This window comes from Macaca nemestrina, chromosome 5, assembly GCF_043159975.1.
Source record: "Macaca nemestrina isolate mMacNem1 chromosome 5, mMacNem.hap1, whole genome shotgun sequence".
Classification (NCBI taxonomy): domain Eukaryota; kingdom Metazoa; phylum Chordata; class Mammalia; order Primates; family Cercopithecidae; genus Macaca; species Macaca nemestrina.
Genome location: NC_092129.1, coordinates 109,607,036 through 109,751,214, shown reverse-complemented (window position 1 = coordinate 109,751,214; position 144,179 = coordinate 109,607,036). Strand labels below are relative to the sequence as shown.

General features: G+C 36.2%; 1 long non-coding RNA gene and 1 pseudogene across 3 annotated transcripts; both read right to left on the bottom strand.

The window, feature by feature from the left end:
• Positions 1-11,692: 11,692 nt before the first annotated feature.
• Positions 11,693-11,790, bottom strand: LOC112429364 (U6 spliceosomal RNA; annotated as a pseudogene).
• A 12,351-nt stretch (positions 11,791-24,141) lies between these two features.
• LOC139363367 (uncharacterized) lies at positions 24,142-131,345 on the bottom strand. 3 transcript variants are annotated; one of them, XR_011623613.1, is made up of 6 exons: positions 131,089-131,345; positions 123,874-124,008; positions 51,479-51,550; positions 34,226-34,285; positions 33,114-33,202; positions 24,142-25,320 (listed from the first exon to the last, which is right to left on the bottom strand). It is a non-coding gene; the product is annotated as an uncharacterized lncRNA (long non-coding RNA). The 3 variants fall into 3 exon arrangements; XR_011623612.1 differs by having other exon boundaries at positions 123,765-124,008; positions 131,128-131,345; XR_011623611.1 differs by having other exon boundaries at positions 131,128-131,345.
• Positions 131,346-144,179: the final 12,834 nt, after the last annotated feature.

Sequence of the window (144,179 nt, the reverse complement as noted above, 5' to 3'; positions counted from 1 at the left end):
GAGGTATATATTCTTATTGCTCTATGTCAAAAGAGTACAAACCAAACACAATGAAGTGAAGCAACACAAACTGGCAGGTGAAAATCAAGGAATCGATTAGGGGAAAAAACCTCAACCTTCATAGCAGAGGCGCTGAAAGTAAACTGTACTACTCATTGGGTCAGAACAAGACAGGTCATTACTCACAGCACAGCAGCAGCAGAAGCATCAGTATGTTAGTGCTAGTTCTCCTTACCCTAAATATCATGGGATGATGCAATGGCCTGGTTGGGCTGGAACCCAGGGTTAAGGGCTCAGTACCTTTTATAGTATGCAGTAAACAAGCCCCTCCTGAGCAGTCACATGTATGTTTTGGTTGCCTTGACCTACTTAACTGTGTACGAGTCTATCTGCAGAAACAGCATCAGGCTAGAGGAGATTAGGCCCTATAACTTGACACACTGAGCAAAGATGTGCATGAATCTCAGGGTCATGGCAGACTGCCCTTCTCAACTAATTTGTAGTCAGATAAATTGATCCACATGATTATGACACATTTGATCTCATTTTAAACATTTACTATAAATTATTTGGTTAGTTCCATTGTTTGGGCTATAACAGGTGTTTCTATTTTTCTTTTTTTGAGGGAACTTACAGTCTCATTTGTTTTTAATTTTTATCTTAAAGAAAAAAGTTAGAATTTTATAAACCTTATTATAGCATAAATGGTCTGTATCTCAAGTCCCGCTTTCCCCCTGGGTTTTCTTGTTTAATTTTAATTATATATTGATAAATTATAGTTGTATATATTTAAGTGGTACAAAGTAGTGTTTTGATTTTTAAAACAATGTGACCTGATTAAGCTAATCAACATATTCATCACCTTAAATGAACATTTTTTATGATGAGGCCACTTGAAATGTATTCTCTTAGTGACTGAAATATACAATTTTCAAGTATTAGCAATATTCACCATGTTATGTAACAGGTATCAAAAAAGAAATCAAACATTCTTCTTATCGAACCGAGATTTCATACCCTTTGACTATCTCCCCATTTCCCCCATCCGCCAGCCTCTGGTAACCACCATTCTACTCTGTTTCTATGAGTTCAATTATTTTAGGTTCCACATATAAAGGTTCCATATATAAAACATATAGTATTTGTTTTCCTGTGTTGGGCTTATTTTACTTAGCATAATGCTCTCCAAGTTGATTCATATTACAATTGACTGAATTGCGTCCATTTTTAAGGCTGAATAATAGTCCATTGTGTTTATATACCACATTTTCTTTATCCATTCATCCACTGATGGACACTAAGGTTGATTTCGTAACTTGAATATTGCAAATAGTGCTGCAATCAATGTAAGAGCACAGATATCTCTTCAACATACCGATTTCAAATCTTTTGAGTAAATACCCAGAAGTTAGATTGCTGGATTATATGATGATTGTATTTTTAGTTTTTTGAGGAACCTCCAAACTGTTTTCCATAATGGCTCTACCAATTTACATTTCCACCAATAGTGTACAAGGATTCTCTTTTCTCCACGTTCTCACTAACACTTAGTTTACATATTTTTGAAAATAGTCATTCTAACAGGTATAAGGTGATATCTTATTGTGGTTTTAATTTGCATCTCCCTAATTATTAGTGATGTCATGGACTTTTTTCTTGTATCTGCTAGCCATTTGTATGCTGTCTTTTGAGAAATGTCTATTCGGATTCCTTGCTCTTTTTATTTTATTTTATTTATTTTTTTGAGACGGAGTCTCCCTTTGTCCCGCAGGCTGGAGTGCCGTGGTGCATCTCAGCTCACTGCAAGCTCCACCTCCCGGGTTCACGCCATTCTCCTGCCTCAGCCTCCCAAGTAGCTGGGACTACAGGCGCCCGCCACCACGCTCAGCTAACTTTTTGTATTTTTAATAGAGACGGGGTTTCACCGTGTTAGCCAGGATGGTCTCGATCTCCCGACCTCGTGATCCGCCCGTCTCGGTCTCCCAAAGTGCTGGGATTACAGACGTGAGCCATCGCGCCCACCCCTTGCCCTTTTCTTAATCAGATTGTTTTCTTTCTATAGATTGAGTTCTTTATATGTTTTGAATATTAATCCCTTACCAAATGTATGACTTGCTAATATTTTATTTCTGTCCATAGGTTATCTTTCAACTCTCTCAGTTTTTCCTTTGCCGCACAGAAGGTTTTCATTCTCATTTGTCTATTTTTGTTTCTGTTGCCTGTGCTTTTGAAGTCAAATCTAAAAAATCTTTGCCCACACCAACGTTGAATAATTTTTCTCCTATGTTTTCTTCTTATAGTTCTACAGTTTCAGACCTTATGCTTAAGTCTTTGAAATATTCTGAGCTTATTTTTATATGTGGTGTGAGATAAAGGTCCACTTTCATTTTTTTACATATGAATGTCCACTTTTCCCAACATCATTTATTGAAGAGACTGTCCTCTTTGCATACTCTTTGCACCTTTGTCAAAAATGAATTGACTGTAGTTGTATGGGTTCATTTCTGGGCTCTTCTTTCAGTTTTCACTGGTCAATGTGTCTATTTTTGTACCAGCACCATGCTGTTTTAATTATCACCACTTTGTGGTATAGCTTGAAATCAGGTGATGTGATGCCTTTAGCTTTGTTCTTTTTGCTTATGATTGCTGTGACTATTTGAGATTTTTTGGATCCACATGAATTTTTAAATTGTTTTTTTCTATATCTATGAAAAATGACATTGGAATTTTGGTAAAGATTACATTAAATCTATAGATTGCATTGGATAGTGTGAACATTTTAACAATATTAATTCTTCCAATGCATAAGCATAGGCTATCTTTCAATTTATCTTTGTCTTCATCTATTTCTTTCATTAATGTTTTATAGTTTTCGATGTACAGGTCTTTCATCTCCTTGGTTACATTTATTCCTAAGTATTTAATTTTTTTGTAGCTATTGTAAATGTGATTGTTTTCTTGATTACCTTTTTGGAAAGTTCGTTTTTAGTGTAGAGAAATGTTACTGATTTTTGTGTGTTAATTTTGTATCCTGCAACTTTACCAAATTTGTTATTAGTTATAACAGTTTTTGGTTATAGTCTTTAGCTTTTTCTGATATAAGATCATTCCATCAGCAAAGTAGCAATGGTTTTAATTCTTTTTTATTTATTTAGATGCCTTTTATTTCCTTCTCCTGCCTTATCGCTCTAAGAAGGACTTCCATTACAATGCTGAATAGAAGTAGCAACAGGTGGAATTTTTGTCTTGTTGCAGTCGTTAGAGAAAAGGATTTCAATTTTTCATCATTGAGTATAATGTTAGATGTGGGTTTATTATGTATGGCCTTAATTGTGCTGAAGGACTTTCCTTGTATACCTAATTTGCTGAGTGTTTTTGTCATGAAAGGATGTTGAATTTTATCAAATTTTTTTCTGCATCTGATGAGGTGATTATATAACTTTTTGTCCTTCAGTCTGCTAATATGGTGTATCACATTTATTGATTTGTGAATGTTAAACCATCCTTGCATCCCAGAAATAAATCTCACTTGATCATGATAAGTGATCCTTTGTGATGTTGAGTTTGGCTTGCTGCTAATTTGTTGAGAATTGTTGTGTCTATATTCATCAAGGATATTGGCCAGTAGTTTTCTTTCCTTTTATATCCTTGCTTGACTTTGGTATCAGAGTGATGCTGGCCTTATTTAAAAAAATTTTGGGTTCAAGGCCAGCCTGACCAACATGGAGAAACTCTGTCTCTACTGAAAGTACAAAATTAGCCAGGCATGATGGTGCAGGCCTGTAATCCCAGCTACTCAGGAGGCTGAGGCAGGAGGATTTCTTGAACCAGGAGGCAGAGGTTGCAGTGAGCCAGGATCGTGCCATTGCATTCCAGCCTAGGCAACAAGAGCGAAAAACTCCGTCTTAAAATAAATAAATAAATAAATAAATTGATAATAAAAGTTTGGAAGTAGTTTTTCCTCTTTAATTTTTTGCTAAGTATTACTATCCCTGCGTTATTTTGGTTTTGCATAGAATACCTTTTTTTAGTCCTTCATTTTCAGTCTGTGTATCCTAAAAAGTGAGGTAAGTCTCTTGTAGGCAGTATGTAGTTGGGTCTTATTTTTTATAAATTCATTTACTGTATGTCCTTTTATTGGAGAATTTAATCTATTTATGTTCAAGGTACTTATTGATAGGTAAGGACTCACTACTGCCAATAGTAAGGAATTACTGTTCACCATTTTGTTAATTGTTTTCTGGGTTTTTGTAGATACTTTGTTTCTTCCTGTCTTGCTGTCTTCCTTTGTGGTTTGATCAATTTCTGTAGTTGTAGTTTTTAATCTTTTTAATTTTTCTGTGTGTCTCCAATAAACTTTTTTTGCTTTTGTTTACCATGAGGCTTACATAGAATATCTTCTACTTATAACAGTAAGAGTGAGCAAATTTTGCATACAACAAATCTATACTTTTACTTTCCCCCACACACAATTTTCATTTTTAATGTCTGAATTTACATCATTTTATAGTATGTATTCCTCAACAATTTATTTCAACAGTAGTTATTAATTTTTTTGTCCTTTACTCCTGTACTAAGAATAAAATTACTTTATATAACAACATTATAGTCCTAGAGCACTCTGATTATTGCTCTGTATTACTTAGACCATTGGGTTTGTGCATGTATAACTTTTATGTTATTTATTAGAATCTTTTTGTTTCAGTTTAAAGAACTCCCTTTAGCAATTCCTGTAAAGCAGGCCTCATGCTGATAAACTCCCTTAACTTTTGCTTACCTGAGAATGTTTTATTTTTTCTCATTTATTTTTTTCTTTTTTAAATGTTTGTAGCAACTTTATTCGCCAGAAACAAAAAACCTGGAAAAAATTCAGCCATCCTTCAATGGGCAGATGGTTAAACAAACTGATACATCCGTAACGTGGACTACCTCAGCAATACAAGAAATGAACTACTGATACTTGCAGCAAACTGTATGATTCTTCAGGGAGTTATGCTGAGTGAAAAAAACCAGTCCCCAAAGATTGCACATTATATGATTCTTCTTATATAATGCTCTTAAAATGACATAATTATAAATATAAACAACAGGTTAGTAGTGGCCAGGGGTAGGGAATGGAAGAGAGGAGAGGAGTAGATGGAAAGGTGGACAATACAAGGGATCTCTTTGGTGATGGAAATTTTCTGTATCTTTATTTTTTTAATTTTTTTTTTAAAATTTATTTATTATTATTATACTTTAAGTTGTAGGGTACATGTGAATAACGTGCAGGTTTGTTACATATGTATACTTGTGCCATGTTGCTGTGCTGCACCCATCAACTTGTCATTTACATCAGGTATAACTCCCAATGCAACCCCTCCCCCCTCCCCCCTCCCCATGACAGGCCCCTGTGTGTGATGTTCCCCTTCCTGAGTCCAAGTGATCTCATTGTTCAGTTCCCACCTATGAGTGAGAACATGCGGTGTTTGGTTTTCTGTTCTTGTGATAGACTGATAAGAATGATGGTTTCCAGCTGCATCCATGTCCCTACAAAGGACACAAACTCATCCTTTTTGATGGCTGCATAGTATTCCATGGTGTATATGTGCCACATTTTCTTAATCCAGTCTGTCACTGATGGACATTTGGGTTGATTCCAAGTCTTTGCTATTGTGAATAGTGCTGCAATAAACATACGTGTGCATGTGTCTTTATAGCAGCATAATTTATAATCCTTTGGGTATATACCCAGTAATGGGATGGCTGGGTCATATGGTACATCTAGTTCTAGATCCTTGAGGAATCGTCATACTGTTTTCCATAATGTTTGAACTAGTTTACAATCCCACCAACAGTGTAAAAGTGTTCCTATTTCTCCACATCCTCTCCAGCACCTGTTGTTTCCTGACTTTTTAATGATCGCCATTCTAACTGGTGTGAGATGGTATCTCCTTGTGGTTTTGATTTGCATTTCTCTGATGGCCATTGATGATGAGCATTTTTTCATGTGTCTGTTGGCTGTATGAATGTCTTCTTTTGAGAAATGTCTGTTCATATCCTTTGCCCACTTTTTGATGGGGTTGTTTGTTTTTTTCTTGTAAATTTGTTTGAGTTCTTTGTAGGTTCTGGATATTAGGCCTTTGTCAGATGAGTAGATTGCAAAAATTTTCTCCCATTCTGTAGGTTGCCTGTTCACTCTGATGGTAGTTTCTTTTGCTGTGCAGAAGCTCTTTAGTTTAATGAGATCCCATTTGTCAATTTTGGCTTTTGCTGCCGTTGCTTTTGGTGTTTTAGACATGAAGTCTTTGCCCATGCCTATGTCCTGAATGGTACTACCTAGGTTTTCTTCTAGGGTCTTTATGGTATTAGGTCTAACATTTAAGTCTCTAATCCATCTTGAATTAATTTTCGTATAAGGAGTAAGGAAAGGATCCAGTTTCAGCTTTCTACTTATGGCTAGCCAATTTTCCCAGCACCATTTATTAAATAGGGAATCCTTTCCCCATTTCTTGTTTCTCTGAGGTTTGTCAAAGATCAGATGGCTGTAGATGTGTGGTATTATTTCTGAGGACTCTGTTCTGTTCCATTGGTCTATATCTCTGTTTTGGTACCAGTACCATGCTGTTTTGGTTACTGTAGCCTTGTAGTAGAGTTTGAAGTCAGGTAGCATGATGCCTCCAGCTTTGTTCTTTTGACTTAGGATTGTCTTGGAGATGCAGGCTCTTTTTTGGTTCCATACGAACTTTAAAGCAGTTTTTTCCAATTCTGTGAAGAAACTCATTGGTAGCTTCATGGGGATGGCATTGAATCTATAAATTACTTTGGGCAGTATGGCCATTTTCACGATATTGATTCTTCCTATCCATGAGCATGGTATGTTCTTCCATTTGTTTGTGTCCTCTTTTATTTCACTGAGCAGTGGTTTGTAGTTCTCCTTGAAGAGGTCCTTGACATCCCTTGTAAGTTGGATTCCTAGGTATTTGATTTTCTTTGAAGCAATTGTGAATGGAAGTTCATTCATGATTTGGCTCTCTGTTTGTCTGTTACTGGTGTATAAGAATGCTTGTGATTTTTGCACATTAATTTTGTATCCTGAGACTTTGCTGAAGTTGCTTATCAGCTTAAGGAGATTTTGGGCTCAGACAATGGGGTTTTCTAAATATACAATCATGTCATCTGCAAACAGGGACAATTTGACTTCTTCTTTTCCTAACTGAATACCCTTGATTTCTTTCTCTTGCCTAATTGCCCTAGCCAGAACTTCCAACACTATGTTGAATAGGAATGGTGAGAGAGGGCATCCCTGTCTTGTGCCAGTTTTCAAAGGGAATTTTTCCAGTTTTTGCCCATTCAGTATGATATTGGCTGTGGGTTTGTCATAAATAGCTCTTATGATTTTGAGGTACGTTCCATCAATACCGAATTTATTGATCGTTTTTAGCATGAAGGGCTGTTGAATTTTGTCAAAAGCCTTTTCTGCATCTATTGAGATAATCATGTGGTTCTTGTCTTTGGTTCTGTTTATATGCTGGATTATGTTTATTGATTTGCGAATGTTGAATCAGCCTTGCATCCCAGGGATGAAGCCCACTTGATCATGGTGGATAAGCTTTTTGATGTGCTGCTGAATCCGGTTTGCCAGTATTTTATTGAGGATTTTTGCATCGATGTTCATCAGGGATATTGGTCTAAAATTCTCTTTTTTTTGTTGTGTCTCTGCCAGGCTTTGGTATCAGGGTGATGTTGGCCTCATAAAATGAGTTAGGGAGGATTCCCTCTTTTTCTATTGATTGGAATAGTTTCAGAAGGAATGGTACCAACTCCTCCTTGTACCTCTGGTAGAATTCAGCTGTGAATCCATCTGGTCCTGGACTTTTTTTGGTTGGTAGGCTATTAATTATTGCCTCAATTTCAGAGCCTGCTATTGGTCTATTCAGGGATTCAACTTCTTCCTGGTGTAGTCTTGGAAGAGTGTAAGTGTCCAGGAAATTATCCATTTCTTCTAGATTTTCCAGTTTATTTGCGTAGAGGTGTTTATAGTATTCTCTGATGGTAGTTTGTATTTCTGTGGGGTCGGTGGTGATATCCCCTTTATCATTTTTTATTGCATCGATTTGATTCTTCTCTCTTTTCTTCTTTATTAGTCTTGCTAGTGGTCTGTCAATTTTGTTGATCTTTTCAAAAAACCAACTCCTGGATTCATTGATTTTTTGGAGAGTTTTTTGTGTCTCTATCTCCTTCAGTTCTGCTCTGATCTTAGTTATTTCTAGCCTTCTGCTAGCTTTCGAATGTGTTTGCTCTTGCTTCTCTAGTTCTTTTAATTGCTATGTTAGAGTGTCAATTTTAGATCTTTCCTGCTTTCTCTTGTGGGCATTTAGTGCTATAAATTTCCCTCTACACACTGCTTTAAATGTGTCCCAGAGATTCTGGTATGTTGTATCTTTGTTCTCATTGGTTTCAAAGAACATCTTTATTTCTGCCTTCATTTCGTTATGTACCCAGTAGTCATTCAGGAGCAGGTTGTTCAGTTTCCATGTAGTTGAGCGGTTTTGATTGAGTTTCTTAGTCCTGAGTTCTAGTTTGATTGCACTGTGATCTGAGAGACAGTTTGTTATAATTTCTGTTCTTGTGCATTTGCTGAGGAGTGCTTTACTTCCAATTACATGGTCGATTTTGGAGTAAGTACGATGTGTTGCTGAGAAGAATGTATATTCTGTTGATTTGGGGTGGAGAGTTCTATAGATGTCTATTAGGTCTGCTTGCTGCAGAGATGAGTTCAATTCCTGGATATCCTTGTTAACTTTCTGTCTCGTTGATCTGTCTAATGTTGACAGTGGAGTGTTGAAGTCTCCCATTATTATTGTATGGGAGTCTAAGTCTCTTTGTAAGATTCTAAGGACTTGCTTTATGAAGTTGGGTGCTCCTGTATTGGGTGCATATATATTTAGGATAGTTAGCTCTTCCTGTTGAATTGATCCCTTTACCATTATGTAATGGCCTTCTTTGTCTCTTTTGATCTTTGATGGTTTAAAGTCTGTTTTATCAGAGACTAGTATTGCAACCCCCGATTTTTTTTGTTCTCCATTTGCTTGGTAAATCTTCCTCCATCCCTTTATTTTGAGCCTATGTATGTCTCTGCGTGTGAGATGGGTCTCCTGAATACAGCAGACTGATGGGTCTTGACTCTTTATCCAGTTTGCCAGTCTGTGTCTTTTAATTGGAGCATTTAGTCCATTTACATTTAAGGTTAATATTGTTATGTGTGAACTTGATCCTGCCATTATGATATTAACTGGTTATTTTGCTCGTTAGTTGATGCAGTTTCTTCCTAGCCTTGATGGTCTTTACATTTTGGCATGTTTTTGCAATGGCTATGACCAGTTGTTCCTTTCCATGTTTAGTGCTTTCTTCAGGGTCTCTTGTAAGGCAGGCCTAGTGGTGACAAAATCTCTAAGCATTTGCTTATCTGTAAAGGATTTTATTTCTCCTTCACTTATGAAACTTAGTTTGGCTGGATATGAAATTCTGGGATTAAAATTCTTTTCTTTAAGAATGTTGAATATTGGCCCCCACTCTCTTCTGGCTTGGAGAGTTTCTGCCGAGAGATCTGCTGTTAGTCTGATGGGCTTCCCTTTGTGGGTAACCCGACCTTTCTCTCTGGCTGCCCTTAAGATTTTTTCCTTCATTTCAACTTTGGTGAATCTGGCAATTATGTGTCTTGGAGTTGCTCTTCTCGAGGAGTATCTTTTTGGCGTTCTCTGTATTTCCTGGATTTGAATGTTGGCCTGCCCTACTAGGTTGGGGAAGTTCTCCTGGATGATATCCTCAAGAGTGTTTTCCAACTTGGTTCCATATTCCCCCTCACTTTCAGGCACCCCAATCAGACGTAGATTTGGTCTTTTTACATAATCCCATACTTCTTGCAGGCTTTGTTCATTTCTTTTTCTTCTTTTTTCTTTTGGTTTCTCTTCTCGCTTCATTTCATTCATTTGATCCTCAATCGCAGATACTCTTTCTTCCAGTTGATCGAGTCGGTTTCTGAAGCTAGTGCATTTGTCACGTATTTCTCGTGTCATGGTTTTCATCTCTTTCATTTCGTTTATGACCTTCTCTGCATTAATTACTCTAGCCATCAATTCTTCCACTTTTTTTTCAAGATTTTTAGTTTCTTTGTGCTGGGTACGTAATTCCTCCTTTAGCTCTGAGAAATTTGATGGACTGAAGCCTTCTTCTCTCATCTCGTCAAAGTCATTCTCCGTCCAGCTTTGATCCGTTGCTGGCGATGAGCTGTGCTCCTTTGCCGGGGGAGATGCGCTCTTATTTTTTGAATTTCCAGCTTTTCTGCCCTGCTTTTTCCCCATCTTTGTGGTTTTATCTGCCTCTGGTCTTTGAAGATGGTGACGTACTGATGGGGTTTTGGTGTAGGTGTCCTTCCTGTTTGATAGTTTTCCTTCTAACAGTCAGGACCCTCAGCTGTAGGTGTGTTGGAGATTGCTTGAGGTCCACTCCAGACCCTGTTTGCCTGGGTATCAGCAGCAGAGGCTGCAGAAGATAGAATATTTCTGAACAGCGAGTGTACCTTTCTGATTCTTGCTTTGGAAGCTTCCTCTCAGGGGTGTACTCCACCCTGTGAGGTGTGGGGTGTCAGACTGCCCCTAGTGGGGGATGTCTCCCAGTTAGGCTACTCAGGGGTCAGGGACCCACTTGAGCAGGGAGTCTGTCCCTTCTCAGATCTCAACCTCCGTGTTGGGAGATCCACTGCTCTCTTCAAAGCTGTCAGACAGAGTCGTTTGCGCCTGCAGAGGTTTCGGCTGTGTTTGTTATTGCCCTGTCCCCAGAAGTGGAGTCTATAGAGACAGGCAGGTTTCCTTGAGCTGCTGTGAGCTCCACCCAGTTGGAGCTTCCCAGCAGCTTTGTTTACCTACTTAAGCCTCAGCAATGGCGGGCGCCCCTCCCCACGCCTTGCTGCTGCCTTGCTGGTAGATCACAGACTGCTGTGCTAGCAATGAGGGAGGCTCCGTGGGTGTGGGACCCTCCCGGCCAGGTGTGGGATATGATCTCCTGGTGTGCCTGTTTGCTTAAAGCACAGTATTGGGGTGGGAGTTACCCGATTTTCCAGGTGTTGTGTGTCTCAGTTCCCCTGGCTAGGAAAAGGGATTCCCTTCCCCCTTGCGCTTCCCAGGTGAGGCAATGCCTCGCCCTGCTTCAGCTCTCGCTGGTTGGGCTGCAGCAGCTGACCAGCACCGATCGTCCGGCACTCCCCAGTGAGATGAACCCAGTACCTCAGTTGAAAATGCAGAAATCACCGGTCTTCTGTGTCGCTGGCGCTGGGAGTTGGAGACTGGAGCTGTTCCTATTCGGCCATCTTGCTCCGCCCCTCTGTATCTTTACTGTATAAAAGTCAATATCATGGTTTTGCTATTGTGCACATCTTGTAAACATCTTATTTTGTAAGATGCTACCATTGTCTCCCTCATTTCCAAAAGAATGCTTTGCCAGATATCCTTGGTTGTCAGGTTTGTTTCATTCTGCATTTTGAGTATTTCTTCCCAGTCTTCCCTGCCTTGTAAGGTCTCTAATGAGAAGTCAACTGATAGTGGTATTAAAATACTATTGTACGCAATGCATTTCTTATCTCTTGCTGCTCTTAAAATTGTCTTTTATTTTTGATAATTTGATTATTATTTGTCTTGATGAACTCTTTGGGTTGAAAAATATGGAAAGCTTCACAAATTTTCATGTCATCTTTGTGCAGGGACCATGTTAATATGCTATCATTCCAATTTTAGTACAAATGCTCCTTGGCTTACAATAGAGTTACTTTTCAAGAAACCCATTGTAAGTAGAAAGTATTATGTTGAAATATGCAGCTGACTGAAAGTAATGGCTGGCTACTTTATTTAGCAATGGTGAAATAAGTATGGTTTTTACCAAATGTTTATCACTTTTACACTATTGTAAAGTTGAAAAACCACAATATAAACCACCATAAATTGAAGATTATCTGTATATGTGCTGCTAAAGTGAGCACTCTATTTTCTTTAACTATAGAAATAAGTTATTGTAAACATTCTTCACACACACATCTTCTCACATCTCTGGTTATTTACTTCAAGTAAATTTCTTGAACTAGAATTATTGCCTCAGAGATATTGCATATTTTAAGTATTTTTTTGTCATATTGCCAATTGCACCCCTGAAATATTTCATGAGTCAATTCTTCAGCAGCATTTTCTACAAATGTTGTTGTCTCTTCCTTTTCAGTATTTATGTTTCAATATCTCTGCTTAGCCTTCCTTCATCTTACTGAATTGACAAGAAAGCTCAGAAGATTGTTATTGGGAACATTTATACAAGCAAAAATCCATTTCTAATGAAAATTCGATGTTTTCAAATTATCTGTTGAAAACAAATAACACCCAGATAACAAACCTTGTTAAAAACCAAATTTATTTGCTCATCTAATTTCTGTTTTCTAAGGATCAGAACTTTGATGAATATATGGAGGGGTTGTTAAAGTTAGTATAAGACAATAAAAAATGTCTTCTAAGTAACGAAAAATATATATGTCAATACTAGACTAAAATTGTGTAGTTTTTGTTTTATAATTATGGATTCTCAGCAGCATGTACTGATACACACTTCCATTTTCTTCTCATAATAAGATTAATAAAAATCATCAGTATAGACATGGGAGCAGTTTTTTTTACATGTTTAATTTCCATGTTTCTTCTCCCAGTTTCCACTGACTGACTGTCTTCTGCATTCTTCCCATTTTTATTCCACAGTATTTTGGTCCTCTGTCAGTTGGCTCCAGATGTTTTCTTGCAACTGTAATTTGCATAAGAATTGTAGTCTTTGCCTGTGCCTTTGCTCAGCATTCATTTGAATTTGAGTTTTTATAACTGCCTTACCAAAAAGCTTTTACTTCTCTCTAAAATACCCTGTAAAATGCTTGCTCTTGATTACTTATACCCTGAGAACAGCTTTGTTCTCTGTGAGGTACCAAAGCTCTGTTTCTCTACTCTCATTACTCTGTGCTTTTGCTGCCTCTGGCCTTTTGTGTTTTGAACCACCTGTGGCCGCTGTGAGAAGGTCAAAGCTATAGAGTGGCTAAAATGATTGATGAAGGGCCAACCTGAGAGGATATTGATCTGCTTCTCCATGAAATGGCAATCATAATGTTTCTTTATTTTCAGAATTTATTTTTATAACAATTTAAAATGTTAACAGAGGTAAAATAGAATTGAATAAATAGTATAGTTTATTTAATATGTCTTTTCACTGTGTTTCATCACATTGGTGATAAGAAAATATTTTTCTTCTGAGACAGATTTGGGATCTAAGGGCAGGCATGTTGTAATCTGAGGGAGAGAGGCTGACCAGTTAATATCATAGACTTTTGAGTCTGTTGATTCATTTTCTATCCAGTAGAATGAGCAGTTAAGAATTCTAGCTGGCCCAGGTTCTGTCTACTGGTATAACTTCTATATTTGATGTCCTTCAGAGATACCCTGAAGGGAATATTGGGGAGGATTCTCATAACGAGGATGTTCATAATGCATAGAAATCCAGTCTGGCTCTGCCAGCATCTTTTGTAGTCCTGACTTAAACAAACAAACAAACAAAAAAACTGAAAGAAACCTTATTTTAGCTGAGTTTCCCATATTGGTTAGAGTCATTTATTTTTATTTTTATATTTTTTGAGACGGAGTCTCGCTCTGTCACCCAGGCTGGAGTGCAGGGGCACAATCTCGGCTCACTGCAAGCTCCGCCTCCTGGGTTCACGCCGCCATTCTCCTGCCTCAGCCTCCCAAGTAGCTGGGACTACAGGCACCTGCCACCAGGCTTGGCTAATTTTTTGTATTTTTAGTAGAGATGGGGTTTCGCCGTGTTAGCCAGGATAGTCTCGATCTCCTGACCTCGTGATCCACTCGCCTCGGCCTCCCAAAGTGCTGGGATACAGGGAGTTTTCTTTTAAAAAATTATTGGTCTTTTTTTTTTTTTTTTTTTACGTCAACATTCCTGTAGACTTCGATAAAATCTTTGTTGATACTGTTTGGTTTTAGGAAGCTGTATTTGCAGTAAACCAAGCCAGATAACTTGTTGCATCACGGTGCTTAATGGATTTGCTTGGCTGAACTGTCAGAACTTGGTTTATTATTTTTATCCACGTCTTATCCTGGAATCCTGACTCCATTTTTATCTGCTTAATGGCTTTAGTCTTAAGGCCCAGAAGAAAAACAATGACCAGCAGAGCACAATTCCTTAATCCGCTTGGTGTATTAAGCCTAAATCATAAAATCCAGATTATGTTTTGAAGATATTTGCAAATGTGTTAAATCGGAGCTATGGTATGGCACACGATAGAAGGCCATTCTCTAGCTCATGAAGGAGCACATGGATAATGATTTCTTTCCATTATCTTAGTTGCACATATCCCATTATAAATATTAGTATTCAATAAGGACATCAGCCTAATTTGGAGATATATGATTCAAATAATTTAGATGTTGCATTTTGGCAGGACACATAATTTATTGATTGGAAAGACAGTAGTCTTAAATTGCTATCCCTGCTTTTCTTTTGGTCTATGTAATTTCTTGCCTTAAGATATTCTGATACCTTCAAGTGGGCGATCACATCCTTTAAAGCTTCACTTTTTATGAAAATACACACCGAATAGCCAAATATAACAATGATAGCTGAACTATTTTGTTATTGCCAAACCAAATTGCTGTTTTTCTATTCCTTGATAGAGGAATCATCATTGCCCCCCAACCCGGAACTCACTTTAATTTATCCAGCTTAATGGTTTTATTTGGAACTGTTAATTATAATGTCATTTCTTATACTAAGGAGGTTTCTTACCTCCTTATATCTATTTTACTGATTTATTTCTATGAATTAGAATTCTGTTTGGCCACAGTGCAAGTTCCGATAGTACATATCTTCATCCACAGGATCAGTGTCTCAATTCCAGGCAACAGGGCAGAGGATCTGATTGGTCTAGTTGGGTTTATTATGCATTCATATTCAGTCAGCTCTGTCCGTGAGATAGGGCCATGCAGGACAGAGAGAACTGTATAACCATAGGAACTCAAGAGGGCAGAATTTAGAATAGGAGATCGTGTTCTGCTAGACATCCAAATAATTATCTACCACATTTTCCACAGGATAGAAACATAAACACCATGGAACAGCATTAAATAACATCTCAGTTTAAAAACCTCAGAGAGTTTGATCATTTTATCCAGATTGCCTTGTAGGCTACTCTTGATTTTGAGGCTAACTTTGGAATATTGAACTCAAAATACTATTATTATTTCAATTTTATTTTCTAATGTCTGCATAATAATCACATGTGTTTAGCTTCGTCTCAAAATTTAATTTTTAAGCTCATGTCTGAGTAGCTTTGTCTTTCCTAGTTTATTTCATTTCATCCTTTCTTGGCTAGATTTCATTGGCTGGTAGTTTTATGAATAAAGTTCATGGATGCTGTAATCCTTGAGATTGTCTTGAGAATGTCTGATTTTATTTTTTTAATAGTTGAAGAGTGACTTGGCCAGACAGAATCCTGTAGTCCTACCATATTTTCCCTAAAACCTTGACTGTGCTTCACTCTCTACCTGTAGTGTTGCTGTAGAGAAGTTTGACACAGTCTGATTATTTCTTTTTGCTTGGAGTGTGCTTCCCCTACCTTAAGTGCCATGTAATTTTTTTCCTTATTATGAAAGTTCCATAAATTCATCAGGATATAACTTGGGATTGATTATGTTTGTCAGTGTTTCTTAGGACATGATGTGCTAATTTTTCAGGGAGGTTATATAATAAAATACTTTTGAACTTTGATGAGTTCTCTTTTTCAGGAATAACAAGCATATTTTGGATCTTCTTTGCTATCATTTTCTAGATAAAGGCTGTCTATTCTACTCTAAAACTCTGTTATTACACATTTCATTCATTTTCTTTTAGCAACCTATTGTGCCTTTTCTTGAATTTTAGTCATGTTATTTTAAGTTGATTACTACCTGGTTTTCTTCTTGATGATTTTCTGCATTGCTCTTGTCTTTCTTTACTGAGTTCTGCTAGCTTATGTTTCATCTTCTGTCTTCATGTAATTGTCAGGTGATCCTTTGGGTGTTGCCTCACCAGCCAGAAACCTCTGTGGCCAGCGGTGCCTCTACTTGAGTTTTGCTCATGCCTGCTGGACTCATTCTGCCCACTCAGCCCGGCAGGCTGTACTTGGCTTGTGCTACCAGCCTGGATCTGATGTCTGCCAAGGGTGAGCCAGGTGTGGAGTGGCAAGGGGTATGTGAGCGAGTGAGTGCAGCGTCTGGCCATTGTGCACAGCCAGGCACGCCAGCTGCTGCAGTAAGGCAGGCAACCCCGGGCACTGTCACAGGTGTCAGCTGTGTTAAATGCTAGGCCAGATCACAAGCAGCTTCTGCTGTGGGCACCAGTGTCTGGACAAGGGGAACGCAGTAGCACCCGGAAACTAGGAGACACCAGAAACCGCAGAGCCACAAAGAGGGTGTTAAAGCATGTCACAGCCCTGGCCTGGGGAGCCGCGAGGTCTGGGCTCCCAGAAGGGCTGTGGCTCTTCTCTGCTTCTCGTCACCTGCAGTGCAGTGAGTGGGGGAGGCATGTTTTGGGGGGATGTGTTTCACCCAATTTGTTACATCTCTTTCAGTTTGGTCATCCCACTCCAGCCTGCGGCTCCAGGGCTGGCCTGGCTCCTGCCACTGCTTCCCGTCATGTGGAGCACCCGCCCTGTGCTGGCAGAGGGCAGGAGGGCTGTAGTGTCACAGCCCCTTTAGCTCCTGCCCATAGGTTGGCATGCAAGCCAGGGAAGTGTTACAGCTGCTTTCGCTCTGCCATTTGGTGGGTCCCGAGTTCTTGTCCTGCATCCAGGAAGAAGGAAGTTACACAGACAACTGCAGGGTGAGCAAGGTGGAAAAGAGCTTTACTGGGAGATGAAACAGCTCTCAGCAAAGAGGAGACCAGAAGTGGGCAGCTCTTATCTGCAGGCAGGTAGTATCAATGAATGTAGAGGATACCCCAGGTGGGTAGCTCCTATCTGCAGACAGGCAGACCCCACAAATGTCTGACTGAGTCTGGCTGAGTGGGTGGTGGAGTAGGGTGGGGATGGGAATGGGGCTTTATGGGCTCTGAGTGGAGGAAATGCATGCTGATTGGCACATGGGCGGGAGGAAGTGTGTGCTGATTAGTCCATGGGTGGCCATGGGTGGGTGTGGAAAAAACATCATTTGATTAGCCAAAAGACATCAAGGAAGTTCTCACTCCAGGTTGCAGACCTCACTGGGAACTGGCAGCCTGGCCCCCAAGGTTCAGACCGGCCTGACTTGAAGGTGAGGTTTCACTGGGGACTCCCCCCTTCCTGCCCAGGAATCCGTCTTCCTCACACCGCCATCAACCTACTATCTACAACACCCAGGCTGTCTGCACTGAGGGACACCCGCAGGCCCATGTCCAGCTGCCTTCAGCACTCAAAATTTCCCTCCCTTGCACCTTGGTGCCCCAAGTCCGAAATGGGCCAAGGCGGCAGAGGGCTGGCATGTCAGAGCCACCCTGAGCATGTGCACACCTCACCAGGTCGTGACAGTGCCTAGACTCGACCACAACTTAGCTCTGCAGTGGAGCAGGCGCCTAGAGCAGGGAGATGCTAGGAAGCAGGAGCACGCAGGCTTCCCGGACCCCAGGGAGTGCGGGAATGCCTGTGTCCGGAGCTGTGGCTGGGGGGCTGCAGCTGTGCTCAGTAGCACAGGCTCCCGCCCGGCCAACTTGACAGGGTGCGGGGCTCCTGCCGGAATCACCTGTTCCTGGCTCCTGCCAGCTCCGCAAAACACACAGCCCCAGCCACACCTTCCCTGCTGTAGCTAGTGTCTTTGCAGGGGCGCCAGATGGGCTGCCACTGCCATCATCATCTCATCCTGGAAACTCTGTATCCCTTCCTTGAACCTTATCCCTTTGTGGTAGAATCAGTTTGTTGTAATCTGAGATTGGAATAACATGGAGAAATTTTATTATTTAGTTTGTTCATATACATTTTTCCCCTTTATCTATTCTTAGATTCATGTTAGTTGTACTTTGAACATTACTCATGTTTAAATGGGACCAAATTATATTTTTATGTGAATAATGTGGAACAACTTTGGTAGTTGTTCCAGTCAACTATGAGGTGTTGCAGTCTCAAGCTTTTTGGGACTTATTGTCTCAAACACTCTTTTACCAAATCTATGATCTTCTTTGCCCTGGATGCACATCTCCTTTCAATAGTGTGTGTGTGTGTGTATGTGTGTGTGTGTGTGAGAAATTAATGGTTTCTAAGCAATACTCAATAAACTTCTAGCTTTCTGATTTTTGGTGGGACTAATCATTCAGTCATTTATTAAAAGAGGATATATTTGAGTAAAATTTTGAGAGCTTACATACATGGAAATGTCTTTGTCTTTCCCTCAAACATAATTGATAATCTGTCTGGGTATAGAACACTGAATCTAGAATATGGAAGACTTTATTCATGTTTCCAAAGTTGCCATTAAGAAGTCTGATGATTTTTGGATTTCCTTCGAATTATCTCTAATGTTATCAAAATTTTAATGGGTTCCTTCATAAAGGCAGTATTCATCCATTTTGCTTGGCATTCAGTGGTCTCTTTTAATTTGGATGCTCGTGTACTTCAGGTCTAGAAAAATTGTTCGTGTTATTTATTTGAGACTATTTACCCTGCCAATTCTCCTTTCTGAGATCAGAATTCTTTTGAATTGAATGTCAAGCACTATAGATTGCCATCCATTTTCTGATCTCTTCTGTTCTATTTTTATCTTTTGTTTTAAAAATGCTTTTAAGAGGTTTTTAACAACTTTAATGGATTAAAATTATTTCTGTAATATTTTTAATATTTCAGATTTGTTGAGTGCTTTTAAAAAATAACATTTCTTTAAAATAGATACAACATATATTACAGTATCTTTGAAATATACTAGTTAATGGATATAATAGTTATCTGTGTATGCTTATATATGCATATATAAACTTATGTGTAAAGTATATATATTAAATATATACAATAAGTTACTGTGTATTTGCAGTTTTCCTTTGATCCCAGCATAGTCTTTGCTGCCTCTGCCTACTTGTTTGTTTCTGTATCTACATTGAATATTGCAGGCTTTTGTCAACTACCAGGTGATTCTTAGCAGTCTTTTCATATTCTAGAGTGAAACACTGAGATTCTGACTGCGAACTCTGTGGCAAGAGCAAGGTTTGTTGACTGCAGGGTTTCACTGGTAAGTCAAAGATTAACCATCTCATTAGAGGATCCACAATGGCCAATATCAATTGATCCTTTATCCTAGTCAGTTTTTCCTAAGAGAATATCTTCAGTCTAGTTAGTTTCTCCTAAGAGAATATCTTCAGTCTCATGCCTGGAGATACAAATCAAGGTTCTGGAAGCCCCAGTGGGTCTTACTCTTCATGTGTCATATTTTCTGAGTTTCCCTGGTTTTGATTCTGGTATCTTTTGCTTAGCTCTGCCTAGTGTCTTGACTCAAGGCATTGGGTTCTGCCTCATTATAGAGTGAATCACCAGGCTTCTCAGAGTGGAGAAGAATTGCTTGCTATTTCCAAGTGATCTAGAAGCCCAATTGCACCCTATAAAGCTCTTCTGCCAATCATTCTGTTTTGAAACTACACAGTATTTCTTCCTTTTTTTTGTAGTTCCAGTTATTGCGCTCCTTGTATTTCTAATTCTTGAGATTTTCCAGGGTGCTGTACATTTCTAAATTTCTTGGCTTTCACACACCCAAGCTCCTAAGTAACATCTTTCTCTGCTCTGCATAGTTATTGATACGAGCTTCTTGCTTCTAAATTTTTTTGTTTACTGAGATTTACTTTCTCATTGTCTTCCTAGACTAATATCTTATTAACTCTTTAACTGTAGTGATATTTTCAGAGGGGTTGATGATAAATGCATGTATTTAATCTGTGGCAATTCACTGAAAACTCTTATGTACACTTTAAATATCTCAATCTCTAATAAAAATAGATAACTTTTCAGGGTCTCTGATGAAATGCGTGAGTCAGTATTCAAGTCCTTCATGTAGTGAGAATGATAGATATGGGTCATCCTGCTGAGATCAAGCATGTTTCTATTAAATCTTGTAGTTTTAATGATGAACCTTAGAAGCAAAGTGTTTCTTTGATAACGGAAAACTATATATTGTTATTAACTAAAATACTACAACTTTTTCAGAACGTTGACTGAGTATATTCTTTGAAAGATTTTTGCTTGAAATGCTGTAGGGAAATGGGAAATGGTACAATCAGATAGTATTAGATTGAGATGAGCTGACAGAGAGAGTCCAGTCTGATCTTAAATTTTCAGACCGCATTTAAACTCTATTATTTTGTGATTTCTACTCTATTATTTTGTGATTTTTGATTTAACTTTAAAAAATTTGTGGGGATTAACACTGAAGTAAACTATTGCAGAACTGTGTAAATAATAGCTTTATTTTTGTACTAGCAATTGCAAGAACTTTTTGGGGTTCTGATAGACTCCAGGGTAGCTTTTCAGAAAAATTCAAATTTATTGACCTTTGTTTGATTATTATCTGTTAAAATTTTTAAATTGCAATCTTACCCTTCTAAAGAAACTTGTTTTTCTTTTTTTTTTTTTGGTAAGTGAATCCTTTACTGATCATTTTAATGCTGAATTTCTTTGGAACTATGGTGTCATTTACAATATGTGCCATCTCAATTTTTCAAAACTTTTATTTAACAAAAGAAAGAAGAAAAACACTAACAAATATTTATGTTAGTGGTATAAGATACTTCAACATTTCACAAGTATTCAAATGTGAAAATTATCCCAATGAAATACGATAACTAATGTTTATATTAGCTGCCTGTATGAGTTCTAGTATCAAACAATAAAAGAATAGTAGAATGTTATACTTTCTAATAAGCAAATTATAAACTGCTTATTATAAAATCTGTAATTTTCTAAATGCTTAAAATAACATAATTTATTACTGATATATGACTTTCTAGAAAAAGTCAGAATTGCTATTTATTGTTTTATTATTAAGGATATGATTTAAGGCAAATGGATAGCCATGTTTAAGTTTTTTTCAAAATTTATAAAACTTACAAGGGAAATTTTTTAAATGGTACTTTCTTAAATTTTCCTAGAAGTCTTGTATTTTCTATAATACATATAACATTTTTTAAAAAAGATGTTAAAACTCTTTCTAGTACTTTAATTCTAAAAAATAATTTATTATCTACATACACTATACTTCCATATTGCTTTACCATTTTAAAGAAACTTTACATAAATTTCTTTATAGACATTTTCTTTTTACAGCATGTATAGTTACTTGCATGCATTGAACATTTATTTATTTTTACTTTAAAAAAAGTTTCTTCTTCTTTTCCAATTGAACTTTTAAAATCTATGGTTTCTTTCTTTCTTCCATTCAAGATACATGTAGTAAAGGCATAATGTACCCTAAAAACTGATTTCTTTTCATATGATTTAGCAGGAGAGGTAAGGAGGTGGGGTGAGATTAACTAATGCTACCCTTTCCCCCTTTTAAATTGTATCAATTATAATTCTAAAATAAGTTTTGCCTTTTGAGTATTTCTTGTAGAATAAACAAATATTCCTGTGCCTCTTTAACTCTTTCCCATAATGTGACTAGAGAAGAGCTCAACTTTGGTCCTGTCAAGGGCAAATTTTTTTTGTATATATTTAAATGTCTTTATAGTACTAAAATAAATGTTTTGAAGACAACTGCAAAGCAATCTGAGTGCATAATTCCTTTAGAATCTTGTAGATTTTCCTACAACTTTTAGGGTTTCCTTCTGTATCTCATTTCATAGCACTTTTATCTTAGTAACTTACCTTTTTTAAGTTTTCCAAAGATTTCCATTTAGTTTTCACAGAAACAGCTATAGTTAGCAATTATATTTCTTTAAGTTGTGCTATAATTACAATAACATGTAAAACCGTCATATATTTTGGTGAAAATGTAACAGACTTTTGGAAACTGGTGGAAACAGAAGAGACTCAATAGAAAGTAGCTTGGCAGCTTTGAGTATTTAGTGTGATGGTCATCATTTACTATATTTACTGAAGAAATGGGCATTGCCTAAACTGACGAGTCTGTTACTTAGAGATTAATTAAGAAATCTATTGCTGTAGCGAAAACCTAAGCATCTGCTGAGTGACAAAGGGGTAATGGAATTTGTTATGTTTCCACTGAAGTAGGTGTAATTTCTTTTATAGATATGCAACACTTACATAGATTTAAGTACTTTTAATTCTGCTTAAATAAATTGTAGTATAACCATATGATGGACTACTACTTATAAAGTAATATCATGCATCATGAAGCCAATTTAAATATTTAAAAGAAAGATGCCTATGAGCCATACTGAAGTGTGTGCATATATTTATGTGTGCCTGTGTGCTTAACTGCTTCAGAGGGGGATTGCAATGGGTGCGGGGACAAATTACGCTTTAAACACTTTAAACTGTTTGTACTTATATTATATCAGGTATTGCTTTTACAATGCTACAAAAAAGAATATATTAAAAAGCCCCCTGCACTGGGAAATTTATCTTTTCTTGCTACAAATGCCGTTCTTAAAGGGAAATAAGAATATTTTCCACACACAGTTGTTAGAAGGATTTTTTAATAGTTAATACTTATTCAGTACTTAACTTGTCCCAGACACTTCCCATGAACCATCTTTTTTTTAAAAAAATTATATTTTGAAATGACATATAAAATTGTATGTATTATGTACAACATGATGTTCTGAAATATATATACATTGTGGAATGGTTAGATCTAGCTAATTAACAAATGAATTATCTCACATAGTTTTGTGATGAGAACACTTAACATCCACTGTCTTGGCATTTTTCAAGAACACAATATATCGTTAACCATAGTCACCATGCTATGCAACAGATCTCTTAAACTTATTATTCCTAACTGTAACATCTCCCCTCCCTCTTCCAAACCACCCCAGCCTCTGGTAACTACGGTACTATTCTCTACTTCTATGAGATCAACTAGAAGGATTAAATGAGGTAGTAAATGTAAAGTGCTTAGAATTCTGCCTTGCACATAGTAAATGCTGTATATGTTTGCTGCATTATCAACAGTATTACTATTATTGTTCCAGGATCTGTGAACCAGCCCTGTACTCAGACCTCTAATGCCATTCTTGACAGATCTGGGCCTTGAGCGTAGAAAGAGTGTGTGTGGGCTTTGGAGTCAGACAGATGTGGTTTGAATTCAGGCTTCATGTCTTACATGTATGTGTTCTTGGACAAATTGTTTAAATTCACTCTTTCAAGGGTTGGTTCTCTAAAATAGTGATAATAATGACTACCACTCAGAGTTTGTGAGTATAAAATAATTTTAAGGGATATAAAATATTTAATATGTGATGGGGAACATACAAGTACTCAGTGATGCTGCCTGCCTGCCTTCCTTCATTCCCTCAGGCCTCCTTCTCATCATCGCTTCCTGCTTTGCTCTGCGTGACAGAACAACTTTTTTTCTCACTTCTTTTATAGTACCTGTAGGAGTCTGTATGCTCTTTCTCTTAGCATTTTATTTGTTTAACTCCTACACAGACACATGCCAAATGCTGTTATAGTATTAGTCTTGATTGCAATATTTGCTATTAAATTTTATTATATAATTTTACAATTTGGGTTTCTGTCTAGAGAGAATAAACGTTAATAGCTCTTTGTGTTTTCCTGATATTCATAGGTTCAGACTGGAGCACAAGTTTAATTATTCATTTCTACTTTGATGGTTCCATCCATTTTTTATGATTTTGGGAGTGATTTAGGACAGCTACCTCACTTAACCCCAAATAAGATTTCTTTTGTTATTATGCCACTGACAACTTTCAAATGAGTCACATGCCTTAGTGTACGTTTTACCTTGTAAAAGTGTCTGAAATTCTAAAGGACATCCAAACAGATTTTTTTCAAACTTCCTTTAATAAACAAACCTTTTTTTTTTTTTTTTTTAAAAAAAAAAGCAACCTGGAAGAGGAAGTTAGAGAAAATGAAGTATGATTGAAGTTCTTGGTATCATTTGTCAATATACTTAAACTGAATATGTCTACATTTTCTGCTACCTGGATTTTTAGAAAAGCCTTCTTGGTGGACATGTAATGTAAGGCTGATAACACTATGTGCACACAGTACCTTTATCTTTAACTTTGCGTTTTCAGAGATTACTCTTAAGTTTTATTGTACATGCAGGTGTCGATTCCCAGGTTGTCTGGGTTAAAGGTTATACAGTTGTTGAGGGCCCTCTTTAATAAGAGGAATCCAAAATTTAAAATTCGAAGTTAGATATAAACATTTATTTAGGATAAAAAAAGCATAACTTAAAATTATGTAAAGCTTACATGTTCTATAAATATTTTAAAACCTCCAAATAGAACTTGCTACATTTGTCACTGCAGCATGACTTCAGTTCTTTCAAAAAGCCCCTAAACCTGTGAAATTACCCTGTGCACACATTTTTGCTTGCTTATAGACATGAAGGCCAGATGCTGGCAAAACAAACTAGCCACAAGGTGAGACATGAGTTCTGTAGTGCTACCCTAACCTGAATGCTTGCCTTGTTACCAGACTAAATCCCCGTGCAGTGGGAAGGGATGCACTTTGCTAGGCACATGTAGTGTCACGCACAAAGGAAACAGACTGCTACACTTCAACTCTCTCTGGAAGTCCCACCTCTGTCCCTGAATCCTGCCCCCAGTCTCCACCTACCTGTCTTAAAAGCCCTTAAAATCCCCCTTTACCTTACCCCCCAGAGAGTAAGTTCTTTGCGTATAAGCTCCCCTTCTGCTTTCCTCGATCAATGAATAAAGTTTCTGTTCTGCATGACCGAGCCTGGTCTTGTTTTATTAGTGTGAACAACACCGAGCAGGGAAAGGAGGGCCCATTAGGGTCAATGACCTTTTTGAAGGTTGGTAACATTTTATTAATTAATTGCCTCACAAAGTTCTATAATACTCTTTCCTATATATTTAGTTGCATGCCCTTTGATATCCTCATTGTAAAACAAATAAATTTGTAATATCCTCTATGAAAACTATAGAAGGATTATTTTATTTTAGCCTAGCTGATTGAAATTTGTTTTTTTACTGTTAATAGCTGGGACACATTCAATATGTGATTATACGAGATATACTTACTATTTGTAGTCCTGCTCTTGGTTTGTGTCCTACAAATGCAGGTATTCCAATAAATTCTATTTTGAAGAATGCCTGAAAAACATGTTGTTTAGATAATTATGCAATATTATTGAGAATATTATTGGAGGAATAGAACTTCCATGTTGAATGGTGTCAGTGAGAACTGAATCATTTTCTTATAATTTCACATGTCTGATAATTAGAAGAATTTTCCATAGACTAACTTGTTGCTCCAATATATTTCAAATCTATTTATCCTCCATTATCTATGAATATTCTGTGCTGAAAATCAGAGGGAATGTTCATATCAAATTATAATCTCTGGAAATATACATTAATTTCAGTGATGCCCGATGAGTCAACAACAACTATACATATAAAAACTGTGAAACTTAAGTAGATTAGACCCAAGAGAATAGATCTCCAACTCAACTTTCTCTTAGCCGGATTCTAAAACATCCATGGCTAATCCATTTCTATTGGACCTCAGGGAATGTAATGGGGATGAAGTCAGAAAAGAAAGAGACAGCAGTCCAACCAATTGCCATTAAAATGTCTTACGTTTGAAAGTTTTAGAAAAACTAGTGATTACGTGAACACGTTGCAAGGGAGCCTCCTAGGGCATTGGAAGGTCCTCATCTAGTGAGGTGCCCTGGAGATAAGCTTCGTTAGTTTCACAGGAAATCTCTCTCTGATTACAAAAACTTCTGAGTGAAAGATTTGCCTAGAGGGACCTACTTTCTTTAAACTCAGATATGTCACATTTGATTTTGTGTCTGGTTGTCTTTTCCTATTTAGTTTTTTATTAAAAGTTAAGAGCAACTCCAAAGTCACTGAAGTTGTAACCTAAGAACCATTCCCTGTTTCTTAGAGTACCAATTCTATATGGACTATTAAAAATGAGTGACTCACAATATTGTAGAGAACAAGGAAGTTGGAAGGAAGCAAAGAATGTGTGCTGATCTAAATAAAAAAAAAAAAAAAAAAAAAAAGGAAGCCTAGTTTAAACTGTTGAAAGTAAAAAGACAAGTGTTGTATAGCCCAGGAATTCCCAGGAGATAGCCACTGGCTTTCTAAGAGTTCTATGATAACTTACTTACAATAACAAGGCTCTCTCCAGACACTGAAGTATAATCTCAAAAACTAAATTATTAACTTATAGGAAAATAAAACTTTACACAGATCAGAATACTTGTGTTAACATGACAAAGTTTCTCTCCTGTAGGCTAGCTTGAATGGCAAGTCTGATTATGAACAAAAAGTTGCCTGGCAAGTGTGAAATGTGAACATTGAGTGTATGTGATCTTAAGCAGTTCCTCAGACAATATATTTTGATCTTTCTTCCTCATATCTATTGGCCAAGGCTGGCTTTTCCCTTGACTTGGTTAGATGTGCATTGCCATATTTGTCATGTATGTTCTTCCTGATTGAAACAGTCTTTGCTCACACATATTAATGTCATTGTTATGACTGTGGTCAAATGTTATGCCAAACTGGGAGCTATTTTAAATCTTCCAGGTAACTTAACATACATAATATATATGTATGTATGTTACATTTTTAAATGTTTATCAAAGTAATATTCACCTACAATTGACAAAGCATAGGGTTGAAAAAAAACAATAGCCCATTGCATCATCAACCTCCATTCCTAGATCTTTCTCCTGAAGATTACCTGCATATCTGCAAATGATATGTACAGTGGAATTGCTTGATTGCCAATTTTTAGATATTTTGTATTCGGTTCCTACCAAGGCAGATGAAGATTTAGCCTACTTATAGCTACCCCATCTTCCTTTCTTTTTGTATAGTTATAATAAAATTTTGTTCCTGAATCCTTGTATTTGAAACATTAAATAATAATCTTATACCTTTACTATTTTTTTCTAATTGTAAACAGTAATTTTTAAATTCTATAGTTCAGCCCGGGCGTGGTGGCTCAAGCCTGTAATCCCAGCACTTTGGGAGGCTGAGACGGGCGGATCACGAGGTCAGGAGATCGAGACCATCCTGGCTAACACGGCGAAACCCTGTCTCTACTAAAAAATACAAAAAAACTAGCCGGGCGAGGTGGCGGGCGGCTGTAGTCCCAGCTACTCGGGAGGCTGAGGCAGGAGAATGGCGTAAACCCGGGAGGCGGAGCTTGCAGTGAGCTGAGATCTGGCCACTGCACTCCAGCCTGGGCGACAGAGCCAGACTCCATCTCAAAAAAAAAAAAAAAAAAAAAAATTCTGTCGTTCATAAGGTGTAGATATTAGTTGCTTCTTGCTCCTCCTTTCAGCATTTCTCTCTTCCAGTTTCTCTTATGTACATTTTAACTTTTCCATTGTCACAATTGATAACAATTTCTTACTATGTATTATGTGAAAGAGGGGGTTAATTAAACTCAAGACTAATAATGTTTCCATTCTGTAAATTGGTTAAGAAAAAAATAGACCAAAACCAATTTTGTTCACAATAATCATGGTTTTAAGAAACCTGTACCTTGCTTTGCTTAAAAACTTCAGAAGAAGCCTCATAATATGCAATATGAAATGTGTTTAAAAGTTGCTTTGAGTGTACACTATATCTTTAAGATCTTTTTTTTTTATTATTATTATACTTTAAGTTCTAGGGTACATGTGCATAACGTGCAGGTTTGTTACATATGTATACTTGTGCCATGTTGCTGTGCTGCACCCATCAACTCGTCAGCACCCATCAACTCGTCATTTACATCAGGTATAACTCCCAATGCAATCCCTCCCCCCTCCCCCCATCCCATGATAGGCCCCGGTGTGTGATGTTCCCCTTCCCGAGTCCAAGTGATCTCATTGTTCAGTTCCCACCTATGAGTGAGAACATGCGGTGTTTGGTTTTCTGTTCTTGTGACAGTTTGCTGAGAATGATGGTTTCCAGCTGCATCCATGTCCCTATAAAGGACACAAACTCATCCTTTTTTATGGCTGCATGGTATTCCATGGTGTATATGTGCCACATTTTCTTAATCCAGTCTGTCACTGATGGACATTCGGGTTGATTCCAAGTCTTTGCTATTGTGAATAGTGCCGCAATAAACATACGTGTGCATGTGTCTTTATAGCAGCATGATTTATAATCCTTTGGGTATATACCCAGTAATGGGATGGCTGGGTCATATGGTACATCTAGTTCTAGATCCTTGAGGAATCACCATACTGTTTTCCATAATGGTTGAACTAGTTTACAATCCCACCAACAGTGTAAAAGTGTTCCTATTTCTCCACATCCTCTCCAGCACCTGTTGTTTCCTGACTTTTTAATGATCGCCATTCTAACTGGTGTGAGATGGTATCTCATTGTGGTTTTGATTTGCATTTCTCTGATGGCCAGTGATGAGCATTTTTTCATGTGTCTGTTGGCTGTATGAATGTCTTCTTTTGAGAAATGTCTGTTCATATCCTTTGCCCACTTTTTGATGGGGTTGTTTGTTTTTTTCTTGTAAATTTGTTTGAGTTCTTTGTAGGTTCTGGATATTAGCCCTTTGTCAGATGAGTAGATTGCAAAAATTTTCTCCCATTCTGTAGGTTGCCTGTTCACTCTGATGGTAGTTTCTTTTGCTGTGCAGAAGCTCTTTAGTTTAATGAGATCCCATTTGTCAATTTTGGCTTTTGCTGCCGTTGCTTTTGGTGTTTTAGACATGAAGTCTTTGCCCATGCCTATGTCCTGAATGGTATTGATGGAACATACCTCAAAATAATAAGAGCTATTTATGACAAACCCACAGCCAATATCATACTGAATGGGCAAAAACTGGAAAAATTCCCTTTGAAAACTGGCACAAGACAGGGATGCCCTCTCTCACCACTCCTATTCAACATAGTGTTGGAAGTTCTGGCTAGGGCAATCAGGCAAGAGAAAGAAATCAAGGGTATTCAGTTAGGAAAAGAAGAAGTCAAACTGTCCCTGTTTGCAGATGACATGATTGTATATTTAGAAAACCCCATTGTCTCAGCCCAAAATCTCCTTAAGCTGATAAGCAACTTCAGCAAAGTCTCAGGATACAAAATTAATGTGCAAAAATCACAAGCATTCTTATACACCAGTAACAGACAAACAGAGAGCCAAATCAGGAATGAACTTCCATTCACAATTGCTTCAAAGAGAATCAAATACCTAGGAATCCAACTTACAAGGGTTGTAAAGGACCTCTTCAAGGAGAACTGCAAACCACTGCTCCGTGAAATAAAAGGGGACACAAACAAATGGAAGAACATACCATGCTCATGGATAGGAAGAATCAATATCGTGAAAATGGCCATACTGCCCAAGGTAATTTATAGATTCAATGCCATCCCCATGAAGCTACCAATGAGTTTCTTCACAGAATTGGAAAAAACTGCTTTAAAGTTCATATGGAACCAAAAAAGAGCCCGCATCTCCAAGACAATCCTAAGTCAAAAGAACAAAGCTGGAGTCATCACGCTACCTGACTTCAAACTCTACTACAAGGCTACAGTAACCAAAACAGCATGGTACTGGTACCATAACAGAGATATAGACCAATGGAACAGAACAGAGTCCTCAGAAATAATACCACACATCTACAGCCATCTGATCTTTGACAAACCTGAGAGGAACAAGAAATGGGGAAAGGATTCCCTATTTAATAAATGGTGCTGGGAAAATTGGCTAGCCATAAGTAGAAAGCTGAAACTGGATCCTTTCCTTACTCCTTATACGAAAATTAATTCAAGATGGATTAGAGACTTAAATGTTAGACCTAATACCATATCTTTAAGATCTTAATACAGACACTAGGTCGATCAGTTCAAGACAACCAGTCTTATACTTGGTAAACAGCCTGATATTACTTTCTGATATTCTGTGTAAATTCTTCTCCTAAAAGTCCTTGGTGAACTCATGTCTTTTCTTCCTCTTATCCCACTTCATATAGTACAGCAGCATTCAACAAATCAAGATAACAATAAGAATAAAAATTTTCTCCTGAATGGATCCCAGGAACCCTAAATTCAACATGTTAAAAACTTAATTCAGAGCCAGGCACAATGGCATGTGGTTGTAATCTCAGGTACTCAGCAGGCCGAGATTGGAGGATCCCTTGAGCCAAGGAGTTGGACACAGCCTAGACAGTACAGCAAGACCCCATCTCAAAACCACAACAACGACGACAAACAAACACCTCAGTTCATCATCTTTAGCCCAGCTCCTCCTATATTCTCCATGTGAGGACACCCACTGCTAAGGACAAAAATCAAGAAGGCATCTTGGGTTTCTCCTCTCGCACTCCATATCTTGTCTGCTGTGAAGTCCTTATTTGTTCTGCCTCACAAAGAACAAACGGATTAGGATAGTTTTCTCTGTCCTCACTACTCACCTGCAAGCCATCCTACATTTCAAGTTAGAATAATGTTTCTTACACTCAGATCTGAGTAACCACATTTTGTATTTAAAAGCCTTATTATTTTTCTCATTGCGTGTATGATAATACCCCAGATTTCTCAGACAATATTCAATGGGTTTCATTATGTAGGTTGAGCTCATCTCAGCAGCCTTGTATCTTAATACATCTCCCCTTACTCTTTACTCCACTTTGAACTGTCTCTGACCCTCCAATATGCCACTTCCTCTTTTATCTTTAGGTTTTTAAATATTTTGTCTGTTCTCACTGGAACATCCTCCAGTCACTCTTCACATGGTGAACATGTGTGCCCAGTCTCAGTTTAGATTGTAAACCCTTCCTTGAATATTTTCTTTTAGAGTCATTGAAGGCCAACAATGTGCTTTCAAACATAATGTCTTAACTGCTTGTCAGAATACATATAGTATGCTGAGATGATTTCTTTAACTGTTTTATACACTAGAGTGTACATTCTTCATGGAGATTTTATTTTATTCACTGTGTAGCCCTAATGCCCAGTATAGATGGCAGCATTGCCTGGTGTCTGTTTGCCAAGTGAATGAATGAAAACATCCAAGTCCTTTCCATAGATTCCTTGATTCTCTCAAGTTATTTTCATTAGAATAGATGACTGTTTCATGGAATGATACAAGTATAATTTGGCTTTAAAAGGAATAGAGAGAATAGATGACACCTTCGAGTTGCTCTGAGGGTTCTGAGAGTAATAAATTTACTGTCTTCACAAATTCCAAACTAGATACCATTACAATGGCTTTTTCATGGCCCTCTTCAAGATACTGAGAGTGGCAGGAGGCATTCAGATGCCTAGGCAGATAGTGGTGGGTCCCTGGTGAAACCCCACCTACAAGCTGAAAACAGTTTAACGCCTGAAAACCAAGCTACAAGTTAAATTCTTGGAATGGACTGAGAACATGTCTTTCTGTTTGGTAGAGATCATAGATTTTCCTCCATAGATCCCCACCCTTCACCTATTTTACATATACCTATCCTTTCCTAATTTGTTTTCTACACTGTCATGTCCACCTTTGGTGTCTTTGCTTTAACCTTTTTTGCATATGCACAAGCCAGTCAGCATGCACTCCCCATTCTGAGTCCATATGAGGCCCCAGACCCAGCCACATGGGGGACTTTCCTCCGTTCAGGTACGGGAATCACCCCCCACATCCCCTCTTTGCTGAGAGCTTTCCTTTTGCTTAGTGGATTCTACTACACTCACTCTTTAGTGTCCTCATGCTTAATTCTTCCTGGTTGTGAGACAAGATCTCTGATCTAGCTGAGTTAAGGAATAGACAGACTGCAAAAATAACAAGTCTACCTATGGCTCGTAGAAATTGCCACATGACTGAGAAAGCTACTCTTATATATATTTTAATTCTCCAATGACATCAGTGTAAGAATAGCAATTGCTGCTTGTATTTTGGGGATTGTAAATAAGATCTTTTTAGTTATTCTGAAAGAGATTGCATTATGATAAATTTGTGCCAACTATTTAAATTTAACAACTTATTTTATTTTTCTCCCAGAAAGCTATTTGAAATCTTTTTCTGTAATAAATTGATGTGAAAGAAACTTTCCAAATGAGAAATTTGTTCTCCAGTTCTTTAACCTCCACACACTGTTAGCTGGCATTCTTTCTGCAGAGATTTCAAAATTTCTCTATGCATTCTAACATGGATATATCACTGAGAGAGCTGTGTTTCTCTTGGAGGGTTGGATTTAGTGCCTAATTTTGGCTCATTCATCTCTTCCATAGTTATATCCATTGTTAACAGCAGAAATTTTCTTTTCCACATATTCTATGTCTTTTTCTGTACCTTCCCATAAAGATTTGCTCTTCTTGTTTTGTAATGGCATGTTTGGTGTTTGAGGCAATTATGACTAGTTAAATTGTCCACATTTAAAAGTTACTCCAAAAAGCGTATTTTCAGACTAGAGGTTGGTATAAGGCAGAGCAACAATTGTAACATTTATAAGCCCTGTTCTTTCATTTGCTCTGAGACTGACTTTGTCCCCTAGAGTTACAGATTTTCAGCAGCTTTCCTTGAAGCCCCACTTCACACACAAGCCTTGGGGCTGGTGGCAGGAGAAAGCTGCAGCCAGATGAGTGGCACAGTGCCTTCTCCTCTCCAACACTCAACCCAAATATCTCTCCTTCTGTTTTATTTACATGTTGAGCTTCTGAGTAAGTTTTCATCTGGGAAAATAAACTGAATGGAGCATTTTATTATAAAATAATTTTAAAACCTCTGCCAAAGAAGCTGAATAACATTTAGGAGGTGAATGTGTTACAAAACTACCTAAGAGCATAATTTACCTTTGGTTCTGGCTATCTCCTGTATGGCCTGAGTACTCTATCCATTCCATGTACAAACTGATCAACACTTTTGTCATAAAACTATGACTTGTCACACTCAGAATCTTCAAGGGCAATTCCTATTTATAATAAAATGGATCCAATACTCACCTTCTGCGGTAATTGTTCAGTGAGTCTGTTTGAAACTTCTGCCTCACTTGGGGCTGAGAAAGGCTGAATTCTTCATGTTGGGTAGCATTCTAAAAGACATATTTTTCCCTGAAATCTTAAGTAGGCACAGTACACATTTTATTCTGCTTATCTTTGCATTTTTAATACCCACTATAAATGTTAAATATCTAAAATGTGCAAGTGCATAGAAGTGACTCAGATCTTGTTTATTTACTTCTAGTGCTGCTCATATCTTACTTGTCACTTGTAGAATGCATTGCCTGGTTTTTGTCTGACCACCATTCTTTTTCCCTACTACTGGAGATAGCAACACCCACCCCATTGGGGAAATGCTCTTCCTCCTCTGCATGGGTTTTAGGGAGGAGAATTTCAATACAGTCCTCTGGAACATAGCTGAGAGTGAGTCACCTGACCCAATTAGCTAAACAAAAATGCTCATGTAGGATTTATACTTTATTTAGAGAGAAATAAGTTCTCTTTCCTGCGGGCTTTATTAAAGTGAGATGAGGTGAGTCTGAGTAATTGTAGAATGTCCTTGGTTACCTCTGGGTTTGCTCAGCTGTTGTCTGTCTGCGATTTATATACTCTCGTAATAATATTCTTGGGGGTGGCAAGAAGTCTATCTCCCTGGAAGGGTGCCTGTAGCATGACTGTACCCAGAAAAAAAAATAATTTCTGTAAAATAGAGGATTTCTGTTTCCAAGATTTTCAAAATTTTAGTCTTCCCATTTCAAAACACTGCTATGAAAACTAAAACTGAATTTGATGATGGATTGCTGTTCCCAGAGATTCTGTGGTTGGTAAGCAAACCAAGCATTTAACATGCTTACCTTTTAACTCTTTTGTGTTTGTGAGGTACTGAATAAATTCATACAAATTATTACAATATGCATCCTAAAAAATGTCCCCTGTAAAATATATTATTTTCCTGTAGCCTGTTTGCTTGTATTGATTCCATGGGTCTACCCTATAAACATTTGCATTAAATATAACTATTAATGATGATCCATTTGAACTAGTCTAATTGTTTTACCTTTGTTAATCATCTTCCATGAAAATATAAAGATAACTTTAAATAGTTTTTTTCATACCTTGTGAGTTAGTTTCTATCTTTCCAATCAATGCACATTGAATAGACTCCTTTTCACTCCCTGACAAATAGAGTGAGAAGGAAAAATTAGAGCTAGGGGTGAGACTGAAGTCATCACTATCCAAATGACTATCCAGGTGAGCAAAGAGCCAGGAAATAGGTCATCATTTTGGTTCTTATTGTTTAACCTGACTGAATCCTACCTCTCTTCATCCCTAAAAGACTATAGTCATTGAGATAAGACATCATTTTAGCAGAGTGTATTTTGTTAATAATAACAATAAAGTAAAGCTTTAAGGGTTTGTTTATTCTAAAGTCACAATCAAAATAATTTAATTGCATTACTTCTCTAATCATTGACTACTTCTCTGCTGGTACAAGGGTAGGTAAACTTTGTAGCAAACCTAACCTTGCCTACAAAACTTGGGATAGCTCTTCACTACAGTAATTGCTACCCCTCTGCTTACGACATCCCTTTCCCACTTATCAGGCAGAGGGATACCAAAAGCTGGAGGGAAATGCATATTTAAATCATGTGTTATATCAAGAAATTTCAGATTTATATGTGGTGTTGAAATCTAAATCTTAGATGCCTTGACATGGCACATGATTTAGACTGTTAGAAGAAAAACTTCAGCTGAATTAAATTTAAAGGAGTTTAACTGAGCAATGAACAATTCCTAAATTGGGCAGCCCCCAGAATTACAGCAGATTCAGAGAGACTCCAGGGATGCCTCATGGTCAGAACAAATTTATAGACAAAAAAGGGAAGTGATGTACAGAAATCAGAAGTGAGGTACAGAAACAGCTGGATTGATTACAGGTTGATGTTTGCCTTATTTGAACACAGTTTGAGCACTTGGCAGTGTATGATTGGTTGAAGTATGGCTGCTGGGATTGGCCAAGACTCAGTTATTGTTACAAGCACATACTCCTAAATTAGGGTTTCAATCTTGTCTACCTATTAAGTTAGGTTGTGGTTCATCCACAAGGACTCAAATACAGAAGTACAGAGTCCTTCTCAGGTTATATTTAGTTTACTTTAACAAGACTAAAAGGTTATGGCATTTCTCTCCCACTGGCAAAGATTACCCAAGACAAATTTTCATTTGAATGAGGTGGATCAACGTAAAACAATTATGCATATAGTTTAGCAATTAATTTAGCTCCAAGTAAGTTGAACTAACAGGTGTTCAAAAATAGATTTTTAAAGATATCACAATATCCAAAAGTACTTATGAATTATTTCATAGTGAATTTTCCTATGTAGACCTTTACTAAAATTTACTTAGGTAAAAAGACATACTCAGAAACACATTTCTCAACCATAGGAAAAGGAAGAGCCAATTCCCACAATAAGAATTAGGAATTCTCACAAGTGATATAATTAGAGGAAGAAGTAGTAATCTTATATTTGCAGTTCAAATGCTGAAATGAGGCTGTTGTTATTTGAAACCTAACTGTGGTGTATATTCTGAAAGTATTCACATGTTACAGCAGTGTAAGGGCCAGCAAAGTTATTAAATACTTCAAGTATAAATGGTACGGCTGCAAAAGGGGAACTGCCCCAAGGATATGCCCAGCTGTCATTAACAAATAAGAGCTGCAGATAGCATTATCAGATATTCTTACCAGCACTATACACTGCTCATTGGAAAGCCAACACAGGTCTATAATTATTATTATGCTCACATACATTATATTCAAAATATGTAATTATTTCTAGCCCCATAGACAAATATGTACTGCAGCATTTAGAGTTGCATAAGAAAAACTTCTTGAGTGTACAGTATGAGGTAAAATGTGAACAAATACCATAAATATTTTTAGCTTCAGATAAGATGATTTTGAATTAGCAGAAAAAGGCAATAGTGTTAAACTCTATATTACTTTCTGAGGTAAAGTCATCTATGTGGTCTAAATGTGTCTTACTATGGCAAATCAGATTTAAAGTTTGCATTATGAAGAGGCAAAGTGTGAAACAGAACAAAATTCTATCTAGTCTGTTAACCACATTAATAAAAACTCTACTTATGAGATAATCTATCTGATAATTTCATGAACCATTAAAAGTATTTGAGAGGTTTACCTGCAGTATGTTTTTGAGGTCCTTTAACTTAAACTTTTGATGGGGGAGAAAACTTAATGTTCCTTCTGGTGAATTCTAAACTAGTCCTTCTTCAGAATTCTGGGTCAGGCTTTACATTTGATTTTTATTGAGAATTGGGAAAGAAAGAGAGACCACCTCGTGTCACTCCTGCCTTATGGGGGATAAAAACCCAGTTACCCAACAGGAGGGCAAGTTTGCTTTGTTTATCCCAACTCGCACTGTAAAACTTTCAGTTTTAGGGGTGATTGTGGTAGAGGTGAAAATGGATCTTTATTTCCCTGTCAGGTGCCAAATACCTTAATTTATCTTTTCCACCAACTTTTCCACAAAAATGAAAACCCCCGTTTCATCAATGTGTTGAATATTTTAATATTTTTTGAGACGAAGTTTCACTCTTGTTGCCCAGGCTGGAGTGCAGTGGTGCTATCTTGGCTCACTGCAACCTCTGCCTCCTGGGTTCAAGAGATTCTCCTTCGCAGCCTCCCCAGTAGCTGGGAATGCAGGCGCCTGCCACCATGCCCAGCTAAGTTTTGTAGTTTTAGTAGAGACAGGGTTTCACCGTGTTGGCCAGGCTGGTCTCAAACTCCTAACCTCAGATGATCCACCTGCCTCGGCCTCCCAAAATGCTGGGATTACAGGCATGAGCCACTGCACCCGGCCCAAAGTGTTGACTTTAATAATCAGTTGGAGAAGAAACGTAGTGATGAAGTGTGAATATTTGAAAGGTTGGCCTTCCATGCTTGTTTATAAGTGTGTGTGTAAATGGAGAAATGTATTGATGATGACAAAAGAAGTGCAGGAGCTTCACAGTCAAGAGAACGAAGTAAGAGGGGTTTTGGTTTATCTTGTTATTCACTTGCATATATAAAATTTAGGAACCATTTTGGCAGTCTCCTTCTCAAAAGGATTGTGGTACTTTGTTCTAAGAGAATTGTGTGTTGATGCTCACTTTGTATACACATGGATCTGGACGTTCCAGAGATTGAGAGATGGAAAGGTTCCCTTTAGAAGGCTGTGGACAGGGCCAGCAGTAACTATCAATTGTGGCTTATCTCACCTTTATGTCGTCTTTCTACAATACAATTTCAAAGATACCTCCTTCTAACATATTAGACTACTACTCCCATATCTGAAAATACTGCAGTGATTTTTCTCTGGAGGGTGAGGTAATCAGGATATTTTTACATTTTTTTTCCCCTTTGTATAGTTCAAGTTCTTACAATTAGCTTATAATTATTTTATATTAGAAAAAGGCAATTTCTATTAAAAATGAAATAAATTGGATGTAAAACTAATCAAGAGAATCAATATGGCCTTCTAAGGAGATACTGAAAATTATGTAATTAATGAGAATTTTGAGACAAAGAGAATATTTGGTGTTACTGATATGCTTTAGTTGGAGAACAGTATTTTGAATCAAGCTCTATAATTGAAGAAAATCTTCTGAGAGTCATTGTAAATGTGTAGTAGGGACAGTCACTCACCTGGAAAGAACTAAGGAGAAATGAATGGAGAAAAATCAGAAGTAGGAGTAGCAAATGTGCCCTAGGCCCTTACATGCTTATTTTGCTTATTTTTAATTTATTATGAAAGGAAAGGGTTGATAGCTGGTCTGTGACATTTCCTCAAACCTCAGAAACACCTGAGAATTTGATGCTGAATTGAATCCTCTTGGGACTCAAACTCAGGAATTATAGAAAGATACCAGATCCACAATAACAGTACACCTACTGAGCACCTATACCTCATCCTAGGAACAGTTTATTGATTGCCAAATCAGTGTATTGATGAGAAGGAACTCCAGCAGAGAATGAGACTTAAGTCATGTATCCTGATGGGACAATGTGACTAGAAGTGCATAAATGCAGGGTACAGTTATATAACCTGAAGGGCAGTAAGAGAACTCATTGCTCATGGCTTTCTTAGGCTGAAGTGGCCTGCGCATGTTTGAAGTTCAGCCATGGGGCCTCTGCTCTGCTGTGGAATTCCATTTCACATTGCCTGTATTGGCTCGATAATTTGGTACTAGGAGAAACATGTGCCTTTCACTGCTGCTGACTGAGCAGTGAGTGTTACAACGTATGCCAGTGAGTCTATTTTGCAAGATTTTTTTTCAACTTTTAAATAATTGTATTCAAAAATAGTATTGGAAAAAAATATTCAAGTCAGTATAAGTTCTTCAGTATCTTTTGGGAAAAATAGTAGCTTCTTTTACCCCCGTTGCAAAGAAATCTGATGGCTTAATTATTATGATACAAAAAACCTCTCAGTTATAAAATTAGCTCTTTTCTCTGAGATCAGAACATCAAGAAAAGCACACTATAAGGTACTGAATTTTATCATATTGAGTGGAGACGTTTTCAAACATTAGTTTTTCGCTATGACTAAATGTGTAAAATAAAGGACATTTTCAAAAAGGAAAATTGTTTTCAATTGTATTCAGTCACTCGGAATCACCATGTAGATTTGATAAATATCATTTAGTTTGACTTTGCACTTGTGTTTTCACATAACTTTTACAGATAAAATGATAAAATGTTACATTTCAATGGAAGCCTTGAGTATAATTCAAATAGGACAAAGTTGCTAAAATATGTGTTTTGAGAAATTTAGGACTTCACACCCAAAAAAGATAGGATAGTGACATATACTAAGTCTTTTCTGAGGAATCCCAAGCACCTTACATGTATTAATATGTTCTCACAAATCAATATAGGGAAGCAGAAAGGAAAAAAAAAAGTGCCTTTGCAGTATATATCACATGGGTTGGGGATAATACATATCAGGGTAGAACATATTTTTTTCATGATCCGAGATTTCAATGTCTGCATTTTTTGATACAAAAGTATTGTTTTTATATCCCTTCAGACCTTATTTTTATTTTGTAGAAATAGTATTTTAGGAATTATTGGAATGAGTAAAATTTCTAAAGACAGCTTTCTAAAGACATTTCCTAAAGAAAATTTTTATTTTTCATATTTTGTAGGGGATGTTTCTAAATAACAATAAATATACAAATTTATTCTTATTGAAATTTAATTAAAATATTTTATTCATAAATTCCTTTTCCCAACGAGAATTACCAGACAGGGCATATAGTTAAGAATTTTTAGTTGTCTACTTTTTGGACATTGATTTGATAATGTAGTTGCTGGGGTCAATAAAATGTTAACATAAAAGTTGAAATGCCATCAATAAGCTTTTTTTGTACTGCAAAATAGATACATTTTGAAAGTATAGAAAATATCATCCTTTCTAATTTTCTACCTTTTGGAGGCTCAGTTGGTATCCAACTGTCACTATTTACATCTCATGCTATTTTTGCAAGAAATAATTACCTGAACCCTAATAGAGCATTTATCTGAAAAAAGTTAAGGTCATCCACCACAAAAATGTAACTATTTCATTTGTAAAGCTATTCTTTGAGAAAAGTTTAAAAAATCAAAGGTGAACTTTATATTTACACAGTCTCTGATCAAGCTATTAATGGATAGACACTGATGAGGGTTTATCACTCATTTCTACTCTGTATCTTTCCTATATTGTCTTAGTTTTATTTTCCTTTCTTATTTTATCTTCTTTTTTCTTCTTTATGTTTCTTTCTCCAGGGATAGATGTATTTTATTTATCTTAGATGAAATAGAGATTGACTGGAATTAAAGGCGATTAGAAGGAACATGAAAGCTCAAGTAAAGAAACAATTATGAACAACCACAAAAATACTTCCGCAGCTGAGTGTCAGCACTTCCTCTAAATTCAGCTGTTGCCACTTTATTAGCTCTACCTGGAGTATATGTAGATCTATCCCGGAAATTAGCCTCCTTTGCTCTCTTGACAGTTTTTCTTTTTTTTTTTTTTTGAGATAGAGTCTCGCTCTGTCGCCAGGCTGGAGTGCAGTGGTGCGATCTCAGCTCACTGCCACCTCTGCCTCCTGGGTTCAAGCAATTCTCCTGCCTCAGCCTCCCAAGTAGCTGGGACTACAGGTGTGCACCACCACGCCCAGCTACTTTTTGTATTAGGTCTATAAGCTGATCTTAGGTGGTGGTAGGAGAAATCTTCCTTCTGTTGCCCCTGCTGGCCATTTGGTATACTAGCCACTGTGCCATGGCCTCCGCAGAGACCTGGTTGATGCCTCAAGGACCAGCTCTGAAGTGGGCAGAAACAGTTGAGAACGTGGAAAACTATAGACTGGATGTACTAAAATGTATTTCAGTACAAAACATTGTTGCGGAAATTAAAGGCAAGAAATATTTCTTTAGAATACATAGAGAACAACAGGAACATACTTACTATTGTGGTTTTGTCATTTACAAATATGCAACTGCATATTTCATAAACATTTTATTTTTCAGTATACCATTTTGGCAGCAATCAATTATAAATGGAAAGTGCAGATTTAATTATTATCAGTCCAGTTTCTGAATGCCAAGAAAATTGTTGATGATTATGCAACTTAAACATAATGTCTATGAATATTTACATCCACCATGGGGGCTATAATATTACTGATCACATAAAAACCAGAAGACATAGGAACACTAAAAAAGCATCAAAAAAAGGAGGAGTCTATTCTACATAGCAGACTAGTGGGTGCCTCATCCATGGCGATGGATCAAAATAGAAGTAACTATGCCCAGTTCAAATAGATCATCTAAGAAAGCACACTGGAATTCATCAGAGAAGTGATGGGAATCATGAAAAGCAAAGAAAAATGAAGCCAAGTAGTTTGCTGAGCTAGGATCAACATGGAGCCAGGGGAAAGCTGCCTGATGCATGGAGCGGGTGAGTGAGTGACTTCCAGGGGTCCACACTCCTACGATGGACATTTACAACCCTAGCTATGGGAGACGCCCCTTGACTAGCCCCCCAGCTCTGGCCTCTAGTCTAACACAGGAAGCTGCTTAAAGATTTCACAGAGGCATTAGTGGAGCCCATATGAGATTCCACAGGCTTTTGATCCCTGATTAGCTGCTGATGAGGAAATGAGGAGGCCAGGCAATTTTGTGTGTCCCCAAGATGGAAACTGTAGCTGCTGCCACGGGATGGAGGAGCAAACCAATTGTACACCTGTGGGCCTGTGTTGGTGTTCCCACTAAGGCAGAGCCTGCCTTTCCTGGTAGCAGGCCCTCAGTGCAACTGCCATACCCCTTCTAAAAGCCCATCCCCTGGAGGCCTGCATTCTGCCCTGTGGCAGATCACCTCTTCTCTTACAGGAGAAAGATGTGAGCAGACCACATAGTCCACAGATGTGCCTGACAGGGGCCTATCTTCCCTGGTGACAGGTCAGAAGCATGGCTGCTTTGCCCCACTTGATTTCAGCTGCAGCCTGGTACTCTCCTAAAAGCCCAGTCCCCAGAGGCCTCTGATCTGCCACCATCTGAATGTTGTGCCCCTGCTTGACTGTTCTGCTGGTGGCCTGGGGGCCAGCCTGCCCCTCTCTATCACAGCTAGTACCTAAACCATGGGGACTTGAGGACAAGTCCATTGGTCCAGTCCAGGTCCAGTTTCTTCATGACTCATGTACACTATCCAGGGGACATACAGGGACCTGAGCATCAGGGAGTTGCTAGTCCACCACTGCTGGCACCTGTTCACTTTTCCTAGGGTCTGAGGTTTGGCCAACCCAACTAGTGAGCACCACCATCACAGCTGACACCCACCTGCACATGCTGAAAGGCAGAGCTCCTCACCCACTCTACATGAAGCAGTAGCATTACTGCATTAGAGAACAGGTGAACTACAAGATGTATGTATTGGGCTGAGGGAAGAGATTCTTCCCTGAAGTCATTTCTATGGAGAACAATGGGACAGGTGTTTTCTGAGGCTCTCAGTTACACCGTGGCCCAGAGATAGACAACTGCATCTGTTGGAAGTGAGGGTCATGAATCTTGGGATGGGGTGTGATCGGGAAACAGATTGCATTTCTGCCTCCCTGGGTCATGGAGCTGGTGCAGTTCCTTTCCTACCTGCAAAGACTTCAGTGCATTTCACTGGGAGTTCCTCTAGGACTCCCCCCGCCCGCCGCCCCCATTGGGGCAGTGCTTGTGCTCATCATTGGGGTATTCATGAGGAAGTCTGGTGGTCCAGCTCCATTAACATCTATTGCCATATGGCCCCATACCGAACAGGGAACTTAAGGTATTGAGTATGCCACAGACCAGCCCATCATGTGAAACAACAGGGAGCGCATCCCAGTATACAAAAATCAAGCACATACACATTTGCTTCTGCCACAGCCAGCTCTTACCCATAAGCAGCACCTATGGCCAAGAGGTTGAGCTGCACAACCCAATATAAAACCTACTGACAGAAATGCACAAGGTTAAAGAAGCAAAGCCAAAGCACCCTACTTAACATACACTACAGTCACACCTTCAAGGTGAAAAAATCCCATCCAAATGAAAATAAGTTTAAAAATAAAAAGCAACAACTTTGCCAGATAAAAAGAAACCAGCGTAAGAACTCTGGCAATGAGAAACATAGTGTTGCCACACCCTCAGAGGATCACACTAACTCTCTAGCAATGAATCCTAACCAAAATGAAAATTCTAAAGTGACAGATAAAGAATACAAAATATGGATTGTAAGTAAGTTCAGTGAGATCCAAGAGAAAGTTGAAAACCAATGCAAAGAAATCAGAAAAAATGCAGGAAATGAACAGATTGACATATTAAAAAAAATAATAAAATACAGTTGAAAGGTTTAAAAATAGGCTCCAACTAGCAGAGGAAAATATTTCAGTGCTTAAAGGTAGACCCTTCAAACAAACTAAATTAAAAAAAAATAATTTTTTAAAAAATGAACAAAGCCTTCAAGAAATACAGGATTGTGTAAAGCAACCAAATTTATGAGTTGTAGGCATTACTGAGGGAGAAGAAAAGTAAAAAGTTTGGAAAACCTATTTAAGGAAATAATTCAGGGAAAATTTCCTGGCCTTATTGGAGATGGAGGCATCCAGATACAAGAAGTTTAGAGAACACCTGAGAGATACTTTATAAAACAATCATCATCGAAGCATATAGTCATCAAATTATCTAAAGTCAATTTGAAGAAAAAAATTCCAAAAGCACAAAGAATCATCAAATCATCTAAAAGGAAATCCCATCAGACTAGTAGTAGACTTATTAGCATAAATCTTAGGAGCCAAAGAGAACTGAGGTTCTATTTTCAGTCTTCTTAGATACAATAACTGCCAGCCAAGAATTTTGTATTTTACTAAACCATGCTTCATAAATGAGGGAGAAATAGTCTTCCCCAGAGAAGCAAATATTAAGGGAATTAGTCACCACTAGACTAGTTCTACACAAAATGCTCAAGAGCTCTAAACAAGGAAACAAAAGAACAATACTCATACAAACACATGAAGTGCAAAGCTCACAGGTCCTATAAAGCAGTTACATAAGTGAGAATAAAAAACAACTAGGTAACAACAGGAGAAAAACCTCACATATCAATATTTACCCTGAATGTAAATGGCCTAAATGTTCCACTTAAGATACAAACAGAAAAATTTGATACAATTCAATATTGAATTATTCACTGCTTACAAGAGACCCACAGGAAGGTCAAAGATACCTACACAAGTGGAAAAAGTTATATCAGATAAAACAGACATTCAATCAACAACAGTAAAAAGACAAAGTAGGTCTTTAATAATAAATGATTCAATTCATCAAGAAGTTATAACTATCTTAAATATATATGCACCCAACACTGGAGCACCCAGATTAATAAAACAAATAGTACTAGACCTAAGACAAGTATAGAAAGCAATAAAATAATAAAAACAGATCATCGAGGCAGAAACTCACAAAGACACTTAGGACTTAAACAGAATTCTAGACAAATGGATCTTATAGACATTTACAGATCATTCTGTGTCTGAAATTGGTGGGTTCTTGGTCTCGCTGACTAGCTGCTAACCCTTGCGGTGAGTGTTACAGTTCTTAAAGATGGTATGTCTGGAGTTTGTTCCTTCAGATGTTCAAATGTGTCGAGCTTCTTCCTTCTGGTGGGTTCGTGGTCTCGTTGACAGGAGTGAAGCTACAGACCTTCCCAGTGAGTGTTACAGCTCTTAAAGGTGGCACACCCGGAGTTGCTCATTCTTTCCCGTGGGTTCCTGGTCTGGCTGGCTTCAAGAGTGAAGCTGCAGACCTTGGCAGTAGGCCTCACACCTCATAAAAGCAGTGTAGACCCAAAGAGTGAACAGCAGCAAGAGTTATTGTCAAGAGCTAAAAAATAAAGCTTCCACAGCATAGAAGGGGACCCCACCCAGCAGGTTACTGAGGGCTTGGGCAGCCTGCTCTTTATTCCCTTATCTGACCCCACCCACATCCTGCTGACTGGTCCATCTTACAGAGAGCTGATTGGTCCGTTTTACAGAGAGCTGATTGGACAGTTTTGACAGGGTGCTGATTGGTGTGTTTATGATCCCTGAGCTAGACACAGAGTGCTGATTGGTGCATTTACAATTCTCTAGCTAGACATAAAAGTTCTCCAGGTCGCTACTAGACTCAGGAGCCCAGCTGCCTTCATCTAGTGTATTCCACAGGGGGGTGCTGGAGGAGCTGCCCCCAGTCCCCTGCTGTGTGTCCACAGTCCTCAGCCCTTGCTCCCAGTCCCATGCTGTGTGCCCGTACTTCTCAGTCCTTGGGCAGTTGATGGGACCTGGCACCACGGAGCAGGGGGCAGCCCCCTTCAGAGAGGCTTGGGCTGTGCGGGAGCCCACTGAGCTGGGGTTTGGGCATGGCAGGGTGGAGGTCCGGAGCCCTCCCTGCGGGGAGGCAGCTGAGGCCCAGTGAGAATTGGAGCGCAGGGCCAGTAGGGCAGCACTGCCGGGGGACCCAGCACAACCTTGGCAGCTGCTGGCCCAGGTGCTAAGCCCCTCACTGCTTGGGGCCGCGGTGCTGGCTGGCGGCTCTGAGTGCAGGGCCTGCCGAGCCCATGGCCCACCCGGAACTCAAGCTGGCCCGCCAGTGCTCCACGCAGCCCCCTTTCCCCTCCACGCCTCTCCCTCCACACCTCCCGGTCAATGCCTCTCCCTCAACACCTCCCGGCAAGCAGAGGGAGTCGGCTCCGGCCTGGGTCAGCCCAGAGAGGGGCTCCCACAGTGCAGTGGCAGGCTGAAGGGCTCCTCAAGTGCCACTAGATTGGACACTGAGGCCGAGAAGGTGCTGAGCGCAAGGGCTGCTAGCACATTGTCACCTCTCAATTCTGCCCAACAACTGCTGATTATACATTTTTCTCATCTGTGCAGGTGATACTCTCCACAATAGCCCAAATGCTTGGCCATGAGGCAAGCCTCAATAAATTACACACAATAATTAAAATTATATCAAGTATCTTCTTGGACCAGAGTGGAATGAAGTTAGAAATTAGTGTCAAGAGGGACTCTCAAAACAATACATGGAAAGTAAACAATTTGCTCCTCAATAATCTTTGGGTAAATGATTAAATTCGGGCAGAAATTTTAAAAAAATGTTTTAAGATGACTGAAAATGGAGACACAAACCAAAACCTCTGGAGTACAGCAAAAACACCATTAAGAAGAAAGTTTACAGTGTTACATGCCTACATAAAAAGATCGAAAGATCTCAAATTAACAGCCTGATTTCACATTGCAAGAGATAGAAAAGAGAAAACAAAACCCAAAGTTAGCAGAAGAAAAAAATACAAAGAGCAGAACTTAATGAGATTGAGACAAAAAATATGTAAAGGATCAACAAAATGGAAAGTTGGGTGTTTAAAAAGATAAAATTGATGTACCATTAGCTAGATCAACCAAAAAAGAGGGAAGATTCAAATAGGCACAATCAGAAATAATGAAGGTGACATTATACACACTAATACCACAGAAATACAAAAACCATGAGAGACTACTATGAGCATCTCTATATGCACAAAGTAGAAAACCCAGAGGAAATGGATAAATTCCTGGAAGGATACAAACTCTCAAGATTGAACAAGGAAGAAATAGAAACCTTGAACAGACCAATAATGAGTAATGAAATTGAAGTAGTAATAAAAAAAGGCCACCCCATGCAAAAAAAAAAAAAAAAAAAAAAACCCAGGACCACATGGATTTACGTCAACATTTTACCAGACATGCAGAGAAGAGCTGGCACCAATCTTACCGAAATTATTCTAAAAAAATTGAGGAGGAAGGATTTCTTCCCTAACTCATTCTATGAAACCAGTATAACCTTGATACCAAAATCAGTCAAGAACACAGTAGAAAAAGAAAATGATAGGCCAATATCCTTAATGAACATAGATGCAAAAATCCTCATTGAAATCCTAGCAAACTGAGTCCAATGGTACATCAAAAGGATAATACACCATGATCAAGTGGGTTTTATTCCAGGGATGCAAGGATGGTTTAACATACACAAATCAATAAATATATCACATCAATAGAACTAATGACAAAAACCACATGATCATTGCAATAGATGTAGAAAAAGCATTTGATAAAATCCAACATCCATTCATGATAAAAATCTTCAGCAATGTGGGCATCAAAGTGGCATACCTCAAAATAACAAAAAACATATATGACACTGTGGGAGTACTCCTCATACAGGGGCACCAACTGTTGGTGCGGGGGGGATCTGTCCCTTGCAGACCCCTGACCTGGCAACAGATGAAAAACGTACACTGACACACAGATATTTTACTTTGCCAGTCCAGCGGAGTCTGTCCAGGCTGCTTACAGACTCCCTGCTGAGTCCAGTAAACAGTTGCAATTGCGACCCTGATCAGATAGTGAGATGTTTATTCAGTAAGATTAATTAACAAAGGCTTGAGGTCAACACCATTAGAAGGTAGTTGACATTGTGGACTTCCCAAGTAGAAAGCAATTAAGCACCCTCGACACACCCCCGCCCAGCACATCAAAGGTTAGTCTTAAGATCACATGAGTAAACAAGCTAGCTAGGTAGACTACTCTGCCTTCCTTTGGTACTACTTTAATTTGTTTAAAGGTAAAGGGACCAGGCTGCCTTCAGCCAGATCTATTACCAAAGTTATGTAAACTTCTTGCCTTCCAAGAACACTTGTGTCTATCTCTAAAACTATCTCTAATATTTTCCCCACCAGCCTGATTGAACCCCAACATAACAAACCCACAATCAACATTATAATTAATGGAGAAAATCATAAGCATTTCCTCTAAGACTTGGAATAAGACAAGGATGCATACTTTCACTACATCTATTCAACATAGTGCTGGAAGTGCTAACCAGAGCAATTAGGCAAAAGAAAAAAATTAAAGGGATCTAAATTAGAAAAGAGGAAGTCAATTTATGTCTGTTCACTGATGAAATGATTTTATACCTAGAAAACCCTACAGACTCTCCCAAATGTCTCCCAGAATTCATAAATGATTTCAGTAAAGTTTCAGTACACAAAATCAATGTACAAAAAATCATTAGCATTTTGATACACCAGTAATATTCAAGCTGAGAACCAAATCAAACACTCAATCTCATTTACAATAGTCATAAGAAAATAAAATACCTAGGAATACATTTAACATAAGAGATGGAAGATAAGATCTCTACCAGGAGAGCTTTAAAACAGTGATGAAAGAAATTGAAGAGGCTATAAATAGAAAAAGACCCCATGTTCATGGACTGGAAGAACCAATATTGTTAAAATGAACACACTCCCCAAAGCAATATGCATATTAAACACAATTCTTATCAAATTATCAATGACATTTTTCACAGAATTGGAAAGAAAAAATTCTAAAATTCATATGTAACCAAAAAAAAAAAAAAAAAAAAAAAAAACCCTGAATAGCCAAAGCAATCCTAAACAAAAAGAACAAAGCTGGAGCCATCACATTGCCTGACCTTAAGTTATATTACAATATCATATTGTAATTGCAAAAACCGCAATTACTTTTGCACACCAACCCAATAGTAACCAAAACAGCATGGTACTGGTACAAAAATGTATACACTGATCAATGTAACAGAATAGAGAATCAAGAAATAAAGCCACGTATGTACAACCAACTGATCTTTGACAAAGTCAACAGAAATATGAGAAAAATGCACACTATTTAATAAAAGATGCTGAGAAAATTGGATAGTCACTTGCAGAAGAATAATACTGGATTTCTGTCTCTATAAAAATCCTGGAAGAAAACCTAGGAAAAACTCTTTAGTTAACCTAGCCAAAGAATTTATGATTAAGACCTCAAAAGCAAATGACACAAAAACAAAAATAGACAACTGAAAATTTAAACTGAAAATCTTCTGCACAAAGAAAGAAATAATAGAGTGACAGACAACCTAGAAAGTAGGAGAAAATATTTGCAGACTATGCATCCAACAAATGACTGATATCCAGAATCTGTAAGCATGTCAAAAACTCAATGAGAAAAACAAATCATTAAAAAATACGCAAAAGATACGAAAAGACATTTCTTAAAAGAATACATACAAGTAGCCAATGAACATATGAAAAAATGCTCAGCATCACTAATCATCAGAGAAATGCGGATTAATACCCCAATGAGATACCATCTCACACCAGTCAGAATGGCTATCCTTGAACAGTCAAAAAACAGCAAATGTTGGTGAGGATGCAGAGAAAAGGGAAAGCTTATACACTGTTGGTGGGAATGTGAATTAGTACAACTTCTATTGAAAACAGTATGGAGATGTCTCAAAGAACTAAAAATATAATTACCATTTAAGCCAGCAACCCCACTACTGGGTATCTATTCAAGGGAAAAGAAATCACTGTATCAAAAAGACACCTGTACTCTATGTTTATTGCAGCCATATTCATATAACATGTGTACATTATGAAATACTACACAACATGAAAAAGAATGGAAATCATGTCTTTTGCAGGAACATGCATGGGGCTGGAGGCCATTTTCCTAAGTGAAATAACTCAGAAATAGAAAATGATTAACTCAGGATGAATTAAAAACTTAAATGTAAAACCCCAAACTATAAAAATCCTGGAAGACAAGCTAGGGAATACCATTCATGACATAGGAACAAGCAAAGATTTTATGAGGAAGATGCCAAGAACCAGATGCCAAGATCACCAGAAAAGCAAAAATTGACAAATGGAATCTAGTTAAACTTAAGGGCTTCTGCACATCACGGAGTAAACAGACAACCTATGAATGAGAGAAAATATTTCCAGACTATGCATCTGACAAAAGTCTAATATTCAGCATCTACCAGGAACTTAAACAATTTACCAGAAAAAAAAAAAAAAGGCGTTAAAGTAGGCAAAGAACATTAATAGACACATTTCAAAAGAAGACATACATGCGGTCAATAAGCATGTTAAAAAAAGCTCAATATCACTGATCATTAGAGAAATGCAAATCAAAACCACAATGAGGTATCATCTCACACCAGTCAGTCTGGCTATTATTAAAAAGTCAAAAAATAACAGATGCCAGTGAGGTTGCAGAGAAAAGGGAACACTTATACACTGTCCATGTAGTGTAAATTGGTTCAATCATTGTGGAACGCAGCATGGCAATTCCTCAAAGATCTGAAAACAACTACCATTTGACCCAGCAATAACATTATGAGTATATTCCCAAAGGAATATAAATCATTCTTTCATAAAGACACATGCACACAAATGTTTATTGCAGCACTATTCACAATAGCAGAAACATGGAATCAACCTAAATGCCTATCAATGACAGATTGGATAAAGAAAATGTGGTACATGTGCACCATGAAATACTATGCAGTCATAAAAAAGAAAGGGTCGTTTTTGTGTGTGTGTGTGGGAACATGGATGGATCTGGAGGCCTTTATCCTTAGCACACTAACTCAGGAACAGAAAACCAAATACCACATGTTGTCACTTATACATGGGAGCTAAATGATGAGAACCCATGGAAACCAGAAGGGGAACAACAGACACTGGGGTCTACTTGACAGTGAAGAGTGGGGAGGAGGGAGAGGAACAGTAAAGATAACTATTGGGTACTAGACTTAGTACCTGGATGAAGAAATAATCTGTAAAACAAACTCTCATGACGCAAGTTTACGTATATAACATACCTGCACATGTACCCCTGACCCTACAACAAAGGTTAAAAAACTTTTAAAAAAAGAAAAGATCTCATGTTCTCACTTATAGGTGGGAGCTAAACAATGAGTAGAAGTGGTCATACAAAGAGAAATAATAGACATTGGAGATTCGAAGTGGGGGAAGAGTGGGAGAGAGATGATGTCAAAAAATTACCTATGGGATACATTGTTCACCATGGAGGTAATGGGTATAGTAGAAGCCCAAATCCCACTGTGTAATATATCCATATAACAAACATGCAGATGTACCTTCCTGAATCTAATACAACAAAATCAAAAGTATTAGCACCTATTCTAAACGTTATCATTTAAGAAGACCATGCATGAAGACAATGATATAACACCTATAGTTGTAGGAAGTCAATTTATACATTGATCTTTGAGTTATAACTTTCATTTAAATCAAATGACAGTTGTTGTATATTGACTTGCTTGTTTTTATTTCTAAATTTGTATGGGCATATGTATAGCTGTTATTGTGTTTGGTTTCTTCAGCAGAGGAATAACTTACCAAATGTTTAAGAGGATAGATTTATATCAGTATTATTAGAATAGAGGTCAATCAAAATGGAAATAGAGATGAAATAGAAATTAGATAATTGTAATAATGTTCAAATTTTTCTTCCAAATAATGAATTGTTACCAAACAAAACTTTGTCTATTTGCCCATGTCAAATTGAAAGCCAAACACAGAAGTATTTCTCTCTTGTAGAAAAGTTTATTGCAAAGCTGCTGAGCAAGAAGAGAGGAGTCAGCCTCAAATCTGTCTTATTGAGCTGAAGCCTGGGCAGATTTTATGGCTGGAGGGTAATGAGCATGATCTGACTGGATCTTGGAATGAGTTGATGCCAGGAGGCACTCTCTGACTAGATCATGTCATGGGGTGCCCGGGTTCAACCTGATTGGAACAAGGGTCATGTCATGAAAGTGTCTCCTTAATTCGGTCCCTGTTCTTTGAGCACCTATGTTCCACTGCTGGTGGCATGCTTGGTTCATCTGGACTTGCTCAGGTTACATAACTTGAAACATGGGGGTTCATGGCAACTGAAAAACAACTCACCATTTTACAAAACTTTGAACCAGATTGGGCTGCTTCTGTGGTTACAGAATCAAACACATCTAGATGTTCACTCTGTGGAAGATGAAATAGTTGACATTATTATGATTGCTATTGTAAATTTGGTGAACATGTTCAAAATTGAAGATAGATTTGTTTTTGTGGTGACGATAGGAATGTGCATTTTGGCGCACTGCATTATCATGGTACCAGCAATGTTCCTGCTAAATTAAGAAATTCATGAATCAAAAATGAACTTGGAATTGACATTTCTGAGCACATAGTTCATAACTGCATTTGAATAAGCTGCAATTGTCTACTGATCAAACAAACAGCTATAGTTGACAAAATTTAAAAAATATTTTTATATATAAACATAGTAACTGAACTATACACAATACTGTAGCATAACAGACATACTTTCTTTGCTATTTTCAGTTTTTAAAAATATTTGACTTTACAAAACACTTTGTTAATTTTCCTGTTTGTGACCCTTGTAAATATTTATTGAATTTTGCTCAAAATCAACTGAAAATCTTTAATCAAAATAGTTATGTAGGGTGTTAAAAATTTTAATTTTTGAATATTTTAGCAAATTGTGATTACTAAACACTAAGCTTACAAATAGAAAGGCTTTGAAATCTCTACCTACAAAATCAAGAGAAGAACTCAACAAATAGACAGTGAGAGGGCAGAATCTGCAGAAGGTATAATTTTGAAATTCTAAAATTATGGTTTGGAATCTTGATTGTAGGAAGACTTTTTGATGGTGCATTTATGTGTAATTAGATAAATGTAGATTCTGTGCCTTGTTAAAATGTAGCATCTAGCTTTAGCAATATTTTTAAAGGAGTCATAAATATAAATAACGTATTAGTAAATTTTATATGGTAAAAACATTTGTTGAAGAGAGATACTTTGAACAGAGGAAAGACTACCTTTACAAATACTTGGGCTGAAATATCTACACAATTTAATCAAAATTTAGAGTTGGAAACTCTTCATTTTGTAGAATTTTCACTGAGCTTACGAGGTACATCAATAATTGTAGAGAGACAATTTTCGTGTTTAAAAATATTTTAGGATACTGAAAAGAGTCAGTTGAGAGTATCAACATATAAGAACATTATATAGTTCAACCCTGGTCAAATTAGAAGGCAAACTATATTAAAAATTTTAAATAATATCCTTTTTAAAAATACATTATTTTAAAAAATATCTGTGACATTATATTTGGTACATATGAGGTCAGAAAACTAATTAAAGTAGATGAATGTATACCAAACTTAAAATTGCTTATAATCAATACAAAGACTTTATCTTGTTTTAATACACATTGATACACAAAGATATATAGCACTTTAATTTTTATAAAATGTTTTATCCCAAAATTTGCTTTTGACTAGAATCATTCCGGTAAATGAAGCCATTACTTGGGTCAAATGGAGCAACTGTTTTAATAGAACCATTCTTTTTTTAAATAGAATCATTGTATAAGTATACCAAGAAAATAAAACTAATTGTCAGTGTCTATGTAAATATCCCCAAAGTGTATAATTTTCTTATTGCATTATTTCTTGTGCCCCTTTTTATTCTCAAAATTTTCTACTTTGGACGTTAAGTTCTATCTTCACTGGCAAACCTACTTGACAGAGATCTAGCCTAGATTGCTGTGTTGCTTTTGTTCTTACAGGATATATTAACTTCCCTGTAAGTATTGTGACATGATTACCATGGCAGTTGTACAATCCAGCTTCTGCTTTGCTCAATCCTCTTTTTAAAAAAATTAAACCACGTAAGCCAGACTTGTCTATTTGTGTCTAAATTTGTCTTTATAACCTATTTTCCAGCCTTTGATCCCTGACCACATTTACAATTTAAATGTGCAAGGAGGTAGTAATGAAATCTCTAGACTGTAAAACTGTCATTCTCCATATACCTTCACTTCCAATATTCTTGAGACTCAAAAATAATCTCAAGGCACTCACTTTCTCCTGGGGTATGTAGAATGAAACTGCGATACACGTCAGATTGTGTTCTTGTAAGCATACAATATCATGACACATATCTCCAGAGATTATTAACAAGAGGACACTGATAGTACCCCTATGGCTGGAGAAATGCAAAGAAGAGATGGTGTTACCAGAACCCAAAACTAGGAGAAACTAGACCCAAGGAGGGTGAAGATGTTAAATGAAAACCAAAATGTTAAAAGAGTTGCAGCTCCTGAAAGGAAACAAAGCCACTTAAAGCAGATTTGTGGGGTGGGAGAACTAACCTAGTTTTTCTCACCTCCAGCCTTCTAATTATCTTCCAGTGCCCCCTTTGTTCAAAGCTACCACCTGTGTGTGCATGCATTGTATACAAAGATTATTTGCCTGTACACACAGATCTACACAGAGATAACCTTTGTACATAATGCATGTTCCCAAAGATAAGATTGGGTCTCTTCAATAGTCACCATATTTACAGTAAAATATGGCACATGAATATAACTGTCTGGCAACTCCCAATAGTACAGAACAACAGTTACTGATTTTCAAAAATGAAAGTATAATTGCCAACCACTTTATTCAGAGGCCTTCACTCAGAATTTACTTATTTACTCTAATTTTGCACGTAAGTACCCTGTGTGCTAATTGAAAGCTGACAAGATGAGCAATTTAGTAAGGTAAAATGAACTGTCAGGTGTAGGCAAGGACAGATCCAAAGTTGGAATATTTAGCAAACTAACAATGAGGAGAACAGAAAAAAACCAAACAGTAAAATTCAGACAAAATTATTTTAAAGTTTTTCTGTGGTTGTTTAATATGGAAAAACCATCTATCAGACACAACTTGAGAGCCCCTGAGGGTATGCCCCTGAAGCTTGAAATCTTGGCATTTATTGATGTTGTTAAAGGTGAACATGAATCACTAAGAAAAGGTTAAATTATTCACAATATCAGCTGTTGAAATGGGGAGGATTTATAAATGTTATACAGATCTGTAGACTCAAGTAATGCCTGACAACAGTGGAAAAACTAATTATTTTGAATTATTCATAACATCTTAATACAATATAGGTGGTATATTAGAGTAAGATATATAAAAACATTAAATGTGAGCAAGAAAAATTATTGTGAACAGGAAAAACAGGAAATGCTGTGCAAGCGTCTCTTAAACACACGCTCCCCCCACACACGCACACACCTTATAATAAAGAATCCAAAAGTAACATTAATCTATTCCACAAATATTTAATGAGCACAAAATTTTCAGACAAATTTTGAATATGTTTTCTTTGCTTAAAAGTGACTTAGTTTCAAAAAATCTTCTCAGAGTGTAATTATAAAAAGCTGAAATCGCTAGATGCATTTTTAATTACATCATTTATTTTAGATTGTCTTGGATATATGTAACTAGTCACATGCATAAGCCTGACATTTATACTTTGCTTATTTACTGATACTAAAATAGTTCGTTGGGGGCATATTTGTTAACTGAATAGATTACATTTTAAAAATATGAGAAATTTGGCAAGGATGTCAGATAATTTAAAAAAGAAGAGAGATGAAACTAGTATTTGCATATAATGGCTAAAATATCTACAATGTTCATAAAAAGATATTTTTGTGAAGATTTTTGTAAAACTAGAATAGAAAGTCAGATGAGAGGTAATACTAGAGGTTGAGTTCCTACCCCCATACCTGCCACCAAGCTTACCACCCAAAATAATCCTTGTAAAATTATTTTGTATTCCTCTGCGTATTTCTGGAGAGAAAGCCCTTAGCTTCCATTAAATAGAAACCCTCCAGGCTGGGCGCGGTGGCTCACGCCTGTAATCCCAGTGCTTTGGGAGGCCGAGGCAGGCGGATCACGAGGTCAGGAGATTGAGACCATCCTGGCTAACACCGTGAAAACCCATCTCTACTAAAAATACAAAAAATTAGCCCGGCGTGGTGGTGGGCGCCTGTAGTCCCAGCTACTCGAGAGGCTGAGGCAGAAGAATGGCCTGAACCCGGGAGGCGGACCTTGCAGTGAGCGGAGATCGCGCTACTGCACTCCAGCCTGGGCGATAGAGTGAGACTCCGTCTCAAGAAAAAATAAAAAGAAAAGAAAAGAAAAAAGAGAAACCCTCCAAACAGTCAAGCAGCATTGAACTAGTGTAACTGCAGTCTGTTCTCTCAGTATCTCAACCAAAGTTACACTAAGAATCACTGCTGAAAATACCTCATTTATGGGTTTGGTCATTTGTATGTTTTAATGTGTTTATTAATGATTAAATTGTCACCATTATTTCTCTCAATGTCTAGACAAGTTTTAGTGAGTGACAAAAACAATTAAAATCATTTTAATGTTCTTATGTCATATTTGCTATTGGATATAAAATTCCAAGTATAATATTCCAATGAGCTAAAATTCAGAGTAGCCCTTAGGGGAAGGATATAAAAAAATGACAGCTCTTCATTTGTAAAAGTTAAATGTTGGAAAATGGAATGGCATTTTTAATAATGTATAATTTAACCAATGAGTGAGCAAGGATATTTATCTCACAGAAAAGTATATTTTATATGTTAAATTTATAGCTGTCCCTGAATAGTCTCAAATCACTAAGCATGAACAAAAGTAAATTTCTGAAAGGGCCTTAAATAAATCATAGGCTGGGTGCGGTGGCATACGCCTGTAATCCCAGCTCTTTGGGAGGCCAAGGCGGGTGGATCACCTCCGGTCAGGAGTTGGAGACCAGCCTGACCAACAAAATGAAACCTCGTCTCTACTAAAATACAAAAATTAGCCGGTTGTGGTGGCATGCGCCCATAGTCCCAGCTACTCTGGAGGCTGAGACAGGAGAATCACTTGAACCCGGGAGGCAGAGGTTGCAGTGAGCCCAGATAGCACCACTGCACTCCAACCTGGGCAATGGAGTGAGACTTTGTCTCAAAAAAAAAAAAAAAAAAAAAAGAAATCGTAGAAGACAAGTATATTAAACTCACCTTCCTCTCTCTCTCTCTTCTCATTTGCTTTCAAACCCCAGCTCTCACTTTTATTCTTGAGTCTGTGTGCTACAAAATCTAAAGTTCTTGAGGACAGTTTACTACATATATTTCATCTGGTGCTGATTTTTAATTTCTTATCAATGAGTAACAACATTATTTAATCTATACTTATAAATTTATCTTTTTATTTGTGTTGCTAAATACAGTGGGCTATTGTCATTTTAGGCCTGAATGTTTTTGATGAACCAATGTTATTGGAATTGAAGATATAATAAGTAGATAACAATAAGCACAAAAATAGGAATCAGGAATCAACTCATCCTAACGTGTTTCTTCATTAAAATCAAAATTTAAGCCTCACCAATGAAAACATTTTTATCAACTTTATGCTGTAGCATTCTGAATTGTATTACAGTTCATGGAATTCAGGTTTATTTCAAATGGTATCATTAACAAATGGGTAAATTTTAAAGGAAGTATACACAATTGAAAATCCTTAAGCTGCATGAAAATTGAGAATTGAGTGAGAAAACTAGAGAGATGGACTTCACAACTTCTTGACATTTATATTTATATATGACATCCATTTATGCAGAATGTACTAAATGACAGTCACTATATTATGTTCTGAAAATTAGTCTGCTCAATAACCTGATAAGGTATGCAATATTGCCCACATTTTATCTGTTCAGAGGAGTTAGCAATTTGTTAAAATTTACAGACAATAAATAGGTAGTGACTGAGGATTAAAATCAGGAATATATGATGATGAAGTTGATGATTGTTATTCTACTCGTTAAAAATTTTCAGCATAAAATAACTAGAACATATACTGATAGAAAAATGAGCTACAGTAATCCTAATTTATGTTAGTAGAAGAAGGGGCTAGAAGCTATACTGGCTGTATTTCACATGGCTTTCTGTCTTAGCTGACTCTGGAGGTCCGGTGGTTGTCTCTTGTTATTTCTTCTTATGTTTTTTTTTTTTCTTGTTATATTTGCAATGTAAATGATACTGGATGAGGAAGACAGGTATTCTGATAGCCAAACAGGCATTTATTAAATTTAGATTCAGCTACCAATATTAACTGAGCATCTATGATATGCTGACACTAACAATACTAGAGAGTTTTCTATGCATGGTGTCATTCTGGCCATATAACAGTCCTTCAGTGGTATTAATGGTATTGGTTCTGTTTCCTATATCCAGGTTGCCTAGCATTCTAACTGTAAGGTTATCTTTCTCTCTAGCTCTCCATCGCTGACTCTCTGTCTCTCTCATTTCTTTCTACTTCTCTCCTCCAACTTTTAAGTTCCAGCGTACACATGCAGGATGTGCAGGTTTCTTACATGGGTAAACATGTCACAGTGGTTTGCTGCACAGTTCAACCCATTGCCTAGGTATTAAGCCCAGCACCCATTAGCTATTCTTCCTGATGCTCTCCCTCCCCCTGCCCATCCCCCATGACAGGCCCCACTGTGTGTTGTTCCCCTTCATGTGTCCATGTGTTCTCATTGTTCAGTTCCCACTTATAAGTGAGAACATGTGGTGTTTGGTTTTTTGTTTCTGCCATTAGTTTGCTGAGGATGATGGTTTTCAGCTCCATCCATGTCCCTGCAAAGGACATGACCTCTTTCCTTTTTATGGCTGCATAGTACTCCATGGTGTATACATACCACATTTTCTTAATCCAGTCTATCATTGATGGGCAGTTGGGTTGATTTCATGTCTTTGCTATTGTGAACAGTGCTATAGTGAACATACACATGCATGTATCTTTATAATAGAATAATTTATATTCATTTGGGTCTATACCCAGTAATGGGATTGCTGTACTGAATGTATTTCTGCCTCTAGGTCTTTGAGAAATAGCCACACTAGCTTCCACAATGGTCGAACTAATTTAAACCCCTACCAATAGTGTAAAAGTGTTTCTTTTTATCTACAACCTCTCCAGCATCTGTTTTTTGACTTTTTAATGATCACCATTCTGACTGGCATGAGATGGCATCTAATTGTGGTTTTGATTTGCTTTTTTCTAATGATCAGTGATGTTGAGCTTTTTTTCATGTTTGTTGGCTACATGAATGTTTTGTGAAGTGTCTTGTCCTTTGCCCACTTTTTAACGGGGTTGTTTTTTTTTCTTGTAAATTTGTTTAAATTTCTTATAGATTCTGGATATTAGACCTTTGTCAGATGGGTAGATTGCAAAGATTTTCTCCCATTCTGTAGGTTGTATGTTCACTCTGATGCTTCTTTTGCTGTGCAGAAGCTTTTTAGTTTAATTAGATTACAATTGTCAATTTTTGCTTTCATTGCTACTGTTTTTGGCATTTTCATCATGAAATCATTGCCTGTGCTTATGTCCTGAATCGTATTGCCTAGGTTTTCTTCTAGGGGTTTTTATAGTTTTGAGTTTTACATGTAAGTCTTTAATCCATCTTGAGTTAATTTTTGCATAAGGTGTAAGGAAGGGGTCCAGTTTTAATTTTCTGCATATGGCTAGCCACTTCTCCCAGCACCATTTATTCAATAGGGAATCATTCCCCATTGCTTGTTTTTTTCAGGTTTGTCAAAGATCAGATGGTTGTAGGTGTGCAGTCTTACTTCTAAGTTCTCTGTTCTGTTTCATTGGTCTATGTGTCTGTTTTTGTACCAGTACCATGCTTTTTGGTTACTGTAGCCTTGTAGTATAGTGTGAGGTCTGTCAGCATGATGCCTCCAGCTTTGTTGTTTTTGCTTAGGATTGTTTTGGCCATTTGGGCGTTTTTGGTTCCATATTAATTTTAAAATATGTTTTTCTAATTCTGTGAAGAATGTCAATGGTAGTTTAATGGAAATAGCATGGAACCTATAAATTACTTTGGGCAGTATGGCCATTTTCATGATATAGATTCTTCCTAGCCATGACTATGGAATTTATTTATTTATTTGTCTCCTCTGATTATTTGGAGCAGTGGTTTGTAGTACTCATTGAAGAGGTCCTTCACTTCCCTTGTTAGCTGTATTCCTAGGTATTTTATTATCTTTGTAGCAATTGTGACTGGGAGTTCATTCATGATTTGGCTCTCTGCTTGCCTGTTGTTAGTGTATAGAAATGCTAGTGATTTTTGCACATTGATTTTCTATGCTGAGACTTTGCTGAAGTTGCTTATCAGTTTAAGAAGCTTTTGGCTGAGACGATGGAGTTTTCTAGATACAGGATTATGTCATCTGCAGACAAAGGTAATTTGACTTCCTCTCTTCTGAAGGGGTGGCCTGCCCCTCCACACCTGTGGGCGTTTCTTGTTAGGTGGAACGAGAGATTTGAGAAAAGAAATGAGACACGGAGACAAAGTATAGAGAAAGAAAAAGTGGGCCCAGGGACCGGCGCTCAGCATACAGAGGACCCATGCCGGCACCGGTCTCTGAGTTCCCTCAGTATTTATTGATCATTATCTTTGCCATCTTAGAAAACGGGAAATGGCAGGATAATAGGATCATGGTAGGGGGATCAGCAGTAAAACATATGAATAAGGATCTCTGTGACATGAATAAGTTTAAGGAAAAGTGCTGTGCCTTGATATGCATATGCAAACATCTCCATAAACCTTTTTAGTGCATAAAGAGCAGCATTCCCACCTTCAGCCCTAAGGCAGTTTTCTCCTTTCTCAGTAAACAGAACATACAATCGGGTTTTACACTGAGATGTTCTATTGGCAGGAGACAGATGCTTTTCTCTATCTCAACTGCCAAGAGGCCTTCTTTCCTCTTATACTAGTCCTCCTCAGCACAGACCCTTCACGAGTGTCAGACTGGGGCACGATCAGGTCTTTCCCTTCCCACGAGACCATATTTCAGACTATCACATGGGGAGAAAGCTTGGACAATACCTAGCTTTCCTAGGCAGAGGTCCCTGCGATCTTTGGCAGTGTACGTGTCCCTGGGTACTTGAAATTAAGAGAATGGTGATGACTTTTCACAAGCACAAGCATACTGCCTTCAGGCACTTGTTTAACAAAGCACACCCCGCACAGCCCAAAATCCGTTAAACCTTGAGTCACCACAGCACAAGTCTCTTGCAAGGACAAGGGTGGGGGTAGGGTCACAGATTAACAGCATCTCAAATACAGAACAAAATGGAGTTTCTTATGTCTACTTCTTTCTATATAGACACAGTAACAGTCTGATCTCTCTCTCTTTTCCCCACATCTTCCTATTTGAATACCTGTTATTATTATTTTTTCTCTTTCCTGATAGCTCTGGCCAGAACTTTCACTACTATGTTGAATATGAGTGCTGAGAGAGCATTGTTGTCTTGTGCCAGTTTTCAAGGGGAAATGCTTCTAGCTTTTGCCCATTCAGTCTAATAATGGCTGTGATTTTGTCATATATGGCTTTTATTAAATTGAGGTATGTTCTTTCTATACCTAGTTTATTGGGAGTTGTTAACATGAAGAGATGTTGAATTTTATTGAAGGTCTTTTCTGTGTCTATATAGATAATCATGTTATTTTTGTCTTTAGTTCAGTTTATGTCATGAATTATATTTATTGATTTGTGTATGTTGAACCAATCTTGCATCCTGGGATGAAGCCGACTTGATTGTAGTGGATAAGCTTTTAGATGTGCTAGTGGATTCAGTTTGCCAGTATTTTGTTGAGGATTTTTGCATCGGTGTTCATCAGGGATATCGGCCTGAAGCTTTCTTTTTTCCTGTATCTCTGACAGGTTTTGGTACCAGGATAATGCTGGCCTCTTAAAATGAGATAGGGAAGAGTCCCTCTTTTTCAATTGTTTGGAATAGTTTCAGTAAAAATAGTACCAGCTCTTTGTATCTCTGGTTGAATGCAGCTATAAATCTGTCTGGTCCACTTTTTTTGGTTGGCAGTCTATTTACTACTGCCCCAATTTCAGAACTTGTTATTGGTCTATTCAGGGATTCAATTTCTTCCTGGTTCAGTCTTGGGAGGGTATATATTTGCAGGAACTCATCCATTTCTTCTAGGTTTTCTAGTATGTGTGCATATAGGTGTTTATATTATTCTCTGATGGCTGTTTGTATTTCTGTGATTTCAATAGTGATTCCCCCTTATGATTTCTGATTGGGTCTATTTGGCTCTTCTCTTTTTCTTCTTTATTAGTTTAGCTACCAGTCTATTTTATTAATTTTTTAAAAAAATAAAAACAGCTCCTGGACTTGATTTTTAAAGAGTTTTTCATGTCTGTCATCTTCAGTTCAGCTCTGATCCTGTTTATTTCTTGTCTTCTGCTAGCTTTGGGATTTGTTTGCTCTTATTTCTCTAGTTCTTTTAGGTGTGATGTTAAGTTGTTAACTTGTGATCTTTCTAACTTTTTAATGTGGGCATTTAGTGCTATAAATTTCCCTCTTAACACTGCTTTAGCTGCATTCCAGAGATTCTGGTATGTTGTCTCTTTGTTTTCATTAGTTTTAAAGAACTTCTTGATTTCTGCCTTAATTTTATTATTTACCCAAGTGTCTTTTAGGGACAGATTGTTCAATGTCCATGTAGTTGTGTGGTTTTGAATGAGTTTCTTTATCTTGAGTCCTAAATTGGTTGTGCTGCGGTCTGAAAGACCATTTATTATGATTTCAGTTCTTTTGCATTTGCTGAGGAGTGTTTTACTTCCAAATATTTGGCCAATTTTAGAACAAGTGCCATACAGTGATAAGAATGGATATTCTTTTGTTTTTGGATGGAGAGAGCTGTTGATATTTATCAAGTCCACTTGATCCAGAGCTGAGTACAGGTCCTATAAGACTGCACATTTTAATGCAGTATATCATCACCAATGGTATTGCTCTGCCATATCTTGAATGAAGGCAGCCCTGCATATTTTTGAAACTTGTCTGCTGACTAACAATGTAGGTGAGTGGTAGATGCCCTAGATATTTTGCAGCACCGCTCCACTTAACATTTCACTCTTGCCTTAACTTTTGGCTTACCATCCTGTTCCTTAATTTCTTACCTTTATGTTTTTATTTGGTCACAATGGTTTGACACTTGGCTCTCTCTTAAGAACTTGATTTGACTCCAATTCTTGTGAAACATTTCTGAAAGACTTTTCCATATGTTAAAGTAATTTTCAATGACAAAACCTTCATATACTGAGTGTACTATCTCATTTCTTCTGTAAATATACCCCTGAGAGTTTGTGTCTTGCCATTAATGATGTTAGAACAGTGCAGTGTGAAGTGTATATTATGGAGTTTAAATGACATTTTAAAAAAATGATTATATAACAAATTGAAATAGTTTATTCAATTAGTGAGTGCTATAGAATATAAAATGGATCTATTAGAAATGCAAGTAGTTATTTTTAGTAGTAGTGTCATTATCACCTGCTGTATCATTGAATATTATACTCTCTTGAACTTAGTGCAAGGAAAGTGTTAAATGTAGGTGTGCATGTTTAACTAGGTTACATCCGAAGAATTTTAGGCCAGGCTCTAGTATTGAGGGATTTGACAGACCTGGTCTTTGACTTTTAACAAATAATCGTTTGAAATATGTAAGATGTCTAACAATTTAGTGACATGTAAATGACTTTCAGTTCTGAGGTAATCTATCTTTCCTAACAGGCTCTCCATTTAATGTGTGAACTACCATGTAATGATCACTACCAGTACAGTTAAATGCTTTTATAATTAAATCTATATTGAATGGACTTCTTTATCTTTTCTAGGCACTTTCCTGCTATGTGTTTAAACTCTATGTAGTTTGGAGTATTGTCATGTGAAATATGTGAGACTGGAACAGGCAGGGGGAAATATATTTTTGCTGAATAAGTAGGCATTGAATTGCATTCATCTATCTAATTACATAACTTGCAATGCCAGTTTATGGCTTGGGAAAGATAATACCTTTTTGAAATTTATGGAAAATATTATTATAATATAGCTTGTTAAATGATATAGAAATGCTTATAATGATCTCTTTTGCTGTACTATCTGCCTAAGTACTCCAGGGAAATTGATTTATGGTGGTTGAAAGCACTGACTTAGGAGTTAGCATGAATTTAAGTTCTGATTGTTCTATTTACAATCAATGTGATTGTGGGATATTTATTTATCATTTGTAAGCCTGTGAAATGGAGCAAATAATAGAGTTGTTTCAAATTTAAATGTGAATACGTGTAGGCAAACTGCAGTACAGTATTTGATGACTAATATTATGATCTCTTTTTCTTAATCTATCAACATAAAATTATGTTGTGATTCTACTGAGGAAAACTGTATAAATGTACAACATTTCAGATTTGGCCTACAAATTAGAAAACAGATATTCATTAAAAATTTATTTTCTTTGCAAAATTATTTATATAATATTTCCTGTTCCACAATGGTCTATGTTATAATTCACCCTGAATTAGGTTATATTCAAACATGTTAATTTAACTGTACATAGTAAAATCTCCAAAATGGTTGTTTTGGAGCCAGTGCTTTTTCTTAAGACTCCAGATTCTCTTTCAAAAACTATAGGATAGATTTATTAGCTTTAATAGAATAATATAAATATTTGAATATGTGTAACCTAAAAATATGTTTACAAAAAATGTTTTTGTAGATACAATTTATGGCTCTATTTTACAGTCATGGATGAATAGATATTTCTAAATCTGTTATACAAACAAGTAATAGTTGTTGAATATTTGAGTTTTAAGTGTTCAAACAACTACTAGTTAGCAGACTATTAAGGTGTAATGGGTAAATTATTGTCTGTAATTGGCTTATTCTTCAACTTGTATTCTTTTTTTTTTCTCTTTTTTTTTTTTTTTTTTGAGGTGGAGTCTTGCTCTGTTGCCCAGGCTGGAGTGCAGTGGCACTATTTTAGCTCACTGCAGCTTCAGCCTCCCGGGCTGAAGCAATTCTCTTGCCTCAGTCTCCTAAGTAGCTGGGACTATAGGCATCTGCCACCATGCCCAGCTAATTTTTGTAGTTTTAGTAGAGACAGTGTTTTACCAGGTTGGCCAGGCTGGTCTCAAACTCCTGACCTCATCACTTTGTATTCTTAAATGTCACTTGGGTTTTTTTTAATTGGTGGGATTGTCATATTTTTAGAATTTCTACCACCACAGCTTGTGTCTCATGAGATTTAATCTGAAATTACTATCCCAAATTCGTTAGGATATTCTGAGATGTTAGAAAGAAAGAAGAAAAAATGAGATTTCCTACATTGTCACAGTTCCAAAGGTTTCAGAAAGTAAAAGCTCAGAAATATGACTATAAAATATTTTAAGTAATTACTAAAATATTATTTGGTGATAGGAATTGCCAGAAACAAATGGACAGATTTTGTTTTTCTTTTCAATCTAGCACAAATACAAATGTATTAAAATATACTAATGTTTTTGATATATCTGAATGCAACAAGCGACTGGGATGCCAATGTGTAGCCTGTGACACTCTATTCTTTCATTGATAGGGATAAACTGGTTCATTTTTTTTTTCTTTATAGAAGTGTACTCTAGTCTGATTCTTGCATTCTGTCTAACTTATATGGGCCAGGCACTGTAAACCCAGAAATAACAAAATGTAACTCAGTCCATTTCTATGACTGAATATGCAAACCTGTGAGCCAAAAATCAGCTTATATCTCCCCAGTGAGTCAGAATGAAAACACAGAGAGAAAACCTTGGCTAAGGGAAGGAGTGAAAGAAGCATTGTACAATTAACTGAGACATGAAGACTTGTACCTTATTTTCTTAAAATTACATGGACAACATGGAGGTAATTAACACAGTGTCCAAAAGAAATACCATTTACATAGTTTTGTTTCAAAAGTAATCTGTTTGCTATCTATTGACATAAGTAAAAATCTGTGTTGATTACATAAGGTAAGTACAAATTCTTAATGCTATATCACATATAACATATTTCTGGCTATCTTTGAGTTCTATGATGCCTTGTGGAATTTAGAAAAGAAAAAAAAAAGATCATTGGTTTTGATATTACATAGTTCAAATTCTACCTCTGCCATTTACCAGTGATGGAGTACCACTAATTTTTATGAGCTTCAACTTTTTAATTTATAAAATGGAGTTTTGAAGGGGTGAAGTATGGGTATATAGTTGTAACAGCCTCTCAAGTTGCTTCTGTGCTATAGTGGTTATTTCTTTGTTTTGGCTTATTGTCAATTCATTATTATTTTTTTTTTTTACATTTCAAGCAAAATCCTGTGAGATTCATTAGAATGCTTTTTCTTATACTCATTCCATGTCAAACTGGACTTACCAGAGATGACAGAACCACTATATTAAAATATATATATTTTTCCTATAATAGTCGTGTGTTTGCAAAAAAAATGGGTATTAAAAAGAAATAAAGTACCAATAACCTGGGCATTAATTTTGCGCCTCCAACCTAATAGCAAATTTAGTCTGTCCTCTATATTCATTTGTTTTTCAAGTAATAATTTCATTTTTTGCAGAATGATTGAATATTGGTGATTTTTTTACATTCTTGACATACTTTTTCATAGTCATACTGGATCTTTCAAAATGGCTGGCAATAGTTAGGAGGGCAGCCTGTTGCCTAGCAACAGTGTTTTCTGAATGCCCACTCTGGCAACAGAGCTTATGAACACATGTATGCACTATCAACTATTATTCACACTTACCAAACAAATCTGTGGCATTTCTACAGCTAATTATGTGAACAATAATTTGATGACCATGACTAAGAACCATGGGTGTTATAACATGGGTTAACAACTCTTAGATAATTTTTAAAGAAATTGTAATTTACCTATTCATCGTAATTATTATATTTTATTTTTTGTACTAGACATCTCTTTTATTACAATCATTACTGCGTATCAGTAAGAGCTAATGTCCCTGAATTTCACAAACATCTACAAAATTATATGTTTTCTATATATTTGGCAAGTATTCAGCCTTACTAAATATATGCTTGTAATAAGAGCAATAGTCAAAGCACAGAGTTTTATTTAAACTATCAAATAATTAACCTTCACAATAGATGTATAAACAGGCCCTTTATTAATAAATTTATCATTGGTTGTTGCTGATTTTAGAAATGAATTCAATTAAGCTAACATAAACCCTTAGTTTTACTAAATGTCATAGTGAATAGCTTTGTTCATATACATAAATAGTAGTTTGTTAAACAAAGAGAACCCTCTCATAATTTCTTTGGGGTTTTTAGTACTTGTAGTTCTTAGGTTCTACTGAAGCACGTTTTTCTCAAAGTGACCAGGTAAATCACTGAAAGTGTGCAGGCATTTGGAGTAATCGGATGTTTCTCAGTAATCAGTCTAAAAATAGTTCTGACAGTTCACATTAGAGCTAATTAGTTTGTGGCTATGTTAATTGCTGTAAGACTAGCAGATTGTTGCCTTGGGTTTGTTACTTGTTCTTTTCCAAAACCTTTGAAGCGATTATAATATCCATTTGTAAAACCAGATATAATACTTTGAGATTTTGCATTTGCACTTTAACATCTTATAATATGGCATTAGCAATATAGAGCATTCCTTGATGCCTTAAATTCAGGACATTAAATTTGGTTTGTAAAAACTACGATGGTGTCTAAATTCATCTAAAGTTTCTTTCTCTTTGTTTGAGTCATCATGTGACTTTTCAAAAAATGAAATCCTGTATTTTATGTATAGAGTCTTGTTTTCACAGAGCATTCAAGAAACACATGCAAATTATTTTTTTGCCACTTACTGTGATATTATTCCCGTGTGCTACTGCAGGAACAGAATGGTTACAGTTAGTAGAGATTTTGGGAGTGGAAGAATTAAGAATGATGTTTCTTGGCATGCAAGTTCTTTTTTATTTGAAAATAGAGACCAGGTCTTGCCATGTTTCCCGGGCTGGTCTTGAACTCCTGGGTTCAAGCAGTCCTTCCACATTGGCCTCCTGAAGTGTTGGTATTACAGGCAAGAGCCACCGTGCCCAGCCTCATGCAAATTTTTAATATTGGTTGATCATAAAGTAAAAATATTGCAACAGTGCTATCTCCATGTCTGAACATAAGGCATATGCATCTCTTTTCAATCAACAATGCCACATATGAGTTTTCACTAGAAATCTTAGTATACAACAACATGCTACTCAATGAATAACAACCATTATTTGTTTTTTAGAGAAATGGAAAAAAAATTAAAAAACAATTCATGGCCATAACCATTTGAAAAGACGTGTTATGCTACTGTGATAAGGGGACTACAAGCGTAAAAATAGTTACATACTTATTTTGGAACCCATAGGACTGGGAAAAATGTAAATTTCTAACAGCGTCAGGTTTTGAGATTTTCTGGAAAACAACAACTCTGCTACACTTTTAGTGGGGATCAAATGTATTGCCGTCATTTTAGAGGCTGTAAACTGAAAGTATGTACACTGTGACCAGTAGTTTCGATTCTAGGTATCTGCAAAAGAGATTAGCACATCTGCTAAAGGAGATAAGAACATAGATGAATTGTAAACAAATTAAATGTTCATTAAAAAGGAAAAGGATAAGTAAAATGTGGTACATTCTTATATGAAGAAACAATCCACCACAAGCAGGATTTAGCAGAAATAACAAGCTGCAGGATCAGGCCCCTACAGAGATAAGAGGTGTAGGAATGATGAAATAAAAAAATATAAAGTAAAGCTACTGTGTTTAAAGAATAAAAGGTGGAATTTAAAGTATGACTGCGAAATAAAAGCCTGCCAAAATTCACAGCTAGATTTCTTTTAAAAAATAATCTAATAGAATTTCCAGAAATCAAGACAGTATATAGCAATTGAAAGAAAAGCAACTTATTACAGAGTTAAAGTTGTAGTTAATTAAATGGAAGAGAGAGCAGAGAAAATTTATTCAGAATGAAGATGAGAGAGAAAGAAGTGGAAAAATCAAAGGTGAAATTTGAGCAAATCTAGATTACAGAGAGACAGTCCACTCTACGTCAAAAAGGTTTCCAGAAGGAGATAATAAGAGGCAGAAAGCTGGTATTATGTGATATAACAGCTGCTTTTCTGCCCTAGAATTTGTTAAAGATACAAATCTACAGATTCAGAAAGGTTCACATATCTCAAGCAGGATAATTTTTAAAAAGTCATACGTAGACTGTAGTAAAACCGAAGAACCCAGAAGACAAAGGAAAGAGTTTTAAAACCAACCAGAAGAAAACAAGACTGATTACTTAAAATTTGACTGTTAACATCTCAACAGTAGAAGCTGAAAGGAAATGGCAATAATATTTTTCATGTGCTGAGAAAGAACATTCAACCCATAAATGTAAATTCAGAAAGAGTACCATTCAATAATTGAGATGGAAGACTTCCCTGGACCCCTTTATGGGACCTGTCCTGGTTGATGGCTCATTTTGTTCGGTCACTGCACTCAAACCCCTTGAAGGAGGTGGAGCATGCAGGTGAAGGGGAGCACGCCGCGGCCCGGGCGGAGGCTAGTGCTTTTGGGCTCTGGCCCCACTGTAGTATCTAGGGGTGTGTTACAATTAATACTCTTTTAGCAGTTGCCATTAGTGGAGGGCTAAGTGTTAACCAGCTCAGTGGAGAGTCAAGGTGACAGACTTTTACACTCTGCCCTCTTGGTACCCAGGTCCTTGTCTGGTGTCCAGGAAAAATCAGGTAATATGGACTTGAAGGATGGTCAATGTGGACATTTTATTGAGTGATGGAGGTAGCTCTCGGGAATGAGGAGCTGGAAAGGGGATGGAGTGTGAAGATATTTTTCCCCTGGAATTCGGTAGTCCCTGGCCAGACTCATCTCACATCATCCCTAGCTGAACTCCTCTTGCCGTTCAGATGCTTCTTCTCTTCTTTCCTTCTCTGCTGCACTGCTCTGCTGCTCTGCCTCTCCGCCACACTTCTGCTCATGGAGCTTGGGGTTTGGGGTTCTTATGGATAGGAGGATGGGGGTGCGGTGGGCCAGAGTGGTCTTGGAGAAGGCAACATTCAGACACTGTATTGATTTGTTTTCATGCTGCTGATAGACATACCTGAGACTGGGAAGAAAAGGAGGTTTAACTGGACTTACAGTTCCACATGGGTGGGGAGGCCTCAGAATCATGGCGGGAGGCAAATGGCACTTCTTACATGGTGGGGACAAGAGAAAATGAGGAAGATGCAAAATGGAAACCCCTGATAAAACCTTCAGATCTCATGAGACTTATTCACTACTATGAGAACAGTATGGGGGAAACCACCCCCATGATTCAGATTATCTCCAACCAAGTCCCTCCCACAACACCCGGGAATTACGGGAGTACAATTCAAGATGAGATATGGGTGGGGACACAGAGCCAAACTGTATCATGTGCGAAAACCGGAATGTCTGCTCTCATTTAGGGCCACAGGTTCCAGTTTGAGGGTGGAGCCCTCACCAGGGCTCCCACCCTCCTGCCTTCTGTCCATATCATAATGACACTGGAATAAAGGTATTGTCAGACAGCAAATACTGCGAGTGTTCATTACCAACAAATTCTCCCTAAAGGAACTTTTACCCTTTGCAGGAGAGAAAAGATCACAGATCTGGCATACTAAAAGGAAACATCAACAAAAAAAATGGCATGTTTCTGAGTAAACTGAACATTTGTTGTATAATAATAATAAATATATCTAGTTTGGAGGGTTAAAATCAAGCTAGAATTGAAATCCTGGAGAACAACATAATCATTGTAAGTGGTCTTAACTCACTTAATAAAAGACATTGTCAAACATCAATTAAACTGCTTTATATGAAATATAGCTGAAATATGACATGAAAGGAGGATTCAACATACATGGGTGGAAAAATCTACATCAGGTATAAATCAACTAAAGATGGCCATTGGAACCATACTTATACTTTACAAAATAGATTTTAAAGCAAAAATATTAAAAGATAAAAAGAGGGTACTATTTTGGAAAAAAAAGTTTCAATACATATAGCTTTAAAATATATAAAGCAAAATCTACATAACTTCAAGGAAAAATAGATATATCCATTATTACATTCTTAGGGGAAAAAACTAGATTAAATTACTTTTTAAAAATTAAGAAGGATTTAAGATTTAAACAGCTCCATTAACAGGTTTTATTCTAGTGGACATATATAGCACCATGTACTCCAAAACTGAAGAATAAATATGCTTTACAAATTTTGTAAACATTTTGCAAAAATTGATGACAGAAAAGGCTATAATCTGAATAAATAATAAAGTGCCAGTATTATACATCATTGTTGTCTGATTGATATACAATTATAGACAGAACCAATACACTGCCATTTTTGAGTTATAAAAATGGAAATAAGTTTATATATACTACAAATAAATTACAAAAATGGTGTTATTCTGTATATTCAGATATTTAAACGGCATATTTCAAATGATCATGGTGGAACTGGCCCAATTGTCCCATAGAACTGATGTTTATGATTTATTCTGAATAAACCTAGGAATTGACCCTCCCAGTCTTACAGTTGTTACATTTGTCACATTTGTCTTATCTGAGTTCCTTTCTCAGGAAACCAAGTTTCAGGCCTGCCAGATGGTATCAAGGAACTGAAACTTACTGTTCATCAAATATGGACAATGAGATGGCCAGACCCTTCACCTGTCATTATTGCCTGATTACCTGCTTACTGTTAGCCAATTCTTCTTCCTTACCCCTCCCTAGCTGATCTCCATTTCTTCACCTGTAGGACCTAAGTAAAGCTTTCTTCCCTGGCAATACTCATTGCCTCAGTGATTGGCTTGCTCTACAGTGAGCAGCAGGACCTAAATGAAACCTCTAGAGTTTCAGTAACAATGGATCAAGGGAAAAATAAATAGGTAAATTAGAAAATATTTAATTTTGAAAAATAATAAAAATTATAATACTTGTTGAAGCATATATAAATGGGCAACTTATAGGATTAAAGTATTATCTTAATAATTTTTTTTTCTAAAGAAGGAATGAGGGTGGAAAATAGAGGCTAAGAAATCAAATTGAGAAAAAAACTAAAATAGAAAATGTTATAGAAATATTTTCTATCTTAAGGAAGAAAAAGAACCAAAAGTAAAATAATGAAAAGAAAAATGTTAATAACATAAAAGAAATTAACAAATAGAAAACAAATATATCCTTGAAAGGATGAACAAAGATAAAACCAATTATTTAAAAATAGAATGAATATAACTTCTGGTGAGACTAATCAATAGAAAAGACAAAACTAGAAATGAAAAAATCATATGTAAAGAAGCAGCAGTTATTTAAAAACATGACAAAGATAATAAATTTGCTAGTCCCACATCGGTTAGTAGAAAAGCTGCTAAATTCATATCATATAGTCCACTTTGCTCTTTTAAATCTGCTCTGATGAACTTTTTACAAGATAATCTTCCCCTGGAGTAGTAAAGGTAAACTCCCTGTAAATGTAATAGGGTAACCAGGCACATGAAATCATAGGATCTGTTTTTTTTTTTTTTTAATATTATTCTCTTTCTTTTAAATATTTATCTTTTTTGTTGATGCTATTAGGCAAATGATGCTGCCTGTAAACCTATAACTTTGGTTATATGATAGATAATTAGGTTATTAGTTTTCTTTTTAGATGAGAACAGATGTTTATTTTTCTTTCATTTATCCATAAAATACCTGAAATTCTTTGATTTTCTTTGACTGCTTTGGATTGTTCTATTCAACTTCTATTTTATATACTTCTTGTTGGAGAAGTTAGAAAGCTGAAAATGACCTTTCCCAAATTCTCTTGCAACTAGGTTTCTTGTGAATTAGTTTCCACCATTTAGATACAGTTACTGCTGACCAGCAAATGGACACATGTTTGCTTGCCTCCATGTGATCTGTCTCTAGCTTTCAGGTGTAAAGAAGCAGTGGTGGCAGTGGTGATGGTTCTTGCTCCTACTTCCTAAACCCTAGGGTTGAGTTTCAAGTTTTATTTTATTTTATTTTTTATTCTGGGTGTGAGAAGCATTAGTGGCTGATAGGCATTTTTGGTTTCAGTTTCTGTATGGTTACGACTTCAGGGCATTGGCTCCACATTGTTCTGGTATTCATTCTAAGAGTTCCAATCTAGAATCTGGTTCTTACGATATTTAGGTATGTAATTCCCTAATTAAATTGCTTCCTGCTTTAAAAAATAATGTCTTGTTTCTTGCCCTAAACCTTAACCAAGACAGATGCAGATCCTGTGGATATTTTTTTCTTTATACTATAGAGAATAATATTGAGGCAGGAGATCTTCTATTGTGCTTCTTAGCCACAGATTTGACAATAGAATCAATGTCAACCTAAGTAGTGTTGATTTGTTTTGCTCACATACATCCTTAGGTATTAGTACAAAGATGGATAATCATTCAAGGTCTACAAACCAACATTGATTTCAATTTGAGAAACCTCCTTGTCAAGGTAAGTCTTGCTACACCACTTTTTGTAACATAATTTTCCTCTAGCTTTCTCCTAGTCAGACATTTAGTATAGGTAAAAGCCACTGCCTGAGAAAAACAAAGGACACTGTCACTCTATATCCCTGTGGTTAACCAAATATAATACTAGGAAAATTTTTCATTAAAATTTCTCAGTGATAAACTGATTAATGTTTTAATATCAACAGATCCAATTAAGCTATAGTTATTCATGTTCATGTGTGATGTGATTGCTAGTTTGGTAAATTTAATTAGAACTCCAATGAGTTATCCATTCATTAATAAGAAGCATGTTTTACCTTAAGCAATACTTGGACACATCAACAGACCCTTGACCTAAGTCATGTGCTGCTCCTGGGAAGAAGTGATGGGTGACAAGTGACCATTTTTCAAAATCTATACCTGCCATTTAGTTTTGCCTCAATAATGTCAGAATCTTCATTTTTAGACAAGTTTTGTAGAAAACAATCCCAGAGGATTTGAACAGTCATGTCCTAGGGCATAGCACTTGCTGTCAGCTATTCTCCCTGCATAGAAGATACATTGTGCTACTTCTATTTTTTAATGTTAAACTTAAGAGAAATAGAATAGGAATTGAGTTTTACTACTGTATCTAAAATTTTCCAGTTTAATATATTACAAATTTAATTCTGTTTTATAGAAAACATCTATTAATAGCTTCCCACTCCAAAAATGAATTTGTTTATGTAGATCTACTTTGCTGATCGTAGTATTGACTTTGAATTAGTGACCAATATATGGTGCTATTTATCCCATGGCTTTAATGCATGTGTCTAAGAATCAAGGGATGTGAACTAACACAAAGAATTGAATTATCTAATCAGGCTCAGAGATATTACCCAGTAACCTGCTTTACTAATAAATTCAAGGGTACAATCAACCTGCTTTACTAATAAATTCAAGGGTACAATCAATCAAAAGGCACAGATGAAGCAGAAGTCTGTGTCATTCTTTAGGAAGCCGTGACTCATGAATTCATAAATTGCTTATAAACCATAAGCAACTCTAAACCAAAGACAAGGAAATCCTTTAAAAAGTATCCATAAAGATTTTCTTTCGATTTAATGTCATTAGTTTATTTACCAAGATAATGAGATATCAGCTTGTTTGTAAGTTGATTAGACCACAATTGTCTGTCTTCTTTCTTTCCCTTGGGTATTATTCCCCCTCATCTTTGCAACTGACAGAGAAATTGATCACATGGCAACTTTAGCTCCTTTTTTCCCAGGGTGGAATGAGAGTGGCTTCCTTCACTATTATCCTTTTAACCTACCTGCAGAACTTTTGCTTCTCATCTCTGTAACTTTGAGCATTGCTGATTCAAAGGTCTTAGTTCCCAAGGGAAAAAAAAATTGCTTCCACCAGTTGATGCACAATGGTCCCATTAAAATGGAAGTTGAGACTTTCACCTGACTATTTTAGTGAGTTACAATATTGGATGAAGTGATGGGGCCAAGTTATCAAGGGGAAACAATATTGTGGCTATACAATGGGCTAGGGAGCACCACCTATGAACCCAAGGGAGTCCTCTGGGTTGCCCTATGTATTAATAAATATTAATGGAAAATTAAAATAATCCAAAATTTGCAAGACCACTGAGGTTTCAGACGCTTTAGGGTCTTAAATGACCAAGTAAAGAATTTCAACCCACTAAGGTGCTGGCCAGCTACAAAGGGAATACAGAATGGTTTGTGAAAGAAGGAGGTTATAAATATCAACAATACTCATGGCAAGATACAGAATTAAGACTACTACAGCTGTACGTATTTCCTTCTGTGATTATCATATGTGTATACATATGAACTAATTTTTTCTCCCTTCTTTCATCTTCTAATTTTACATAAAGATTATCGTTGATGGTTAATTTTACAATTAAGTTTTTAAGTTTCTTAATACTCAGATGAAATGTTGACAGAATTAGAGGAGAATTGACATTGCCCAGATATTGACACTGAAGCTGTCTATTAGAAATGAACAGAATGACAGTTGGGACACTGCGCCTCCTTTTCGGGGGAGAGTATTTAAAACTGAAATTAATCTGTGTGAAGGATAGTTACATCTTATCTTGTAAAGCATAAAGCTATTGTTGTTATATGTGTAAAGGTGCAAAGTAGCCAAAACGATAGACTTCCATTAGCTATTGTCACTCAGCTCCAAATTCACCCTTCTGTATTCTGCTTTGTGATGCTGAGGCTGGGACTTTGCAAAATACATTGCTGTCAAGAGTGCTTATCAGCGCTCTCCCTGTTAGGTTCCGCCAATGGAGGGCAATAAAGGGAGACTAGAAAATCCTGCGGAAGTATGTTATTTGGGTTGGCATTTTATAAAGTGCTTTATTTAGGCATCTGATTTAAAATGGCTACCTAGGAATTCTCCCAACTCTTCCTCTAAGTCCCTGTGAAAACAATGAAAAGATGAAAACTCATCACTGAAATTATGGATAGCATTACCCTATTGTCAGATTCTGAGAGTTCTTAAAAATTAATTTCAAGACTGGTGATAATTGTCAATTCATGTCCTTGGCCCACTTTTTGATGGGACTGTTGGTTTTTTTCTTACTGATTTGTTTGAGTTTGTTGTAGATTCTGGATATTAGTCCTTTGTCAGATGTATAGACTGTGAAGATTTTCTCCCACTTTGTGAGTTGTCTGATTACTCTGCTGACTGTTCCTTGTGCCGTGCAAAAGCTCTTCAGTTTAATTAGGTCCCAGCTATTTATCTTTGTTTGTATTGCATTTGATTTTGGGTTCCTGTTCATAAAATCCTTGCCTAAGCCAATGTCTAGAAGGGTTTTTCCAATGTTATCTTCTAAAATGTTTATAGTTTCAGATCTTATGTTTAAGTCCTTAATCTATCTTGAGTTGAATTTTGTATAAGGTGAGAGATGAGGATCCAGTTTCATTCTCCTACATGTGGCTAGCCAATTATCCCAGCACCGTTTGTTGAATAGGGTGTCCTTTCTACATGTAATGTTTTTGCTTGCTTTGTTGAAGATCAGTTGGCCATAAGTATTTGCATTTATTTCTGGGTTCTCTATTCTGTTCCATTGATCTATGTGCCTATTTTTGTACGAGTACCATGCTGTTTTGGTGACCATCGCCTTATAGTATAGTTTGAAGTCAGATAGTGTAATGCCTCCAGATTTTTTTGTTTGTTTGTTTGCTTAGTCTTGCTCTGGCTATGTGGGCTCTTTTTTGGTTCCATATGAGTTTTAGAATTGTTTTTTCTAGTTCTGTGAAGACTGCTGTGAAGAATCATGGCGGTATTTTGATGGGAATTGCAATGTATTTATAGCTTGCTTTTGGCAGTATGGTCATTTTCACAATATTGATTGTACTTATCCATGAGCATGGGATGTATTTACATTTGTTTGTGTGATCTATGATTTCTTTCAGCAGTGTTTTGTAGTTTTCCTTGTAGAGGTTTTCTGACTCCTTGGTTAGGTATATTCCTAAGTATTTTATTTTATTTTATTTTTTGCAGCTATTGTAAAAGGAGTTGAGTTCTTAATTTAATTCTCCACTTGGAAACTGTTGGGTATGGGTTGAAAAATTATCTATTGGGTACTACACTCACTACCTGGGTGCAATATATCCACGTAACAAACTTGCATATGTATCCTCTATATCTAAAATAAAAGTTGAAATTAAAAAAAAAATGACTGATGATAGAGAAATAAAGGACAATCAGTGGCACAGTCATATTCCATGGCCAGAGCAGAAGACCCAACCTCAATGAAATGTGGAATGAAGACACCTTGATTCCTTTTCCTCATGACCCCTAGTACTTAGTGTTGTTGTTAAGAAGCTTTATGTTCTTCTGATGTATCAGAATATTCTTATGTTATAATGTATCCATGATACCTGATTTTTTTTCTCTCTGAAAGCATTTGAACTTTTTATTTATATGTGATGCTTTGAAATTTACAATAATTTGCATCGATGTCTTGATTTTTATTATTCAATTTACAACTCACAGGCTTGGCATTTGTCTAAAGACTCACATGGAACTTCAGATCTAGAATATTGTTTTCTATAATTTATTTGAAAATGTCTTCCCTCTGTTTTCTCACTCTATGTTCTTATTAGTTGGGTGTCAAACTCTTCTAAGTTGGTGCTGTTCCCTGGATTGTAATATTTGAATCTGCAGTCATTTATTGTTTATTTAATTTAACCTTTTTATTTATAGTATCCAGTATCTTTAATGTTTGGTATTTTCGCTTTTTTTTTTTTTTTTTTTTTAATCGAGTCTCACTCTGTCACCCAGGCTGGAGTGCAGTGGCACAATCTCGGCTTACTGCAACTTCTGCTTCCCAGATTCAAGCTATTCTCCTGCCTCAGCCTTCCTAGTTAGCTGGGAGTACAGGCGCCCACCACCATGCCCGACTAATTTTTGTATTTTTAGTAGAGACAGGTTTCACCATATTGGCCAGGCTGGTCTCGAACTCCTGACCTTGTGATCTGCCTGCCTTGGCCTCCCAAAGTGCTGGGATTACAGGAGTGAGCCACCGCGCCCAGCCGCGTGTACATTTTTAATTAAAAATATTATTTTTAGAGATTTTGTCTGGTGTCTGTCTTCTACTGACTTCCCCAGAAATGGAAACATCTCAAATTTCAGAATGTGGGCATATACTAAGGCAAAAATGCATGATCCTACTTCTAAACCAGTTTAAAGATAAACACATTGTTGTTGTTGTTCTTTTGTCATTTCTTTCTTTTATTTGGCTAACAGGGTAAATACTTGCCTGCCAGGCATTCTGTACACTGAAGTGGAAAGTTCCATTGTTTAGTATTTATTATCCAAGTATTCCGATTTTCATACCCACCTTTTTTTCACACCATTGATTTAAAGTGTTAAACTTTTCCAGGGTCTAGCCAGTCATTAATTTCCTTTGCACACATTGTAGGGGATGGATTCTTATACTGTATGTCAATCACTACTTCTCTGTGTGTTCTCTATCTTGCAGAAAATTGAAATTACTGAATCTATCATTTTCCCCATGCCAAATGTCATTATTATAGTTCATATACCCATAATGTCTCTTCTTTGACTCATAAAAGCCATGGTTACATAACTTTCAGGTTCTTCTCAATTCAGTTAAAACTTGCTTTCGCCATCAGGGTTTTCTACCTAAATAACAAATATAATTATGTCATTACAGTGTTTAAAAACTTCTCTAATTTCACCATTGATTATGGAATTAAATGTAAACCTGTATTTTAGCCTGCAGTGTCTGCAAAAATCTCTCCCCAACGTAATGTTTGTGTATGCTTTTAATAATTAGCTTAACTTATTTGACAGTATTTTATTCTATCTTTTCTAGACAATATGCCTATTAGAAAAGGGACAGGTTTTATTTACCTGTGCATCTCAGTGCCAACAAAAGTTTGCCACAACATTTTTTTATAAAGTCCAAACATTTTTTGAGAATTCCTACAATATCAATGATTTGTCTAGATTCTGGATATACAATTTTGAAGAAGACATAGAATTACTGTTTTCATAAAAATCTGTTGGACGCATTAAATATATGTGTAAAACTTTCCATCCTATCTCCTTCCCAGCTATGTCCCGCAGCTGAATTTTTCAGCATTGTCGTAAAATAGCAAGAATATTTAGAATTCTGGGTCTTGTAAATTCATTTCTGTGGTGTAAGACTTAAAATTAATACTCAAAATTATGTACTACCTTGATATCTGGTAAAATCAGGAGGGCTTGAATGTCCTAACGGCAAGTTCCCCTCTACATTCTGCCTCCACAGATAAGGCCCCCTAGATAACTAACCCTAGCTATCAAAGGATCAGGCATAGTTCTGGTTCATCTCTGTATTGTGGGCTTCATTTTCCTGACAACTATGAAATTATTCAAATAAGGAAATCACATTTTCATACAGGAAATAGAGGAGTACCCCACCCTCTTGATGCCACAAAGCCCATCTTTCATGACCCCTGGTTGTTCACTCTGTTCCTATGCACAATCCCTGTGTGGTACAGTGTCCCCTTCCACCTAGACGTGAGTATTTGTGACTAATAACTGCTGTTGATCTAATTTGTCCAGTGTTGGGAATATATATGCAATTGTTCCTACAACCATAGGGCAAGAAAACCTCTTTTGCCAATGGGATGAATAGGCAGCTATTGAAATAATTCCTCTGCTTATAAATCTTTACATTTCTTTGAGTTATCTAGCCTAAAGTGTCTTCTTTCATAAAGGTTTTTCAACTTATCAGGAAGATTTACTCCATTTTCTTTACTGTTTCTAATTTTTATTAATCTCCTTATAGTATGACATATGCTTTTAATTTATGCATATTATTTTCTCTCATATATGATGAGCATCTCAAAGAAAATAATTCTCTTTTTACTCCTAGTAACTAGTAATATGCAGAATACTAAGTATTTGCTCAGAATTATTGGTTAGAAAAATTAATATAACCAAATATATGTTATTCTTTTTAGCTGGGGCTCAGCAACCATTTAGAACCATTGCACTGAGAGAGTCTTCCATGGTACCTATTATTTAGCAAAACTTAGTAATCTGAGATTAAAAGTTATGGCCAAGAAAATTCAGTTTGATTCCTCAAATAGTTTTTGTATATAAAGAAAATAAGCATGTAATAATATGATTGAATTGGAATGTTTCCTATAAAATTGTATACTATTTGAAGATTTCATTTTTATCATAGTATATTGAGATAACTAAATGTACAAGACAATAGAAAAAGACTAGGAAAGAACATGTTCTAAAATGAGTCTCAAGGAAGTGAATAGTTCCTGAGAGGTCTGGTATATTCAGGCAATATAATTATATGGAAATTGCTGGAAAATCATTTGAAATCAAAAGAGTGGCAATCTCTGTTCCATTTGGATTGCTTCATTAAGTGGAAATAATAGAAAGCCATAGGAGCTTTCCATCATCATTTCTGAACAGTCGATTGAATTCCTAATAAATAATGGAAGGCAGAATACACAAAGTGGCACATTGTTAAATTCTTGTACTAAATGTTTTGAGAGAAAGTCTGGGAAATAGTGTTCTGATAAATTTCTATATAAATCAGTAAATAACCTAATTTGCCAAAGGAGGGAGTAAACTACCTCTGTAGTGTAACGTTTATTTGAGCAATGAGTTGCCTATGTTCTTTTATGTGAGAGAGAGAAGAAAAATGGAATGGAAGTATAGGTAAATAGAGAAAACAAAGAAAGAACGAGTGATTAGTAGAATGAGCATGTTCCTATGATTTTCAGTAAAACAATTGCAACATGCTTTAGTGTGCATAATTCTAGATAATGGCAAGAAAAAAAGCATAGCCTTTTGACATTTTACACAAGAATTATCCTTAGTAAAAAAAAAAATACGTTAAGAATGCTATTTCATAGTGACATATCCATCCAGAACCCTAATGTATTAGACTATGCATATCTAATTGCATCAAATAGATGCTACTATGAAATAAACCATCTCAAAACTTAGCAGCTTAAAACCATTTATTTAGCTTATGATTTTGCTGGATGTCAATTTAGGCTGGGCTCAGTTGGACAATTTTTCTTCTTGGATGAGCTCCTTCATACATGTTTAGTCAAGATGTGATTAGCAGCTTTGGTGATCTTGGCTGGGCTTTCTCATATGTCAGAGGCCTTTTATAGGACAACTAGATAGACTCTGCCCTGGTTCACGCAATCTCTTATCATCCAGGAGACTATCCCAGGTTTGTTCACATGGTGGCTGGACAGAGTGTCAAGAGAAAAGGAAGCATGCAAGGCCTCTGGAGGTCTGGTCTTTGAACTGCTACACTATTATTTTTACTGTATTGTGTTTGCCACCACAGAATCATCTCAGATTCAAGGGGTGGAGATTTATGGACTTCTTTGTAAGAGAAGCTATGATGTCACATGGCAAAGGAAGAACAGAGTATGGTAATTATAGCAATTTAGCATATACATCTACAGAAAAAATGGATACTACTGAGAGCAAAGTCCTAGAAAATGATGACAGACATAAAATATTTTAAAATCAGAAGTTCTTTCAGAATATTGTTTTAAAATTTGATAAGTATTTATTTTAGGTTTTTATTTCCATTGACTATTTCTCAAAAGCATTGATGAATGTAATAGGAAAACAATGGATCTTGCACAACATAAAGGTAAACTAATCTACAAAGGAATATAAACTCAGTTGCCATTACTAGTTACACAAGTTTGTAGTCTTCCATTGATTCTATTCTAGCTAAAAATAAAATTTTCAGCTATTCTTGTGTAATTTATTATAGGTCAATAAATTTGAATGGAAAGCATTTACTGATAAATTTGATATTTCATTAATATCATTTAAAAATATGTAATAATTTAAAAGATCTAGGCTGGGCACCGTGGCTCACGCCTATAACACCAGCACTGTGGGAGGCCGACGTGGGTGGATCACAAGGTCAGGGATTGAGACCATCCTGGCTAACATGGTGAAACCTGTCTCTACTAAAAATACAAAAAATTAGCTGGGTGTGGTGGCAGGCACCTGTAGTTCCAGCTACTCGGCAGGCAGAGGCAGGGAATGGAGTGAACCTGGGAGGCGGAGCTTGCAGTGAGCCAAGATAGCGCCACTACACTTCAGCCTGGGCGACAGAGTATAACTCCATCTCAAAAAAAGAAAAAGAAAAAGAGAAAAGAAAAAAAGATCTAGCTATTAACAATTTAAAAGACCATGATTGATTGCAGTTTTTAGCTGTATTTGTTATTAGAGAAAAAATTAATAGAATCTCTGTAATTGATAAGGAGGATTTTTTAAATTTCCAGTACCATAGCTAAAAATGTGACTCCTACAAAAATGTGAAACCTCCTTCATATAACTATAGAAGTTCCCACTACAGAGTGAGTGATCAGAATCAACCGGTCTTGGTTCTAAAATCTGAGTTAGTGAAATTATCTGCAATATTTCTTAGAACAGCATTTTCAGCTTCCTTCACATAAAGATTGATTATATAGAAACAGAAAACTGAGGTACCCAAACATTCCCTAATTTATTTATTATTAGCTAGCTCAGAAAGCAAGGAATCCAAAGTTTTATCCAATTCAGATAACTCATATTCAAAGAATATTAGCATGAGTATTTATATTAATAATCCATTTTTATTTACTGGAAGCCAAATAAAACAGTGCTGAAATGAGTTGACACTAGATTTCAGATTTTAAAAAGGAGAGAGACATCTACCTGAATTGCTGATTGATAAGAATACCAGTAAAGACACTAGTGTTATTATTTAAGTAAAACAGTGACTAAACTCTTCACCCCAAACACAGAGGAGATGAAACAAGGTAATTGCTTTTCTACAAGCTAAACTATAGAGCATGCCAGTGCTAAAAATTATGTTTGACTTCATATGGGAACGGAATAGCGGCAATTATTCTAAATATGTACACACCAACACAGGAGCTCCCAGATTCATGAAGCAAGTTCTTCAAGACCTACAAAGAGACTTAGATTCCCACACAATAATAGCGGGACATTTCAACACCTCACTGACAGTATTAGGCAGATCATCAAGGCAGCATATTAACAAAGATATTCAGGACCTCAAATCAACACTTGACCAAATATATATAGGAGGGGAGTTTATTAAGTATTAACTCACAAAATTACAAGGTCCCACAATAAGCTGTCTGCAAGCTGACAAGGAGAGCCAGTCAGTCTGAGTCCCAAAACTGAAGAACTTGGAGTCCAATATTTAGGGCAGGAAGCATCCAGCACGGGAAAGTACTCTTTTCCATTCAAGAGGTTTGTTTGTTCACTCTGTTCAGTATTTCTTTTGCTTTGCAGAAGGTTTTTGGTTTAACTGAGTCTTATTTGGCTATTTTTGTTTTTGATACCTGTGCTTTCGATCTTAGTCATAAATTCTTTGCTGAAATCAATGTGATACCTCCAGCTTTGTTCTTTTTGCTTAGGATTGCTTTGGCTATTTGGATTCCTTTTCGTTCCATATGAATTTTAGGATTATTTTTTTGGTCAGGAATGGTTCTGGTATTTTGATAGGGATTGCTTTGATTTGTGGATTGCTTTGGGCAATATGATTATTTTACTGACATTAATTCTTCTGATACATGAACATGGAATGTTTTCTTCCATTTGTTTGTGTCAGTTTCAATTTCTTTTATCAGTGTTTTGTAATTTGCCTTGTAGAGATCTGTAACACCCTTTGTGGAATTTATTTCTAGCTGTTTGTTTTTTCTTGTACTTACTGTAAGTGGGATTGCTTTCTTGAGGTCTTTCTTGGCTAGATCATTGTTGATATATAGAAATGCTACTGATTTTTGTATGTTGATCTTGTATCCTGCAACTTTCCTGAATTCATTGATCACATATAGGAGTTTTTAGTGGAGTCCTTTGTTTTTTCTAGATATAAGATATATGATCTTATATGATATCATCAAAAAAGAAAAACAATTTGACTTCTTTTCAAATTTGTTTGCCTTTGTGAACACCAAAACTCTGAGACAGATTTCAGTTCATTTAGACAGTTTATTTTGCTGGGGTTGAGGATGCATGCCAGTGACACAGCCTCAGGAGGTCCTAATGGCATATGCCCAAGGTGGTCAGAGCACAGTTTGGTTTTATACATTCTAGGGAGACATCAACAAATGCAAAATGAACATTGGTTAGGTCTGGAAAGGTGGGACAGCTCAAAGCAAAGGTGGGAAGACTGAAAGTGGGGCAGGGAGGGGGGGCGGTGGCAGTTTCCCAGGTCAGAGACAGATAAGAGACAAATGGTTGCATTATTTTGAGTTTCTGATTGGCCTCTCCAAACGAGGCAATCAGATATGCATTTATCTCAGTGAGCAGAGGGGTGACTGAATAGAATGGGAAGCAGGTTGGCTCCAAGCAGTTCCCAGCTTGGCTTTTCCCTTTAGCTTAGGGATTTGGGGGCCCCAAGATTTATTTTCCTTTCACACTTTCTATTTCTTTCTCTTGCCTAATGGCTCTGGCTAGGACTTCCAGTACTATGTTGAATAAATGGGGTGAAAGGGGGCATTCTTGTCTTGTTCCTGTTCTTAGAGAAAAGGCTTTCAACTTTTCCCCATTCATTATTGTGTTAGCTGTGGGTTTGTCATATATGACTGTTACTATCTTGAGGTATGGTACCTTCTATGCCTAGTTTGTTGAGTTTTTATCATGAAGGGATGCTAATTTTATCAAATGCTTTTCCTGCATCTACTGAGATGATCATATGGTTTTTGTTCTTAATTCTGTTGATGTATGAGACTTATCAATTTGTGTATGTGGAGCCATCCTTGCATCCCTAGAATAAAACCCACTTGATCATGGTGTATTATCTTTTTGATGTGCCATTGGATTCAGTTTGCTAGCATTTTGCTGAGGATTTTCATAACTACATTAATCAGGGATATTGGCTTGTAGTCTTTGTCATTGTACCATTGTATGGTTTTAGTATCCGGGTTACGATGGCCTCCTAAAATAAGTTAGGGAGAATTCTTTCCTTTTTAAATTATTTTTTGATGTGGTTTTAGGAGGGTTGCCATTAGCTCTTCTTTATATATTTGGTAGAATTTGGTTGTGAATCCAACTGGGCCTGGGCTTTTCTTTTTTGGGAGATTTTTATCACTGATTCAATTTTGCTACTTGTTATTGATCTATTCAGGTGTTTCTTCCTGAATCTATTCAGGTGAATTCTTCCGAATTCAATCTTTGCAGGTGGTATGTTTCTGTAAACTTATCCATTTTCTCTAGATTTTTCAGTTTGTCAGCATATAGTTGTTCCTAATAGTCTCTGATCTTTCATAATTCTGCGGTATCAGTTGTAATGTCACCTTTTTCATTTCTGATTTTGTTTATTTGGGTCTTCTCTCTTTTTCTTAGTCCACCTAGAGGTTTATCAATTTTGTTTATCTTTTTAAGAAACCAATTTTTCATTCCATTAATGTTTTATATTGATTTTTTTTTTTTTTGAGATGGAGTTTTGCTTTTGTTGCCCAGGTTGGAGTGCAATCCTGTGATCTTGGCTCACCGCAACCTCTGCCTCCCGGGTTCAAATGATTCTCCTGCCTCAGCCTCCCGAGTAGCTGGGTTTACAGGCATGCATCACAAGGCCTGGCTAATTTTTGTATTTTTAGTAGAGAGGGGTTTTCACTATGTTGTTCAGGTTGGCCTCAAACTCCTGACCTCAGGTGATCCACCTACCTCGACCTCCCAAAGTGTTATATTTAACATATATTTCTAAGTGTTGTTAGAATTAACAACAATTAGAAAATAATTAGATTTTTTTCTACTTTTTTAATGTAAGCATTTATTGCTATAAACTTCTCTCTTAGCAATGCTTTTGCTGTATCCCATAGATTTTGTTACATTGTGTCTTCATTTCCACTTGTTTCAAGAAATTTTTTATTTCTGTCTTAATTTCTTCATTGACTCAGTGGTCATTCAGGTGCATGTTATTTAATTTCTGTGTATTTGCATAGCTTCCAAAGTTCCTCTTGGCATTGATTCCATTATTGTCAGAGAAGATGCTGAATACTATTTCAATTTTTAAAAATTTTTTCAGAGAAATTTTTGAACCTCCAGGTGGCTTGCTTGGATGTTGGCAGTTGAAGCAGTGGACTTGGTGGGTGGGTGAGGTAGGTCCCTGGGCAGCCTGTGTGTCATGGGCAATGGCAGTAGCAGTGACAAGACAGTTCCTTGGGTCCTGAGCAGCATGTTTCGATGTTGGCAGTAGCTGTGGTGGGTTGGGTGTGCCAGTCTCCAGGCTCAGAGTTGGTGCTTGCAGGTAGGTGCCATCTGAGGTGGTAGTAGCTGGGAGTTTAGACCCAACTTCAGGTACCCAGAAGGAATGCTCAAGTGCCCAAGGTGGTGGCTTGGGTTGGATTATCCAAGACCCTGGATTATGTGCTCTGTCTCAGAGGGAAATGCGAAGTCAGTCTTGACTGACTTGTGTTCAGGCTTCTCAATGGTGAGAGCACACACTGGCCATGATGTGTGGAAGAGAGTTGATTCTCAGGCTCCAGGCAGAGAGCTAGGGCGATGGGCAGTAGGAGCAGCACTGAGGCCATACCATTGGAGTGGGTGGGGCTTGCCTCAGTGTCCATAGCCTCGGCCGGTAGTAGGGGAATGCATATCCCTCTCTTGCCCGAGTTCTGGTGGGGTTGTCCCTAACTCCCCACTATAAGAGCACTCTTCCAGCTTGCAACTAAGTCGCAGCAGCAACTTATGCCCCACTTGTGTCCCAGTTTCAGTCCCGCCAATGCTCGCTTCCTAGCGCTGGCAGCTGTAGCCCATGTCCCACTTGATTCTCAGCTTCTGCTGAGAAAGTCTGTTCACAGCTCATCCTGCAGTCCCAGCAGTGACAGCCTGTGTTATTCCAATGCCTCTGTCCCTGGGACAACAGCCATAGAACATGAGTTTCCCTAATGCTGGGTCCTAGGACAAAGGCTGTGACTGAAAACGGCTCCTTGCTGTAGCTGCTTGGGTCTCAGAAAGGGTGTGGGACCCAGCAGGAGCTTCTCTCCTGGAGAAGTGCCATATCATGGTCTCCTGGTAGCTCCCTATATTAGTTTCAGAGCTTGGGAGGGTGGAGGGGCCGTCCTGTGGTCAGGATTACGCAATTCCACAGTGGGGATGTGGAATGCTGGAAGTCTTATCCCAAGGTTGGGAAGTCACTCTGGCTCCCAATTGATCCTGGCCAAGCAGACTGCCTTTTTTTCTTCTCCTTCCCTGCTTTTGGTGTTTCTCTGTCAGTTTTCTGTTAAATTCCAGTGTTCTCTCTTGGATAATTATTCAAAGTGTAACTGTCTGTACACTATTTTGGTTCTTCTAAGTGGAGCAGGTGAGCGTAAAATAATTCTAGACTGCCATCTTGAAGCTGAGATTCTAATTTTTTAAGGTCATAAAGTTTATTTAGGCCCTATGTAATTATAGCATTAAAGTCATAAGTAGCAATCTTTTAAAAGGCAAAGGGCATTTGCTATTTTTATAACTACATTGCAGCATTCTTATAATATTTTATGTAATATTTTCAATAGCTAAATTTCGATAGGATTTATTATGCCAGTTTAGTTAAGTTCTTAGAGACTTTTACCTATACACAGTAATTATGCAAATTAATATTGCTTTGAGAATTGACCACTAACATTGATCACATGCAGTAATCAGTCATATAATGTGTACAAAATAATTTGTCCTTTTGAGAGTTCCAGCTGACTTATCAAGGTACTTGCTGTAATTTAATCCTTGTCAGCTGTATGTATAACAGGAGCTGCTTTAAAGTAAGAAAATTTTAAAGTGCCACAGTTTTAATGTTCATCTTGTTACCTAAGCAAATGTTCTTGCTGGTATTCCAATTGGAGTCTAGCTTTTTTCTACTTTAAGACAACGTTATTGAGGGCTATGAGTAAGTGAAAATTAAGTTTATCATCCTCATGGTCTCAAAATTGTCCTTAGAGGGCAGATAATGACTGCCTTGGTCTATTCCTTCTCTTGGGGTGCTCAGGCTTGTCTGGCCAGGACATGGTCTGATGGGTTGGAGGGAGAAGTCCTCATCTAAGACTGTGGAAGATGACAAATAAATCGCTTGGGTTCACTGGTCCCAAGTAACAAAACGAACCAGGACTAAATTAAGCCAAAAAGAAATTTCTTGTAAGACTGGAGAACCAGGCTTAATGGACTACATTTATTGGGTGCTTAATAGGTGAAAAGAGCTGTTCTCAGTACTTGAATTGTCTCATTAAATCTTTACTATAAGCCTAAGATGTGTGTTATTGTTCTTGTTTACAGCTAAAGAAACAGAGGTACAGAGAATTAAGTAAATTGTTCAAGGTTACACAGTGAATGCAGTACAGGCCCCAGGACAGGAATGAGACTGCCCTGGCTGACTGTGCATAACTGCAGTACTGTTCTGCCTAGGAGGAGCAGCTGGATCAAGTGCACACCAGCCATTTTTAAATCTGTGGAGCTCTCTGTCCAATATTCAAACCTCACAAAGACATCTGTTGATGTGACTTGGGTCTTAGCTGATCAGTACAGGGGACTTTGAAAGGATTCCTATACTAATATGCACAATGAGAGATGAACGGTTTCCCAAAAGGAAATGGCAATGCTGTTAGGAAGGAGAATGGATGATGCATGTTTTAGTTCTTTTAGTCTGCAAGAACAAAATACAATAAATTAGATAGCCTTATAAACAACAGAAATATATTTGGAGACTGGGAAATTCAAGATGAAGGCAGATTTGATGTCTGGTTAAAGTCTATTTTCTGATTTATTTATGGTGCATTCTTATGCTGTCCTCACATAGTGGAAGAAGTGACTGAGCTCCTTTGGACCTCTTTTATAAGGTACTAATCTCATTCATGAGGGCTCTCTGCCCTTGTGCGGTAATCACCTCCCCGAAGTCCTATCACCTAATACCATCACCTTAGGGGGTTAGGATTTCAACATATGAAAATTGTGAGAATAAAAATATTCAGGCCATAACACTGGGTAATCCTCTAGAAATCAAATCCCTTCTACACTAGAGGACTAATAAAACTAAAAATCAAGTCTTATCTCTTGCAATAAGGACGAGTCAAGAAGGTTATCAGCACCAAGGAACTGAGAGGAGAAAGAAAGATTTTTTTTGTTGTTGTTCTAAAGAAGGTGTAAACAAGCATGGGATGAAGAGGATAAAGAATTTCCTAAAACAGACTGTAGCCTACTTTGATAATACATGCTTAGTTTATAAGCTACCAAAAAAATTGAGGGGAACTGAACCCACACTGTAAATTAGAATGGTATAGAGTTTACTCCCTATTTAATTTAAATACATAGCCAACTATAAACCATATACAAGAGTATTCAAGTAGTGATTAATTTACATTTTTTCCTAGTTAAGAAAGTGCTGAACAAAGCATATCCTCTTCCTCCCTAGTTTAAGTGCTGTGTTGCCCACATGGTCATACTTGCTTATATCCTGTACCATTTTTTCTTTACAGAGGCTGAAATAATAATGGATGCTACTCAGATACATCTACAAAAAAATGGTCGTCTTACTCTTGGAGTTCAGCACTGGGCAGATCAGGTAAATGTTCCTTCTTCTCTTAACGATGCTTTATGATGTTTGGGGTGTACCATGCTATTCATTAACAAAGGCTCAGAGAAAGTTTTTAAAATGGTGTGTGATCTAGCTGCTGTATCTGTTAATTCTTTCAATTCAATAAAAGTTTCCAAGGGGAACTTCAATGAGATGAGAATAGACAAGCTGAGAAAGGACAAAAGGGGGCAGGGAATACAGGGAACACTGGCTAGAAATTTTTCATGAAATTCTTATCTGATGAATGATTGGTTCTCTCTAAAAGAGACATTTGCTTATAAGGTGTACTTGTAATCAGTTCTTTATATTTAACCAAAATGTTTGATAAATTTTGTTTATAATTTTATACATTGTAAAATTATAGGTTATCTTATACAAAATTCTTTTTTGCTTATTTTTGTCCTAATTTTAAGAATCCTAAGGGTAATTTTTGTTTTAAAATATTATAGGAGGGTCATTTATTATATTAATTCTAATGTAACAATTGTGCTATTTGCTATAATGTTTATACATTTGAATAGCTAATAGTTAGATTTTCTAAATTAAAAGAAAAATGTCATATGATTTTCTGATTCTGGGTGTACTTTACTAAAAATATATAAGGTTACTTGTTTGTTAGCTTTGGCATAGACCCACTAACTTTTGTTGTACTTGATGGAAGTTCCTTTGTAACAGGTATAAAGGAAAGCAGGTTGTGAGTGAATGCCATGATTTCTCTGCAGTGCAATTCACTTGTTTAAATAAATTACTTTTTAAAGTGTTTTTGTTTATGTGGACCTTGTTTGAGATAGAATATAGAATGGCTTACTTGGCTATGATTCAATTTAAATTCAGTCTGCTATATTGCAAACAGCTGTGATTTTTCAATATTTCTAAATTTATGGAGACACAAAGTTTATATTTGCACATGGTAATCATAAAATTTTGACAAAACAGTCTAACATTTTAATATCTATTGTGGGTAGTATTAGGTCTTTCATCCAGTTGAAAAAAACAAGACAAATCACAAAGATAAACAAGGAAAATGGGCAACAGATGGGATTGTGTGTGGGGGGCAAAACACGAAGGGTCAGCAAAGCTGTGGGCTGATACAGGAGGAGATGCAGAATTGATTCTTAATGTCCTATCTTGAAATGATTTTTGAAAATAAAATGAAACAAATTATGATGCTACCTTAGAATTCTTAGAAGAATAGGAAAGTTATCTTTTTCATTTAGTAATGAGTGAATGAATGAGCTACTGCCATACTTTCCCCTTCTCAAACTTGAATAAAAGTTACGGCTTCTATCTACTCTTACTGTAATTTTACTTTATCTTCACTTTTCCCCTGAAATTGCTCCTGTCAAGGCAGTAATTAGCTTCTTTTCATGAATAAATCCATCTAGATATTTAGCTTCGGCCTATTAGCTTCTGTATTACATTTGCTTCTATTGGTTTCTGTGTTTTTTTTTTTTTTTTTTTTTTTTTTTGAGATGGAGTCTCGCTGTGTCTCCCAGGCTGGAGTGCAGTGGCATGATCTGGGCTCACTGCAAGCTCCGCCTCCCGGGTTCATGCCATTCTCCCGCCTCAGCCTCCCAAGTAGCTGGGACTACAGGCGCCCGCCACCACGCCCAGCTAGTTTTTTGTATTTTTAGTAGAGACGGGGTTTCACCATGTTAGCCAGGATAGTCTCGATCTCCTGACCTCGTGATCCACCCGCCTCGGCCTCCCAAAGTGCTGGGATTACAGGCTAGAGCCACCGCGCCCGGCCGGTTTCTGTGTGTTTTTAAAACCACTTACTTAAAAAATAAAAATTTGGTTTTTTTTTTGTTTAAAAATATTTCATACAAAAAAAGTCATATATACTAAAGGCATCATAGTAAAAACGATAATAATAATGGTCCTGGTCACCACCCAGCAGTACCCTTCTCCACAGCTCTCCAGATGCAAACAGCTTCTGCCCTTTTAGATGTTTACAATTACTGTTGTAATTGTAAGTAGTTTTCTTATTCTACAACCTAAAAACTTAACTTTAGACTTTAAATTTTTTGTTCCGTGAGTATTTTAGTTTATACCTTCTCTTCCTCTAATCATCTTATCACAATATAATTATACATAAAAATTTGGATAGCATATTTAGTAGCTTCACTGTTACGATAATTTAAATAGTTTATTTCTATTCCAAATAGTGTCTATAATTTTGTTTTTTCTTATATGAGCTTATTAATAATGCCTCATATTTAATTTTCTAATAGTTATTAGAATAACTATTTGCAGTACAATTTTTGTAAAATGTATTCCAATGCGGTTTTCTATATGGACAAGTTTGCTAAATAATTCATCAGTTCAATCACTTTTTTACTGGAGACCTCTTCCTGGAACTCTCTGATCTCTTCTTCTATTCAGATTCATCAACTCTTTTGGCAGTGGTATAGCATTTGTCTTGGAAATTCTTGCCTTTCTGCCCCTTTGTTAGTCTTTCGTATTCTTGGTTTACTCTTTTCTTGGTGGCACATGTTTTTCTAGTAGTTTCTTGAAAACAAATAGGCCCATGGCAAGCAAATATATAAAGATTTACCTATTGAAAAATGTTTTTATTTTATATATTCCTTTTGCTAATTAGTTTAAATAAGAGCAGAAATCCATACTGAATCTCATTTTCACTCAGAATTTTGAGAGCATGGCTTCATTGTCTTCTGGCTTCTAGTATTGGCATCTTTTATTTTTTCTATGTGACTTTAGTCCTCTCTTGGGAAGATGCGAAGGCTTCCTTTTTGTTATTTTATTTTGAAATTTTATGAGAATGTGTCTCAATATAGTTATTTAGTGTAGGTTTAATTTTTTTCTTTCCAATTATTTGGGTACTTGGGTAGGCATTTTCTTATCGCTTAGAGGTTCCCAAGTTGTGGAAAATGTAATTTTCTTATTTTTTCAGTGATTCCCTTTATTTTCATATCAATTTTCTTATTCTCAAATTTCTATTGGTTTAATATTTTATTTTCTGGATTGATGCTATACGTTTTCCCCCTATTTTTATCTTTATTTTTCTCTTACGTTTTGGAGGATTTCCTCTCGTATATTCCAGACCCTCCATTGAATCATCTTTTTAGTTATTAGTTATCAGAGTTTTTGAATAGATCTTTATTTTTCTCTGAATGTCCACATGTCTTAGCAGTGCACCTGCGGCACTTTGTGATTTGATTCCAGCCTCATTTCCTGTCACATCTCTTCAAGCACACAATTATCTGTGTGTATAGAAACTTAAGTCAGTCTCCTGAACATGCCATGATGTCTCATAAGTTTGTGACTTTGTGTATGAGGACCTGCTTTTGGAAACACTCTTTGGCTGTCTTGTGGTTGAGCCTTCCCTTGTATCTTTCTCACGTTATATTTCTCTCTTTGTGTTTGTCATTGACTATTTTAATACTTTTTCTGGTTGTTGTTTTTTGCCTTCTCCATTAGATTATGAGTTTCTTATGGACAGAAACTGAGCTCCATTTGTCACTGTATCCAACGTGGCTTGCTAGTTTTTATCACATAATAGATGGTCAATAAATATGTATAATATTGTTTACTGATTCCATAAGACACATGTACAAATTAAACCTATGCCATTAAAGTTTTACTGCATATACAGTCAGCTGTTTTGTGATTCAAATAGTATGGTTTATCACTTTCTGGGAATTAATAATATATCATTTAGAAAATAATAAACACAGAGTAAAAATAATTTGTGAGACAGTAACCATATAATATAATTTGTGAAAAAATAAACACTGAATACTTTTTTTTGCATTTATAGGACATCTATGGCTCGTATCAGATGACTGCTGAAACAGTAGTTCATCCACAATCTCACCTCTTATATTAAACTAGATAAACCTACTCTATTATTAATATTGAAAGAATTTAACTGATAGATACACTACTATATTTGAATAACCCATTTTTTTCCTTTGCTTGATGTCTAGATCCTATATTGGATAACATAAGTATAAATGAAAGAAAAAGGGAGGCTGTAAAAATTAAGATTATAATGTGGGACACACAAAAGAGCTGTTTTGGTCCACGATATATTTAAAAAAGATTAATGTCATTTTCCAGAGACAAAGTGCAACAGAACTACTCTAAAATATGATTTGGAACTTGAATTTCTCTGAGTTATTTTGTTAAAGCTTGTAATTTTTTTTTTTTTTTTTTTTTTTTTTTGAGATGGAGTCTCGCTGTCCCCAGGCTGGAGTGCGGTGGTGGTATCTCGGCTCACTGCAAGCTCCGCCTCCCGGGTTCGCACCGTTCTCCTGTCTCAGCCTCCCGAGTAGCTGGGACTACAGGCGACCGCCTCCGCGCCCGGCTAAATTTTTGTATTTTTAGTAGAGATGGGGTTTCACCCTGTTAGCCAGGATGATCTCGATCTTCTGACCTAGTGATCCACCCACCTCTGTCTCCCAAAGTGCTGGGATTACAGGGGTGAGCCACTGCACCCGGCCAGTTTTTAAAATTGTAATTATTAAATGTTATTTTTAAGAGCAGTTTTAGATTCACAGCAAAATTGAACAGATAGGACAGAGAATTCCTATATATCTGGATCCCTATGTCCTCTGTAAACAAAAATAGTTTTATTTCTTCCTTACCAACATGTAGACTTTTTATTTCTTCTTCTTCTTTGATTGCATTAGCCAGGACTTCCAGTACAGTGTTGAAAACCAGTGGTGTGAGGAGACATCCTTGGCTTGTTCTTCATCTTAGCAAGAAAACTTGAAATCTCTCATCATTAAGTATGATACTAGCTATACATCTTTTGTAGATACTCTTTATCAAGTTGAAGATGTTCCCCACTATTCCTAGTTTACTGAGAACTTCTATCATGAATGGGTGTTGGATTTTGTTTAATGCTTTTTTCTACATCTATTCATATAACCATGTGAATTATCTTCTTTAGGCTATTGATATGATGGATTACATTTGTTGGTTTATTAAAAATATATGTTTTTAACATTGACTGATTTTTGAATGTTGAACCAGCCTTGCATACCCAGAGTAAATCTCACTTGGCCACAATATAGAATTCTTTATATATATATATATATATATATATATATACACACATATATATATATGTATACACACATTCTTGGATTCCATTTGCTAACACTTTGTTGAGAATTTTTGCATCTATGTTCATAAGAGAAATTGGTCTGTAGCCTTCTTTTCTTGTAGATTTTTTGTGTGGTTTAGATATTCTGGTAGTGCTTGCCTTGTATAGTGAATTAGGAAGTATTCCCTCTGCTTCCATATTCTGAAAGAGAATATGGAAAATCGGCATAAAGTCTTTCTTCAAGGTTCAAATTCATTAGGGAATTTATCTGAGCCTGGGTACTCAATTTTAAAAGGTTATTAATTTTTTATTCAATTTATTTAATAGATATTGTTTGCTATATTCTGAATGTTTGTGTCCCCCAACCCCAGATTTATATGCTAAATCCTATCCCCCAAGGTGCTGATATTAGGATATGTGGTCTTTGGAAAGTGACAAGGGGCAAAGCCCTTGTTAATAGAGTTGGTGCTCCTACAAAAGTGACTTGAGAGAGATCCTTTGCCCCTTTTGCCATGTGAAGTTACAGTGAGAAGGTGGTTATCTAGACCCTCATCAGATACCAAATCCGCTGGCACTTTGATCTTAGACTTTCCAGCCTCCAGAACTGTGAGAATTTTTATTTGGAAGTCTCTCAATCTGTGGTATTTTCTTGCAAAAGCCAGAACAGACTAAGACATAGGCCTATTCAGATCTTACATAAATTTTGGAAGACTGTATCTATCAAGAATTTGGCCCATTTAATCTAGGTTATCAAATGTGTACACATAGAGTTGTTTATGCTGTTCTTTTATTATCATTTTAATGTCCAGGGAATCTGTATTGATGTTGCCCTTTTCACTTCTGATATTAATGTTTTAGTTTTCTCTCTTGTTGTTTTAGTTAGCCTGGCTAGAGGCCTCTCAGTTTTATTAATCTTTTCAAAGATCCATCTTTTGGTTTCTTCGATTTTTCTCTATTGATCTTCTGTTTCTTTTTTTTTTCAGTTTAATTGATTTATGTTCTAATTTTTGTTATTTTCTTCTTTGGATTTAATTTTCTCTTCTTCAACTAGATTTTTAAAGTAGAAGCTTAGATATTTGATTTTAGATATTTCTTCTTTTCAAATATATGCATTCAACATTATAAATTTCCCTCTAAGCACTGCTTTTGCTGTATACCAAAAATTTTGAATACATTGTATTTCCATTATCCTTTAGTTGATAATATTTTTAAATTTCTCTGGATTTTTTTTTTTAACCTATGTGTTATTTAGAAGTATGTTGGTTAATCTCCAAGTATTTGGGGACTGTGGTGGTTAATACTGAGTGTCAATTTGATTGGGTTGAAAGAAGCAAAGTATTGATTCTGGGTGTGTCTGTGAAGATGTTGCCAAAGGAGATTACCATTTGAGTCAGTAGTGTGGGAGAGGCAGAGTCACCTTCAGTCCGGGTGGGTACCATCTAATTGTCTGCCAGTGTGGACAGAATAAAAAGCAGGCAGAAGAAAGTGGGGAGATTAGACTGACTTAGCCTCCCAGCCTACATCTTTCTCCTGTGCTGGATGCTTCCTGCCATTGAACATTGAACTCAGAAGTTCTTCAGCTTTGGGACTTGGACTGACTTCTTGCTCCTCAGCTTGCAGATGGCCTATTGTGGGACCTTGTGACTGTGTGAGTTTATACTCCTTAATAAACTCCCATATATATATCTCCTATTAGTTCTGTCCATCTGGAGAACCCTGACTAATACAGGGACTTCCCAGCTATCTTTCTGTTATTGATTTCTAGTTTAATTACACTATGGTCTAAGAACAGACATTGTATGACCTATTTTTAAAATTTTTTTAAAAGCCATGTATTTTATGGCTTAGAATATGGTCTATCTTGATGAATGTTTCATGTGATCTTGGAGAAGAATGTATAGTATGCTGTCGTTGGTGAAATAGTTTATAAAAGTCAATTATATTCAGTTGATTGGTGGTGGTGTTGAGATTCTTTCTTCAGCTGTGTCTGGCCTACTAATGAGCTTATTAAAGGCATTCTTCATTCTGTTACAGTTGTTTTTTATCTCTGGCATTAGTTTTTGATTCTGTCTTGGAGTTTGCATCTCTTTTCGTACATTGCCGTCTGTTCTTGTATGTTTACTTTTTCAGTAGAAATCTTAGCATATTAATCATGGTTGTTTTAAATTCCCAATCTGATAATACCAACATGTCTGCCATATCTCACTCTGGCTCTGAGGTTTGTTCACTTTCTTTAAACTATTTTTTGCCTTTTAGTATGCCTTGTAATTTTTGTTGAAATCTGGACATGATGTACTGGGTGAAAAGAACTCTGGTAGATGGACTTTTGGTGGTATGACATGAAGATGTAGGAGGAGAAAAAGCATTTTATAGTCCTGTGATTAGATCTTAGTCTTTTGGTGAGCCTGTGACTAGACTGTGAACTTCAACAGTGTTTCTCAGTACCCCCACCCCTTAAGTGGGACAGGATAGCTAGAGGGGGCTGGAATTTGGCATTTCTTTTCCTCCATGTGGAAGTATAGAGGGAGCTAAATTTGGGTATTTCCTTTCCCCCATGTGAAAGGCCAGATGATGTTAGGTATTTTCCTTCCTCTAGATAGGTTAGAGTCTGATAAAACCATGCCAGGTTAGGCTGTCCTAAAATAGTTTCTCCAGAGGGCAGGCCTTGTTAAGATAAACAGAATACTCTGATGTATTTCAAAATGGTTTATTAAGATAGATATGATAATAGCAATGTATCATAAAGTTGTTGTAAGGATTAAATATGTTGATATATTTAAGAATAGTGACTGCTACGTAGTAAGTTCTAATATCTGATAGACTTAGATTTTCAATGACTTCCTTGCTAGTTAATTAACTATGCTATATACTTTCCTGTATGGATGTGAGATTTCACGATTAACGAGGTTGATTGTGGCAAACTGAAAGTCTGGGAATTATATCATTGTATTGTTTCATGCAACAATCATTTTGTTACGTACAAATAATGTGAGTAAATTTAATAAGTGCTGGTAACATGACAATACAATCTCAGATATTATTCTTAATACAATTAAGTAGCTCATGGCTTATGTATTGACCTAGAAATATTGGCCTAGACTAAAAAATCCCTGTTTTTGCTATTTCTACCTCAGTGAGACATGCAATTTAGAGAATACTTGTTTTTATTTCAAAGGAAACAAACAACAGGGTGTGTGTGTGTCTGTGTGTGTGTGCATTTATACAAAGATAAAAATAGAAAAGAAAATAACTACTGGGATAAATAGCCAAATAATTGAGAGTTAGCTAATTTATTTATGTAATTCACTTCATAATAAGCCAAAATATAGTAAATCAGTATGCTTTTGAGCTATTCCTTCAAAGATGATAGAGGATGGTTTTTGGAAAGACAGAGATTGTAAAAATACATGTATCTCTGGACAATCCACATTATTATTATTATTATTATCATCATCATCATTTTTTTTTTTTTCGGAATCTAACCAGGAAGTAACTCTTCCTGGTTAATCATGCCTTAGAATTACTCTTCTTCAACCCATCAGGTGAATAATGTACAGAGAGCACTGAACTGGCAAATAAAGACCTGGAGGATCCCACATTAACAGCCAACATTTTGTGGAGCAAATTGGATAAAGGAGCACTCAGCAGATAATTCCATTCTTCAATTTTTCTTTTCTTACCCCAATCCTCCCTGATTCTTGTTTCCTTGCTCCTCTCCCACTGAGACACCTCTGGTCTCCACCTTACCAACTGTTCCCTTATCAGTACTCATCTCAGGTGACCTCTCAGCAACTTTATCAGTTCAGCTTGGCCTTCTTGAAACACTGTCATCTCCCGTCCTCTCTGATACCATCCCTGTGAATTTCTTCCTGCTCCACTCCCACTTATCTTCTTGCTCTCATTGCTGGTTCCTCTTCCTTTGTCTTATATGTTTTGAGTTTCCTAATTCCTCTTCTCTATCTGCATACTCTTTCTAGCTTAAGGTATCATTTTTGTGTTGATGTTTCACAAATGAATGTCTGGGCTTATTATTTTCTCTTAGACTCTTTAAAATAAGTAGTAGATGTCTAATTGAGATGTTAAACTTAAATATATCCATAGAACTTTTGATTTCTCACCCCACCTTCAACCCTCATTCCTCATTATCTCAATAATGACAATACCTACCATTAAATTACTTAGATCCAACTCCTTTTTTAAACTTTCATTTTAGGTTCTGGGGTACATGTGCAGGTTTGTTATCAATGTACACTCATGTCACAGGGGTTTGTTGTACAGATTATTTTGCCACCTAGATACTAAGCCCAGTACCCAATAGTTTTTTTCTTCTGATCCTCTCTCTCCTCCCACTGTCCACCCTCAGGTAAGCACCAGTGTCTGTTAGTTCCCTCTCTGTGTGTTCACACTTTTAAGCACTCTCATTTGCAGGGGTATGGATGAAACTGGAAACCACCATTCTCAGCAAACTAACACAAGAACAGAACACCAAACACCGCATGTTCTCTCTCATAAGTGAGAGTTGAACAATGAGAATATGTGGGCACAGGGAGGGGAACATCACACACCGGGTCCTGTCAGGAGTGGGGTGCTAAGGGACGGATAGCATTAGGAGAAATACCTAATGTAGATGATGGGTTGATGGGTGCAGCAAATAACTATGGAACGTGTATACCTATGTAACAAACCTGCATGTTCTGCACATGTATCCCAGAACTTAAAGTATAATAAAAAAAGAAGCACTCTTGATTCCTCAATTTTCTTTATACCCCATTTCTCATCTGCTATCAAGTCAGTAACACCTGCTGAAACTTCCTGACTATGACCCTTCTCTCTACTATTCTATACCCATCCAAGCCTCCAAGCTTTCTTACATTTTTCTACTGTGAATTCTTCATCCAGCCTTCAAAATGCTCTTGTAATCTTAAATGGGATCATATCCCTCTTTTTCTTAACAGAATATGGTGAGAATTAAGTAACAAGTATTAATATGGTGTACAGGCCTCTGTCTTGCCTGCACACTCCCTATAGCTCACTTTCATATGCTCCAGATGAAATGGTCTTCTTTCCTCCTTTCAAATATACCAAACTTCCAGGACTTTTCATTTGCACTTCTTTATGCCGATAAACTTCTTCCAGATTTAAAAAAAAAATTTTTTTGAGACAGAGTCTCACTCTGTTGCCCAGGCTGGAATGCAGTGGCATGATCTCTGCTCACTACAACCTCCATCTCCTGGGTTCAAGCAATTCTCCTGCCTCAGCCTCCCATGTAGCTGGGACTACAGGTGCAACCACAGGCTAATTTTTGTATTTTTAGTAGAGACAGAGTTTCACCATGTTGGCCAGGCTGGTCTCAAACCCCTGACCTCAAGTGATCCACCCACCTCAGCCTCCCAAAGTGCTGGGATTACAGGTGTGAGCTACTGTGCCTGGCCTTCTTCCAGATTTTTAAAAGATTATCTCCTTTTCATTTAGTCCTCAGCTCAGATGTCATCTTTGCCAAGTGATCTTCTAGCCTGGCCCTAAAGAATCCAACCTTCACTCCTGCTATTTAACCTTTTATTCCTTTTTTATTTCTTCATGGCACTATTATTATCTCTGATGAGCATGAAAGACAAGCTCCACTAAAATATAAGCTTGATGAGGAGAGGAATTTGACAACTTTTTAATATGTAGTTGGAACCTAGAATAGTGTGCAGCAAGAGCAGATGTTTGATAAATAGCAGATGAATGAATGAACTGATAAAAATTCAGTTCTTGAAGAATGCATTTGATGAATAACAAATTGAATCAATAATAAAGGACTTGAATAAAAAAGTAAGATATTATGACCCAGATAGCATTAGGAAAGAAACCATTGGAATTAGAATTTAGAGAATAGAACGAGGCTATGCTTTCACTCATAATTGTTTAAAATGATTAATAATATCATCATGAAGAGGAGCTGAATTTTGGTATTATAATCCCTGTATTATTTGTTGTATACAAGCTTAATCAATGATATATAAGGCAGAATAAATAATTCCTAACATTTATTTTGTCATCTTTAAGGAATCCACAGTTAGATAATTTTTTCAATGATTATTAATGTGGATACTGTACTTGGTATATCCTATCTATATGCACAAAACCAGGTAAGCAATGCAATGCTGTTTTGGGAATTCTGTCTTCACAAATTTCATTTCTATCAGAGTCTACTCTGACATAAATGAATATTAAAAGACATTTGACAAAAATATAAGACTATAACATTAATATTACTAATTTTAGTAGAAAGTGCTCCCCCCAGCCAACCTCACATCTTTATCTATATCTATGTCTATCTATATACATTCTGCTCTATTTACTTATTTTCCAAAACACTGAAAGCCATTGAATCATCAAAACAGGTATGCTGGAAAGCCAGATATACTATCTCAGTTTTCAAAAAGAGAGGAATATTTAGCCCAACAAGATTTGAATGTGAGAATTTAAAGAGGAAATAACTAAGTCCCTAAGGGACAGGGTGGATTTACTAAGAAGGCACACTTTGATAAAATGCATTTCTTTCTTTGAGGTAGTTTCTCATGGTAGTGCAAGTAATATACCAAATTCTAATGTCAGGAACAATCTGACAAATTTTAAATATCATATCTCATGGAAAAATACATGTATAATACTTGATAGGAAATTAAGTGAATTCTTAATCAGTGAAACTGCTGTACTTGAAGAGTCCTACGGATTATACTGTCATCAACCTGCAGGACATAGATGTCTTGTGGTATGTTGTTGAGTTTTTTTATTAATATCACTGACTTGAATGTTGACACAGAAATAATTCTTTCTAAGTTTGTAGAAAGCATGAAGCTGGGAGTACAACAAATATATTTAGTGACAGAATCATCATCTAACATGACCTCTTTATGTTGCAAAACAGTTCTTTAACAAGATGAAACTTACTTGGAAAAATACTGAAGTACTACATTTGACTTTTTAAGGAAAAATGTCATCTTTATTTCATATAGAAAAATTTTGTCTATAAAATCAATATGAACCAACAGTTTTGTTTACTAAATCAATATTTATTATGTACCTATATGTGCTTACCTTTTAAAATCTTTTATGGATGTACTTTTTGGTTAATTTTTCCTTTTTATTTTTGGTTAAATTATTCCTGTTATTATGTGTTCAGTTCTCAGAACTCACCCTAAAATTGACATACACAAATTAGGGTTCATAGAATGGGGGAAGATTCTGACAATTTTAATTTATAAAAAATGATGTAAAATTCTGAGAGGATGCCTTGGAAAAAAGACAATTTATTAGGTTGGTGCAAAAGTAATCGAGGGTTTTGCCATTACTTTTCACATAAAGTATTACTAGTTCTAAAATGAACTGCAGATAAAAATGGATTTATTTGTGGCTCCAGTGGGAAGGATTGGGACCAATGGACAAGCGTTACACAGAAATAAGTTTCAACTCAAGAATAACCTTTTATCTATAAGGACTTCCTGGAAAATAAAATGTATTGCTTTACTGAGAGTTTTCAAACACTGGGAAATGTTCAAAGAGAGACAGGATGTCCAATTGTAATGAATGTTGATGATAGGATGGATGAACAGGTTTAATTTGCTTTCCAACATTCATGTTTACTGCATCCATCTTAACTTTTAGAATTACCTGCTCTTGGCAAAATCTCTATAATTCTTTTCAACTGAAGACAAGAATCATCTGTAATGCTTTCTTTTGGCTCCCCAAATATTCTGGCTGTACTCCTGGTTTCCATCAGACTGTAAAATGTAAATGCTCAGAAAATGTACCTGCAATTTCTTAAATTACTATTTTTGAATGTTGTTTTTATTTTTCTCTTATGTTTATGTAATTTGAGCTTTGAAAATTTCTGGTAATGGTTTATAATGACCTGAAGAGTTTTACATTTTCTATTAACTTTACTATATGTTGGCTGGGTGTGGTGACTCATGCCTGTAATCCAGCAATTTGGGAGGCGGAGGCGGGCAAATCATGAGGTCAGGAGATCGAGACCATTCTGGCTAACATGGTGAAACCCCATCTCTACTAAAAACACAAAAAATTAGCTGGGCGTGGTGGCATGTGCCTGTAGTCCCAGATACTAGGGAAACTGAGGCAGGAGAATTGCTTGAACCCGGGAGGCGGAGGTTACAGTGAGCTGAGATCGTGCCACTGCACTTCAGCCTGGGCAACAGAGCAAGACTCCATCTAAAAAAAAAAAAATGTACATTTTGATAGCATTAAATTATAGATAGCATTAAAAATATTTTCCAATACACAATGTAAGTATTTTAAAGGTGTATTTCACTAGTATTTTTGTGTGGAAAATTGTACACTAACAAGTCATTCCTTTTCTTGCCTACATGTATTTATTCTGCATGAAAAATGTACATAATATTGATGTTATATTAGCCCTGCCACCTCTGTTACAATTATTTTAGCCTTTATAGAACTGTGTATTTTTTTTTTCCATGAGTTTCTTTCACCCATGAGACTGTAAAATCAAACCAAGTTATTTACTTCCAAGATACAATGGGGGTACAGGCATTAAGTAGGCATTCTCTGTCCAGAAGGCAGAAATTAGCCAAAAGAAAAGGGCTACAGGCTCCACACAAGTCTGAAACCCAGCAGAGCAGTCATTATACCTTAAAGCTCCAAAGTGATCTCCTTTGACTCCGTGACCCACATCCAGGGCACACAGCTGCAAGGGGGTGGGCTCCCAAGGTCTTTGGTAGCTCGATCCCTTTGTCATTTCAAGGTTGAGCCCCCACAACTGCTCTTACAGGTAGGAGTTGAGTGTCAATAGGTTTTCCAGGTGCATCATGGAAGCTGATTGTGGATATACCATTCTGGGGTCTGGCGGATGGTAACTCCTTTCCCACAGCTCCACTAGGTATATTCCGGTGGTACCTCTGTGTTGGGGCTCTAGCCCCACCTTTTTCCTTCTCCCTGCTCTCCTAGAGGTTTTCTGTGAGGACCCTGTTCCTGTGGCAGGCTTCTGCCTAGGTACCCTAGGCTTTTCTAGACATCCCCTGAAATCTCAGTGGAGACTGCCAAACTTCCTTCACTCTTGTCCTCTGTGCACCTTCAGGTTTAATACCACATTGAAGCCACCAAGGCTTGCAGCTTTTACCTTCTGGAGTGGTGATTGAACCATATCTAGGCCCCTTTGAGCTAGATCTGTAGAGTGGGGATGCAAAGAGCAGCCACCATAGGTGGCACAAGGCTTTTGTGCTTCTGGCCTGGCCCAGGAAACCATTCTGTCCTTCTGGGCCTCTGGACCTGTGATGGGAGGGGTTACCTTGGAAGATCTCTGAAATGGCTTGGAGGCCTTTTTCCCATTGTCTTGGCTATTAGTTCATAGCTCCCTTTTTGTTATGCAAATTTCTCTAGCAAGTGGTTGCTCTGCAGCCTGCTTGGATTCTTCCCCCGAAAAGGGGCTTTTCTTTTATACCATATGGCCAGCCTGCAAATTTTTCAAACTTTTATACTTCTGCTTCCCTTTTAAATATAAGCTTCAACTTTAGGTCATTTATTTGCTCCCACATCTAAGCATAGGGTGTTAGAAGCAGTCACACGACATCTTGAACACTTTTCTTCTTAGAAATTTCCTCCACCAGATACCCTAAATCATCACTATGAAGTCTAAACTTCTACAGTTCCCTACAGCATGAATAGAATGCAGCCAAACTCTTTGCTAAGGGATAACACACATGACTTTTGCTACAGTTTCCAATAAGTTCCGTATTTCCATTTGAGACCTCTTCATCCTGACTTCCCTGTGCATGTCACTATCAGCATTTTGACCACAACCATTTAACCAGTCTCTAAGAAGATCTAAACTTTCTTTTCTTTTCCTTTTTTTTTTTTTTTTTTTTGAGACAGCATCTTGCTCTGTCACCCAGGCTGGAGTGCAGTGGCACAATCTTGGCTCACTGCAAGCTCAGCCTCCTGGGTTCATGCCATTCTCCTGCCTCAGCTTCCCGAGTAGCTGGGACTACAGGTGCCCGCCACCACAGGCAATTTTTTGGTATTTTTAGTAGAGACGGGGTTTCACCATGTTAGCCAGAATGGTCTCAATCTCCTGACCTCGTGATCTGCCTGCCTCAGCCTCATAAAGTGCTGGGATTACAGGCATGAGCCACCACACCTGGCCCCAGAAGATTAAAACTTTCTTTGATATTCTTGTTTTCTTCTGAGTCCTCCAGACTCTTTCAACCTCTTCCCATTCCAAAATTTCTTCCACATTTTCAGGTATATTTATATCAATGCCCCATTCCTCAGTACCAATTTTTTTTTGTGTGTGTTAGGCTATTCGTTCTTGCATTGCTATAAAGAAATACCTGAGGATGGGTAATTTATAAGAAAGAAGGTATAGTTGGCTCATGGCTCTGCAGGCTGTGCAGGAAACATAGTACCGGCATCAGCTTCTGGTGAGGGCCTTAGGAAGCTTCTAATCATGATAGTAGGTGAAGGTGGAGCAGGTATCTCACATGGCATGGGTAGGAGCAAGAGAGAGACAGTAGGAGTTGCCACACATTTTTAAACAATCAGATCTCACATAAACTCACTCATAACAAAGGGGATGGCACTAAGCCATTCATGAGGGATATAGCCCCATGATTCCAATGCCTTCCACCAGGCCTCACCTGCAACACTGGGGATTGCATTTCAACATTAGATTTGGGGAAGACACATATCCAAACCATATCAATGGTAATGGCTTTTCACTGTATAGGATATTAACAGATGAAATGATGATAAAACATTAGATTTTCTATGCTAGAACCTCAGAGTTTCAATGCTGCAAGGGACTTTGAAAGCTTTTAATATAATATACCAATATTGATAAGAAGAAATTGATACCCAGGAATGCTAAGTGACTAAATCAAAGGTAACAGAGTACAACTGGGCCCTTAGATGTTTAGCAGTGATAATGAGTCTTTTTCACTGATAGACAGAATGGTGTGGTAAAAGGCTTTAGAGCCTGGTGGAGTTGGGCTTGAAACCTGGTGAGGCTACTTATGGCCATGTGCCTTGGAAAAGTTATTTAACAGGAAGTTATTTAACAGGCTTCTCTACATCCATAAACTGGGGGTAGTATGACTTAATCTGATAGGATTACTGTAGATAGAAGTAGACATAATTATGTAAAATATCTGATTCAAAGTATGCTTTAAACCAGTGTTAACTATGAGAGGTTATTATCAAAAGAAATGCTGTTATTATTTGTTGTAGATTCATTACATTTGAGTTTTTTCAAAATAGGTCAATATTTTTTTCTGTTCTTTAGAATGAATTTTGATATGACGTTATTTTGATCTTATATTACTTTCATTATTGATCATGTTTTCCTGTTGAGTGCTTTGAATTAAATTACATCAGAGGAATATGAATACATACAGTTTTCATTTTTTTTTAAGAAAAGGAAAAAAAATGTGGATATTTGCTCACCAGGCAAATTTTTATTCGTTATTTCAAATCTAAGAATAGAATGAGGACCTATGTGCTATTGTATTTGTGAAAGGAAATAATGTTACCATCTTGGTAGAATGAAAAGGGATGATTTGGCTGGAAAATAAACTATAGTGGATATAAAAAGATGATCAAATATTAGAAAATAACTTCAAATGTTGAAAAAGCAGATAAAAAGTACGTTTAATTGAAGATGACCCTTAAAGAACTTAGTGATAATATTGAACTGTTAAAATATTCATAATGATTATCAACAAAGCTGAAGATAAATAGCTAAAAAACAGGGGAAATAATGGAAATGGCAAATACGTGTTAAGTGGACAAATTATAAAACATTATGTTCATATAAAGTGGTAGTAGGAACTTTTAAAAATGAAGTTAGGGTACGATATGGATTTTTTAGTTTTGCTGAAATCTTTTGCCTTCATTTAATTAAATAAAAAGACAATATTCAATTTTATGGTTTTAAAGAAAGGACTAGGAAAAATACTTATAAAAATGTAAGTTGTTGGACTAAGAAAAATAGTAAAATTTCAAAAGTGCCAGATACATACCGCTTTCTGACTCTCAATTAATTTGTTTAATACTGTTGGGTTTAGGTAATGGATAAATATTTTAGCTTGCCTATTCACATACATGATGCAGCAGAACCTGAAGAGTCCAGTCTGCAGCCCTCTTTCAGGCGTTTGGATTTATTAGACTGGGATAGGACCTGGAAATCTGCATCTTAAAAAATTTCTGCAGATAATTTGCAACTAAGTTTGGAAAGTACTGCAACATGTTAAAATATCAATTATGTTAAGACAAATGAATATTCTGCTTTAGTTACATAGAAGAAATTGTTCTAGACTCTTGGAAGCATAGATGATCATTTCCTAGATCCTCTTCTCAAAGAACTTAAAAGAGAGTTGCCCTAGCAATCTCATAAGAAAAATACTCTTACATTAGCTAAATGTAAGAGTAGATTACTTTCCTTTTGGAAAGGAGAAATGTAAGAGAACAAGTTTTCTGAATAAAGCTTTGATAAACTATGAGGTCTTAATGGGATCAATGGGAAGAAGGCTTTCCAGGAATGAGCAATAATGTGAGCACCAGCAACAAAATCTGCTCAGAGTAGATTTGGAGAAAGGCAAATCATTTTAGTTTAGAAGACATTGATGGCCAAATATTCATTCAGTCAATAAATATTTATGGAGAGCAAACCAGGGGAAAAATAGTTGTAGCATGAGGAGAGAGAAGTAATTAGATTCAAATGATATTCAACTAGAACTTAAAGATTAATAAAATGTAGGCTAAAACTTAATGATTAATTGGATTTGGGCAGAATGTGAATGAGAGAGAGGAGTAAAAGATCACTTGAGATTTCTGGTGCAAAGCACTGCCTGTGTGACAATAATAGGTACTGGTTTTTGGATGCCTCTTATAGACACTGAACTTGCTCATTTGACTTGTTTTCACTTAAACTTTGTGACAGGGCAGTAAAGTGGGAAATACAGCACCTTTGTTGATACTAGAGCTAGTCATATAATTATGAATGGTTAAGGAACATTTTCCATACTTGACAGGACAACTTTCATACGTTTCCTCTCCTATTAAAGAAATCAGGAATAGTACAATACATTGATTAATATTCCACTACTGTCAATGGGAAATGATACATTCCAATTCATATTCAAAATAAAAATATTTTGAATTATCATTGCTTTAGCTAAAATACTTAATTTTGGTAAACAGTCCTCTCATTGGAGATTGACTATAATTGTGCTTAACATTGAGCTTAAGAATTCATTAACACTATTTATTACTCTCAATTTAGTTGCATGCCCTTGGACAAAGTTATTTATTTTAAAATAATAATCCCCTAAACTACTTATTATCAGGAGTTATGAAAACAAATGGAGATATTTTAGGGTGTGCAAATCAAATGTATTTTCCTCTTAATTTTCACTAACAGTAGGGGTGAGTTTTTAAATATAATCCCAGGAAGAGCTCATGTTCCCTCTCCAAAAAGTATGCTTTTTCACAGAAAGACATTAAAAATTCAGAAACAGAGTAAAATTAGAAAATCAAAGATTACTATTAATAAACATAATGCTCTTTCATAGTTTCTGCTATTTTATTTTTCATTGTAATTTATGGCATGAATTTTGTAAAAGAATTTGGTCAGAATTTCCAAAAAAAAAAAAAAAAAGGAACCTAGTATAATCGCCAATTGTAACTTTAATGACCAATTTGTTGGAAGTTAAACAGTACAGCCACAAGATGAATACATGTATAATTACAATAATTCTCAACTAGAATATCACACCAGGGTGTGGTTCCTTAGCACACAGTTCAGTGCTGTTCATACTGCCCCCCAAATTTAGTTAGCACACATTTTTGCTTGAAGAAAGAACATCCTGTCAAAATGTAGTTTAAGGGTGTAGTCACCAATGATGAAACAGAAGAAATTTAAATTCTACTGCCTAATGCCCCTGGGGCATGGGAGAAGTTTATAAGTAAGGCCACATTCTGCTCTTACCCAAATATCCCATCAGCCCTGGATCCTGCTAAATTCAATAGCGACTAGAGACAAGACTGTGTACCTCAGAGTCGTTTGAAGTGTCTGTAATTAAGAGAAGGATTAGAAAAATTTGGAGATACTATAAATATAATATATAGATCTATAAGCAGCCTTAAGCTTGAAGTAATGGTGTGAGTTGCAATTTTTGTCATGTTCATAGAGAAGAAACTGCTATCATTAATTTCTTTTCTATTCGACTTCAGTACATAGATTAGAGGAATGTCTTGTCTATGATCAAACAAAACTATTTATCAGACCCCTATGAAAATAGTATTATAGGTAGATTAGATAGATAGATAGATACCAACTTATTTCCATTACTGTTCAGAAGGTTGGGACAAGAACATATGCTTAGTCTTTAGACCTGTGTCTTCTCCGTTTCTTGGTTTCCAGTAGTGAGGGGTGACAAGCACTGTTAGAGCACAACCAGTGGAGAGTACACTGGGGACTGGATGAGGTCTAAGGCCTGCAGTTAAAACACTGTGTAATTAACTACTCCATTTTTGTAGGACTAAAAGACATACTGCCAATAACAAGATGACATGATTTTTTATTATAGAACAAAGGAAAGTAAAATGAAAGCCAAGTGCAACCAGTAATTCATTACCAATGTAGTTAACACTGGTTAATATACAAAGGTCATTTGCAGTTGTACTTTCAGTCCTCATGATCCATTTACCTCCAGGTTAATATTGTCCTCTTGCTTACTATTGTTAGTGAGAATCAGAAGCAGTAAGCTCTTTTGGGTCCCAGCTATTTTGTGTCTTATTAATAGCCATCTTCCTACAGTAGAATAGTTTGATTCATCTCTCCCATGGAGCAAAACCTACTGCCTATTTCCATGCCCACCGCCCTTCTGGCTGTCTCTGTACAACACCCACTTTACCTCTAAGTTTAACCTAAGCCCCAATTTCCTGCTCTTTATTGGCCTACCTTTTCTATTATAGTGGTTATTAGGTCTGTTCACAAATACTCCAATTTGCCTCTCCTTACAAAAACATGGTAGAATTGCATTTCACCAGTGATTTTAAATTAAGTATAGTCATCTAACTTGCCTTGGGCAAAGAAACGTTGAAGTGTCATGTGCCATTTGGAAGAAGTGTCATTTCCATGTGGAAGCTTTAAGAGTCAGTGCATGCTTTGCCACAATCACTTTTTCCTGCTTCAGAGATCATGAAAATACAAGTTATTAATATCAAATGTATGTCAGCAGCATCTTTGAATAAACACAAAGAGCAGGGCCTTCTTTCAAATCTGCAGTGGACATGAAGCATTAGAACACTGAAAATTTGAGCTTGTTTATTACTACATCAGAAATTAGCTTATTCTGACTCACTTTATACTTAGAACTTGGCAATTTTCTATTCAACTTGATGGTGTCACCAGCTAAAACTGGTGAATGATTTGAAAGTTGATTTTTGAAAGCTTATTCTTATTTTAATCCAGAATACTTCCATTAAATAATCACAGGAAACAAATTTTTAAAATTGATCTTTATTTTTGCATGATGAAAAATCTATTTTTTGACTTTCTTTATAATTTGTTCCCTACATTGCAAGGTCCAATTGTCTAGATAACATAAATGATTTCTCCACAGAAATTATATGTTTATAACCCTAGTGAAAATAGCAATTAAGCTAGGCACAGTGGTGCATGCCAGCTACTCAGGAAGCTGAGGTGGGAGGAATGCTTGAGCCCAGCTATATAAACTGCAGTTTGAGTCTAGTATAGGCAATATAGTGAGACTCTGTCTTTAAAACAACAACAACCGTACATCTAGATAGTTGTTGCTATATATATGTGTGTGTGTATGTATATATATAGAGTTGTTGCTAAGTATATATGAAGTTAACTATATATAATTTAATTGCTACATTATGTTATATAATTGTAAGTTATAAACATATAACTTCTGCAAAGATATCATTTACATATTTATTATATATTTATATTTATATTACATTTATATTATTTAGACAATTGGACCTTGAAATGTAGGTGGTAAATTATAAAGTCAAAAAAGATTTTCCATCATGCCAAAAAAAAACTATTTAAAATATTTGCTTCCTGTTTTAAATATAAAAAAATATATATTTATATATATTTACATATATATAAAACAGGTATATATATATATATATATACACACACATATATACACACATGCCAATTAAAATTATTTTGAACACCAAATGTTTAGGCAAAACTATATAAAAGCAGATAAAATGGTCTCTGACTTATCCTATTTTTGTCTTTAAGCTATTAGCTTAAACTGTATATCATGTTACTTAAAAAATAAAAAATCTGTGTAGGTCTGAAATATATTTTTTACCATTTTAAAAGTTTAAGTTTTTCTTGTTAAATGGCTGTCTGAGCCTGATTATAAAGTCTGATTATAAAGGTACAGCTATTGCCATAAGAACTCTAAAACCAGTATGTGAGCTCAGTTTTAATCATTTTAATTTTTTCCTTTTTATTTTTCCTTTTTATTTCAGTATTTTTCATTGAAATTGAAAATTATTTTCTGTCTTTATAGTATCTTATCCAAGATTCAAGGAAGAGTTTAAAGTTGTAAATTGGAGAAAGTTTGACTTTTGCTATTTCTGAGTTATTTCTTTGTCCTCTGCTCTATTCCCTGTCAACACCTCTCCTTTCTTCTGCTATTTTCACACATCTAAACAGTCATAGATTCAACTCAGGTCTAATGCTAGTAAATTACATCTTTGCACAAATTGAAGTCACTAGTTTTCCTTTTCTTAAGAATCCATGCATTTTAAACTGTCTGTGATACTAGAAGAGCTGTTGTATATCCTTTGAAAAACATTTCATACATTGGATGGGAGAGGGGATTTGGGGAACAAGAGCTGCTTTCTAGCACCTCTCCAATCATGCCCTTTGGTGGAAACTTTTCAGTCAACAGATGGGAACATCCTGGCTTTGAAGTTTAGACAAAGCAAGAGAGGGGCTCAGGCCACTCACTTGCATAAATGCTTTTATTTGTATTCAACTGTGTTTCAACTGACTTTCTAACCTTTTAGAAAGCAGCATTTTGGATTGTTTGCACCACACAGTAGCTCTGTGTGAAATTTATAATAATTTAAAAAGAAATTCCCTCTGGCTTCACATGACTGAACATTTGATTAAAATTAGAGAAACAGAGCTACCAGGCAAGTCATTCTAGCTCCGTACGGAACATCTGCTGAAGTAAGCCTTCAGAAATCAGACAGAATTGAAATGTCATACTCTGGGGGAAATATACATAACACAAAATTAAATGATTATCATGAACAGGAGAGTTCATAAGGTATATACTGTGTGTAAGCTGATTAGTTACTGACTTAAATGTAGGGGCTTCAGGAAACAGTAAAAGAGGGGTTTGTAGATTTGTTTGCTTGTTTGTGTTGTGTAATATTGTAGTACTGCACCCAAATGTAGGTGCAGTAAAATTGCAGGTAACATAAAGGTTTTTAAAAAAACAAAGGCTCATTATAATTCAATTTTAAAATATATTTAAAGGTTAAAATATATACATTTCAAAAACTCAAAAGAGTAAAAAATTATTATATTAAGAAAACATCAGTATACAAGCCAAAATTTTTAGAATTCAGGAAAGAACAGTTATTGGCTTAATGTAACATTAAAGAACTAAGGCTTTTAAGGAAATTATAATTTGAGATACTGGGAAATTAAAACATGAAATATTCTTGCTAAATTTTTAACATCTATAAAGACATAACTGACAGTGACAATTTCACCAAAAATTATCTCCAAAGAGATGTGTTACAATATTACTTGACCAACTAAGCTAAAATTTTTCTCAAAGTTAAACAAGTGGCATATTAAACCCACTGAAACAGTAAGATGAATAATTGTTGGTACTTTCTTACTTTGACAAAACAAAAATTATTGATATCATTTTGGGCCTATGCCAGTATTTACATCAACCAGCATTGTTTATAGCTGAATAAACAATAGGTAGATGATAAGTCAAAGCAATATTATTATTTCTTCCTCTATTATGATTAATTAGACAATTACCATCAGCATAATAAAGTTGTATGTAATATTTTATTGCTCATTTCTGAAAATAACCATGGGTATTAAGTTTTATATATTCAAAATTATTTAAATAATAGATTTGGCAATTGTTTGACATGCTTTACTACTGTAATATTCTTATTGAACAAAATGGTTCAGTCCACTTGAAATATTGTATATAAAATCAAAATTCTAATGCTTGGTACTTGAGAGCGAAATAGAAAAGTAGAACTTGAAAGATTGAGGTGCAGTATAGCAAGGCGGTATTAAAGGGAAATGAATTTTGAAGAATTTATGTTTCATCTGTGCTGCATTGGTACCATTTCTTGAAATTCACACAGCTCGTTACTTTCAGCAAGAAATATAACATAAATAAAGATTTAAGAGATTATAAAAATGTTAGCAACTCGTTGGTTAATAGAAATATGTTTTCATAAATGACTACATCAGAAAGATTTTATTTCAAATATATGCTTTAATAAAATATCCTCATACATATTCATGTGGAAATTCATGTATATGACTCACAGGACTGCTCAGTGATTTGTGAAAGAATTAAAATTAGCCTGTGGGAGAGGGCAGGTGTTTCTCCTGTTGCTGCTCCTTAGAAAACCGTGGTACTCAAATGATTAGGTAAAATTTAGTTACCACGTTTAGTCCTTAAGGATTAAACTTTAGGACTCAGATGTTATTTACTAGTATTAATGTTCCACTAATATTTTAGAATACATTTCTTCATCTAGGTTAGATTAATTGGGGTCCAGGAAAAGAATAGGCAAATTAAAACTTCAGCCTATGCAGTATTGAAGTGGAGGCCAAAATGTTGTATTAAAGTTAGTACATAGTTTTGAAAAGGAAATGCGTACTGAGAAAGAAATATAGAAAATTAAGCCTATCCATGTAAGATCACTGAAGGAAAACACCCCAAAGAGTCAGAGGCAGAATAATGTTGAAGCCATAATTCTATCCCACATGGGTAATATAGTGTGCTCATGCACTACTCTGGAATTCGAAATTGAGGTTAGATAGGAGATTGGCTCTCCAAGAGCTTGTAGAATAAAGAAATGCAAAAGCATTAAAAAATTGCAAAGTACTGTATATGAGTTTGTCTTTTGGCTACTAAATGATGTTGAAAGGTGCAGATTTCTTTAGCATAGAACATCCTTCTACAAAATAACTGGTGTAGTTATTAGGGATCAGATATAATAAGTAATTAAATTAAGATATGTCTCACATTATGTCTATCAGTTTGAGTTAAAGTAGAGTTCACTTAGAACTTGTAACTGTGTTATGAAGTGTTGCTCTTTATTTTTATAAAATAGAAAGCAGATACAATCTGGAAAACTTAAAGTTCTTATTAACTTTTGACTTGGTTGATTCTCTAATGTAGTTAATAAGCCAATAAATTTATATATATGTTAGAGAAGGTTCTAAAATAAGTTTTTTTTGTAGACTTACTCAAAATCAGTGAGCATGCTTTAATAAGCAGTTATTTGAATAGATATAAAACAAACAAAATAAAATGTAAAAGTTGACAATTTTGTCATTTGCCCAAGCTATTTAGCAGTATGAGTTATATATTTTATATTTTACAATATTTCTATTTATTTTAGTGCAAAATGACTCACTGCCATTAGGTTTTTGTGGCAAAATAATACATTATAATAATGCCTTCTTATATAAATTTTTATCTGGTGGCAAGCATGTCTTTTTCTCAACTAAGGATTTTTGGAGAATATACCACTCAATCTAAGTTACTGTTTTAGATACTGTATTTGAAATTGGTGACATTTTTACCTTATCATTCATAAGGTTGTTATTCATATGCATGCCAAGCTAAATTTTACTTGGAGTTTAAAATAAGATACATAATATATAAGCTGATAGTAATGCTGCCCCTTTAGATACTGCCTGATAATGTAGTACATGTGTCCACATTTATATACTGGAAAAGTTATCATCCTGAGACATGTTAGTAGAGCCAAATGAGAACCAAGGTTGTACCATTCTCCTTATGTAGCAAAGCCAACTGGTAAAAGAGCATGCAACTAAAGGATTTATTGCATGTATTGACATGATTAGAGTCAACAAGAAGAATACCATATTTGTGGTACCTAAAATACTCTCCAATATTTGGGTTAGATTTACATGTTTACATATTTATATGAAGCAATAGCAAAATTTTTCTTCCTTATTTTTCTCCCTTTACCCTAATTAGTGCCCCATATGTGTCTTAGGACTGACCTGCCTAAAACCATATGAAGCCTGTACTTCTGATTGTAATGTAATATAATATGGAGAACTAGATGCTTTGTGTTACAGGTCACTAGTGATTTTGTTTTAAATGGACCTGATTTTAATCTCCTTTTAAAAGATGCCATTCTGAATTTTGTGACCATTTTTGTCAAAATGAACTTTTGTTTTGTTCTTTATCTCCTGGCTTCTTTTTCTATTTATAGTGACCTAATTCATTCTTTTTTTTAAATTTCATATTTACTTTGACTTGCTTCCTGTTTTTTATTCTACGAGCAGGTAGAAAGCTCAGAGGCATTTGTGCCTTTTCTTAATATTATGTGAGTTTTCTCCTCTACATCCTACCTTACTCCCCATTTTCATGAACTTATCAACTTTAACCTTTGTTACAAACTATTCTAGATATTTTCCCCTCCAATACTGTATACTTATTTGTTGTTGCATAACACATTTTCCCTAAAATGAGCAGGTTAAAACAACAATAAATGGGTATCTCACAGAATTTCCATGGATCAGGAATTTGGGAACAGCCTAGCTGGGAGTTCTGGTAATTTTAGCTGGTAATCTCTCGTGAGTTCCAGGCAAGATGTTAGCAAAGGCTTGATTGAAGCTGCAGATTCACCTCCACATAGCCTGCTCATGTTCCTGGTGAATTAGTGCTGGTTATTGGCAGAAGGCTTCAGTTCCTTGATATGTGTTTCTCTTCAGAGAGCTGTTTGAGTTCCTCATCATACAACAGCTAATTTCCTTCAAAGTAAATGAACCAAAAGAGAGTAAGAGAGAAAGTGCAATGTCTTCTATTACGTAGCCTTCAGAAGTCAAACTGTTAGTTATCCAGGTCAGCCCTATTCTATGTAGGAGAGAACCACACAGTGTGAATATGAATAGGCAAGAATCATTCAGGGGCATCTTGGAGGCTAGTCACCACAAGTCTATGCAACATATGGCTTCCCATCTCAATTCTAATCATTCGAAATTTCTCAGTTGGATAAATTTTATTGAACATTCACCATCATTTACATATCTTTCTAAATTTATCACCCTATGAAACAAGTCCATGTTTGTCTTTTATTATCTTGCTTGACTGAAACTTTGTATCAGACTCACAGAATTTTAGATGCTCAATGCACAGCTTTTTTTATAGACAAGGGAAACTCACATGTGCATACCCTCTAGCACAGTTTTTGTTACCCTTTCCTGTCAGTGTCAATGTCAACTTGTTCTGATTATTTTCCCTATTGCTGCTCAGCTTCTCTTTACTTGGACACTACCTTTTTATCTAGGCTGTCTGTTATTATTTTTATTATTGTAATCACAGAGTACTCTAGAAGCATTCTTTTACCACAAAATCTGAGATTTTTACCAAAGTTAAAACTTATGTCCACACAAAAGCCAACACATGGATATTTATAGTAGCTTTATTCATAATTGCGATAACTTGGAAGCAACCAAGATGTCCTTCAATAGGTAAACTGATAAACTGTGGCACATGCACAAACAACAGAATAACATTCAGCACTAAAAAGAAATGAGCTAATAAGCCATGAAAAGACGTGGAGGAAACTTAAATGGATAGTAATAAGTGGGAGACACCTATATGAAAAGGCTACATACTGTATGATTCCAACTTTATGACATTCTGGAAAGGCAAAAGATCAGTTATTGTGAGAGAATAGGGGTAGGGAGGACATTCAACAAGCCGAACACAGAGGACTTTCAGGTTAGTAAAAATATTCTGTAAGATACTATAATGCTGAATACATGTCATTATAGATCTGTACAAATTCAGAGAATGTACAACACCAACAATGAACCCTAATAAAAATTAAGGACTTCTAGTGATTACAATATGTTGGTATAGGTTTATCAGTTGTAATAAATGTACCATTCTGGAGGGGGGTGTTGATAATAGGGGAAACTATGCATATATGTGGGGAGGTGGAGTATGGGAGATATTTATATCTTCCTCTCAGTTTTGCTGTGAATCTAAAATTGCTCCAAAAACGTATTTTAAAAAATCAGATTTATCTTGCTTTTTCCTTTCACAAGACATTAAATCAGCTATTATTCAAGGAGCTCTGGCTCTTTTAGTAGAGAATAGCATTAACGATCAAAATATAGGCACCAGAAGAGCACATTTGATTGCTTCACATGAACTCTGGAGGTAGGCAAGTTGTTCTGTTTGAGGTATATGGCTTTTGTTTTCTGAATTTTAGATTATGTGGTTATGTGAAAAATAGTCATAATCATCCTTTCAATAAAAGTTTCTTGCTGTACACGAACTCTAGAAAGAGGATCTGATTTTGTAAGTATATAAATATGAAGCAAGAAATTAAAAGAATAAAATTAGATGATGTGCAAATGTCAGAAGGAACCAAGGAGAGGGACTAGTTGATAATAGTTGGTGTCTCACCTGAAATTTAAAAGGCTTTTATAGAAAAGTCATTTACTAACAAGTATATTAGATAAGAGGAATTCAGACCTCCATGCTTCCTGTTTGAAGCTGTGTGTTGTAGAGCAGCTCTTCATTTTCTATCAAAATAACCATCATAATTTTCATTAGCCTCCTGGTGCTTTCCCCAAAATTGTGAGGCTTAATGGTTGGGAGCTCTAGCTCTAAAGTCAGTTCTACTGACACTATTACATGGAGCTGTGTGACCTTGAGCTAGACATGTAAAGTCTCTAAACTTTAGTTTCTTCGTCTATGAAATAGGGATAAGAATAACAGCCTCATGGCATTTTAAACATAACTATGACATAAAAGGCATTCAATTAACATTGAAAGAATGAATGAATGATAATGTGTTATATTTTATATGTGTTGCATCATGAAGGGATTTGCATGGTGTCTGGGACCTAATCAGTTTTGGTTTAATGATAGCTTCTGATATTAATCCAATATGACTTTTTCTTTTTTATTTCAAGAAACTTTTCAGTATCCCTTTTTATCGCAGAAGTCCTACCAACAATCTAATGCTTTACATTGTGCACATGAAGAACATCACTGAAGTGTTTATTAACAGACTTTGGGCAAGAAAATGATGTGGTTGACTGAAAAAAGTACTAGTTTTAGAATACATTTGCAAACTAGGCAACGGGGTAAATTGTTAAGTCTTTCTGAGACTCATTTTGCTCCTTGAAAAAGTGATATAGTATCAATCATTGGAATTGTAGTAATAATTAAATGAATAACTCTTATTGTATAGTAATAAATAATCCTATTTTTTTTGAAAGAATGACCACTGCTTGATATAATTACCATTTCATTATACTAAACATGCCAAAAAATATACTTGCCTTCTTCCCCACCAGCCACTCCAACCACCAAATGCTATGGAATCTATACTCTATATTCGTGGTGATTATCCTGTTCAGTGACATTTGCTTTGAAGTGGGGTTGAATTTGTTTTGGTCTGTGTTTTACCAGTTTATTTTTATTTTAAATAAAAAAGCTCACTTACATTTCTCAGACATTAGGTTTCATTAATGCTTACCTGTAAAACAATATTGTGTTATCACACTTTAGGAAATAAGGAACTCAAATGATTACAGCACAAATACAGAAGCTGATCATCTTACGTACAGATGATTAGAGATGTTGCTTAAGCACTTCTACGTACTACAGCTCATCATTTTGGTAAGGGCACATATAAAGGCCATATTTGGAGTAACTCAAAGTAAAAATTATATGACTTGAAGGACAATCTCGTAGAAGCTCCGCGACTTACAGACAATACAACACAACCAGGGGTTCATGACATATGTCTATAGTCCTGAGTTCTGTAGAACAATTTGTTCTCAGGCTTGTCATTTTCTGCCTTGTTATAGATATTATCCATCTATTTGGATTCTAGCTCTTTTTCATAAATACATTTGTGCTGAAGGGGAAATTGTTAGAAAAACATGAGGGAAAAACAATGTCAATAAAATGCATGCCTTATAAAAATAATTTTTTAAATAGATATTCTGTGGATATTTACCTGGATCAGTTATTTCTAAGGTTATCTTCAACTAAAGATTTAAAGAGAAAAAACAAAAAGAATTTCTTATTTATTTTTAAAAGTACTGTCAGCAGGCTATGACATGGGACTGAATTTACCCTGGAAAATGTTGACTATAGGAGGATACCTAAGCATGAGAATAGCTTTTGCAATTTTACTATGCAGAATATTTCCTAAGCATTGGATTCCTCAGTCCTTATGTTTTGGACTCAAACTGATGATTATTTAACAGAAGAAAACCATTTTTCTTGAAATGGTAACTGATGATTATTTAACAGAATAAAACCATTTTTCCTTGGAATGGTTTTGCACAGTTAGAAATATAATGTGTTCGTCCGGGCCCGGTGACTCACGCCTCTAATCCCAGTACTTTGAGAGACCGAGACGGGCAGATCACGAGGTCAGGAGTTAGAGACCATCCTGGCTAACACGGTGAAACCCCGTCTCTACTAAAATTACAAAAAAATTAGCCGGCATGGTGGTGGGCGCCTGTAGTCCCAGCTACTCAGGAGGCTGAAGCAGGAGAATGGCGTGAACCCTGGAGGCGGAGCTTGCAGTGAGCCGAGATTGCGCCACTGCACTCCAGTCTGGGCGACAGAGTGAGACGCTGTCTCAGAAAACAAAACAAAACAAAACAAAAAACTATATATATACACACACACATATATACACACACATATATACATACATATGTGTGTGTATATATGTATATATGTGTATATATGTGTGTGTGTGTATATATATGTAATGTATTCTCCATCTTCCCCTAAGCATTAAACAGTACTCACTGATAGATACAGAATGTCAAGCCAGATTAACTACTAACTGTTTAGGCTTAATAGCTCTTTTATTTTCATGGTAATTATCATTGGTTGGACATTAGTGTATATAAGGTATACATGAAGTTTCAAACTAACTATAGGGCTACATTAGCTTCAGTGTCCCTCTAAGTGAGAGAGGGAAAAAAAAAGTCAAGTGAAAAATGTATGAATGTAATAGCCTATAGAACCCCATGACCTTTATTAAATGACCTGAAATTTTATAGGAGCTACTTTATGGGTGATTGGATGCAGTCTTCTAAATAAAACACGATGTAGATAATTGATTTAGAAAAACATGACACTGGATACAGAAGGAGAGATCTATTAGAAAAAATGTATTAAAATTGAAAGATATATGTTCGATTAAGAGAAGTAGAAACAAAAGATTTAAAAATATGAAATTGAAATGAAATGAGATGATGAACATTTGCTAATAACCCTGGGTGTGGCAGTGCAACCTGTAATCTCAGAACTTTGAGAGGCCAAGGTGGGAGGCTCTCTTGAAGACCATTCGAGGTAATGTATTGAGACTTACTCTCTACAAAAATAAAGAAAATTAGCCAGGAGTGGTGGTGCATGACTGTAGTCCCAGCTACAGGAGGATCACGGGAACCTAGAAGGTCAAAGCTGCAGTGAGCTATGATTATACCACTGCACTCTGGGCTAGGTAATAGACCAAGACCCTGTCTCGAAAAAAAGTTTATTAATAAAATATGGAAACAGAAGTTATAAAATGCCAATAGCATGATTACCTAAAACAAATGCTTAAAACACTTGCAAAGCAGCTTTCATATAGAGGGCAACAATTATTTATTGAATTAATAAATTAATGCCTAAACCCATCTACCCTAAGACACACTTGAAATCACCATTTCTGGAAACCCTTGAAAGGATATGAACAGACATTTCTCAAAAGAAGACATGCATATAGCCAACAGACACATGAAAAAATGCTCGTCATCACTGGCCATCAGAGAAATGCAAATCAAAACCACAATGAGATACCATCTCACACCAGTTCGAATGACAATCATTAAAAAGTCAGAAAACAACAGGTGCTGGAGAGGATGTGGAGAAATAAGAACACTTTTACACTGTTGGTGGGATTGTAAACTAGTTCGACCATTATGGAAAACAGTATGGCGATTCCTCAAGGATCTAGAACTAGAAGTACCATATGACCCAGCCATCCCATTACTGGGGATATACCAGAAGGATTATAAATCATGCTGCTATAAAGACACATGCCCATGTATGTTCACTGGGGCACTATTCACAATAGCAAAGACTTGGAATCAACCCAAATGTCCATCAGTGACAGACTGGATTAAGAAAATGTGGCACATATACACCATGGAATGCTATGCAGCCATAAAAAAGGATGAGTTTGTGTCCTTTGTAGGGACATGGATGCAGCTGGAAACCATCATTCTCAGCAAACTATCGCAAGAACAGAAAACTAAACACCGCATGTTCTCACTCATAGGTGGGAACTGAACAATGAGATCACTTGGACTCGGGAAGGGGAACATCACACACCGGGGCCTATCATGGGGAGGGGGGAGAGGGGAGGGATTGCATTGGGAGTTATACCTGATGTAAATGACGAGTTGATGGGTGCTGATGAGTTGATGGGTGCAGCACACCAACATGGCACAGGTATACATATGTAACAAACCTGCACGTTATGCACATGTACCCTAGAACTTAATAATAAAAAAAAGAAAATAATAAATGAATACATGCTCAATTTGTTGAATTTCTACAATGTATCTTCAAATATGCTAGATATATTTATTACATGCATTATCCCTACAGTAATCGTATCAGGTAAGAATTTTTACTCCATTTGACAGATGCACAAACTGAGATTCAGAGATTGAATGTAACTTGCTCAATGTTATACAAATAAGAAATGAATAAGCCAGGATTTCAGCCTAGTCTGGCTGACTCCAAAACCTAAGCTCTTAACATTTCTGCTACATGCACCTCTACATTCAGGAAGAAAGAAAAGATAATAGTTAAACTTAAAGCTCATAGACAATATTCACTAACTTAAAAGACATTTCACAAGCATGAAATACAGAAGCGAATAATCTATGGTCTTGAGTGGTACCAGAGTCAGGCTGAAACAGATGATTATATTTTCAAGTAAATGAATTATGATTTGAAAAAAGGAAATCCTAGGATGTCTTGGAAGCACAGATTAAGGTCACCTGTCCCTGTCTAGGTAAGTTTTTTTGGGTATGAAATCTGAGCTAAATATTTAACAGCATATAAGAGTGAACTCAGTGAAGTCAGAGGTGGGTTTTAAGAGAAGGGAGTAACATTTGTAAGGTTTATTGCAGTCAGGGTGCAGGGAAGAAGCCCAGATACAGGCTAGGGGAGATAATAGACCAAAAGGGATCTTGTTACTGAATTAAGGTTTTTTCCCCTGAGGCAGTGATAAGCTACTGAAGGATTTTAAACAGGAGTCATGTTTTTTTTTTTTTCTTTTGAGAATGACTCTTCTGTCTATAGTGCCATAAATGAAGATAGAACACTGCTGCAACATTCTAGGCAGTCTAGCATGATGATACCTAGACCTGTGGTCTCTGAAGTATGGGGTATATACTCCTGGGATACACAAGGGCGGCTAATGGGCCAGACAAAAAAAGAAACATTAGAACTTCTTTTTATTTTTATTTTATTTCAACCATGTTTTTAATTTTGCATATTTTTATAACATATAAATGTATACACATATAATAATGTTTTGAAATAAAATGTTTAGAGAACACTGTTTTAAAAGAGATGGTCAAATGTAAGTAATGTGTTAGATTTTTGTAGGATTTGGTAGGATTTTATTAAGAGTTAGATAAATGGATGTAAGATAGTGAGTAATATAGGTAAGAGAAAATACAACAAGAGAAACATAAAATGAGTAATTTAATTTTATGATGAATTTGTGGTGCTATAGTTTAAGTAAAAATGCTTAAAAGATAGATCAATCTACTAACACTAAAGTAAAATGATATATTAGCTAGTGCCATAAGTTTTGGAGTCAATGTGATATGGAGGTCAATTGAAACCATGTAAGTGAATGAAATCAGCAAAGGAGTCTAGGGAAGGTGAATAAAAATGATAACCTGGCCCAGAACCCCAGGAACACTGACACTTAGAATGAGCACCAGAAAGGCAGAGGAGGCGAATGAAATAGAGGGGCCACAGAGGAAGAATGAAGACTGATGTAGACAGTGGTTTAATGGAAACTGAAGAGAGTACTGATGTTGAACAAATATTGATGTGCAATTCTGCTGAGAGGCTAAGTAGGAGAAGAACTAAAATATATTTTGTGTTTAGGATGTGTAGTGATTGGCAGCCTTTTCAAGAAGCAGCTTCAGTGACATTGTGGGAATGAAAAACATTGTGGGAATTCTAAGGGTGGAATAGAGAATGACAAGTGAGGAAGTGAGGATTAGGAATGATTTCAATAATTTTGGCTGTGAATGTGGATGAGAGAAGACTGGAGTGGGATGAACTATTTAAAACATTAAAATAGGGAAGAAATGCACACATTTAAATGATGCTGATGAAAAAATCACTGACAGTAGCAAAGCAGAGGATACAGGGATCTGTGATTTCTTTCCTGTCTTTATCAATGTCTATCTTGTTCCTTATGGCAGCTCTGAACAAAGGAACTGAGAGGCAAAGTTTTCCCAAAACACAGTCCTAATCATCTGTGAATTGAACATGGAAGAATAGAATGAACAGTAGTTTCAGTCCCCCATGACAATAAGAGTGAAAAACAACCAGAAATACATAGAGGCACAGAGATCAAAATAGGCCTGCATTTTTTAAAAAGGAAACTATCTGCAATGGATTCCTAGAGAGGCTCTCACTTCTCTTCCCCAAGGGTAGCGTCTGCTTCTTGTGAAATTAGCAGAACTGAAGATGCTGAACATTATCCTCTCCATTAAATGTGACTCGTTAAATGTGGGGTGGAATTTGAGGCACCGCTGCCTCAGGTTGGGTTAGGAATTTGAGAGTGGTAGGAGCTGACAACAGGAAAATAACTGCTATTGATCAGAAAATCTTACCTCTAGCCCATTTTGTACATTTCCTAATTTATTGAGGGCTTGATGATATATTTCCATTTTGTCTTATCCCATTTTACTCTGAGAAATAGATTTAATAGAATTGTCTAAAGTTATCCTATTTTTTTTTTTTTACATGCTGCCTCTTTTTCTGAATCTAGGTTTAATTCTTTAACATTTTCCATTGTCGTATTCATGTTTTGTTTGTTTGTTTGTTTTTGGTATAGCATTTGCAACACCTTAGCTAACTAATCAGTTCATAGTACTATTTTTCCTAACTAGTATGTGAATATTACATGAGAAGATGTCATAGTCGGTTGTACTATCCTTGGGCACAGCATATATTCTGACAACTCTTCTAAGTTTAATATTATGAAATGAGTGAGTGAATGAATGGATACTGCATCATGGGAACAATTTTCCTGTTTCTCTAAAATAGGTACTTTTATGGATTATTTTTATACATATAATGTATAAGTGTGGATTTATCATATTACTTACTAAATACTTTTACTTACTTAATACTTATACTTACTAAATGCTTATATGTATCCCTATTTGTCAATGACTGATTTATTCAGCTCATTTGTGGCCATTCTGCTTCAATTCCTGTTCCTGTTTAAGATTAGCTCACTGTGTCAAACCTGGTTCTTTCTCCTGAAGTCACATTTCCAAGTCACGTTTACATAGCTCATTCAGAAAAACTTTCAAGCTTCCAGTTATTCTTCTTCCTAGAGTGGACTCGTTTCCATTTGTCTCTGCAGTGAGTACTTCCAGAACTGGCAAGAATCAGAGAAAAATAATTGAGTTTTGATATATCACTTGCTCAGAGTTATTTAACCATAAAGACTCTTGTGACCGTCATTAAAATAATAATAAAACCTTACCTCTGTTTTAACCCATTGACCCCATCTCCATTCTCTGCTTTATTTTTCTTTGTAGTACTAATCATTTCTTAATCTCCAATCTGATTTACTCCTTTTTGCCAGTTTTAAAAAAATTTTTCCAGGATTCTCTAGAATGACACTTAAATGAGGGTAGATACCTTTATTTATTCACTACTTTGTCAGTGACACATAGAATGTGCATAATAAATGTTTGCTAAATCAATAACGAGCTAACATGGAGATCTGCTTCTTCATCTGTATATTTTTGATAAGGAAAAGTATAGACATAATGAAAGTATAGATAACGAAAGTATAGACATCTCTTATTAGCCAAAACTTTTTCATTCCCAAAAAGAGCAATAGCAAATTTCCAGATAGCAGGAGACTGTATTTCATTATTTTTAATGGAAAAAAATCATAATAAGTTCTAAGCACATCCCAAAATGCCAACCAAGTGTTATTAAAACATTTAAAAATATCAAAGTCATAATCCACAAATGATTTCTGGATAGCATAAAACAGTCAGAATACAACATACCTAATTATTTAACAAGTAATAAAGTGAAGTTACTTCACTGGTGAGTATATTTCTGTGCAGTATACAATATTACTGTGAGTTTTCCTTTCACACTGCAAACGACAAGAACTCCAATGCAAATAAAAAATAAAATAATATGATAAATATAGAAAAGTGACTACCTAAATTGAAACTTGTTAATAGTGCCCTCAGGCATCTGACATAGCAAACAGGAATCTGTTTTAGTATAAACTTCAAAGTAAAGTGTGGAGAACATAATAGTAATAATGTAAAAGGTTTAAACAACTTTAATATACATCATAATCTCATCAGGAGAACAGCAGAGATAAAACTGCAATATGATTGATGTTTTTTCACAAGGAAGAACACCCAATTTAGATGTCTTTGCCGATACACACATGCAATTTTGTTTAGGGACCTTTGGACTTTGATAGTGAAGTTTTGGTAAAAAAAAAAAAAAAAAAAAAAAAAAAAAAAAAAAAAAAAAAAAAAAAAAAAAAAAAATGCAAGTCATTATAGTGAATGAATAGTGAAATTTTTGAATAGCAAGAGCTAATTTTATATATCTCAAAGGGTTTTTGAGCATTAAATGGGATATTCTCTGTAAAGGACTTGAATGTTATGTCTGAAAGTAGGAGAAAGATAGATATGATTGTTGTCACTGAATTCACTATCAATTAATGATATGCCTATTTTTGCTTGTGAACGTTCTCTGTCCCCTGCTCATCAGTGATTTTTTCTAACTCAGCAATCTTCCAATTTGCCAATTTTGGGAAAATGAAATAAAAGAGAGGCCCTAAAACAATCACATAGAAGTGTCATTCTAATCAGTTGTAAGCAAGTAATTGACTATCCTGTAGCTGCAATGATGACTGTTATTCTTTCCAGCTGCTCTTAATAGGACTCTTATATCGATTTGTCTGGTGTCCAAAATAATTTTCCAAAAGTGTTACCCTAGGGCCTGGGAGCCAGTTATGTTGTTAGCATCTGGTTTTAACATTTTGGGAAGGACTGATATCCTGTTCTGCCTATTTTAAGTCCATCCACGTTATTTGAGATGCCGGGTCTCTAGTAGGTTTATGTATCCAGTATTGCACTTATGAAATTATATATTTATTTTGAAATTAAATAAATATTGTATATGAAATATGGCTGGAAAACTGATGCTGGATTTGTAGATTCTGTTAGTGTCACTGTGGAACTACCTTGCATATCTAGCTTGGTTGATAATGACCAACAAGAACAAAAAAATAGAGTAAAATATGAGTCTCCCATGCTACCTGATAGTAAAATTTTATTTTTCTTTTAGAAAACATTATCTACAAGTCAACTAGAAAAATAAGTCTCTGGTTAAATAGCTAAATGGTTTATTTCCCTTTGCATGGAAAATCTCTGTAGTAGTCTACATAATTTAATAAAGGGGTACCTTATTAACCTAAAAAGTTAACTGAAAGAGATACCTGTTAGTCTCATTCTCTACATTACCAATGACTTAAAAAAATACTATTCACCCACAACAGTATCACTAATTAAAGCCAGAATTTGTATTCATATTACCATTTTAGCTTCATATGCACAGCTTTAGTTTAGTTTGTTTCTTTTTAAAATTGTCCTGTGCAATTTGGAGCTCAAGAATATGTATTTTGAATTTCCAGGTTAAATAAACAGCATTTGCTCTCATCCTGGTAAACAAGCTTGAATGCAATTTGGAAGAGAAGTAGAATGCTAAGCAATAAAGAGCTAAAATGCAAACATACTGAGTAGATTAGGGAAATACAAGTTTCTCCTATGAAAAAACTAATTGCTTTTTATTGATAGTGGATTAATTAATATGCATATGATTTAACTATATCTTAATTAGTTCACTCATTTAACAAATATTCATTTAATACTTTTACAATTTCAAACACTTTACTAGCACAAATTAATTTGCATAATAACGAGAAGAAATACACAAAAAATTATAAGGAAAACTCAAAGACTAAGATTAATATGCGCTACTATTCAATAGAGTTATGGACTAGAAGCTGGGAAATTCTCCATGATTCCAAAGACAGATGGAAGACCACAGAAGTCTTTTTTCATGTAAGCAATATATCTTCAGCCTTATTTAACAGAGACAGTAAAAATCACTGAGAATACATAGAGAAGGCTTAAGAATTAAAGAGGAAAATGAAACAAGAGTGAAAATCAGTAAAAAAGAAATGAAAGATGCAAAAGAGATGTACAACAAAGCAAAGTTGGTGTTTCATAAAAACACTAGTAGAAAAGACAAACCTCTGTTGTGATTAAAACAGAAATGAAAGAAGACACAGATAAATATTGTGAATAAAAGGAAGGCATACATACAATAGCAATTACAATGATAAGACAAATACTATAAAATATAGCAATAATTTTGAAAATTTTAAAAAATATATTGTCTAAAAACCTGCAATTATGAGAATTGGCTCATGATGAAATAAAAACATTAATAGTTCTATGTCTGTCAAAGCAATTAAAGCACTTGTTAAAAATATTATTCCTCGAAGAAAATACCAGCCCATGATGATTTTACAAGTTATAAAAAATAAGAAACTGAAAAAAAAAAAAGATAAGAAACTGTACCAATTTTCTTTCTTTTTTTTTGTGGTAAGAATGTTTAACATGAGATCTTGTATTATTTTCCTGATTTTGTTTAGCTCTCTCTCTGTATTATTTGTAACTCACTAAACTTTTTAAGGTGATTATTTTGAATTATTTGTCAGACAATTCATAAATCGGCATTTCTTTGGGGTCAGTTATTAAATATTTACTTTTATTATTTGTTCTTTTAATTCTGTTGTTTTCCTGATTCTCCATGTTTATTGTAGTTTGCATTGGTGTCTGGTCATGTAAAGAAACAGCTACCTCTCCCAATCTTTACAGACTGGCTTTGGCAGGAAAATATTTTCCTCAGTCTGCCCATTTAGAGATTCTGGGATCCTCTCAAACCTTGTCTATGGATGTATTATCTCTGGAGTTATATGTACCATGGACCAAGACATTGGAGGCATGTTCCACTCCTCTCCCCTCCTTTCTTGTGGAGAAGCCTTATGTTCTGTGCCTCTCCAATCTCTCCCAATCTTTCTGAGCCATGCTAGGCATATCAGGTACCTTGCCCCTTTTTCTTTGCTTTTAGCTGCCACTCCCCCCCGCCCCCACCCCCACCCCCAACTGCCAAACTGTGAAAGTTCCACCAGTGCTCCAGGTAAAGTGAAACAGAAACCAGCCCTCAGGAAGCACACTGAAAGCAGGGACATTGGAAAAACCCTCCGCACTTCTCTTGCTCCTAAGAGAGTAGCTTCCATTTCTGCGTCTCCTTTTAATCTTCCAGAGCTTTGATAGCCACAGGAACCTTCCCATCATTTTTTCTTTATTCTTAACTGCTCGCAGACATCTGAACTATACTTGTTCAATCAGCACTTCATCCCAATTTTTAATCAAATTTTCTAAACAACAAAGAAGCAGAAAAGTTATTTGCCCCATTCTCCAATTCATTTACTAAAATCAAAATTATTAGGAGAAAAAAATTACATACACATTTTAATCATACATATATAACAAATTCCACAAAGAAAATATTAACATTATTCAATGTGTATGAAAAAAAGATACACTCCAATTATGTTAGGTATATTTTACGTGTAAAGGAACAGTTTTGGTTTACAAAATACATAAATATAATTCATCTTAACATATAAAAAAGAAAAATCATATGATCAACTCAGTTGATGCAGAAAAAGCATTTGATTAAAAAACTAACCACAATTCACAAAAATCATTATTAGAAAATTAGTGTTAGAAGATAACTTTGTTTTCCTGAAAAATTGATTCTATTTTTTAAGTTACACTTTTTATACTAATTGAGAAAAAACAAAAGATTTGGAAATATGGAAATATGCAAAAAAAAATCACATAATCACCACTTCCATTCTATTTTATAGTGGAAGTTCTAGGAAAACATGACAAATTTTTACAATAGATGGTTGAAGAAGAATACTATATTGCTATACATGCCATATTCAGTTATATAGAATATCTTAAAAAACTAAAATTATTAGAAATGATAAGGGTATTTATCAAAGTAATTATGAGATTAATGTATTAGAGAAAATCATATTAAATTTGCCATTATGTGATCCTTTAGACATATAAAAATGGTATATGTTATGGTTCAACCTAATACAAAGCCTATTGAATATCTTTTTTTTTTTCTTTTTTTTTCTTTGGGCCAGAGTCTGGCTCTGTCGCCCAGGCTGGAGTGCAGTGGCCGGATCTCAGCTCACTGCAAGCTCCGCCTCCCGGGTTTACGCCATTCTCCTGGCTCAGCCTCCCAAGTAGCTGGGACTACAGGCGCCCGCCACCTCGCCCAGCTAGTTTTTTTTGTAATTTTTAGTGGAGACGGGGTTTCACTGTGTTAGCTAGGATGGTCTCGATCTCCTGACCTCGTGATCCGCCCGTCTCGGCCTCCCAAAGTGCTGGGATTACAGGCTTGAGCCACGGCGCCCGGCTAACCTGTTGAATTTCTAAATACCAAAAGCAAACAATAAGAAACATGTTTTGTCTGTGACATTATTATAGTATTAATAATATCAAGTATCTATAAGTAAAGCTGACAAAAAGTGTGAAATTCTGTTGTTTGATAGCAAAGATACCTAAATAAGTAAGAACTTATGTCATGGTTATAAATAAGAAGGATTCATGCTATGAAGTTCCTAATTTTCCCAATTGATCTATAGACTCAATAAAATCCCAATTAAAGGTTGTGAGAAAAAATTAATGCAAATCTAATTACAGGGCGTTACAAGAAACTTTATTAGATGATTCTAAAAATTTCTGTGGTAGAGTAAGTAAGCAGACAAGAAGAGCCAGGATATTTCTAAAGAACTACAAGGAGCAAGGAATTATCCTACCAAGTTTCAGGATTTATGAAATGATTTTCATTAAAATACTGTGGTACTAATCCATACATTAAAAAATATTTGTAACCAGTGCAGTAGAATTAGGTAAGTGGAATACACCTATGCATTTATGAATATTGATATATGACAGAAGTAGCATTGTAGATCATAGGAGAAAGTAAAACTGATCAATACATGGACTGGAAAATTAGCTGTCTGTATTTTAAAAGGTTACATTGAACTCCTACCTCAAACCATACACAAAAGTAAATTCTAGATGGATTAAATACTTAAATTTCAAAAACAATGATTAAAAATAAAGGTAGATATTTTTAAAATCTTGGGGTAGGAAATATTTTCTTAAAATAAAAAAACACTTAAAGAAAATATTGATAAATATTGCTATGTTAAAAGTAAGAAGATTTATCAGGGCATCATTTGTGTAAGTGACAAGATTATATAAATTAGAAAAGGGTATTCTTGTTACATAGGACCAACAACATATTAGTATCAAGAATAGCTAAAGAACTTCTACCAACCAATAAATAAAGCACAAACAACCCAATTTAAAAAATAAACAAAATATATGCAAAAGCATTTCACTGAAGAGGAAATACATGCCGTCAATAAATATACGAAGAGGTGTTCAACATCCTTAGTGATCAAGGAAATGCAAAGCAAGACAATATCGATATTAATTTTTACACTCATTTGATTGGCAATGTTAAAAGCAATATCAAAAGATGTGTGTTCACCAGCTGTCTTATACCTTGTTGGTGGGAGGTTTAAATGGTGCAATGAATTTTGCAAATGGTTTGGCATTATCCCTTAAAATTTAATAATCACATACTGTATGACACAAAAGAATCTATAAACATGTATTCAATAGGAAATGTACAATAGGAAACTGTGCCAGAATGTTCATAGTTACATATTTCACAGTGGTTCAGAGGCCCAGCAAATGGAGACAGGATGGGTGAGCTATTCACCTAGTTTAGTTTTCTGGTATCATGGCAGACAGGGTGTGAAATATTTAAAGGTTGACAGATGATGATCTTGCTCTCTGGGACTTGTAATTTTTACAGAAATATAAATATTAGTAGAAAAAGTCCAAAGTGATGAAATTCAAATGATCTAATTTTGATGTTCTGATTTTCCTAAGCTATGGCTTAAGTAAAATCATATTAAAATTTGTGGTCTTAATGTAATCACCTAGAATACCTAGAATGTATCACCTAGAACAGTACCCTGGCACATGGTAGGTGTCCAGTAAACATTTGTTAGATGAATAAATGGTATTTATCAAATTACTAAAATTATGCATATTTAGAATACTAAATTTAAGTAGCGTATTAAAATATAATCTATAAAGTATTAAAATACTGAAAAATGAAAATGTTTGCCCAAAACTCTCTTTGGAGATGGTATTGACAATGACAATCAGGAAAAATGGCATATAGGAGGCAGAACTCTATCCTACTCAGACAGATAGAGCAGCATGAGGAGACTTACATCATAAATTTTGCTGCAAGAACTACTGTAGGGACATACCAGGAAAGCTACGATAATCCACAGACCGTTTGAAGGAAGCTGCTTGCTGCAACAGGCTCTGTGACATGGCTGAAAAACTGTGAGTACTCAAAGGGTGAGAGGGGGAATGTCCATCCCCGAATACACATCCTCACTGGGGAACCTGAAGGTCCAGGTTCCCCTGGGGTAGAGGAAGCAGCATCAAGAGCCCTGTGGACATTCTTGGTTCCAGGAATCCATTCTTGACTTTGTCTTTCAGGGGTTCTTGGGGAGGAAAACGTGGCAGGTGGGGAGGTGTGAAACCTGAAAGGTCTCCTTGCATTCTCAGTGGGGAGGCTTATAGCCTGAGGAAAGGTCTCAGGCCTGCTCACCAGCTGCGTGGAAACAAACTTGGTGCTGTTGAGGGGAGACATAGTGGGAGTGAGACTGGCCTTTTGGGCTGCCTGGGAGCTGGGTGAGACCTGTCACTGCTGGCTTTCCCTCACTTCCCTGGCAACCTGTATGATGCATCAGAGGAGGTCATAATTCCCCTGGGAACATAACTCCATCAGCCTGAGAACCACACCCAATCCTCCACAGCAGCAGCAAACCCTGCCCAAGGAGAGTCTGAGCTCAGACACCCTGCCCCCACCTGATGGTCTTCCTTGCCTACCCTGGTGGCCAAAGACAAAGGACATGATCTCTTGGGAGCTCTATGGCCCCACCCACTGCCTGAGAAACCTGAATACTTATTTAGGGCACCCTAGGACAAGATTGTATCCTCCCTTACAAGACCACAGCTGATACTCTCTTGAAAGCACCACCTCTGAGCTGTAGGCCAAGCAACAGAAAGCCAATGCACTAAACAAAAATACAACCAAGGACCTTCACAGAGTCAACTTCACTTCCCTGCTGCCTTCACTAGAGCAGGTGCTGGTATGCATGGCTGACAAACCTGAAGAGAGATTGCATCACAGGACTCCTTGCAGGCACTCCCCAGTACTAGCGTAGAGCCTGGTGGCTCTGCTGGGTGGCTAGACCCAGAAAACAAGTAACAATCACTGCAGTTTGACTCTCAGGAAACCTCATCCACAGGGGAAAGGGGACAGCACCACATCAGGGGAGCACTCTGTGCGACCAAAGAATCTGAGCAACCGTCCTTGAGCCCCAGTGTTTCCTCTGACATAGTCTACCCAAATGAGAAGGAACCAGAAAACCAATTCTGGTAATATGACAAAACAACGTTCCTTAACACCCCCAAAACATCACACTAGCTCACCAGCAATGGATCCAAACCAAGAAGAAATCTCTGAATTGCTGGAAAAAGAATTTGGAAAGTCAATCATTAAGCTACTCAAGGAGGCACCAGAGAAAGGTGAATACCACCTTAAATAAATTAAAACAAATGATACAGAATATGGATGGAAAAAATTGCAGGGAAATAGATAACATAAATAGAAAACAATCACAACTTCTGGAAATGAGGGATACACTTAGAGAAATGCAAAATACACTGGAAAGTTTGAGCAATAGAATCGAACAAGTAGAAGAAAATACTTTGGAGCTTGAAGACAAGGCTTTAGAATTAACCCAATTTGACAAAGATAAAGACAAAGTAATTTTAAAAAATGAACAAAGCCTCTAAGAAGTTTGGGATTATGTTAAACAACCAAACCTAAGAAGTGGTCTTCCCAAGGAAGAAAAGAAATCTAAAAGTTTGACAAACATATTTGAGGGAATAATTGAGGAAAACTTCCCTGGCCTTGCTAGAGATCTAGAGATCCAAATACAAGAAGTCAAAGAACACTAAGGAAACACATTGTAAAAACATCATCACCTAGACACATAGTAATCACGTTATCTAAAATCAAGACGACAGAAAGAATCTTAAGAAATGTGAGGCAAAAGCATCAGGTAACCTGTAAAGGAAAACCTATCAGATTAACAGCAGATTTCTCAGTAGAAACCCTACAAGTTAGAAGAGATTGGAGTTCTATCTTTAGCCTCCTCTAACAAAACAATTATCAGCCAACAATTTTGTATCCAGTGAAACTAAGCTTCATAAATGAAGGAAAGATATAGTATGTTTCAGACAAACAAATGTTGAGAGAATTTGCCACTACCAAGCCAGCACTACAAGAACTGCTAAAGGGGCTCTACATCTTTAAACAAATTCTCAAAATACACCAAATAGAACCTCCTTAAAGCATAAATTTTGTACCTATAAAACAAAAACACAATGAAAAACAACAATAACAAGGTATTCAGGCATCAGCTAGCACAATGAATAGAATAGTACCTCATTTCTCAATACAAATATTGAATGTAAATGGCCTAAATCCTCCACTTAAAAGATACAGGATGGCAGAATGAGTAAGAATTTACCAACCAAGTATCTGCTGTCTTCATGAGATTCACCTAACACATAAGAACTCATATAAACTTAAGATAAAGAAGTGGAAAATGACATTCCATGCAAATGGACACCAAACACAAGTAAGAGTAGCTATTCTTATATCAGAAAAAATAGACATTAAAGCAACAACAGTTAGAAAGACAAAGAAGGACATTACATAATAATAAAAGGACTGCCCAATAGGAAAATATTACAATCCTAAATATATATGCACCTAACACTGGAGCTCCCTGTAAAACAATTGCTACTAGTCCTAAGAAATAAGATAGACAGCAATACAACAGTAGTGGAGTACTTTCAATACTAGTGAAAGCACTAGACAGGTCATCAAGACAGAAAGTCAACAAAGAGACAATGGACTTAAAATATACCCTAGAACAAATGAACTTAACAGGTATTTGCAAATACATTCTGTCCAACTGCAGAATATACATTCTATTCATCAGCACGTGGAATATTCTCCAAGATAGATCATATGATGGGCCACAAAACAAGCCTCTAAACATATAAGAAAATTGAAATTATATCAAGTATTCTCTCAGATCACAGAGGAATAAAAATGGAAATCAACTCCAATAGGAATACTCAAAACCATGCAAATACATGGAAATTAAATCATCTGCTCCTGAATGATCGTTGTGTTAACAATGAAATCAAATGGAAATCAAAGAATTATTTGAACTGAATGATTATAGTGACAGAATCTATCAAAACCTTTGGGACACAGCAAAAGCAGCACTAAGAGGAAAGTTCATAGCCTTGAATGCCTACATCAAAAAGTCTAAAAGAGTACAAATAGGCAACCTAAAGTCACATTTCAAGGAACAAGAGAAACAAGAATAAACTACTTTTACACTGTTGGTGGAAATGTAAACTAGTGCAACCACTGTGGAAAATAGTGTGGATATTTCTTAAAGAACAAAAAGTGGATTTCCCATTTGATCTAGCAATCTTACTCCTGGGTATCTACCCAGAAGAAAAGAAGTCATTATACAAAAAAGATACTTGCACATGAATGTTTATAGCAGCACAATTTGCAATTGCAAAAATGTAGCACCATCCCAAATGTCCTTTAATCAACAAGTGGATAAAGAAAATGTTATATATACACACACACACACACACCATGGAATACTACTCAGCCATATAAAGGAACAAAATAATGGCACTCACAGCAATCTGGATGAATTTGGAGACTATGATTCTAAGAGAAATAACTCTGGAATTGAAAACCAAACATTCCATGTTCTCACTCTATGTCAGAGTTAAGCTATGAGGATGCAAAGGCATAAAAATGATACATTGGAATTAGGGGACTTGGGGGTAAGGGTGGTGGGTGGTGTGGGATAAACGACTACACATTGGTATAGCATACACTGTGTGAGTTATGAGTGCCCTGAAATCTCAGAAATCACCACTAAGGAACTTACCCATGTAACCAAACACCACCTTTTCCCCAAAAACCTATTGAAATACAAAAACTAAAATTAAAAAATAATTGTTTTTATTAAAAAATGAGTCAAAACTATAGAAATTAGTTTTCTATTAGTGATTGTTAATATAGTATATAGCACTCATGAATCACTATAAATAACTAATAGTTTTTTACTGTTAGTAATCCACAAGGTAAATATTTCATTGGTATAAATTAGTAAGTAATATGTAATGGCCCACTAATTGTATTATTGCAGCTTGTTGGTTTTAATGATACTTTTACTGGTACAAATACTAACTCTGCTAAAATTTAGTGATGTATTTCTACATTTTTTTTTTTTAACTTTTAGGTTCAAGGGTACATGTGTACCTTTATTACATAGGTAAACTTGTGTCATGGGTATGTGTTGTACAGATTAGTTTGTCATCCAGAAACTAAGCCTAGTAACCAATTGGTCTTTTTTTTTTTTTTTTTTTTTTTTTGGATCCTCTCCCTCTTCTTAACCTCCACCCTCAAGAAGGCACCTGTGTCTGTTGTTCCTTTCTGTGCCTACATGATATCTTAAATGATACAAATTTTAAGAGTTCCAAAAAGAATGTAATAAAATAATAATAGGTGCCATAATCAAGATCAACCATAGAACATGGAAAGATATTAGAAAAATAATTAAAAACTTTAAAAAAATTTGCATCAAACAAAAAATTTAGGGAGAAAAATATAGAATGCCAGGGAAAAAGAAAAAAAGTTTTAGTTTCAGTTATATATATCTTAGAAACATAAAATATGACTGATAAATTTCACTAAAAACTAAAACAGAAAAAAATCTCAAGAATTATTAAAACTGACTATAGATTTTGCAAATCTAAGCATATGATTATGTAATTTGACTACTTAAATTACTCTCTTTTTGAAAATTATTGATCTCAAGCAAGAAATTCTAACTTTCCAGATGGTAGGAAGTTTTGGAAATGAATATTATATAAAAATTTCAAATGGCAAATAAATGATTAGAATCTTTTTACTTCATCCTATTTCAAATGATTCTTCATTTTGTCTATGTTTTAAACTCTTTGCAGACAGAACAGAATGGACTCAAGAGTGGCAGGTTTTTCATGTATTTCAGATAAACATGAAGAAAGGGGGATATGTTAAATATTTCTAATTGTATTCTGATTTTAAATATTTATAATTACCAGTGCTGCAATGAAGAAACTATATGTAAATGAGGAAAATAATGCCATGTGGCATTTGAATTCCTGATTCAGTTTTTAGTGATGCAATGTCTAACATCAAAGATCAGCCAGGAAACTTTATGAGCATGATTATGAGAACTTTTGCATTTGGCAGGAATTGTAGCAAAATTTGAATATTATGGGAAACATTTATGCAGAATACAAATATTGCCACCAAAACATGTTATTTGGGGCATGAAAAACAAGTGAATAATTAAGACAATAACAAATATGTTTATGAAAATAACTGAATATGAATTGATACTACTTGATACACACACACGTACACATGTATAACTCATCACATAAACTTTGCTCAATTGAGAATAACTGCTGTTTGATTTGAAAAATTCCAAAATGCGTATTTTGCAGATGAAATATTTTTGTGTGGGTTTGCTCAGTAGATGACAAAATTGAGGAAAAACTAAAGACATTTTTAGTAGACTTGTAAAATCTGAATGTAACCAAAGATAATCCAAGTGGAAGGGTAAAACAATGTGCAAGGAAGAGAAAAGATTGCAACAAGGGGGAAAAGGACTGTATTCAATAAATGGTTCTGGGATAATATGGAGAAGATTGAAACAGAACCCTTACTTTCACCATATACAAAAATTAAATCAAGATGCATTAAAGAAAAATCTGAATGTAACCAAAGATAATCCAAGTGGAAGGGTAAAACAATGTGCAAGGAAGAGAAAAGATTGCAACAAGGGGGAAAAGGACTGTATTCAATAAATGGTTCTGGGATAATATGCAGAAGATTGAAACAGAACCCTTACTTTCACCATATACAAAAATTAAATCAAGATGCATTAAAGAAATAAATGTAAGACCACAAACTGTAAGAATCTTAGAAGAAAACCTAGGAAACACCACTCTGGGTATTGGCCTTAAGAAAGAATTTATGACTAAGAGACCTATCGGTGTGCTGTATTCAAGAGACCCATTTCACATGCAAAGACACACATAGGCTCAAAATAAAGGGATGGAGGAAACTTTACCAAGCAAATGGAAAGCAGAAAAAAGCAGGGGTTGCAATTCTAGTTTCTGAAAAAACAGACAAAGATTAAAAAACCAACAAAGATCAAAAAAGACAAACAAGGGCATTACATAATGTAACAAGATCAATTCAGCAAGAAAAGCTAACTGTCCTAAATATATATGTACTCAATACAGGAGCACCGAGATTCACAAAACAAGTTTTTAGACCCTACAAAGATACTTAGACTCCCACACAATAATAGTGGGGGACTTTAACACCCCACTGACAATATTAGACATATCAAGACAGAACATCAACTAGGTTATTCAGGATTTGAACTCAGCTCTGGATGAAGTGGACCTGATAGATATCTACAGAATTCTACACCCCAAAACAACAGAATATACATTCATCTTGGCACCACATGACACTCTAAAATATATCACATAATTGGAAGTAAAACACTCCACAGCAAATGCAAGAAACTGAAATCATAACCATCTCTCAGACCACAGCACAATCAATTTAGAACTAAAGATTAAGAAACTCACTCAAAATCACACAACTACATGGAAATTGAACAATCTGCTCCTGAATGACTACTGGGTAAATAATGAAATTAAGGCAGAAATAAATAAGTTCTTTGAAACCACTGAGAACAAAGGGACAATGTACCAGATTCTCTGGGACTTAGCTGAAGCGGTGTTAGGGAATTTTATAGCACTAACTGCCCACATCAAAAAGCTAGAAAGATCTCAAATCAACACCCTAACATCACAACTAAAAGGACTAACGAATCAAGAGCAAACAAACCCAAAAGCAAGCAGAAGACAAGAAATAACCAAGATCAGAATGGAACTGAAGGAGATAAAGACATTAATAATCCTTGAAAAAAATCAATGAATCCAGGAGCTGTTTTTTTTGAAGAAAATAACAAAATAGATAGACTGCTAGCTAGACTAATAAAGAAGAAATGAGAGAAGAATCAGTTAGACATAATAAAAAAGGATAAAGGGGAAATCACCACTGATCCTACAGAAATACAAACAACCATCAGAGAATATTATAAACATCCTCTATGCACATAAACTAGAAAATCCCGAAGAAATCAATGAATTCCTGCAAATATACGCCCTCCCAAAACTAAACCAGGAAGAAGTTGAATCCCTGAAAAGACCAATAACAAGTTCTGAAATTGAGGCAGTAATAAATAGCCTAGCAACCAAAAAAGCCCAGGACCACACAGGCATATAGCTGACTTCTACCATAGGTACAAAGAGGAGCAGGTACCATTTCTTCAGAAACTATTCCAAACAATTGAAAAGTAGGGACATCTCCCTAACTCATTGTATGAGGCCAGCATCATCCTGATACCAAAACCTGGCAGAGATACAACAAAAAAATAAAACTCTTTTTTTCTTTCTTTTTCTTTTTTTTCTTTCTTTTTTTTTTTTTTTGTGGCCAGCATCCCTGATGAACACTGATGCAAAAATCCTCAATAAAATACTGGCAAATAGAATTCAGTAGATGCTGGAGAGGACGTGGAGAAATAGGAATGCTTCTACACTATTGGTGGGAGTGTAAATTAGTTTAACCATTGTGAAAGACAGTGTGACAATTCCTCTAGAATCTAGAGGAATCTAAAGTTTCTTGGCTGATTTTTGACGTTAGACATTGCATCACTAAAAACTGAATCATGCATTCATGATCTAGAACTAGAAATATCATTTGTCCCAGCAATCCCATTACTGGGTATATACCCAAAGGATCATAAATCATTCTACTATAAAGACACGTGCACACATATGTTTATTACAGCACTATTCACAATAGCAAAGACTTGAAACCAACCCAAATGCCCATCAGTGATAGACTGGATAAAGAAAATGTGGCACATATGTACCATGGAATACTATGCAGCCATAAAAAAGAATGAGCTCATGTCCTTTGCAGGGACATGGATGAAGCTGGAAACCATCTTTCTCAGCAGACTAACACAAGAACAGAAAAGCAAACATCACATGTTCTCACTCATAAGTGGGAGGTGAACAATGAGAACACATGGACACAGGGAGGGGAAAATCACACACTGGGGCCCACTGAGGGGTTGGGGGCTAGGGGAGGGATAGCATTAGGAGAAATACCTAATGTAGGTGATGGGTTGATGGGTGCAGCAAACCATCATGGCACATGTATACCCATGTAACAAAACTGCACATTCTGCACATGTACCCCAGAACTTAAAGAATAATAATAATAATAATAATAATAATAAAGATTGTCCACCATGGACAGGTGTAGTGGCTCACTCCTGTAATCCCAGCACTTTGGGAGGCTGAATGGGGGTGGATCACCTGAGGTCAGGAGTTCGAGACCAGCCTGGCCAACATGGCAAAATCCTTTTCTCTACTAAAAACACAAAAATTAGCAAGGCCTGGTGACACTTGCCTGTATTCCAGCTACTTGGGAAGCTGAGGCAGGAGAATTGCTTGAACCCAGGAGGCGGAGGTGGCAGTAAGCTGAGATCATGCCACTGAACTCCAGCCTGGGTGACAAAGTGAAACTCTATCTCAAAACAACAACAACAAAAAACAAAAAAACAAAACTAAAAAACAGATTATCCATCAGGATCAAGTCGTCTTTGCCCCAGGATGCAAGGCTGGTTCAACATATGCAAATCAATAAATGTAAATCATTACATAAACAGAACTAAAGACAAAAACCACATGATTATCTCAATAGATATAGAAAAGGCCTTTATAAAATTCAACACTCCTTTATGTTAAAAACTCTCAATGAACTAGGTATTGCTGAAACATATCTCAAAATAATAAGCCATTTATGACAAACCCACCGCCAGTATCATACTGAATGGACAAAAGCTGGAAGCATTCTCCTTGAAACCGGTACAAGTCAAGAATGCCCTCTGTCACCGTGCCTATTCCACATAGTATTGAAAGTTTGACCAGAGCAATCAGACAAGAGAAAGAAATAAAATGTATTCAAATAGGAAGAGAGAAAGTCCAACTGTCTAAGTTTGCAGGAGACATGATCTTATGTCTAGAAAATGTCATTGTCACAGCCCAAAAGCTTGTTAAGCTTCAACAAAGTCTCAGGATACAAATTAATGCACAAAAATCACAGACATTCCTATACACCAACAATAGACAAGCAGAGAGCCGAATTATGAATGAACTTTGTAATTCACAATTGCTGTAAAAAGAATAAAATACTTAGGAATACAGCTAACAAGGGAAGAGAAGAACCTTTTCAAGGAGAACTAAAACCACTGCTCAATGAAATAAGAGAAGACAAAAACAAATAGAAAAACATTTCCATGCTCATGGATAGGAAGAATTAATATTGTGAAAATGGCCATACTGCCCAATTTATAGATTTAATGCTATTCCCATTAAACTACCATTTACATTCTTCACAGAATTAGAAAACTACTTTAAAATTCATATGGAACCAAAAAAAGTCTTGAATAGCCAAGACAATCCTAAGAAGAAACAATGAGACTGGAGGCATCACATTACCTGACTTCAAACTATAATACAAGGATACAGTAACCAAAACAGCATGGTACTGGTACAAAAACAGATGCATAGACCAATGGAACAGAATAGAGATCTCAGAAATAAGACCATACATCTACAACCATCTGATCTTCATCAAACCTGAGATAAACAAGCAATAGGAAAAGAATTCCCTATTTAATAAATGGTACTGGGAAAACTGACTAGCGATATGCAGAAATCTGAAACTGAATTTCTTCCTTACACTTTATTCAAATATTAACTCAAGATGGATTAAAGACTTAAATGTAAAACCCAAAACTATAAAAACCCTAGAAGAAAATCTAGGGAAAACCATTCAGGACATAGGCACGGGCAAAAATTTTATGATGAAACATCAGAAACAATTGCAAAAAAAGCAAAATTGACAAATTGGATCTAATTAAACTAAAGAGCTTCTGCACAGCAAAAGAAACTGTCATCAGAGTGGCCAGAAGACAACCTACAGAATGGAAGAAAAATTTTGCAGTTTGTCCATCTGACAAAGATCTAATATCCAGAATCTTAAAAAATTTACTTAAGGAACAAATTTATTGTTAATTTTTTTTAACAAGGAACTTAAAAGAATTTACAATAAAAAACAACCCCATTAAAAAGTCAGCAGAGAACATAACAGACAGTTCTCAAAAGAAGACATTTATGTGGCCAAGAAACATATGAAGATCATTTGAAAACTGGCACAAGTCAAGAATGCCGTCTCTCACCATGCCTATTCCACATAGTATTGGAAGTTCTGGCCAGAGCAATCGGACAAGAGAAAAAAATAAAGTGTGTTCAAATAAGAAGAGAGAAAGTCTAACTGTCTGACTCAACATCACTAATCATTAGAGAAATGCAAGTTAGAACCACAGTGAGATACCATCTCATGCCAGTCAGAATGGCAATTATTAAAAAGTCAAGAAACAACAGGTGCTGGCATAGTTGTGGAGAAATAGGAACACTTTTACACTATTGGTGGGAATGTAACTTAGTTCAACCATTGTGGAAGACAGTGTGGTGATTCCTCAAAGACCTAGAACTAGAAATAGCATTTTACCCAAAAATTCCATTACTGGGTATATACCCAAAGGAATATAAATCATTCTTTTATAAAGATACATGCACACGTATGTTTACTACAGCACTATTCACAATAGCGAAGACATGGAATCAACCCAAATGCCCATCAATGATAGACTGGATAAAGAAGATGTGGCATCTATACACCATAGAATACTATGCAGCCATTAAAAGGAAAGAGATCATGTCCTTTGCAGGGGCAGGGATAGAGGCTGGAAGCCATTATCCTCAGCAAACTAACAGAGAAACAGAAAGCCAATCACCACATGTTCTCACTTTTAAGTGGGAGGTGAACAATAAGAACATGTGGACACAGGGAGGGGAACAATACACAATGGGGCCTGTCAGAGGGGGGATGGGGAGGGAGAGCATCATGATAAATAGCTAAGGCATGTGGGGCTTAATAACTAGGTAATGGGCTGATAGGTGCAGCAAAACACCATGGCACATGTTTATCTATGTAACAAACCTGTGTGTCCTGCACATAATTCTGGAACTTAAAATTAAATTACAACAATTTAAAAAAAACCTAAATTATGACTCAGTCCTCAAAAGCTAATGCAGCAAAAACAAAAGTTGACAAGTGGGACCTAATTAAACTAAAGATCTTCTGTGAAGCAAAAGAAACTATCGACAGAATAAACAACCAACCAACAGAACAAGAGAAAATATTCACAAACTATGCATCTGACAAAGATCTAGTATCAAGAATCTATAAGGAACTTAAACAATTGAACAAGCAAAAAACAAATAGCCCCATTAAAAAAGGGCAAGAGACATAAACAGACACTTCTCAAAAGAAGACATACAAGCAGCCAACAAATATTTGGAAAAAAAAAACACTCCACATTACCAGTCATTAGAGAAATGCCAATCAAATCCACAATGAGATATCATCCCACACCTGTCAGAATGGCTATTATTCAAAAGTCAAAAAACAACCGATGTTAGTGAGGCTCTGGAGCAAAAGGAACCATGTTGCTGGGATTGTAAATTAGTTCAGCCACTGTGGAAAGCAGTCTGGAGATTTCTCAAAGAATTTAAAACAGAACTACTGTTCAAAACAGCAGTCTGACTACTGAGTATATAGCTAAAGAAAACAAGTTGTTCTACCAAAAGACGTGGATTCTATGCTATCATAGCACTATTCACAATAACAAAGACATGGAATCAATCTAGGTGCACATTAATGGTGTATTGGATGAAGAAAATGTGGTAATGTGGTACATACACATCATGGAATATTATGCAGCCATAAAAATGGATGACGTTATGTTCTTTGCAGCAGCATGGATGCAGCTGGAGGGCATTATTCTAAGCAAATTAATGTACTAGCAGAAAACCAAATACCCAATTTCCTCACTTATAAGTGGGAGCTAAACATTGGATACTCATGGGCATAAAGATGGCAGCAATAGACACTACAAAAGGTGGGAAGAAAGAAGGAGTGCAAAGATTGAAAATCTCACTATTGGGTACTATGCTCAGTACCTGGCTAATGGGATCATTTGTACTCCAAACCTCAGCATTATGCAATATACCCAGGTAACAAACCTGCTCATGTACCTCCTGAATCTAAATAAAGCTTGAAAAAAGATTGCCACAGGAGATTAAAAAATACAGCCTAGGTAATTTTTTTTTTTTTTTTTTTTTTTTTTTTTTTTTTTTTTGAGACGGAGTCTCGCTCTGTCACCCAGGCTGGAGTGCAGTGGCCGGATCTCAGCTCACTGCAAGCTCCGCCTCCCGGGTTCACGCCATTCTCCTGCCTCAGCCTCCCGAGTAGCTGGGACTACAGGCGCCTGCCACCCCGCCCGGCTAAGTTTTTGTATTTTTAGTAGAGACGGGGTTTCACTGTGTTAGCCAGGATGGTCTTGATCTCCTGACCTCGTGATCCGCCCGTCTCGGCCTCCCAAAGTGCTGGGATTACAGGCTTGAGCCACCGCGCCCGGCCTCCAGCCTAGGTAATTTTATATTGCTTGGTTTGTGAAAGTTTAAATTTCTTAGTGAATGATGCAGCTAAAATCTCTTTGACATAGTTGATATTTTGTTATTGCTCTTGTTAAATAACTATACAATTATTTTTCAGCTTCAAAGAAACATGGGAGTATATTAAAAGCACATTTATAGTCATAAACTTTAAACTGGCAACAGATAATTTTTAATGTGATATTATTTCTTAAAGAGTACTCTGTAAGGTTAAAATGTTTTTAAAGGTAGGATTTGACTTATTTTTAACTATGAAGTTTAAATTTTAGGCTATATTAATAGATTTTGATACAATATTGAAAAAAATTAACATTCTGTTACCTCATACTACCATCTCCCAAATTGTAGCTATAGTTTTTTAAAAAATTATCAAGGTGTATGACATTTATAGTGTGCTGTGTCACTA